Source organism: Cuculus canorus, chromosome 7 (assembly GCF_017976375.1).
Source record: "Cuculus canorus isolate bCucCan1 chromosome 7, bCucCan1.pri, whole genome shotgun sequence".
Taxonomy (NCBI): Eukaryota; Metazoa; Chordata; class Aves; order Cuculiformes; family Cuculidae; genus Cuculus; species Cuculus canorus.
In genome coordinates, this window is record NC_071407.1 from 18,112,032 (window position 1) to 18,220,685 (window position 108,654).

Sequence of the window (108,654 nt, forward strand, 5' to 3'; positions counted from 1 at the left end):
TGAAAAGCCTACTGCATGTGCGTGGACCATGGATTGCAATGATTGACCAGAAGGAATACCATAGATAAACAGCAGCAAGGTAGGAGGTTTGAAATCTGGAAGCTTATAATCACTAAAAGGAGATCAGTCATCCTCTTATTCAGCTAATTATTGATCTGCCTATACTTAGTTTATATCAAGAAAGAGACAATGTCTGTGACAAAATTTCCAAAGATTATGGCTGACAACAGACACTTCTTTAGGCAAAACAGGTTGCATGACATACCTGTGTCTAGTTCTGGGTGTCATTAGAAACAAGGCTGTTTTTAAATGGGTCGTTCAGTCTGATGCTATAGGATGGTCTTGTGTTCCAGGAACTGCTAATGCCCATGTGAAAAGTGAAGAGGCCATGGAATAACAATTACACAGCCTTTTTTTCTAACCCAGGTTCCATATATGACTTATACATGTGTTATATTTTGAGGAATTCATCACAGTTTTTGATTTTCTGCTGAAGCCCCAAGCAACAAATCTTTGACTTTACCTTTAGAAAGAAGCCTCTGCTCACAAGTGGCAAGTCAGTATGTCACCTTCCTGCCTTCAAGTCAGCGAGATCCGGACTCTAGCTGCAGAGGCAGAGCAGAAGGAACCATAAGGACTGCAGTTTTTCCAGCCTGTGATGTCTTTGGCTTAATTTCCAGAGACGCTAGGGAAGCTGGGTCCCCTTGACTATAGAATGCCAAATATCGCAGATCCAAATGTTAGTGACCAGATCTGAAAATGTTACCCTGAGCAATGCTGTCACAGTATATCCCTGTATTGTTGGCTGAGCTCTATGGAGGAGATGTAAGAAGAGGACAGAGGAAGGAAGACAGTGGGGTTTTCAGTTTACCACAGATAATTGTATGTAAAGGTTCAGTTAACGAAAATGTTTTAAGAACATCCATGCATAGGAAGGCTATTCATCAACTGCACATAACCGTCCTCCAAACTGTAAAAGCATTTATCTTGCCTGTTAAATTCTATAGGGTTAGAGTTTCTGTTTATTTTTGTGGTTTGGGAAGTGTAGAAGAGCGTAAAGATATTGTTTGCATAGGGACAAAATCAAAACAACTCCATTCCTGGACATGTTGTCTTTGCCTGGTCAGGCACTCCAGGTGAGGGAATGTACTGCCTTGATATCATGATTACTGCAGTTCTAGACAAGCAACATGCGTAGTCCTGCAGCCCAGGAGGGATTATGGCCATTGCAGGTGAGTTACATTGTGTTCCTTGTCAAACTGCTAGATGGAGTAGTGCAATCCATCATTCATCCAGTGTCAGCTGTTGAAACTTGCATGAAAAAAATCTACTCTAGCAGTGACAAGAGGAAGCTTGCCATGGGTGTGTAAAACACGGATGTAAACCAAACCCTTGTATTTATATTATTGTGTGTGTGGCTTCAAAGAGCCAAATGAGGTAACACATAGTGTGATATCTAGTATGTGATATGTCAGCACTGAAAATTAATTTATAGAAAATTTAAATAGCACAAAATTGTGTTTGAAAGTTGTTACAGTGCCAACGGCCAGGTCAGCAGACTAGGAGCAGTGTTACCGCCTCTTTGTGTATTCCTGATATGTACAACACATGATGTGGTTCTGTGGTGCTCTGACCATATCCTTTCCACACCACAGAGCGGAACGCATTACCTGTTGTTGACCCAGACATCAAAATGTCAGCAGCCAGCATAGATACCACTGCTCTGTTCCCATCACTGATGTGGAGTTGTCACAGCCAAGCAGACTTGCAGAGGAGGTTGGCTGTGATGCTGAGATCTCCGTCTCTTGAGTGGTAGCTTAATACACGAGCCATCTTGTTTGGAGTTTTCTATTATGTGGTAGTGTAACACAATACAAATAAAGCCTCTTGCAACTATGTTAGCAGTGTATTTTGGGAAGGAAGAACATTCAACATGAAGCACAGTTTAATCCAGGTAAGGTTAAAAATCTTTCAAAAAAACATTACAGAACTGTAAATAAAGGGGGGGGGGGCAAAACAACTCACCAAGAAAGAGCGAGCTGCACTTTTTTCTTATTCAAGAACAATATTTTGTTACCCACAGTTTGTTGGTCAAACCTAGACCCTTTTCTCCATGGCTGGAGGAAGAGAAGTACTTGTGCTAGGGAGTATATGCACTGGTGGTGTGGGCTGCCCTGGGGGAAGCGCTTGTGCACCAGTCTCCCCTAGATACCCTGTGCCACTGTCCTGTACAGAGTAGCTCAGTCACTTGGGAAGGGGAGCCTTTTCCAATTGATTAACTGCCTCGAAGCTGCCCTGCTTCCCAAATCATGCGTACTTCCTTTCGTGGAAGGATTTTGAATTTACCCTGGAAGAGCAGTGTAGCAAACGCTTCCCAGCTCTGCTTGTGCCCTCCTGGGAGCTTTGCTCTTGCTCTTCATAGCAGTGCTGAAAGGCAGCAAGGCCCTGGGTGAAAGACAGGAACCAGGCAGCGCTGGTGACAGTGTTCGGGAAGGGTAAGAAAAGGCCTCATTTTATCTTTGTTCTCATGGAAAGTGTCACAGAATGTTTACTGTCCCTTCTGAGCAAAGACCTGCTGCTTTCCAGATCTTGCCTGAAACCCCACGCAGTATCCAGCAGGCCACTTGGTTTATCTTCCTTGGATAAACAAAAGGCTGCTGGAATTTGAAACTTGTTCCAAGAGTCTAGGGTCCAAAGCCTGCTGAAATCTGTGTGAGTCCTTCCCCTGGTCTGGGCTTTTGAATTGAGTTTGGAGGTTTAGAGCCCGGCGAGCCCCGCCAGCGGCATTCCTGGCGGCGCGTGTGGCACAGCCCTCCGGGCACGGGCTGCGGGGCCATTTCCGTTCTTGAGTGTTGCCTGACTGTGGAACAGTTAAAAAATACCTTCCGAAATGCCCGAGAGCACTGATCCAGAAATCCCCGTACAGGCTTTGCCTTGATGGGAAGGAAAAAACAAACCAACCCCTCTTAATGCAGCGCCCGCGGCAGCGCTGAGCCGCCCTTCTCGCGCTGGTGGAGGCACCGCGCTCGGAGCGATTCCCGGTCCCTCTGCCGGCAGCGCCCCGCAGTGAGGGGAGCGCCTGGGGGCTGCCGCGGGGCCGAACCCAGCCTCTGCCCCCCCGGGTGCGGAGGGACCCGCCGGCCCGCCCGCCGCGCTGCTCCTGCCGCGGGGCTGCGGCCGCCAGGTAGGGACGGGGGGAACTGGGGAGACTCCCGAGGGACTGCGGCCGCCAGGTAGGGCTGAGGGGGACTGGGGGGACTCCCGCGGGGCTGCGGCCGCCAGGTAGGGCTGAGGGGGACTGGGGGGACTCCCGAGGGACTGCGGCCGCCAGGTAGGGCTGAGGGGGACTGGGGGGGCTCCCGAGGGGCTGCTGCCGCCAGGTAGGGCTGAGGGGGACTGGGGGGACTCCCGAGGGACTGCGGCCGCCAGGTAGGGCTGAGGGGGACTGGGGGGGCTCCCGAGGGGCTGCTGCCGCCAGGTAGGGCTGAGGAGGACTGGGGGGGCTCCCGAGGGGCTGCTGCCGCCAGGTAGGGCTGAGGGGGACTGGGGGGGCTCCCGAGGGGCTGCTGCCGCCAGGTAGGGCTGAGGGGGGGCGGGGGGGGCCGCCCCCGAGGGGCTGCCGGATCCTGACACTGCAGAAACGCTAAAAACAAACAAATAAATATGAATGTAAACCGTTACATTAAGGAACTCTGTACATGTGCGTACCTATGTGTCACTCGTCTGTTAGATAAAATGCTAGTCAGCTAAAGGGTAAGCAGCGCTCCTAGGTGGTCTAAGGAAAACTTAATTCTCTTTTTTTACCTGTTGCATGAACAGAAAAAGATGTACCTGTCAGGGGTGTAGGAGGCAGCAGAGCAGGCTGTGCCGCACGCACCGTGTCCGAACGGACCCTCCCGTCCCCAGACCCGCTCCCGCAGGCAGTGACTGTGTGCGTGGAAGTCTCTCCCCAAAGCGGTCTGAAAACTGAGGCACGGGGTGCTCAGCGATGGGCTGCAGGAGCTGCTCTGTGCTCTTCCGCTGAAATAGCTGTGGAACTGGCTCATTGCAGCGATCCCGATCCTGACCATCCTTGATACTTCTGGGATAATAGCTTAATTAATTTCCAGGACAATACTCAGTCCCTTGGAGGACTTGACCAAGTGTATTGTAGGTGTGAATCTCGCAGGAAATTTTGTGTTCACAGCCAGGCTGACTAAGTTCAGGAAACTGTTCAACAAAACAAAAAAGCTCAAAGATACACTGAGTATTATCATTATTTTGAACTTTCTGATTTGCCACTCATCTATTTAAGTGTTCTGTTTAATGTCTCTAATGGTAAGTTGTTTATTAGGCAGTTATGATGAATTTGGTTTTGCATGGTAGCCTTTTGACTGAACTGATTTCATTAAGTTAACAAGCTGGTCGGGTAGCCGTCTCTGTTTGTTGTTGAAAGTCCGCTCCTGCAGCAGCAGTGAGGAAACGTTTCTGTTAGTACTAGGAAATTCAAAGATAACGTGAAACTTAACGAAATGAAAGAGGATTGCATTTTGCTCAGAAGGGTTCTATTATGCCTCAGCTGGGGCCATGTTATTAGACACCCCAAATCATTAGCTGTTACTGTCTCTTCACATGAATTTTTTGATATACTGCTCCTTCTTTTATGTGCTTTTTGTTTTATATTTTTTTCACTTGCATTATATTTGATTTTGACTTTTCCACCTTTAGCAACAGTGTAACAGAAGCTGTTATTTTGATGGAAGGTTTCTCAGGGCTTCTCTTAGGGGTTTTCATGTTAATGGTTTTAAAATTCAGTCATTAATTTTTACTTTAAACTCAAATTGGAAAGTTATAATGAAAGACAATATAGCGCAGTGTAGCTTCATTTTAGAAAGTTTTATTAGAATTGATTTACCTAATATGTAAAGGCGGCAAACTTCAGACACCTCCTTATCCTCCAGCTTGCGTATTCACTTTTAACTACAATCTGTATTTCCTTTACCTAACAAGTGACTTGCTACAGTAGATCTGCTGACTAACTGGATTTGCTGGGTTGGTTTTCTGTCCGTGACTGTGAGAAAGGGGACTAGGAGACCCCCAGGGATCCCTTCCAGATCTGTATTCCCAGGCTGGGATCCTACGGACTGGACACAGTAGGGGGGAGATTTTTCAGATATTTTGATGCAAGCACAATTGCTTCCTCAGGGATAAATCTGGCACGCGTTTCCTTAGACAACTGTGCTTGCGTAAGCAGCCCCGTGCCACCCCCTGAGCTGTACTAGTACAACCATTTCTGGGGTTGGTGGTGAACCACATCAGCGAACTGCTACGGGTTCAAAAGCATGTTTTCTTCTTTGGTTATTGATTACTTTTAACTCTGATCTGTTTGGCTGTGTTGCTGCTGTGTCAAAGCTGAGAAGGTGGGCTGGGAAGAGGGAATATGTGGCTGGGAGCGGGAGGTAAGGGCTGTTTCTGCTGTCATTGCTGTTGCTGGAAGACAAGTAATTGCTTATCAAATTGTGGTCAGCAGTAGATGACACGTGGTTATGGCAGTTGCTTGGAAAATGTAGCTGAATGCTCAGATATCTTAATGCAGTTGTGTGCACGTGCATTTAGCTGCATACATGAAGAACCGATTCTGTATTTCTGTTGTAATTTTGAGTTTTCACCTGATTTATGTTGCTTTCTTGATGTATAGCAATGTGTTTGCATAAATTCAGGATATACGTTCTATACCCTTCTCCCTTGCAGTATGAGGGTTTCAAAAGCTCCTTTTTTTCTGGAAAACAGACCTAGGCATCATAAAGTTCTGAGTTTTATTAATCAGATTATATTCAGCTGGATAGGTAGATGCCTAAAATTCTAAAAGGGAAGATTAAACCACCCCTAAGAAGGTGCCTCTAATCCTAGAAAACGTAACTGTCACCTGCAAGTAATTTATCCTTTTACAGATACATGTAATGTTAAATATACTTCAGAATGTAGGCTAGACCTGCTGTTAATTTCTAAATGACAGAAGTGATTAGGCAAATAGCACTGTTTTAATTGGTACAGTGAGACTGAAATGTCAGTGAAATATAAGTGTTCTATAAGCTGCTGTAACTTATTTCAGTCTGAAGAGCATTGATGCTTTTGTGCACTGTTCTAGGACTTGTTCTCATTCTTACTTTAGACACTGTTTCTTGTTGTGATCCTGTTATAGCCAGTAAGAAAACACTTTCAGCACCTCAGCTTCTGTGTAGTATGTGTGTGTATTTGGAGAATGATGGTACACTTGTTCACAGAACTTAAAGGAGTAATGACTTAGTATTACAGTCTTTACTTAACCGAGAAAAATCAGAGTTTTTTTCTTCTAACTTAGTCAAGCAACTGTATTGGAGTTAAGAAAAATGTCACCTTTACTGTGTGCCCTATGGTGAGTCACTACCGCCACAGTCTGGATTATCTTCATGGAGCCTCATGTAGCTTTTAGAAAGCAGATTTTAAAAAAAAATAAATAAAAAAAAAATCTTCATTTTATCCATTCTTTCTAAGAGGAAAAGAGTTTCTTCTATGAGAACCAAATACATCTTTCATATGCTATATTTTTGCATGCATTAATCAACATATATTGATGTGTTTGTGAGCAGCAAAACTGCAAGCTACAGCTTGTCTGTGAGCAGTAGGGTCCCAGGCTGTGGTACAGAGATATTTGGAAAGGTGCAATCCTTTACAACAAAAACTGAAGACATCTAGGCTCATCTCTCAATTTTTCTTCACTGAAAACAGAATTGTTTTCTGTGCAGTGTATTGAACCGCAAAGACAGTTTTGTTTTGGTTTTTCGGAAGCTGTATGCACTTGCTCTGATGTGCTAAGTGGAACAGCAATTGCCAGTAGGACAATATATGAATTCAGCTGCTCTGGGTAAAGATACCTGTGTGAAGACTTGTCTTCTTCTGTATTGTTTCCTTGCCTCTCTTAGGCTTGTAGGAAGCTGGACGGAAATACATGCAGGGCAAGCTATGAACTTCTGACTACAAAATCTTTGGAGTTAAAGTCCCTCATCCCTTTGCCTTTAGAAGAAGCGTTCTCTGTTTCCAGTGGTGCTGTATGCCCAGCTGCTCAGATGACACCTGTCTGGTGTGGTCATAGATACCACGGTATGACAGATCAGAATGCAGGGACAGCCAGAAGGCGCATACAGTATCTTTCCTCTCACTACAAAGACAAAATCTATCACTTTTTTCTCTGCAGTATTTTAAGTTGTGCAGGCCCCTGAGACAACAGATCATCACTTCAGCAGCAAGATAACTTGTTCAGTGGTAAGATTAGCTAGCAGTTTGTGGCAGACTTCTTCCCCAGAGCGTGCAGCTGCTGGGAATTATGGAACTGACTTGAGGGAATGACATAATATATTTTATTAATGAGTTGAGTCTTCATTAGTAGAACTCTGACCAAAAAGAGCAAACAATACAAAAGCCATTTAATATTTGTTTCTGAGCTGCAGTTCAGTGTTGGAGAGCTACAGGTTATCCACAAAGCATGATATTCTTGCTGCTTTTCCTTGGGACTTTCAACAAATGAAGCAGCCCTCCTTGTCGTTCGTTTTCTATCCAATTTATTAGTTTCTGCTTGTTTCATTTGTTGGGATAATGAAGTAAGAAGTGAATGAAGTGGTCTTTAGCATTTGCTTTTAGACAATGTTATGTGCTTTCAGTGAAGGATTGATTGTTTCTTTGTTTTTTTTTTCCTTTTCTGGTGTTTATTGTAAGGTGATTCTCTGGGCTTTGGTGTGAATGCTGTCTTGGAAGAATGAACAGGTATATAGAGCAACTGTCTTTTTTGTGTGTTGTATGTCTAGGCAATGCTATGGATGTACTTCCACAGAGGTATGCACCAGGAAGCATGTATGCAAGCTGATGCAAAGTGTAAGTTGGGTAATGCTATTTAAGTGAATAGAGTTAAAATTAATGTAAAACCAATACATCTGAGGTAAGCTGGGTTCTTTTTACTAGTAAACATGATTTTCTTAGCTGTTCTTTTTGACACAATATTCCATTGGGTTTCTGTGGAATATTGTCCTTGAATGCTTTTTGAATGGTAAGTATATTAGTTGCTGCCAGAAGATCATCATTAATGGTGTCCAGAAATAATGGTAATGTGCAGCTCTAGGCCGTATGTGTATATTTAGTTATAATGTACATGATTGTTCTTCTAACTCATTGGTAGGTTATTTATGGAGAAGTCATTTGTCGCTCCTTTCTTTCCAACTCTCCAAGTTTTTTGTGCAAGCTGGGAGGGACTGGGAATTATAAATTTTACTTTTGCCAGCTCTCTGGCCTGTGCTTCTTAAGATAAACGTCTCTTGACACTTGTTGATACCATCAAAATTATACCCACATCTTGCCAAGAGACATGACCCAACTTCTGGGATTTCTCAGCTATTTGCCAGTGCCCTTGCCTACACACACCATTTATGCTCCATTTCTTCTGTAGTAATAGTATACCTAATGTTCAGAAGGTTCTCTTGAATTCATTTTAAGCATTAGGTAAGAATGCAGGTGAAAATATGGTAAAATAAATTTCAATTCTTGATTGCAAAGTTTGAAGTAAAGTTTCAGATATGAGACAAATAGAAGAAGAAAACATTGTCTTTGGATTTTTCAAAAATGAAAGGTGTTTCCCAGCCATTGCAGAAGATCTTAGAGGCAAGTTTTGGGTACACAGGCTGAGGAGATGTTTCAGCTAGCAACTACCGAATTCTTGCATCCCCTTTTCTGAATAGGACTTGAAGGTAGTTTTGAAGATGGGAATTTAACTCCTTCTCAGCAAGATAGTGCTGATCTCTTTCTCTCCTTTTGTTCAAGATGGAAACAGTCTCCCATCTTTCACTTTTTTTTTTTAGATTTTATTTTTTTTAAATTCAAAGCTTCCTTCTTTCCTTCCTGCAGTTTCTGGATTTCTACCAATGTGGATGTGATGATTCACGTTTCCCAGATGTGAAATGCAAATGTGGGAAGTGGGATCTTTCCCTTGCCCTCCTGGGGTTTCTTGGAGTCTATGGTGCTATTGAGTTTTTTAATTAATGTGTCCCTCCTGATCCAAATGGTTTTCCTGCTGGCCACAGTGTTTTTGGGGCTGTTGCATTACTTAATAAGTCATATCTGAGCGTGTTCATTATACACGCTTCTCAAGCTTGTTTGGCTTTGAGAGCTTCTCCAAGACCACACAAAACTTCTTAACTTAATCCATTGCCATAGGCAAATACCTCCTTCTCTTGTCCATTTTAGGACTGATCTCCTCAAGCTCCAACAGAGGGATGTTTGAAGCTTGTTCAAGCAACCTGCTGGGTGGTGCACAGCTGAGGAGCTGGTAGGACAGGGCTGTGTGCTACTTGTCTGTGCTCACTATCCTGGCTCCTCTGTGCTCTGTCTTCATTTGCTGATATTGCGATGGACTATGTGATCCCACATGAAATCATATGCATTACTCGTAGGCTTTGCTCAAGGTACCAGGGTATTTGGTTTGGTAATTTCTTGGCTTTGTGGTTGTTCCTCTTCTTCAGGGGCCCCTGTAATCAGCTCTTCAGGCTCATCACCTTTACATCCCCTTAAAAGTCACTAAAAGAGCAGGGAAAGGAAGAGCGGAATTAAGAAGAGTCAAAACCAAAACGGTTCCACTTTCAAGGCATGTGCCAGCTTTGCCTTTCTGTCACTGAAATGCTGCATCCAGTCTCTCAGTTCTTGAGACTGAAATTTCCTGGACTAGAGGCATCACACTCAGCTTTGTCTATACAGGTGTGGCTTGCTGTTGATGTTAATATCAACAAATAATTAATATCAATAAATATCCATTGATTTTAAAATATGCTGCACTACTGAACTTGGTGGGAGTATAACTGCTGCCTTTTTCATTATATGGGCTAACTTTGGAGATTGTAATCTGATATTTTGAGTTGACACTTAAGGAATCAATTTGATGTGATATTCCCATTTGAATGTAGTGATGTTGTTACACTTCTCATTAGACATATTAGATTCATTTTTTAGAGAAAAAAATCTTTTCTGGTAGTTCACATTATGTTTTTCAAGCATTGCAGCTTTCCAGATGACAGCCTGTCAGTTTGCATAACAAGCCACTGCCCATCTCTTCTCACCATGGTCACAATTCTGTGCTGCAACATGTTTCTGGCGAGTTCTCTTCCTGTAGAGTGTATCTGTTGGCAACCTTGCTTTCATGAAAGTGTCCCCTTAAATTACACTTTCTTCCATAAGAGCTTGAAAGTTACACTATCTGACCTATTTAATCTAACAAATCAACACTACTTGTTTTAGATAAAGGCAGGAGGCATTTGGGATGCTTCTTCAAAAAGTGCCTTCTGCCTGTTGATTCCCTTTTTCTCTAATAGCATTTCTTTATTTCATTAGTCTGAATGGTCCTTGGGGCAGCTATAGCATGATATTGACAATAGCAAGAAAAAGTGCCTTTTCTGAAGGGACTGAAAAAAGTCTTCCTGTGGGCAGAGAGAAAACTGAAATGGAAGCCAGCTGAGCAAGAAGAGCCAACTGAGAGGGGCAGTTCTTCCCCTCTTGAAGAGACTGAGTTAGTACAGACCTGGTAATTTCTCCACTTGAGCAATTAGTACTGTGCTCTAGTAGCAAATGGGGCTTTTTGTATAAAAGCTGCTTACATTATTAAGTATAGAATATTTTCTGTTTCCTTACCTAGAACAGTTCAGACTATTTCTCTGTGCATCTGATATTTCACATTAAATTTGGGAGATGCAGATTCTACAAAATACAACTTAATGACAGCAGTGAAGCTGGAATTGGGTGAAGAATGTACTGAATGGAGCATCACAGCTGATCACAAAGTGCCCTCAAAATCTCAGCAAAAATACACAATTTGTGTCATTATATATTGAAGGAACTGGCTTCCACCCCAAATAAGTGAAAATCTCAGCAGTCAAAACAGGATGTAATTGGAGAACAATCAAATTGGTTAAATTTCATTTTGATTTTTGCAAATTAATGTGTGCTGGCAATGCAAATTGACAGGGAAAAAAAGCTTTGTAGCAGAGACATCTCTGTGCATCCCAGTCAGAGCCAGTTTCCTGTAGAAGCAAACACTGTTATTTGGTACCATTTTTAAACACTGTTTAAAATGAATTTGATCCCACTAAAAGGATTATTGAATGCTATCTAGTTAAGGGACAATTACAAGGTTGGCTGGAATAACAGGATAAAAGGATAAGTGTTTAGTCCTTCTTTTAAATCTCTTGGTTTTTGATTCCCAAGTTCACGTGTGGTGAGACTTTGACCAAATGGTACTCATAGGACTGTCCAGCTAGCAAATGCATTTCTTCATGGTGGCTCCTTGACCAATGTAATGTCAATAAGGAAGCTGAGAGAGAGAATCCAGGAATACTCTTTTTTTTTTTTTTTTTTTTTTTTTGTAACTCCCATGGGAGCATGGCACCATGTTGAAAGCCTATAAATATTTATCTTCCTGAAATTCTTAGCTAGGTGTTTGTTTTTATAAACTTTCTAATCCAGCAGTTCAAGATGCTGTGATAAATGGCCTGCTGTTGGGCCGTAGGATCATATGAAGCAGCAAAGCCTGCATAGTTTGCTTCTGAAGTGTTTCCTTTTAAGAGTTTTCTGATAGGATTGTTTGAGTGTTTTTATGGGAGATTTAGCAGGCTGCGCTGGTTTTATGGTTCTAAATGCTCTGCTGCTCTTAGCTCCTGTAATTAGGAGAACTTGGTTTAATAGGAAGAAGAGAGCATTTTAATAAATTCTTTTATGACCAGTTCTTAGATAAATTTCTAGGGTTTTTTTCTTAGATAGCATCAGTCTCTTCTCTCTCTTTTTTTTCCCTTTTCAAGTCTTTTAAATGTCACCATTTATGGCTTTCTTATCATTGCTGTCTAACATTTACCAAGGTGACTGCCTAACGTCTTGTCTTGCTGCTCCATATGGGCTCTCTTCCTTTTATAGCTATCTGCCTTTTCAGTGTAACTGTTGAAGAGAAAAGGCAAACATGATACAATCTGGGGAAACTGGTTTCCTGTTTTTTACACAATGTCTCATTACTCCTAACGTAACTCAAACTTCTCTTCTGTAAAATTTCCTCCCCACTTACAGGTTAGTTTTCCTGCCAGAGTCACCCTTGGCTCCTTCGCTGCATAGTTGTTGGCCTTGTGCTTTTTATGAGTTAAGCTAATCCCATGCTTCTTGTGGTCAGCTATTTTTTAAACATTCTCTCCAATTACATCTCCATAATTCCTTAAATGTGAACATCGGCATGTTTGAAGACTCACTTTGATATTCTGCTTTCTGACAGTTCTGTTTCTGTGGAGCCAAGAGAATACGAGCTGAGGAGCTGTATGGAAACACCAGAGAAAATGAAATTAAAGAATTAAAACAGCCAGAAATCTGGAGAGCAAAGGTAAAACATAGTTAATAGGACAGGTAGATTTTCATCTTGTTTCACTTACCAAAACAGAAACATTCTCTATGGAGAGAAATGTTTCTTAACATAAAATTAAGAATCTGTATTTCTGGGCTGCAATACTAATTAACAGAAGTACACCCTGAAGTAGCATGGAAAGTTCCTGCTAATCGTCCCTGAAAATGATGTAATCGAGCAGCTGCACTAGTATTCACTGAGCAAAAGGAACTTCAGGCTGTTTTCTTCAAGCTTTAAAGATTCCCTAAAAGCTAAAATAAGCTATTAAGCAAGGATCTAGTTGAAATAGGGATGACTTGGTGAGGTTGAGTGGAAGACTGAGCATGAAGAATGTGCTGATCTGCTCAAGACATGTTGGTTTTTTGTTAACTTCCAGTGAGTGATTTCACTAAGACAAACTGTTGCTGGTGAGTAGATGCATGTTTTAACGATGTGTATGCTGTCAAAAATGTTTTTTCTAGTCAGAGATTTTTTTTGCTGTGGCATGCTAGAAAGTTTTCCTCTTGACTTCTATCTGTTTCCTTGTCTTTCATTTTGGTATTTGATTATTCATTCCCAGCTTCATTGCTTCCCTGTTGTTATTTTCTGAATTTTGTGTGCAGTGACACACATATAAGCCTTCTTGTACAGAGGCATGTTTGTTGGTATGTACCTATAGCTATAATATTTGTATACAAGGTATAGTGTATGTATATAATGTATTATGGGTTTTTTTGATAGAGTAAATGTGATCTGTGCAATAACTTCTCACAAATACGTAATCCTGTAAAGGGACATTCATTGGTAGTTGCTGTTGGAAGCCTGTTTTAGGAAATAGCAGACAACCTGTCTTTTGTCTTAAACTGTTATCTTTCCAGTATTTAGAGATTTTTCTTCTTTCTTGTTGGGGACTATATTAATACGCTGTTCTATATAAAATAATTATATATTATCATTAGTAAAGCAAAGATTAATAATGGTTTGGAAGTGATCATCTTAATGGTCATCTTCATTTTACAGAGTTCAAAGTTTCAGTTGCAAACCTCCCAAGAAAAACAGTGGTCACAGTGACAGTTTGCTGTCATACGGCATGCACTGTCCCTTAGAAGAGCACATATGGCATTAAATATCCTAATAGCTTTGTTTCAGAACATAAGCTTGTGCAAATGAAAGGAAATAACCTGCCTTGCCTTTTCATGCCTGATTAGTTTTTGCAAACAAATCTTGCATATTGAAGGAGATGATGATGAATTGACTCTAACAGCAGCCCTACAACATCAGATAAATAGAAGCACTCTTCCGGATAGCTTGTTCTGTAGATACAGAGTTTGTTTTCTAAAATAGTCATCTTTCCTTCTAGAAAGCGCTTCTCTAAGATTCACATCTTGAAAATTAACATTGAAAAGTATTCTTCTATGTGAACTGTTAAAAATCAGACAATGCTACTCCAGCTCTCAACTCTTAAAGAACAGGGGAAAAAGGTATTTTTGTTTAAGTGCAGTTCCTCATTTTACTAAAACCCAGCCAGGAACCTTACAGACATTATAAACCAAACCAGTTTTGCATAACTTGAATAAGGCTTTTCCATAAGCAGAAGGGCTGAAAAGGTGACAATCGTGAAAGAGCTCGAAGTATAGGTGCATTTTCTGTACTCATCACTAAGATTTCTAGGTGAGGGCGTATCAGTTTCCCATGGTCTTGCCTCCTGCTTTCTTGGCTTCCTCTTTACCAAGGAGTGTCTGAGCACTGAGTGGCAGCTCTCCCAGGACACCATGGAACGGTTGCTAGTACTTCCCCAGTATGTGACCCCTATCAGGGATGTACACTGGAATCGGTGTCCATCTATTCTGATTTCTTATTGGAGATGAGACAAAAGTTTGTAGCAACCACAGGTTTTGGGTGGTCTTTAGGAAGATGTGTTTCTATAACGGAGTCTTCTGCCCCTTGGTTTTATCCAGGCACAGCTGTGCCGTTGGTGCCTGAGCACTCCTGGGGTGCCTGGTAACAGCCTAATTTTCTCTAGAAGATCAGAAGAGCATTTTTTTCGTATCTTCTTTGCCAAGTCACCTCTAGCTAACTTAAGAGAGATTGATTTTTTAATCCATATCACCAAAGTAGAATATGGGGTGCAGAATCTGTAAAAGAAGGAGAGAGTATTGATATCCACAAGTTGACTGCGTAGTGGTCTAAGAAAAAAAAGTCATGTTTCCACATGTTCCATGGCAGCTTTGCAGTGGTATTCTTTCTTACGGCAAGATTTTACTGAAGATGGAAAAAATAATATGCCAAGTGTAGGAAGTGTCAGCTGAAGACCACTTTGAATAAAGCCCTTTTTCAGCCTTTCCAAACAATTATGGTTGTGTGTTAACATTTCTTTAAGGATATAATGGGATATTTATAAGTGTCTGATGGTTCAGAAAATGGACTATCACATGCTTAAGTTTACTGTAAACAAGAACTGCTTGACTAAATGTTTAGTCATCATGAGTGATATGTCATAAATCTCAAAATTAACAGATAAATGCAATGTAATTGTAAATCAATAAACATATTGGTAGCTCTGTAAAAGAAAAAAAACCAGAAACCACCTTCCACAACTGTTGCTTATTTTGTGTTTAACTGTGTCGAAAATAATTATTAGAAATAAATATTAAAAATACTAGAAAAATGTAAAAATACATGTTTGACAGAACTTGCGTGACCATAACCTTGCTAAGGGTGTGCACCCTGAGAGGCTCAGCTCAAATTTCAGTAATTTTCAGTCATCTACTCAAGGAAAATAGTTGAGCCCACTGTTATGTTCATCACAGTAAAAAGTGAAGTGGTGGGCATTGTACTTGCTAGTTTAAAAACCTTTCGATCAAATGTCAATCAAAGATGCACCTTTCCAGTGGGGTAAAGTAGGCTAAAGTCAAGCTTTCTGTGCCTACAAAGAGTTTTCCTACAAATATATTGCTTTGTGGTTTTGGTTTTTCTTTTACCTTCTGTAGTTAACCTGCCTTATTTAAGAACTAGCCTAGCCTTTAACTGTGTTAAAAGGTCAAAAGGTTTCCATTATAATTTGCTTAACCTTTCGCTATAGAGGCTGGACAGAGACATCTTTAAGCAGAGAAGAAAGCTGAGAATATAGAGTAACAGTCTTAAGATGCTTATTGGAGTTATTTTTATTTAGGAACACAGAGTTGGAAAGGACCTCTTGGATTGTTTTTAAACAAGTCAAAGTCATAATCTTTTGATAAATAACATCTCCTGAAATCAGAATAAGTTGTACTTTTACAGTTAAATAGCTAACCCATGGTGCAGAATGGGATAGATCTTTATTGGAGAAAATCTATTAGATTAGAAATCACCTTTCAATCTCAAGAGCTGTAGAGAATTTAAGAGTCTTTACTTCATGTCTATTTAAGCACACCTTGAAATTTAGCTGCCTGCCAGGCCTGCTGACTGTAGTGCCTACCATGGTATGAGATTGGTGGGTGGGTGGGGAAGCAAAAGGAGTATGAAAAGGTGCCATTTCTTGACAATTCATTTGATAGTAGCTTTTGCAGCTGTTGGCATCTTCTGGACTTGCATCAAATAGTCTGTCCCACTTACATTTGCTCTACTGTATTTGATGAAATGTAGGAAATTAGTTAAGGGGCTAGCAAGCCTCTGGGGAAGATGCTGGTCAGAGGGGAAAAGAGATAATGGGCTAAGGTAGTGGGCTATTAATTAATAACCAGTATTCTGCCAGTTTTCTGTCTTCCTTTTAACCTGCTACTTGGTTTAAGCTCATTTTTCTCTGCAGATTGTTACAGATACAGTTATCCTGGATCCTTCAAGACATAACAAATTAACTATTTCAAAACATGTTAAATATTTAGTCTCACACACTTCTGTAATCTGCTGTCACATAGCACATCACTGTTTCGTTTTGTTATCTAATATATCTTTCTTTCTTTCTTTCTTTCTTTCTTTCTTTCTTTCTTTCTTTCTTTCTTTCTTTCTTCTACACTTTGTTACAACTTCTGTGCCCTTTTTGTTTCTTTTTTTATTCATCGTTCTTGTCTTCTGTTTTTCTTGAGGGGTTGGGGTTTTTTTATTAAAGATGCAGCAGTCAGAAAAGGGAACAGAAAGCAAGAGTATTGAAGCAAGAGGTTAACATGAATGAATGTAGCAAATTACTACAAATAATTAATGCTTGGTATAATCTTGAGATCAAGAAAAGTGAGAAAGATAGTAGAATTGTCCTACTGCTACACAAATAGGGTAAATACAGAAAAATATTGACTGTCCTAAAGCTAGATGCGTATGGGGATAAATGCAGTAAATATATGCAATTCCATTACCTTTTACTCTAAGCATTAGTGAAGTTTCTCCAGCTATGCTTAAACTGCTTTAGACTTGTTCTTCATAAAATTCATCTGCAGGAATGTTCTCAAAGTGACTTTGAAAGCTGTGTACATTGTTGTTCGCAAGAAAAATAGGTTTTAAATTCATGGGTAGAAATTAATGTGTTTTGGCAGTGTGTCTCAGAGACAGTCACAAGCTTCTCAGGCCTCAGCCAACCCATCATCACTGTGAAGGCAGCAAATGGCATGTCGAGTTTATAAAATGTATATATCTTACACTGATCCAGAAAGAAAATTCTAGAGAAGTTTCCTTCTCATTCTTCTCTCATGTGCACCTCTGTGTTATCAAGCAGGTGAAAGTGTTGGATTCTGTGCTTATTTATGCTGGTATACACGTTTGGGCTGGCTCCTTTGGGATAAGCTGCACAAAATCCTTCCATACAGTTCTGAAAGAAATTGCAAAGGCATCAATGCACAGCCAGTTTAATTTTGTGTAGCCAAGATAGTGAGAAGAAGGAGAAAGTAGTGTGGGGAGCCCCCCAGTATGGTCTGGGCGCTGTATGCTCCTGTTATGGGGCAGCTGTGATACAAGCCTGACCTTGTGCCTGTTCTGGCTGAAGCCATATCCTTCTACAAACAGAGCACTTTCAAAAAGCATCCAAATTGTTTGGCAAGTGAGGCAGCATTTCTTGAGATGACGGAGCTGCTCAGGTAGATCAGTGCTTTAAAAGGAGGAGCTAAACAAGGCAGGAAAAAAGCAGCCTTCACTTCACACAGTTGTGATATCATTATTGGTTCAATTTGTTTAAAGAAGCAAATCTTTACTGTGGAAGGAGGAGCAGACAGAGGGGGCAGTGAATGCTTTGCTGGCTGCTTGCTGTGTTTTAAAAGTCGGTGGCACCTGTCGCTGTGCTGGGCAGTTGCTAGGCTGCTGTGGATTTCTGCGCACCTTTCCCCAGCAAGAGGGACCTCGTGATGAGGTGCAATGTTATAGTAGTGCCTTTTCAGTAACCTCACCCACTCTTTTCTGCTGGCTGAGCAGACAGAGTCAGAGAGATGCTCTCAGGAGCAGTTGTTTTCTTTCCAGGGTTCTTGAAAACAGCTGCTGAAGTAACTGATAGGTTGTTTATCCTGACAAATTAAACCTAATATATTAACTTGGGGAACAGAGTTACTGTCTATGGAACTGTCAGGGCACTGAGGTTTTCTTAGAAATTTATTGCCACATTCACCCTACGTATATCTTCTTTGAACTCACAGCAAAGCACATTTACTTAACGCTTGAATGAAAATTATCTTGCAAAGGTTGCAAAGTGCAAAGCTCTTTCATGAACTTTTCTTTTAACCCTGCTTTCCTTTAGCCACCTCAAGTAGAAGGAACTTTTTTGCATGTCTGCGATGTGTTATACTAACAACCAGCAGTGCTAGTGGGGATCAGGCCTTACAGTGCTAAAGGTGGAGCAGATGTGCTGTAGGAGTCTTGTCCTGCACCAGAAAGGTTAAGAGAAAGGTGCAACAGGAGAGCAAACCAGGGTAGGGCTGGGAAGGGAAGGATATGGTTGCTGAGACAAAGTATGTGCTTTGCTGCATTTGCTGAGACCACAACCTGTACTGTTCACATTGTAGATAATTCGAAAACAGCACCAGAGTGTAAGCAAATGAAGTTTTCTAACCTCAGAATAAAATTTCTAGGATGCCATAGTAAGTGGTTATTTGACACGTGCAGTGAACAGAAAGGTAACTATTTAATTTACCTCTTAGTTCAGTGGCTTAATACTCCTAGAAGCAAATGTGAAATTAAGGAGATGAGATCTGCACTGATCATACTATGGGCAGATTAGGTGGCCTATTTCTGTGTTGGCCAGGCATTTCTTATATTATGGTTGGTTTTCATTGCTTGTAACCTCATTAAATGTTTGCTGTTCCTGAGTATTTTGGCAGGCAGAGTTCTGTGAAAATAACAGCAAGTCATCATGTAACCAAATACGTAATCTATGTTTGCTTAGCCTAATATGTCGTCAAATTCTTCCCAAGTACCTTAATGTACAGTTAAAATGCTAACTAGGGTCTCAGATCCATTCTGAAGCTTGCCTGGGAAGTTGGGCCAGGGATATACACTGAGGTCCTGGCACCCAGCTATTGCTGTATGTGCGTTAAAATTAGTTATGGCTCTGTGTGGAGATTGTTAACAGACTCTCTGAAACTTTTTGTGTATATTTCTGCGTATTGAAGGGTTACTGGTATCCCTTCTGGCATTCCTGGAACTGCCCCCTCCACCCTTAATAATCAGAACTTGAAATAAAATCTTTATCGCTCCAGAAGGGCCAGTGAAAGATACCGCTTAGATCCAAAATAAAAGCCCTGCATTGTCAAGACTGCAGAAGTGCTGCAGAGGTATGTCTGAATTGCCTGGGATCCCTCTGCGATGTATCATGAGCTTATGCAAACTCCACCAAATGGCATTACTTGTGATTGCCAGAAAATCCTTAAGCAAAGTAATTTGAACTTTGTCAGTGCCCTGTTAACTCAGATGGTGGTCATGGATTCTTATGGGCTATTCAATCATCCAGGGATTTGAACATAACATATGAAACTTGCTGTAATACAATAAATCCACATTTGAGGCCTTAGGTGTTAGATGAAAAGTGTGGTGGCCACATGGTGCAAAGCACTGGTGCTTGTTCTGCTTGTTCACGTGAATTTGGCAGGATAATGTAATGTGAGACTTCATTGCCAAACTGGGGTATAATCTCTCTGGCTCCGTGCTAGATTGGACATCAGCTTTTTTGTGCTTAGGTTAGCCACAGACACCCACAAAAGTGTTGAATTTTGTTTTCCATCTACGTGGACAGGTTTGTTTGCATTGAATTGTACTGCTTGATGATCTGGTCGTTCACTGATCCAGCATGAAGAATCATGTAACTACTGCCTTAGCCATCAGATAACTTGTTGATCAATATTTGCACATATTTAATAAGGCAGTTGTTGCTTGGAGCTGTACAGAAAGGGGTGTATAATTGACCCTATTAGTTAAAAATAAAGAATTAGTCATTAGTTCAGGTAACATACAACCTGCAAAATTGTCTGTCATTGGAATGGATTAAGCACATGAGTCTGCTCACAAATTAGCAGCGCATGCTGGAAGGCAAATACAGAATGTGTATATCAAGTGGCAAGTCCATGGATATGTCTTCTGCTTCATGTGCTTGGAAGTTTTGATTGTAGGCATGTTTGGTCTCCCTCATATATTTTGTGAATAATGTTATACTTGCTACACACTTGCTCTCTTATTTTACTGCATTAGTCAACCCGTTGTACCTTTTTTGCCTCAGTTTGCCTGTGTTTTTGTCAGAGAGAGTGTTTCAGAACAGTGGGGAGGGAAGGAGGGTGTGGATACACGCTGGCATTGCTGAATGTTTGTCCTGGAGCAAATAGGTAAGGTCAAAAAATGAACTCTACACTTCAGGCAAAACATAATAACATTTGTGAAGAGGCCAGTAATGTCCTTGGAGCCTTGTGGGCACCTGCAGAGGCTGCTCAGAAACCTCTGTCAGCTGTATTGGCTTTTTTTGATGTGTAATAGGAAGTTGTGTCAGAAAAGGCAAACTGCCCTGGTCTCCATTCCAATGCTTTCATTGATCTTTTTTGTACATAATTCCTAGCAATTGAATTCCTCGAAGATGAGGTTTGAAATTGTAAACTCATTTGGATCTCATTTGCTTTGTGTGGCTTTTCTAATCAGCTGTAGGAATGTACTTGTAACATCCAGCTGGGACCCTTTAAACTCACTTAGAAGCCTCTGTGCATGAGATACCAGCTCTGGTGGCTGCTTACAAAAGCTCTTGTTATCCCAGCTGTGAATTCTTGTTTGATCTTTGTGAGCTGCTATGACCATTGATATGTAGTCTAAACTGTAGCTATGTCAGATGTCTCATTTGAGATGTGGCCTATTCTTTATACAAAGAGTGAGGCATTTATGTCGTCAGGCAGAGGGGAACATTGCACGTGTCTCCAAAGCGCCACAGAAGTGACAAGCAAAGCAGATCATTAGAGATTTTCTTTTTATCATACCTGAGCCCTCTTCTAGTTAATTAGTACTTTGTGCTAGATTCCATAAAAACACAGAGAGTAACCCAGAACTTGCAAAGACTTTATAATACAATTTAACTTATGGTGAAACAGATGTTTGTGGCAATAGAGGAGAAGAGAACAATAAAGACAGCATTAGTACATGTTCTAATGTTTATCGTGGGCATTGCTTTGAGCTCTGAACCTAGAAAGCTTTATACAAATATTTACTTATAAATAAATATTAGCAAAGCCTATTATATGAAGGCAGAAAATAGGACATTAATTTTTATTTCCAAATAGTACACAGCATTTTTGGGCTAAAGTAAAAGCATTTTTGTGGTAGCTAACGGGCAGACTAGCACAGAAGCAAAAATAAATGGTACGTGAGGAATACACAAAGATCCAAAACAGATATTTAATGGTAGCTTTTTTAGCTTGTGTAACTGGATGGCAATATAACATAGATTTGGCATCTTTTGCAGATATTTTTATTCACTGATATTTTTCAAAGATATTGTTTCAAACAGGGTTACCTTAAATCACTGCTCAAAAGCACTCACAAGCACACATTTTGTTGTGAGGTTATGAAGAGTTCTCTTTGCTGATCATTTCCTGTGGCAGTTCAGGTGCCTCGTACGACAGCACAGCCACTGGCTTTTGGACTTAACCCTCATCTTTGAAAACTCCACTTGGAAGAGAGACAGACTAGCTCTAATCTTTAGTGAATTGTCCATGCTCAGAAAATAAAATTGCTGTGTCCTGCCTGATTACATCCTTCATCTGGGGTTTGGCTTATGACAACAAGGAAATAATTTTATTGTCAAATCTCTGATTTTGCAGTGAATATTCTCTTTTCATACAAAGGTGAAAACTCTATTCCTCAAACAAAAATTTTGCACTAAATTGTGTACAAGGAAGTTTATCTACTTGGAGTGGAGACTGCAATCAAAAAACCCAGGGACTGGTGAGGCCAGGGACTGGTGTGAGCCAAGGGAACCCCACTGAAGGTAAAGGAACTGCAGCAATTGGCACCAGTAAACAACGTGACTTACAGGTACATGTTCTGACATTTGTGGGGAAAAAGGATATCATGTGCTAGGATGTAACTGCTGGGCAAATTACCCTGAAATAACTGATACTGGACACAGGGCCAAATTCTGATGGAAATCTTGCTTCCAACAGATTTTCATAAACTGTGTCTGAAAGAAACCTCCCTCTTTTATGGGGTAAAGCTGAAGCCGCCTTTCCTAGCCCAGCCATGCAGTTTTACGGTGTGTGCCGTGTGCCCTGACTCCCTCTCTGCCTGTTTTCTCTCCCTCTCTCCCTTCAGATGGCCGGTAGCCCGTGTGCCAGGTGGCCCCAGCGCCTGCGTGGCGTCCTGGCGGGAGTCGGCCCCCGCCGCTGAGGCAGGAGGCATCGCCCCAGCCTGCGCCATGGCCTCGCCGCAGGGCGCCCGGCGCGCTGGCCCTCCCGATGGAGGCTGGGGGTGGATGATCGTGGCTGGCTGCTTCCTTGTCACTATCTGTACCAGAGCTGTGACGAGGTAAAGGGGCTGCTTCTTGTCTTTCTGACCTGTTTGTGGTATTACCCTGTTGTTTTATTTTTCCTTTGGAAGAGTATTTGGGATCTCTGATGTCCCACAGCTGCAGGGGTTATTCTGACTAGCTACAAACCCCACCCCTGGTACATTTTAAAGGCTTCCTGAAATCCCTAAGGCTGTGGGGATGGATGGGGGATTATGAGCCCTCTGGTTTTAGTCTCGCCTCCTGTGACAGCTGCTCTATCTCTCAACACCATCTCCCTGATTTTTTGCACAATCAAAGCCTTGGGCAGGCAGCATTATTTCAGGCTCTGGTGGTTTGGTCAGGGAGGAAGGAATTGTGTAGGGCCTCTTTGGATCTGCCGTGTCCGCTGACCCCAGAGCCATGCTCATTTCTGCTGGTCCCACCGGATTTGCTTGGCTCCTGAGTCTATCTGAGAAACCTGTAAATACCCCCTTCTACTGCAAGGATTTCAGGTACCATCCTTACTGAGAATGTCCATCTCCTAGAGTAGGAGGCCCCTCTCTAGACCCTTATGGTATCTGAAATATGCAAAAATAGACTACTGTCTTGCATGAACATAATGTGCACATCTAGTGTGAGATGGTTGCCGCAGCTGCTGTTGGGTGACTTTGATGTCAGCTGGAGGCGGAAGAGCCAAGTCAAGTGTGTGTGAACATGGTTATTTAAGCTATATTAAGCAGACAAATAAGCACTCTGGGAAGTGAGGAACACTGATACAGTGTGTTACTGGGCAGTCTGTATAATGTAAATGCTGTGTTTCCTACTTACATTTTATATACTTTTTTAAATTAAGGCTCTCGGGTCTAGGGATCTAAAATCCAGGGTCTTGGAGTCAGCAGAATAAAAAGGGCATGGAAAAGTTGACAAAGTGTTAGCTTATGCACGCAAATGTGCCAGTTCTATAATGACAGCAGAGATTTCCCAGTGGATTTAATTTCTTATTCATATTTGAAATATGTTTCATCCAAGAAATCATCTGGCACACAGCTATAGTATATACAAGAATGAAGTATGTGCGAGAAAAAAACTGAAGAAAGTGTTGTTCATTGATTTGAGGAGGAGGAAAACAGGGGGAAAAGAAATCTCTGGCTGAGCCAGAAACCAGAATGAAACTATGCAGCCTTTTAATCCATTCCCCTGCAGAGAGAGGCAGAACAGTAACACTCATTAAACTGAGGAAAGTAACCTCTCTGGAAGCATTTTAATAACCTTCTGGAAGGTCCATGGGCTCCTCATGTGTTTTGATCCTCTGTTCATGAGGAGGTGCTTTTCATTTGCTCTGCACTTGTACATCCCTGAACACATTACTAGAGGTGATGTTGGCTCTATAGGTACTATCCTGGTCCTGCTCTGCAAGTTTGTGCAGACATGAATGCCACCATTAGGGAGCAACCATGTCAGTGAAGAACTGAGGAGCTAGGGCTTTGCGTACCAGGGAATCAACATCATGACATGGACCATAAATTGCTGGTAATAATTATAACTTCAATTTCATTTTAGTCAAAAATAATATGTATTATAAAAATCTAGCAGCAGCATGTACCACAGTGAGAAATGTGGTATTGCAATGCTCATAATCTCTCTAGAGAAGTTATCTGCCTGAATTAGGCTGTACATCAGGCTAATTGTCTAATTTCACTGTTGGGATACAGTGAGAGTTGGACACTAATTTGTTACTCAGTTGTTGCCAATGCAAAGCGAGGGCTCCTCTCTGGTTGAATCACCCTAGCCTAGGTGCCTCACACAGAGTACTGTTGGAATTATTTGACTTTCACACATCGTGTCATGTCTTATCCTTCGCACATTAAAGTAATCCTTCATTTCCAATATCCCTTCAAAACTTATTTTTTAAAAAATTCTTCATTTTTTTGGGGATTTAGGCCAACCACAGTTTTGATTTTCTTGGGAGTTGGAGAGGACTTTCAAGTGGGTACTCTTTATACCTGAAGAGTGAGACCAGCACTTTCTGTGAGGCAAATATCCCATGTTCAACAGATTGGTGTTCATGTTTTCTTTCCTAGGTGCATTTCCATTTTTTTTGTGGAGTTCCAGGCATACTTCGGGCAGGATTATGCCAGAACGGCTTGGATCCACTCCATTGTCGACTGTGCTACGATGCTTTGTGGTGTGTATTACCTTCTTAAGACAAATATGTCTGCTTTTTCTTCAGTTCTATCTGGTTTTCACATGTTCACAAGTTGGTGGTGTCAGCTGGGAAAGAGAGATACTGTAGACTATCTGGGATATCATAGTCTAGTTTGGGTTGGAGGGGACCTCAAAGATCATCCAGTTCCAACCCCCCTGCCATGGGCAGGGACATCCCACTAGATCAGGCTGCCCAAGGCCCCATCCAACCTGGCTTTGGACACCTCTGGGGATGGGGCAGCCACAACCTCCCTGGGCAACCTGTGCCAGTGTCTCACCGCTCTCACAGTGAAGAGATTCTTCCTAATGTCCAGTCTAAATCTGCCCCTCTCCAGATTATACCCATTCCCCCTTGGTCCTACCCCATGAACCTATATGGCATAGTCAAGCTGCTACCCCTAGCATAATTGCACAGAAAGGGAGCGTCTTTGCAGAATAGAAAAGAAGCAGAACTTCATTTTTTCAGATGATGTAAGTTTTCTGAAATGTACTCTTGTTGAGGTATGATGAGACAAGTTATATTGACAGCTACTGAGTACTTAGTTTTTTGCATTTTGTTTGAATTCATATTTGAGACTTAGCATGGAATGTAACATCTTGCCTTCAGATCAGGTCACAGTCTTCCTCCTTTTAGCAAACTTGTAAGCTCAGTCTTTTCCCCTAAAAGAAAACTCAGAGTTACCAGAAAATAACAGGCATTCATACAGCAGTTGTACCGAATTTCTCATGGGTTTACTTTAAAATTGTACAACTAGGTGAAAATCTATCCCTAATCATTTGGAAGAGAGTTAATCCATGAGAATTGCTGTGAAGGCACAGAGACACAGCTGGAATGAGATGTAGCAACTCTCCTGTGTCAGCCAGGTTATATCTTGTGAAAAAAAGAGAAATTAGGATAACCTTGCCATGGTATTGCAGGTAACAGAGAGGGAGGGGACTGATGATGACACCCCATGGTAGAGGTAGGATGAAATGAGAGCTGTCAATGTTGAAAAAGTGCATGAGAAGGGGTAACAGCCCTTGAGATGGACTGAAAGATGAGACCACTCCTGTTGCGCCCATAAGGCCAGGGAGGAGCAGGGAAGGATGCTTGACGTTACTGAGCAGTGAAGTGCAAATTCCAGGTTGGGGGAGATCTTAGTGTTGTAATCGTAGAGTAATGAACACTGTGGGCTATTGTTGTGTCCTGTCTTGGACTCAAAAATCACAGAATAGTCTTGCAACAAAATTTGTGAGAGGACTTGCCATTAACTACCAGCTTTCTTTGTTTCTTTGAAGCACCACTTGGGAGTTTAATCAGTAATCATGTGTCCTGCCAAGTTGGTATCATGCTAGGAGGGCTGCTTGCATCTACCGGACTAATTTTGAGTTCATTTGCCACCAGCCTGGAACATCTCTACTTGTCATTAGGAGTCCTTACAGGTAGGAGGCATTCAGCCCCTTTATTCCTTCCAGGAAACAACACAGCAGTGTTAAAAATTATTATCTTTCCTTTCAAGATAGGTAGTATCTTCTCCACGCCATGTTGCCACTGCACTGGTCAGTAGAGATAACTCAGAACTGTTCCCTTCACTGTAAAAGCGAGGCTTTGGTTGCCCCTCTAAGAGCTTCAGCACTCAGTGAGTCTAATGCAGCCCAAATGCAGCACCCTGCAAAAGCAACTCTAACTTCTTTTAGGGAGAGGACTGTGGTTAAGGTTCTGAAATGATGGGAGGTCAGGAAGGACTGCTCTTGCAGGCGAGACACAAAGGTTTCCTGGTTTTGCCTGTGATTTGGGAAGAGTTTGTTATAGCAGGAGTTCTAGACTGCTCCAAAATATTTCCATATTTAGAAAAAAAAGTTTAAATCAAGACAAAAAAGTAAGCAAGCAGAAGAACACTGGCTGAATACCTGGTACTCAACTGTGCACCTTATTTTTGCCTGTGTTCTGTTCCATTTGAAAAGCAAAACAGTTGCTGATTGGTAGTGTTGCTGTAGTAGCTCCTCCATTTATATTCAAATGGAAACAAATATCTTTGCTCTGTCCTATCTCCCTGTGTTTGTTGTGCACAGAGGAACTTGAGAGGTGACCATGGTCACACTGACATTCCTTCCTTATTAATACTGACCTGGTAGCCACGGTGATATAAGCCTTTGTACTTGGTCCCCTGCTGTTTAGTAACAAGTTGGTGGAATTACTGCAGTTCACATTCTGCCAACAGCTTATTTGTTGAAAAAAAAATAAAGAATCCTTATTGTAGTGCATGTCACTCCTGTATTACAATGTTAATCTTTGACAAATGTGTTCATAAAAAATAAAAAGGCTCCTTGTAACTTGAGGGACTGTGCCACATACCATGCTAATGCCCCTGAGGCTTCCTTAGGGACAACCTCAGTAAGTACTGAGGTGGAAAAGCAGTTGCACTTTGTACATGGAGTTGTAAAGAGCCAGTTCAGCAAGCGCTGAACTTCTAGTCTGTGAGGATTGGTTAATGGGGAGGTGAACTGTTGGTAAAGGCTAGATATGGTGCCCCAATCCAGAGAATGTGTGGGAGCATAACTGGTGAATGGCTGAATCTATAAAAGTTTCAGTACTCGAAACTGTGAAGAGTGAAGCAGAGGTGAGATGAGGGAGTGACTCTAAGTATCAGAGTTCTTTCTAAGAGAGATGAAAATGTTTTCAGCTCCAAACTTTGATTTCCACTTTTCACAGGACATTTATGGGCTTTTTTTTGTGACCTATTTTCCCCTGACAAGTCACTTAAATAAATGGTAAATGTGCCAAACAGAGTATGATTTTTCACAGCTCTCGAGTGATGATAGCCTATCTCAGGGCTGCTCCTCCAGCTCTGCTGATAACACAGTTCCAAGCCCAGCTCTCTGCCATGCTCCTCCCTTTGCCTCCTGAGGGGTGGCAGAGCGGGCACTTGCAGCCTGGAGTCTCTCTAATCCACTTATCCCGTCATGGCAGGCTTAGTGCCTGTCTGGCACAGTGCAGCCTTTGAGGAGGACGTGGCAAGCTGGTTACGGGGCTGGGTGATTATCTTCTCTATTGACAAGTTCTGCCAGAGGCTGTGGGGACTGTTTTGCACTCAGTCCAGGACACACTCCAAAACCCTGATCAGGAACACATTTCTGCAGCTGGTTCAGAAATATATGGGGTTTAGTGTTCGGGCAATCATTTGGTCCTTAAAATTTGCTCTCTGGTTCTGCAGCAGAGACCACAATATTTTTCCAAGTCTGAGAGGTGGATCCTATTTGTTCACTAAATCAAACATGGCATTGTTTCGTGAGGCTTTTTCTCCCCTCTTTTCTTATAGGCAGAGACTTAAAATGGTCAGCAGCAGCTGCAGCATGAGGTTTGTTTAGCTAACTAAAAAAGGTTTATTGTAGAGTATTAGGAACAGAGACAGACTCTTTGTACTGTGTTTCAGAGACCTGAAAACTAATGTTCAGGGTTGCAATAGACTGAAGCACAAAGTGGGTAGTGCCTTGTCAGGACAGTGTGCCCAGTGCCCAGTGCAGACCCTGGGGCAAGACCTCATCTTGCATCCAGGAGAGGCTGACACACCGTTTCTCTGATGTTTATTGATTGTCCTTGTTCTTGTTGTTAAGTGGACCCCACTACTTGTTTCCGAGCCTTGTTATCATGGATTAATGATGATCCATAAGGTTTGTCAAGTCAGTAAACCTGACAGTGGAAGAAAGAATTTATCCTGGTTTCTCTTCACACTGTGACTGGGCTGCGTGATGCAGCACCAGAAAAAGATTTCTGTTCAATTTCTCTAATGAAAGTAGGTTATTTGTTTTAATTTAATGTGTTCCATGTGTTGTGCTTAGTATTAATCCATTTGCACTGTGCTTTCACTTCTAGGACTTGGGTTTGCACTCTGTTATTCTCCAGCCATCGCGATGGTGGGCAAATATTTCAACAAAAGAAAAGCACTGGCATATGGAATAGCCATGTCAGGAAGTGGAATTGGTACCTTCATCCTGGCCCCTGTGGTCCAGCTCTTAATCGAGCAGTTTTCCTGGCGTGGAGCTTTACTCATCTTGGGAGGTTTTGTTTTAAACCTCTGTGTCTGTGGTGCCTTGATGCGGCCTATTGCTCTTAAGGAGGACCGTAAAAATGCCCCTGAGATTCTTGAACACGATTTTGCCCCCGAAGCACAGAAACAAGACTTAAAACGAATATCCGTCTGTTCACCCTTAATCAAAACATGGTCTCATGAATGTTTATGCTACTGTTCATGGAAGGAATATGACTTTTTACTAATGCCAGGCTTCATGGTGCTGGCAGTGTCGGTTTTATTTATGGCATATGGCTGTAGCCCTCTTTTTGTCTACTTAGTGCCTTATGCTTTGAGTGTTGGAGTGAGTCATCACCAAGCTGCCTTCCTCATGTCCATACTTGGTGTCATAGACATCATTGGTAATATCACCTTTGGATGGCTAACAGACAGAAGGTAATGGCTTATGGCTGAGCAAATGTAAGCTTTAGCTGGTGGGAGGCTGGATGCAAGTGAGGTGTAATACATATAGAAGTTAACATTACAGACTTTTTCTGTAGCATGTGTAATTTAAAGACGTGCCCCTTTCCTCCTCCGCCTCGTTTATCTTTCACGAATGCTTGCTATTAATGTTTTTAAGTCTTCTGAGTTTCATCAGTTCTGCTGGTTTAATTTCTTTTTTTCCTGAAGAAATTATGTGTTTGTGCAAAGCTCTTGCATTTCACAGTGGAAATGTAACCCCCTACCTGAGGTATGTTGAGCGTGATCCTCTGTACCTATTTCCTAGAAGTTCTCACTCTACTTCCTCTGCCTTTCCACCTCTTTTGTGCTGCTGGGGAGGCACAGAAATCATGGAAAAGGGTCAAGGGTCTGTCCCAACACCATCAGGCCTGTATTCAGACAGACTGACCAAAAATTGTTATACGTTTTCCAGTACGTAAGGACTCGCCAAGCTTTGCTAACTTAGGTCACTCCAAACATTTGTGTGCAGCATCTGTAACATCAGTATAGACTAGCTAAATCAAGAATTATTTTGAATCTAAAGGGCACATTCTTTGTCCTTATATATTTTGTGGGAAAAAATCAGTTATTGGTTTTGTGGGGCGGGGAGAAAGGGAATTGCCATTTCACTTAGCTAATGCTAACTCCAGTATTTAAAGGCTGATGCGAAGCATGACAGCTAAGAGAGGTATACTGAAATATTTTTTTGCATAATACTGGGAGGACCTTACTGAGCTGGGATGTAAAACCTGATGGAATACTGCTTTGAACACTGAAACTTCACAGGGCTGCAAAATCCTGGCACCAGAGCAGCTCCCCTGACTAGGGGCAGCCCAAAGAACATGGCAAGAAGCACAAGCTGCTGCTTATCAGATGTTTCTACAGCCTTAGGTGGGCTTGTCAGTGTTGAGCTTTTCATCTTGTAGACTGTGTAAGAAAACGAACATGAATTTGGGCTATACGAAAGAAAGTGAGTGACTGAAGTGATGCATGCCAGGGCATAGGAACTGAGATCCTGTGTGCAGTGTTAATCGTTTTTTTTTCCGTTATGAAATTTGCAGGTGTCTGAAGAAGCATCGGCACTTTTGCTACCTCTTTGCTGTGGGAATGGATGGCCTCTGTTGTCTTTTCCTACCAGTTCTTAAAAATTTCCCCTTGCTTGTGCCTTTCTCATTTACCTTTGGCTACTTTGATGGAGCTTATGTAACGCTGATCCCTGTCGTGACGGCAGATGTAGTGGGAACTTCTTCCTTATCATCAGCACTGGGTGTTGTGTACTTTCTGCACGCCATACCTTATCTAGTGAGCCCTCCTGTTGCAGGTCAGTCCATGAATGACTTTTCTATAATTTCATCACTACTTCAGATTTACCTTTTGGTGTGATGTAAATGGAGAGGAAGGAGACAGCAAATGCACCCTGAATGCATCCCTGGGCAGAGAAATAGCACACCTAGACCTTTATAAGACTCTAGATTCCACTTAAGCCCTGTCTTGATGTCTACATATAGAGTGAGTTGAAATTTAAAAAACAAACCAGAATGGAATAGGGCTTCTGAGAGCTGTTACATCACCACTTCATGTGGCTCAGAAATTGGGCAAGTAGAAGGAATGAAAGACTTCACTGTGAAATTACACTATTTTGAAAATGTAACTTAAAGAGTTTCATTCCAAGGTTGCTTTTTTTTTTGTGTGGAGGACATGATCTTTTCATCTCCAAACTGCTTTGAACAGGTGGGTGAGTCAGCATCACTACTGTCTGGTCACAGCTCATTGCTTTAGTATTTAACCATCATTTTCCTCATTTGTTCCATTACAGTGAGATAAGGATGAAAGCCTTATTATTATTCTTTAGAAACAAGTTAACATAGTTTTGAATATTGTGGAAGGACAGAGATCTTTTTTTAAACAAAAACGTCTTGCGTATTTTGTCTGCTGTTCACATCAATTCCCAATTAATCTGTGCTTCTGAAGCTTTTAATTTAATTTTGCTGTAGCTAAACTTACTGCAAAACGGAATTATTTTAAGTGATGCATGAGCCTAGGGCATAGCTCAGTAGATGTTTTTGTGTGAGGATCTCCTCCATGCAATATTTAATCCCGGGGCTCTCTAGACATGTCCAAAGACTGCCAGTTAAATCTGTGCAGTTAAAAGATGTTTATTTAGAATTGTAGCGATGACTGCTGTGCTTTTTCTCATGGCTTTGACCTCCAAACAAAAGCCCATAAAAGTCTTATCTGCCAGCTGAGAACAAATCCCTCGCTACCTCAGGAGGTAGAAATATAGTGACGGTGATGTAAATCCATATTGTTTCATTGTATTTGTATGTGGTAACTCCAGAAGTTTCTAAAATTTCTGTTGATCACAGGATCTGTAAATTTTCAGAATTCTGATGGGCCTTTAAAAGCTCATGATTTTTTTCCTACAGGTTGGCTTGTGGACACAACTGGCAGCTACACTGCATCATTCCTTCTGTGTGGATTTTCTATGATATTTAGTTCAACGTTATTGTGCTTTGCAAGACTAGCAAAGAAATTCAAAAGAACACATTTGCAGTCTTTCACCAATGGTACTAACACCAAACAGCACATCTGGACAAATGGAGCAATAGCTTATTCTGTCACGGCAGAATTAGACCAAAAGGATGTTGAACTTTTCGCTGTGGATACAAACAGCTACAGCAACAGATGACAACTGCTGAAGGTTCAGTTCTGCACAGCTGTGACCAAGACAGAGGTGGCTCTATAGCATTATGCTGTTGAAGATATTAATCCTGTGAAACAAGGCATTTCTCTATAAGATTTTTATGTTGTGTTTTAGTTGGCTAAAATCTACATACTGTCACAGTAATACCAAGCTAATGCAGTGATAGAAGAAAGCTAGACTGAAAAGAGAATTTGTAGATAATGAATGTTCGCAGATTTATTTGAAATGCAATATATCAACGCCAAAGTTAATCTCAAAGATGATAATTGGCTGTAAATCAGAAGAAAACTATAATCAGTCACCAAAAGTGAAAAATAAAGTTTAAATTATTTCAAAAATAGTACTAATGAAATGAACTTTTTGGTGTTCTGGTCTATCGTATTTCAATGGATTAATCACACACACCATCAAAAAACCTCCACAATTACTTGCAAATACCTGTTTCAAATGACACAGTCTTTTTTTTTTTCCTTTTTTTTTAGAAAATCTGACAGGAAACTGTGACTTAAGTTGAAAGTATCTCTGGAGCAGCTTTAATTTTTACAGCGTGCCTGAATTTTGTACGTGTTGCAATTTCATTTCAAATATGGGTTTAGACCTGCTTTCCCAAGTACTCTACAGCAAAGTTTTGAGATGGTTGCTGCTTTTTTACATGGATATCTTTAAAGCTTGAATTTCTAAACATTGACATTCTAGGTGTGATCCTCGACTAGATCCTTCTCTGGGAGGGTGTAAGAGGTACTGTGGCTACTCTACTGTCTGAAAATGAGTAAATTTGTGCCATGAGACTAAGCATGCTAATAGACAAACCTGCATTAGTTGGAAGAATACCAAAGGCAACCCAGGAGACCAGAGGAGACCCTTGTTTTCCCAGATGCAGATCCTCTTTCTCCTTTAGCAGCTGTTGAAGAAATTTAGAGTCCACGTAAGCAGATGACTGAGAGACTGTTCGCTCCACAGGCTGTTAGTAAAGACAGTGCTGGCAGACAGTGTTTTTTCTGTGTATTCCAGTGGCGATTGGAACCAGGAGCTGTATCTATTGATGGTGCAAATTACTTGTTTGTGCCAGCTGAAGAGCTGATCGTGTCACTTGTGCTATATGGCTAGAACACAAGAGCTGCAACTTGCCAATGGATTCCTGCTACTTGTGTGAGGAATATACTACAGTTGGCTGCTTCATAGGAGCTATAAGCTGAGACTAGTTCATGGGATAAATTACTGATGTGATGATTCAATATATAAAGGAATGTTCCTACATTTCCAGAGTGAAATTGTTGTCATTGAAGGAGAAACTTCACACTCTGCAATGCAAATGATTTCTGTGTTTTGATGCTGTACAAAGCTGCATTCAGTTCATTGGTGAATTGATTCAGAGTCCAAATAATTCTCATCATTACTGAACTAGTAGTTTTGTTAATTATCTGCAGTGTATTGAATGCTCATGGTGTCCTGTTCCACTCTGTGCCTCAGAAGGGAAAGCAACATAGGCTGATGTTCACAAATTTGATTTAGATCAAGAGTACAGACAAAGGGGTATAATGTATTTTTCTAGATATATGAATACTCTGTGTATCAAGTGGTTCTATTATTCATGCACATTTCAAATATAACATACTAAAATTGTTTGACTTCAGTTATCTGTGCTCAAAGCATTTCTCGCTGCCTTTTTCAGAAGTGTGGTCAGAACCAGTAGCATGATCTACATGGAGACATCACAGAATAAGAGAGTACAAAAACTGCTTACAAATAATGACATAACCTTTTTTTCAGTTCTACATGGCAATTGAGTCCTGGGCCCTAATTTTGGTTTTAACATAGGTTCACCAAAAAAAAAAAATATCTATGACTGTTTCTTAGTGATTTAGAAAAAATATGCACATTTGGGGTGTGGAGGAAGGTGGCTTTATTAATTAGTAGTGATGAAGATACTAGTTTAGCTCTTAATGCAAAAGTTTCACATAAAAAACAAGGGAATTGCATGGTCTATAAAGAAGATAAGCTATTTCAACAAATTATAAGTTACCACTGTCATTTACTTTACAAAAATTTAATTCCTATTTTACCACATCATGACATGTTCGTGCCACAACTGCATGTTATAAAAGCCTGTTGGAGTAATACTACATATGTTTTTATCCTAGTAATTTTTTTATTCTAAAATCCTGTGTAATACATTATTAGCAATTTGGGGATTTTTTAAAACATCAAGATATTCATTCATAGGCTTTTCTGTTTTGTGTTTAATTTATCATTAAGTATTCCTTGTTTTAAATATCTAATTCAGCAGAAAACTTTCAGCTGATGTTATACACAGACCTTTTGTAGAAAATGGCAGAATTTTTTCAGGATTTTTTAATACTTTCTGCTCTGATTTAAGCCTACAGACAAAAGCTTATATACCAGAATGATGCCTTCTGTGCATGAAACATTGAAATATCAGCCTTGACAAAAATCTTCCCTTTAAAAAAAAAAAAGAAAAGGAAGGAAGTGCAACAAGAAATGACCTGCAAGTGGAAGAAATGAGAATACAATCTAGGTCTGCAAAGCTTCATGCCAGACTTCTACCCTGCAGTCCACACAACCCAAACTGAACAGCTTATCTTCATCCTGCCATGTGAAATATTTCAGGTGGCCCATTATGGAATTCTCTGCATTATACTATTTTTAAAAAATGATTTATTGTATCTGCAGTGTTTTTTCCAGACATGATAATGTTCAGGTTGTTCTCCATAGAGGATATTTCCTGGCATGGCATGGTGCAGCAGTGGGCAAAGATACCTAGGCTAGCTGTGAATGATTTCCCTGGCTAGTACTGCCTCTTCCCATCAGCCCTGCTGAGCATGGGTGGATACAAGCTTGGATGGAGGGCTGCACTGCTCAGCCTATCTGGCTTCCCAGCACAGCGTGGTCTGACTCAGCCAGGCTAACATCTGTCCAAGACAGAAATAGATGGGTTCTACCTCAGATGAAGCCTGCCTGGGATAATGCTCTATTCCATACAGTGAACAAGTATTCACTGTGAAGTGAGCGAAATAGCTTACAACTGCTGAAGTTAACCCATCTGTTCCCATTCCATGAGGTTTGAAATGGGGAAATCATCACTCTTTTCAAATTGCTTATATTCTAGTGAGAGTTTTTATCAGATCGGCTTTGGAATATTTAATATACCTTGAAAAATGATGTGAAAACAGCATTGGAAAAGTCATAGAATCATAAAATGGTTTGGGTTGGAAGGGACCTTAAAGATCATCCAGTTCCAACCCCCTTGCGATAGGCAGGGACATCTCCCACCAGACCAGGCTGCCCAAGGCCCCATCCAACCTGATCTTGAACACCTTCAGGGCTGGGGCATCCACAGCTTCCCCGGGCAACCTGTGCCACTGCCTCACCACCCCCATCAGTCCGATATCTTCTGTTGAAAAACAGCCCTGTTTAAAAAAAAAAAAAAAAATATATATATATATATATACACACACATAAATCTTTGAGCTTGAAACATTTCTGTCAACTTGGATGATAACTTATCTCATGAAAAAGTAAGTATATTTTATATTGCAACAAGAATTCCTTGTGTGCTTTCTAATGTTACAAATCTATGGAAGAAGGAAGAATTTATTAAACGTAAGCTTTAACAGTACTTCGTGGTCAGCACAACAAAGTCCTTAGTTGGGATCACCTCAATAAATAATATCTTCTTCTAAGTGATTATCCTGGTGTGTTACGCAGAGTTTTCTATATAATTTAAGAGGTGCTTTTGATACGTTAACAAATATTTCCTGCAGGGTTATCATAGGCTCCAGTGATGTATTCATACTCAGGTGTGAACTGGGAGGTATTCAGCTTCTGTGTGAGTCTGAGTTTACCCACTGGACTTGGACATTGCAAAAATGTGTGTTTTGTTTTGTCCACTTCCCAAAGCTCAAACTCAGCCTCTTCCTCGTGTCACTATGCCAGGCAATGCAGCAGCACCACCCTGTGGGAAATAATATTTCTCTTCATTTACAAGACAGCAGGCAAGAACTGGAAGGCAGTCTGTACTGCGGACAGTGCAAAGATGGTATGGCACAACAGATATCTTGCATCATTATATCTTACAGTGAATTTCTTTACTGGGGAGTTGTTTGAGCCACACTTGACTCTTCAGAGAAGAGACTAGGTATTAGGAAGAATTTCTTCCCCATGAGAGTGGTGAGACACTGGCACAGGTTGCCCAGGGAGATTGTGGCTGCCCCATCCCTGGAGGTGTTCGAGGCCAGGTTGGATGGGGCCTTGGGCAACCTGATCCACGGCAGGGGGTTGGAACTAGATAATCTTTAAGGTCCCTTCCAACCCTAACTATTCTATGATTCTATGATTCATAGAATGAATATGAGCCTGAGAAATTCAGGCTCATATTTTTCTCAAAATTCTTTATTGCTTCTCTTTATTTCTGCAGGGTTCATTTTCCACCAGAAAGGCAGGAGAGTCTGTGGTGGCAGTGTGGAAGGGAGCACAGATGTGCCACCACAGCTTTGGGAACCTGCACCACCTCTTCTTCGAATTCCTCCCCACTGCCCACCATGCCCTCAGGAGGCTTTAAATAGCAATGATGTTGATGTTAGAAGTCTCAAGATTGAGAAGGACAGTGGGGGTCACATTACATTCCCTTTTAAAGCCTCACTTAGCTGAGCACAATACCATAAGTAGTCACCAGTTCCTGACTTCAAACCTACTGTTATTCCTACCAGCTTTCAGGAGCAGTATATCAGTCCTGCTCCCAGTCCATTCTGTTCTCCTCAGTCCCCACTCTTTCCCTAGGTAGGGCCATCTTTGTAAGAGATAAGCTGGCAGGTGGCTGGAAAAAAAAGGACATGTTTTGCCTCCGCCCTTTCTTTTTTAGGAAGAAAATGTGATTGTATGATGTATACCTTTAAGATGCTCATCATTTTTGCTTGTGTGATGAAAGATTCTTTGAGGGAGAGCTGAGAGGGCTTGATATTTCATGATCTAGCACCATATTTAACTCTCCTTCAAGCTCGTCCCATCCCATTTGCACAACCGCCTCTGTGGTGGTGGGAATGCTCCCTGCTGGCTGCAAACAAAAATGCACATTCTTCTTGATGGGCTCTGTTGCAGGTTTGCTTCACTCTACCTCACTGGCTGTGGCTCAAAAGTGTTTTGGAAGTGCAGCATGAGTTTTCCCTGAGCGCCATGATCTATTTTACCCAGGTACAATATCAAGGTACAATATCATGGAATTAGGCTGGCCTGTTGTAAAGAATGCTGATTTCTGGTTGGACATTTGAAGACAATCTCCTCTTCCATTGGTTTTCTCTGCCTTTCAGCTCTTTCTTCTACACACACAGACTCTGTTGGCACACACCCCTTTTCACACCTGCCCCTGTGTTCTGCCGCCCTGTTCTCCAGTGCTCGTGGAAATCTGCTCTAGGTGTGCTTTGTCTCCACGTCCACTTCAGGACGTTTCTTGTGCGTGTTTTCCATCACTAGCTTGTTTCACAATCATGGCTGCAGATAGCTATCTCTTTGGCATCTCAAAGACTGCCTTTCCTTCCTCTCCAGAAGTTTGCTGCAGTGGTTCCTCAGAGCATGGGTTTGGGTAAACTAGATGGATACTGGTATTTTGCACATTTTAATTCTCCAGTGCCAGAGCTCTGAAGCAACTTTGCTGAGAGTTCAGGAAAATAAACGAGGCTATCTCCTGACCCTTCCTCCCTGTTACTTTTTCAAATAGTTGTTTCCCTTTCTTTCACCTAGTAACATGAGGATTGGTCAGCAGAGGGAGACCAGAAACGACAGGTGATGGATGCAATATTCTTTAATAGTTCACAACAATAACATGTTTTGTAAGCTTTTCAGTGTACTAGCCAAGCAGTGGTTATTTTTTACAGTTAAACAATATGCAAGGTAGTTAACTGAACAAGTCTTCAACAAAAGTTTTTTCTAGATAACACTAAAAAAAAATATTTTAAAAAAATATTTGAAAAAGCTTCAGAAATTCCATTACTGTATAAGCATGTATTTCAAATGGATAGATGAAATACCATAGTACAATTCCCTTGTCATTTTCTCAGTAGAAGGCAAGATCTGAATTCCAGCTTAGAAGTTCTGTGTTCTATAGATCATCACTTTAAAACAACTTTTATATAAGTGTTAGCATTGAAAACTAAGACAGCTTAGCTATTCTTTAGTCTTTCCAAGCATGCACTCAGTTGGTGAATGAATAAACAAATGAACAATCATCATGTATAGTTTCTAGATTATCACCAGAAAGTGATGCCACTAGATGTCTAAGATGGTTACAACTTCAACCTTAAAGAAAAAAAAAGGGTCCTGAGAGTCTGTTGAAATATCCTTGGGTTTGGTTTTTCTTTTGATGTGGAGGATTCTTGGGAACTTTACCTTGAGACAGAAAGTTGTAGCTCACATAATGCACTCAGATATTCTTCATTGTTGGGACACAATTCGACAGCTTTCTCATAACACTCAATTGCTTCATGTTTCTCACCATTTAGGTTATGAATGAATCCAAGTGTACCAAAATCTGTAGCATTTCTTGAACCTCCCTGAATTCTTTGTTCCAACAACTTCTTCAGAGTAGTTCTGCACTTATGGAACAAGTAAGAATCATTTTCAATTTTCAGTGCTTCTATGTAACACTGAATGGCTTCAGATTCCGATTTCATTTGAAAACGCTGAAAATTGCCGTAATAGTAGTAGCATTGTTGTTTATCAGAATCGGGCATATTATTTATCTGAAATGCTTTCTGAAATGCCGCTTTTGCTTCTTCATACCTCTTTGCTTCTGCATACATTTTTGCTAGGTCAGTATGAGCAACATAAAGTTTTGGCCTTTTGTCAGTCACTTTTTTAAAATGAAAAATGGCACGTTGGATGAGTTCTTCCACTTGATCCTGAGGTGGATATCTTGTAGACTTTTTCAGTTGGAACAACTTTGCTCTGTAGCAGAGTGCTAGCTGGTGATGCAAAAACGCAGAGTTTGGTGTCACTGACAGGGCCTTTTTCACAATCTCCAGTGCCTTGTCCGTGTCTCCTCTCCTTCTGTAAAATTTAGCAGCGTATCGCAGGAAATAAGGAAGATCAGGGGTTTTCTGCATTGCTTCTTCAATGTATCTCTCCCCTTCATCAGCTTGGTTTAAGTCCTGAAGTTTTAATGCAAATAATGCCACAATGGAAGTATCCCCTGGATTCAGTTCCACTGCACGCTTCAGGGGCTTGAAGGACAGGCTTGCATCTTCACATTCTCTGTGAAAATAATTTTCCAAACGATACATTGCTATTGCATAGCCAGCATTAAATTCTGGGTTGTTGGGATCACCCTTCAGAGCATCCTCAAAGCAATCCTTTGCTCTCTTGTAGTAAATTCCTCCAAACTTTAAAAATGCCCATCCTTTCTCAGCATCGATCTCTGGAAGCTGAATCGTCCATTGAGCTGTACTTGAAAGTTTTTTGCAGCTGTTTACCACTTTGCTTACATAACTTTGAGCTTCTTCATATCTCTCCATGTAGTAATAGATCCAGGCATAGTTCCCCCAGGTTACAAGACTTCTCCTGGCAATTTCATCTGGATGATTTCTTTCCACGATTTCTTCAGCTTTTTTGAGACTTCTGAGGGCTTCCTCATTTGCATTCTTTAGGTGGTGTACGTAGGATAGTAGATTATAATTTTTGCTGTTGGATTCTATGAAAAACTTGATCTGATCGCCAACTGTTTCCTCTAGGTCATCAAGATCCACATCCTCCCTCCGCAAATTCCATGTAAAATGACATTGTAGCTGCAGCAGGGAATGCTTCAAGGAAATCTTTGAAATGCTGCTAAAAGAAATCAAAGATACTGATACTCCATTTGCTTTTTGTTACTCTTGTTTTTAAACCACACATGATATACTTCAAAAACAAGCAATACCTCAGCTGGTGCCTCTAGTCAACAATACTTCAAACAAGCCAAAGCTGTGGGAAGACATAGGTCTAAACACCTGAATATTTATTTTAGTAATTCTCCTTGTCAGTGCATGAGAGTAACACTTGCATAGCAACAGAGCTGGTGGTCCGGACGTCAAAGTGGAGGGTTAGTCTCTATGGTAAAGCTGACACACATCTAGGCCTCAGGAACATATTTCTTATGCTGGGAATGATTGCTGAAGCCTACTCAAAAAGAGATAATCAAATAAAAAAAAAAACAACCCCAAAATACAGAGAAAGTGACACGGTGCCTTTCTCATGTCTGTGTATTACATTTAAATTTAATTTTGAATTTCCTGCAGTTACAAATGCACATTTGTTAGATCATAGCACTGCTATGTTACGATTATACTGATGTATCCAGTCGCTGGCTCTCAAATCCCACCAGTCTCCCCTGCTGATAGGACTTGGGCACCCACTCCACTTGCTGGTACAGACCACACACTCACTCACTAACCCTGATCAGGGATCCTCTCTCCACCCAGCTGCCTCACCCCTACAGGCAACTGTACACACAGGCGCACGCATACTGACCAGACTCTGTTTACATAAAGTGGTCTGTAATGCCACTTTATTGCTTTCTGGTTTTCAACATTTGTTCCTTCCCAGATCACCTACATCCCTCGCTTCCCTGCCTTTGGCCCCCTCCCCAAACATCCCATAATAAGTCTTGTGCAATCCTCAAGGGCTTTTCCCTGCCTCTTGTGAAGTGCCCCATATCCCTGGGCAGTTCAGACCCCCTGGTGCTGGGTGTCCTCCTGCCCATGGAGTGGAGAGTCCCCTGGGAGGACCAGGTGGGGGCTTGTGTCCCTGAACTGTATGTGATGTAATTACAGCACTTCTGGGAAGTGAGAGCAAGTTCCTGTTGTCAGTCTTGTTAGAAACCTTTGGCTAGAAGTGAATACCACAGAAGGACAGATTTTGGCTTCCAAATCAGCAAAATATTGCAAGAATAGCTTGAAGTATTTAAGTAGCCCCATTCAGTTCAAGATGAAACGTATTTTTATTGCCTCAGCTGAGAATCATGAAAACATCCATGACTGAAAACAACAGTGGAAGGCAATAAATGAAAAAGCATTTGTGGAAAATGAAGAATGATGGATGTCACAAAACTAGACTTGTGATACAAATGAAATGGAATTTAGCTTAGTTCAATACGCAACTGGTAAATGCAATTTCCAAATTGTCATAAACAAGTTGGCTTTGCCCTAGTTGAGTATGTGTGTGCCTCTGTGCAGACATGACAGTCTTCAGAAAATGTAAGCCCCTCACCTTCCACTTGAAGCTGCAGCCCAGAACCTGCACTGCCCTGTTTGCTGGTCCTCATGGTAGCAGAGGTGAGAAAGTAAGTTCTCACCTGTACCAGCACCAGCTACTCATTTGGTTGGGCACCAGCTACTGCTGCAGCCTAGAATTCATCCCTAAACTACATGCACAGAGTTTTTCTGCCCATCAGTTGCATTCACAGAGACTGGCCCTTGTTGGAGAAAGCAATAACATCACCATATTCAATAGCATCCTTATTTTATTTTGATTCTTCTAGTAAATTTTCTGCAAAATATTTTCCCCAAAGTCCCTCACTGCTTACAGTTATGTAAATAATAAGAGTTACTTTCAATGTCATATAAAAAAAACACCTTTCAAAGACCAGGTTGCTCACTTACCTCATGGTTTTCCTTCTCTACTCACTTGTCTTCAAAACCAAGTATCTTCAAAACCAAATGAGTGTGGCTTACTGTTGTTAGGACTTCCCTTTTATAGGCTCCAGACCTCACGTGATCTGTGAATAATTGAATGGGAATCAGAAAGTGAAACTGGCTTGTGTCTGAAACTGCAAAAAAAAACCCTGAAAGAGCTGCCAGTTGGAGAATAGAAACTTAGGAGTTACTGGCTCTGTGCCATGCATTACACTTGTGGAGAATGTGGCAACAGCTCCTAATAGCTCCCAGCGTTTACTTTGTTCAAATCCAGAGGCATCCATGATAAGGAGAATACTTCAGGCTAGTATAGGCTGACCTGGTTATCATGCATAGGCTAGCGAAGGGTCATTCCCCCCTATTCCTGGCCTCTGCTGATGCGTCTTTGCACAATTTTGCATCATGCTTTAGGCTCCTGTTTTATTGGTATTCTGTCATCCACACAACACACAGTGTCTTACTCCTTCTGCCCGCACACCTTTACCCGGTGCCTCCTTATTGCAAGGTCTCTGCTGTTGCACCGGGCACTGCGTCATGGTGTAAGAGTACTAAATATCTCATCCCATCTAGAACAACTGTTTATTGCTGCTCTGTACTTAAAACTGCAGTTGTACTGTGCAAAGATTAATAAAAGCAATGCAAATAAGATGCAGACAGTCAATTCAAGAAATTGCTCTCACCGTTGCGCCAGGCAAAACAAAGCTGCAGGCGGTCAGGACAAGCACGAACAGAGCAGGCATGGCTAGCCGTGGACCTGAGGCCATACAAACTCAGTGCAAAGCTTACGGCCTGTTGCTAGCAAGAGCAATGCCATGTTACAGGGCTACAAATTAACAGAGATGGGACACTGGCTGGGTACTGGAGCTCCTGTGGATATAAACAACTCACTGATGCTTAGTTTAAAAATAAATAAATGCAGACCTGGCTCGATAAAATTGATTTTAGGGGTAACAAAGAAAGATCAAAGAAATAGTATCTAACATCCACAAAGTGAGTTCCCAGTAGACAGTAACTCTTCAGGACAAGGCTGTCCTTTCCCTGCTCTCTCTTCTTTCCCTTCTCTCCCTTTTTTCCCATGTCAGAACTTCGGGTTTCTACAAGAAGTTGGAGAGCCTTTGTAACACACATATTTCTTGTATCTCATTTAAGTGACTCTGTGTGTGTGTGTGTGTGTGTGTGTGTGCATGCGTGCGTGTTGATATTTTTTTTGTTGGAGCTTATGTTTCAGAGCTCAAGATAAAGGTTAGTTCAGCTATTGCTCTGAGTAACGTGCAACCTTCTAGCAATCAGATATTTGATAAGTGGTGAAAAGAGTGAATTAGAAAGGAAAAGGATTGGAATATCTACACAGATTAATGTATATTATGGAAAATAAAAGGTGCGAGTAGTTGTAGAAAACTGTATTTAAAAGGTTTCTGCAAAATCAAATATGAATGCTAATTATTTCCTATGCCTCTAAGTATCCATGTGTTTCTTGTCTCTGCTTCTCTCCCAGGTGTCTGTATTCCTTAGTACATTGCTTGGTACCCAGCTTTTTTTTTTTTTTTTGGTGTCTGTATTCCTTAGTACATTGCTTGGTACCAGAAATTTTCCCTTTGGATGGAATGCAAGAATCTGCCCTAGTATCCATGTTTTTACATATGTAGTTGCACCTATATTCTTTGGTTTGACATCTGTGCCTATTGAATGAACTAAGTGTGGGAAAGTACTTCAAAGAGAAGATGGGAAAGTAAGAGCACAGTCATGCAATGCCTTTCTGCAGCCATCTTTGCAACTCGCTTGTCACAGCACAGGAGAATTCAGAAATACTTGTTCAGGCCTGCTGCTTTCACTTTGCCGGAAGCTGCAGCTGGGCTGACGGATACCAGGGAGAGCTGCGTTGCATAGCAGCAAATGCAAGAGCTTCCTGGAAAACACTCATCCAGAAATGGGCTGGAAACAACAACTGCATTCATATTTAACACAAAGACTTTGTTTACTTGAGTGTTCTGTACATACACAAGAACAGGGAATGGTTTCCAACATATCTGCACATTTTAGAGAGAAAACTCACATCTGTGCATTTCCTTGGAGCTGAAGAGGAGACCTGCTGACAAAGAATCCTCCCCTGGTACCAATAGCCCAGCCAAACAATTGCCTGAAATGTACTTTTCATTATTAAAGGAATTTAAACAAACTATACCATAGTAAATGACAGGATCACTTTAAATATTCTATTTTATGCTGCTTTCAATTTAGCCTTCTACAACTTATGTTTTCCCCTGGGGGGAAAGAGTACCCTGTAATTAATTTGACAGAAAACTCAAGTAAATCACCAAGCAATATTTTTGCTGCCCAAATGGGATCCAGGGATGCAAAGGTTTGTATAGCATCACTTGTATCGGTGGTGTATCCATGTATCAAATCAAGTGGGTGCTATGAAAAGATCAGTGATTTTTTTGCAATTAAAATCTTAATGCTTTCTAAATAAACAGAAACATTTTGGTTCCTGACATACTCCTGCCCTACCACTGTGTATTTTATATCAGGTTTCTGTGCTACTCTGAGGATATTACTATAGACCTGGACCTAGTAACATGAATATTTATATTAGAGGATTGAATTCTCTCCAAGCTTTTGCAAACCTGGTCACGTGTCCCCTGACCACAGACACACTTCTCTGGGAAGTTATAGTTACGCAATGCAGTGCCAGTTCCCTCCGAGCGTGAAAGTAAAACAGGTTTGCAAGAGGCTGTGACGATTACCCTGCTGGAACTGTGCGCTTACATGTAACTCGAGCCCACTTGTATTAGAATTGTTCTATTTAGACTGCTCAAAGATGATGGAGAGATGATCTGTTTGTGCATGAGTGATTGCTGACAGTGCACTGTGGTCCTCACAAAGGCCCGGCAGGTGCAGTTGCCCCACACAGCCCCGGGGATGCTCCTGCTGTGGGGGATGCGGGGGGCGAGGCTGCCTGGAGCCTCGGGGTGTGTGGGGTGCAGCGCAGTCCCTCATGGGGTGCACCCCAGGACCGACAGAAGAGGGATATGGAGCTGTTGGAACAGGTCCAGAGGAGGGCTACAAGGATGATCAGAGGGCTGGAGCACCTTCCCTTACAGGACAGGCTGGGAGAGCTGGGATTGTTCAGACCGGAGAAGGCTCTGAGGAGACCATATAACGACCTTCCAGTACCTGAAGGGGCTACAAGAAAGCTGGGGAGGGACTTTTTACAAAGACGTAGTGATAAAACTAGGGTCAATGTGTATAAACCGGACAGGAGGAGATTTAGACTAGACATAGGGAGGAATTTCTTAACCATGATGGTGGTGAGGCTCTGGCACAGGTTGCCCGGGGAAGCTGTGGCTGCCCCATCTCTGGAGGTGTCCAAGGCCAGGTTGGATGGGACCTTGGGCAGCCTCGTCTGGTGGGAGGCGTCCCTGCCCATGGCAGGGGGGTTTGGAACTGGATGATCTTTAAGGTTCCTTCCACCCCAAACGATTTTATGATTCTATGACATTAAGAAGGGATTCTTCACTGTGAGGGTGGTGAGGCACTGGCACAGGCTGCCCAGGGAAGCTGTGGCTGCTCCACCCCTGGAGGTGTCCAAGGCCAGGCTGGATGGGGCTCTGAGCATCCCGGTCTATGGGAGGTGTCCGTGCCCATGGCACAGGGGGTACAACTGGATGGGCTTTAAGGTTCCTTCCAACCCAACCCATCCCGCGGCCAGAAGGAACCATCTCTCCGCCCGGAGCAGACGTAGAGCGATCCGGAGCGGCCCTCCCGCAGCCCCCGAGACCGCCGCAGGCGGCGCTGCGGCAGCGCTGAGTCACGCGCAGCCCGGGGGGGGGCGGCCCCGCCGCCGATAGGACCGCGCAGAGTGGCCCCAGCGGCCCCGCCCACTCCGCCAGCTCCGCCCGCTCGGTCTCGGCGGGTCCCGCTCGGTCTCGGCGGGTCCCGCTCCGCCGCGGCGCAGGGATGCGGGCGGCGGTGGTGGCCGCGCTCCTGCTGCAGAGCATCGCCGCTTCGGGCGCGCTCGCCAGAGCCCGCAGAAATGTGGACCCCGAAACGAACATGAACATCGTGAGTGCGCGGCGGGGCGGGGGATCGGGGCGCCCGCAGCCTCCCGGGAGCCGCTCCTGGCATCCTCTCCTCCGGGTGGTCCTTCTCCTCTCCTCCTTCCTGTCCCAACGCGGTCCTCTGTGTCCCGTGGCTCATCCCTGTCACGTATTTTCGGGTCGGGACCCGCGGTTTTTGCCGGAGTCGGGTGACTCTTGGGGGATGCTCCCGCGTGTCTCCCCGCAGCTGCCCTGCTCCTGCCTGGCATCCTCTCTCTTCGCTTTATTCTCCTCCTGACACAATAGCCGGCTCCAGAAAATCCTTGCTGTTGACAGCTGGTGTTGAGCTGCCCTTTCCTCTGAGCTGTTGCATGTTTTCACATGCACGTGAGGATCCTTCGAGCTAGAAATGCTTAAGCTCTACAAGAAGAGAAGTGCTTGAGTCATCCAGATAATCTAAATATCATTTTGAGGACTGAAACTAGTCATTTCGTCTAAGGCTAATTGCATTTGGATGGAATTTAGACATAAAATAGTTTTGGAATGTTAATGTCACTGTGGATGATTAAAGATATATTTAAAACATCATGTTTAATTCATAGAATAGAATCATAGAATAGTTTGGGTTGGAAGGACTTTAAAGATCATTTATTCCCAACCCCTCTGCCATAGGCAGGGACACCTCCCGCCAGACCAGGCTGCCCAAGGCCCCGGTCCAGCCTGGCCTTGGACACCTCCAGGGATGGGGAAGCCTATTCCAGTGCTTCACGACTCTAATGGTTAAGAAACTCTGCCTTATGTCTAGTGTAAATCTGCCCCTCTCCAGTTTATACCCCTTACCCCTAGTCCTATCACTACAAGCCTTTGTAAAAAGTCCCTCCCCAGCTTTCCTGTAGGTCCCCTTCAGCTACTGGAAATCAAATGCTCCTTCACTACCTTGCACAGCAACCTAAGAGTAGAACTCCGATGATGTGTTGCATGTTTTACATTTTTCTCAAGGCATGGTTGGTGTCATAAAACCAATTAAATGGCAAGTTCTCTGTCCTAATGGAGTTGCTGAAATGAAAGCAACATAAAGCCAGAGATGGGAGATAATCCTGTTAATGAAATCGTAGTGTTAAACAAGTGTAGGTTTTTTTATAATTTTTTTGCTTGTTTGGCTCGTCAGCAAAGTCACTGAAAAGCTCTGGAAGAGACATGAGGGTTTGAAGAGAAAGGTGAATAAGAAATGGGACATGAAAATATGAGCCGAGGTGACAATGTCAATAGCTTGTACATGTGCAAAGTGTGAGCTTAGTGTTTTAAAGCTGCTGTGTTTCTGGTTAATTTCAGAACATGACTGAAACGTGATTGTGTCCTCTGTATAACAGAGAATTGGGCATAAAGTTCAAATATAAATCTAAAATATTTTTAAAGACGCTTTTCCCTACAGGAGACATAAATTCTTCCCTCCTTCTTTTCTTCTATATGCTGCTGTGGTGCCAGTGTTTTTTTGCTGTTCTCACTTCTTTGTTACTGAAGATACTGCTTTCCTTGGGAGCAGACGCTTTCAGTTTATTCTGCCAAATCTGCATCTTGGTGTTTTGCCCTACTACCTTAATCTCCTTTCCAACACATTTAATCTCCTTTCTTACTGTAAGCAGCATGTGAGTAACTAATGTGATAGTGGATAGGAACAGGCTAGGGAGTCCTCCCAAGGTCCTAGGATAAGGGTTGTGCTCCGGCTGGTTCTTGACACCATGCAGGGATAAACCTCAAAAGAAAAACGGTCTGCATCGAATAGGTAGGTGGTATGGCACAGTCCTACCACATCCTTTCACATCACTGTCTTTGGAAGGAACCCAGAGTACTTTGCATATGTTAATAAACTGTGGAGGCTGGCAGTCTGACTCCAGAGTTGTTTCTTTTCCTTCTTCAGAGTCAAATTATTACCTTCAGGGGATACCCTAGTGAGGAGTACGAAGTGACAACAGAAGATGGGTATATCCTTTCCATTAACAGAATTCCTTATGGAAGAAAAGGTGATGAGAGGAGCAAAGGTAAGATTTATGTCTGCTTGGAAAATGAGAAGTCATGAAAAAGTTCTGTTTGAATGATAAAACTTTTGCTCCTGTAATAATCTAGAAAAAAACCTTAAAAACTGTATGACCTATGCAGTTAGAATGTTTTACTGGTGAATATTATAGCCAAAATAGATTAGGTACATGTATAGTGACTTGTGTAAAGGAGGGGAGAAGAAGTCAGAAAGCTGCATTTTCCTGGCATTGCCTTTTTGTGACATTAGTAGAAGCCCTTCATTGTTTGATTTTTTTGAGGGACTGAGAGGCCCAGATTTTCTAGTAAGTGGAAAATAAAAGATTGAGATTTCTTGGGGTTTTTTTTAAGTAATGAAATCTCTTGAAAAGAGATTCAGTGGAACATTGTTGCATTATTCCAACCCCTATTTTTAAAAACACTTCTTTATAACAAATAGGTTTGCTAAAAATGCCTATTTTCAGAAGTAGAGGCGATTCACATGTCTCTTTTGGTAAAATATAACTAAGCTACAAGAATTCCTACTAGAATGCTCACAAAAAATTACTGCCTGATTTCTGCATGAAATAAGAATCCATTTGTTCATTTTAACGTGTCTGAAGATCCGTACGTAAGTAGTAGTAAGGCACAAGCCAGACCAATACTGCATACTGCTGGGGTGCCATATTTTACACAGGTGCTTAAATAGGTAAAAGAATATAATAAGATAAAATCACTTCAGAACATCTTGAGTACAAACCATTTTAAAATATATTGCAAATTAGGATATGTAACAGGTAGTTGACAACAGGCAGCTCTGCCCAGGTTGTTTTAGGCATGTGATTTGATGGGGAACAGGGAAGAGCGTTGGCATGTGGCACCAGAGCACTATTGGAAGCTGTAAGATTTCCTGTGGAAGCTGGTATAAATGCAGGGGGTGTAGAGGTGAGGAGGTGGAGGAGAGGAAGGATAGGGGGGTGTAAAGTGAAATTTAAGGGAGCAATATGGGCAAAGGTTGGAATGATGGAAATGCTTTAAGAATGAGACAAATACATGTGGAAGAGGATAAATGCAGCCTTTGGCTTGTGTTCCTTGTACACTGCATATGGAAACGGCAATATATCTGAACAGCAATGTCTGGGCTTGGTGTCAGTCTTCTTGCCACCCCTTATAAAAGATTCTACAGACAGTCGCATGCATACAACAGCAGACTGTTGGCATAGAAACTGTACTTCTAAGGACTGCCTCCAAACCCTTACACTGAAAAACCCTAGGATGGGAGGTAAAAACATGGACCTCACAAAAGAAATCAGCGATTGCCCTGTAACCCTGTGTGTGAACAAGACGCGTGGAAAAACCCCTCTCCTCTGCCAAAGGCCAAGCAACAGTCTTCTTGACCTTATCTGCTGGTTTTGTATGAGTTAGAGTGTTTGCACTGCCTGCTGCCTCTCACAAGACGGGTATGTAAAGATCAGTGAGTGGACGAGGCCAGTCAAACCTGGCAGGTGTCTTTGTACTTAAGAATTTCATAGAACTCCACAGGAAAAAGACAAGCTGCCTTTGTACCTGTTGATTTTGTCAATTCCTTCATCAATGACATAAGCAAACAGAAGTTTCCTGACCTGTGGGAATTCTCCACATTCCCCTTGCCACACCCTCGACCCCAAGTTCATGTTTTGCAAAGTGCTTTCATTTTAAAAACAGGGACTACTGAGCACATTTGAGGAAGTATGATCTCCTAGAAGAATGAAGATTTCAAAGTTCATGTTGATCTTATGTTTTTATAGACTTTGTATCTTTTCTCAGAAAGATACCAATGATGTGTTACTGCTGACTTAGTGTATATATGCCATAATTCTTCTTTCGTAATACCTGCACAATGTGAATAGCATCCCTTGGAATTATGTGTCACATGATGTTTTGGAGCAAAACCTACAGTTATTCAGTTAAAACCAAAATAGGGGGTAAGTGTCCGGAAAACCAAAAGGCAAAACATGAATGATTTTCTGTTTTATTGTTAACTAAAAATCTAAAGCAACTACACAGCAAAGGTAAGACCGGTATGGAAACAAGTCCCTCTACAACTTATTGGAGAGCAGCGAAGAGGACAAAATGCTCTGTAGGAGAAAGGGTTTAAAGTTCAAGGCTGTCCCTTTCTTATTCCCCTTCTGGGTTTTTTAGGATCAGAGGAGTGATACAAAATTATTATTGTCCAAATCAGTTTTTCATATGATTGTGCAATTCATGTGCAGATGTGCTGACTGCTTGGTCAAGTGAAAAAGGAACTAGCAGAAATCGGAGACTAAGAGGACAGAATTGAAGGATTAAACCAGTTAAACAGTTTCCCCCTTCCTATGTTGTAAAACATGCAAGTAGCAGCAGGAAGAGAGCCTGTTCTTCGAAAAATCAGAAGTTGGTTGATTTTAATTAAGTAAAAGGGAATGAGGTATCAAAACTAAAAAGTGAATATTGCTGAAAACAAATTTATTGTTAAGTTTGAAATTCCTGCACACTGATCGTATGGCAATGAGGTATTCCTGCTGTGGAGTAAACAGTCACTTTGAACTGTACTGACTTCAGTGGCAGTTTGGCGCTGCTGGAGATTTGCTCTGGTTGCAGGGAGAGTAGTCATAACTTTTTTTTTACAAAATAGGAAAAACAGGCACTGACAAGGTTCCTCATCACAGATGTAAAGGCTGCCAGGAGGGAGGAATATTGCTACTTTGCATTTTGGAACCCATAGCAAATACTTGACCTTGAATGGAGGGTGTAGGTGACTTGAAACAGTTATGATGTGACTGTTTCTGCTGAAAGGTCCAGGTATAAATCTTATCAATGGAAGAAGTATTGCATGAGTTTAGTATTGTAGTAGAATGATGTGTCATTGGAGGAGGTGAATTCCAGTGTGATCTCTGTCATTGAGCTGAAGTTACCAAGTTGTCAGTTTTAAATTATTAAAGCAGAAAAAAAAATTACTTGTACTACTGCACAATCCAGAGACAGGCCTTTGGGTTTTCTGAAATTCATGTTTCTTCTAAAGAATTACGTGTCACTTCATTTTCTTTATGCAGAAGCGAGAACCTTAATTTTTTTTAAAAAAAATCTCTATTTCACATAAAGGTGTTATTTTCCTTTTCAGTATGGGGAAGTCAGGAGAGAGGCTTCCTAAATTCCATGTGGGTGTTGAACGGTTCTTTTAACTACTCGGATCAAGGAGAGAAAGTACTTTGAAACACAGATTCCCTTGTTTGGCTGCCTGTACTGTTCTTCAGGTTCTGCCAGAGCTTTGGTATTGGAAAGGAGTTGCATAGAGATAATATCAGTACTGACTGCAGACATTTCCACAGCTCAGCACCCTAATTTAGCATTGTCTTACCTGGAAGATGAATATCTTAGTAGCAGCTATATGGGAGTGCCTTCCCTAGGTTTAGGGGCAAGGCAAGGGCTGTAGGTAGTTTATCTGCCTCTGTGTTTGGGCCACTTTGCTGAGTATTTGTGAGCTTGAAACAGTTGTAAGGGCTACCTGTATTTTTTTTTTCTTGTACCTTACCTTATGTTTTTCTTAGATTTGCTTATTGCACATTTGCTGTCTCTTGAACTTCAAGGAGTGTTTGTTCTAGTTAGGAAACTAACAAGTTGCTAGTTCAAGTTTCTTAATGATACCGAGTAGCTTTTCTTGAAACTGTGATTTCATGGCACTATGTATATTACAGGAATTCCTAATCTTGGCAGATTAAGTCAAATAGTTTAAAAATTCAGAGTGCAAATCTAAAGCAGGCTTTCAATAACTCACATAAATTATTCTTGAACAGGAAGCTATGATAAATGCTTTCTTTTTCAGGTCCAAGGCCTGCTGTGTTTCTGCAGCATGGTCTGCTTGCAGATGCCAGTAACTGGATCACAAACTTGGATTACAACAGCCTCGGCTTTATGCTGGCAGATGCCGGCTATGATGTCTGGCTGGGAAACAGCAGAGGGAACACCTGGTCCAGGAAACATACACATTTCACAGTGAAGCAGGAAGAATTCTGGGTTTTCAGGTATCCTCATCTTGGTAGAGTAACTGTGCCCGCTGTTTGTGAACAGGCTTCTCTTCCTCTCTTTGCCCATCATCATAGTTCAATCACAGTGTGAATGTGCAAGATAGTTTTTTTTTCTTGTTATGTGTGCTGTCACATATATAGGGGCAGTTAAAGGGAATTTTATGGTCAATGTAATGTCCTGAGACAGCCCTTTTAGGTGGTCAGTAGAATGTCAATTATTTTTCCTGAAGCTTAATGTGAAGTCTCAATCACCGGTGTTCTGCTTCATCCAAAGGAAGCTTTTCTTTATGTCTGAACAGCTGTTCTGCTGCGCAGAAAAGCTCTGTGCAGTTGTTCCGCACTGGTAACTTTACTTACACAGCTGACTTTTTATCTTTGCTTTGTAGCTATGATGAAATGGCCAAGTATGATATTCCAGCCTCAGTGGACTTCATTTTGAAGAAAACTGGCCAGGAACAAGTATTTTACATTGGCCATTCTCAGGGCACCACAATGGGTATGTGAAGAGATGCATTTGTTTGAATATATTGTGTTTGAAATGGTATCAAGGTCCACATGTGTGGTTTAATGATAAAAATAGGGCTTTTGAAATTTATTGCTTCTGGCTTTTAGCTCCTTCCTGGAATATTAATCAACAAAGTAAAATGAGAAGACTTAATCTTTCTGCGTTTATTTTAAGGAGGAAACCGTTGAAATTATAAAGTTACAGGTAGCCACGAGTACAATTTCTATTAAAATAAATTGATGAACTATGGATAATAAAATTAGAATAATCAGACATGTAGAGTAAAGATTCTCATTGCCAGAATACTTTTTTGTATGTGAGGACTGGCTCAGCAGCTTTTACACCTGCAAAAAGAGCTAGAAGAATGCTGGGTTAATTAGCATGAACTTATTTTACAGAAGAAAACAAATACTTCTAATTTGCCTCATTTAATTTGTCCTCTGTAGGAACAAGATCAATTTACATATCTGAACTGAATCTAGATACAACAATCAAACTATTAATCTAAAATGACTTGCTCACTTTATCTTAGATTTTATAGAATCATTGTGAGGTAAAATTCTCATTTAACTTGAGGTTTATTAATTATTCTCGTATTATTTACAGCTTTCATCGCTTTTTCAACTTTGCCACAGCTGGCTAAGAAAATCAAAATGTTCTTTGCCTTGGCGCCAGTAGCTACAGTCAAGTTTGCCACTAGCCCTCTGGCAAAATTGGGAGTGTTTCCTGACCTGCTGCTCAAGGTTTGTATTTGAGTGTAAATGTTCTAAGCCAAATGAGGTGTCCTCCTTTGTAGTTGAAAACAGCATAGCGAACAAGAATACCTGGCTGGTTTTTCCATAAGGCTGTGGAAGTCGGCAGTGGCTTCTCTGGCTTCATTACTGTCTAATGAGACAATTTGCATCAGTTTAAAGTAGTATTTTACAACTACAGCTTAATAGATGGAATAAAATGATGGGTTTCCATTCACTGTTTCTTGAATTTAAGCTACGGAAATCACATGATTAATTAAATAGTTTATTTTAGAAGAGTCATATGATAGCTTTGTGCAGGATACTTCCGAATTCTTATGAACTTTAACAGATTTGTTTCGTAATTAACCATTTGGTATTGTAAGAGGTTCCTTCAGAGTGTGATTAAGAGCAGCATCTTTATTTAGATGCAGTGAATCATCCTCTGGAGGAGTTTACCTTTGCCCGTTAACATGAAAGGGAACGTAGTAGGAGTGGCAGGCTGCAGTCAGTGCCTGAGCTCAGACATTGTGAACACCCTGCTCTGTGTCATTTTTCAACCGTCACTTTTCTTTCCACCACCCGTGGAGATTCCCACACAGAGCTGTTTGTTGTGTGAAATAAACCCTTCTTTAATGTACCTTGTACAGACTTGATGTCTGTTTGTGTTATTAGTTTTCCAAAGGCAGTTAACATAAAAGTGATACTAGTAGCTGTGATCTCCTGTTCTTCACGTCATTAACTTTGTCTCATGAGAACAGTAACTGATCAATGCCCTGTGCAGATGCTCATGTTGTGCTGAAGAACTCCATTCTCATGCTGACTTAAAAAAAATGGAGTGCAGTGGTACATGACAGTGACAAACCCATGGGTCAGGCATATGTTGAAAGAGCTGTGTCACTTTTAAGGAAGTTCTCAGGGGGTCAGACCCATCAAGAGGAAGTGGCCACCACAGCTCTTGCAACTTGTTTTTCTTACGTGATTTGAAGAGAGGAAGTTGCAAGTACAAAGCCACTTCACAGCAGATACAGCTTTACAAACATATTTTGGCTCTAAACAGTTCTGATGACAAGAAGCTTTACATTATTCCTGTAAAATACTGAATTTAAAATGGATTTGAATATGAGGTTAATTTAGGGATTCCTGAAAGATTGTCCTAGTTCCCATATACTTCTTGTGTGCGTAATGGTCTGCATTGTTTGTAGCAGAAGCAGTAACTGTGACCTTCCCATTGGACTGTAAACAAGGTGGATAAGGAGATAAATCATTTTCACATGACACACTAGTCACCAGTGCAAATAGAAATAATTACCTCAAGAATGTTGTAGTATAAAAACTAAACCAAAGTCTTTCAATGCAATTACATTTGTCCTCTGTGTTTGTTATTTTGTAGGACATGTTTGGAAAGAAACAATTCCTCCCTCAGAATTCCGTGCTGAAGTGGCTTGCTACTCATGTTTGCACCCACAGAATACTTGATGACCTTTGTGGCAACTTATTCTTTCTTCTGTGTGGTTTTAATGAGAGGAACTTGAATATGGTGTGTCCTGGGGACTTCAATAGCTAAGTTATTGTGAACTTTAACACAATATTAACTCTGTATCACTACTGATTGTCCTTTAAGTGTAATTAGAAAACCCACAATGCTGCCCCCATCATGTTGAGTTTGGATAAGTATCTTCCCTTGGTGTAGATTAGTTGTCCACTTAGGATGGATAGAATTAACCTTTTGAAATATTCCTGGGAAGCTAAAATAGATTATCTTAGATCTTTTGGGGGGCTGGGTAATAGAAGTTAATTAACAGGATGGACCAGTTTCTGACCCTGCTGATGCCTTCATCTGTGGTCTTAGTTCCAAAACATTTGTTCCTAGGACTTGTTTTGCTTTCTAAAAGCTAGTTAACCACAGCTGGTGTGAGACCAACTTTTTTCATAATGCTTCTTAAAGAGTTCGTGACTCCCAAAAATCAGTAAACGCTGATATCAGTTTACCACAGGTGGATGAAGGCTGAAAATGTTTTTTTTTTGTGGAGTGAGACAGAATTAGCATTATTTTTTTGACTATTCTGTGTTCAAAAATGTATACTTTTTGTGTTTTGTATCAAGGTGAAAGTGCAGGATTTTTATGTTTTCATGACCAGCACATACAATTTTCATGGTTTTAATGTGGATAAGATTTTTTTTCTGCCTGAATTTGTTTCCTCTGGGTATTTTGTACATCTAAACTCGAAGTGTATGAAGTTCTGAATCACTTTGGACTGACACCTACTTATTTAGGTGTAGAGTAATGCAAGGTTTCTGTGGAGGTCCATCTAAATATTAGTTAATGTGCTACTAATTCTTACAATACTAGCACTTTTTAAAACATTCTGAATATACAGAAATGCTTAAAGGATATCATAATTAGGTTTAAAGTGCAGTTATAATATCCTGCACTTAATTGTAATTAATCACCCAAACACTTGAAACTTTTACCTCCTCTCTTAATATGGCTTCATTTATATATATTTATATACCTCCTCTCTAATATAGCTTCTGTTTATAACAGTTTTAAGAGGAATTTTCCAAGAAGCAATACTGGGTAGAACTGTTGCACTATGAGGAGCAAACCATATTAATTATCTTGTTGCAGAGCCGAGTGGATGTGTATTCGACACACTGCCCTGCAGGGACATCTGTACAAAACATGATCCACTGGAGCCAGGTAGAGTTTCCAGAATCTAAAATGTCCATGACTCTATATCATTTGTAGAATATTGATGTCTCTGATATTAAGTGGCATAAAATGCCTAAATGTATATGCAGCGTAGCTCAGGTGAAGTTCTGGAACTGCCAGGTGTCAGGACGGCAGCCGTTCGCTGCAGCTGCTTTGATGATACTGTTGTGGTGTCTCATCCCTCTCCCCTATTTCTTTGACGATGTGATAACAGTAAGTGCTTCAGGCCAACAAACAATACAGTGGCATAACTTAACTCAGAGAGATGCTATAAATAAGTATTTGCTCCCCTTTCAGCAAACTGTGTTTTGATTAGAAGTTATTTTTAGTCAATGAAAAGCAGCAGGCGTTCTGATCTCTTCTGTTTGGCTTCATTTTATGTTATTAGCCTATTTTGAGTTTTACCTCAATGCACAATTTCATGCCTGTGATGCTATTATGCCTGAAGCTCACTCAGCAAGCTGACAAATAAGATGTTTGCCGTGGAAGCAGTGCTCAGTGCTACTTGTGATCTTGCAGCTGGACTTGGTCATTTATTCAGAAGCGAATCATTTTCGTTAATCTTTCCTACTGTTGCTATGAAAAAGTGTGAAATCTTGAGGGGTAAAGTCTAATGGTATTGAATGTTATTTTTTCCCCACTCCTGTGACACTAGGCGAAACAGTAACGCTTGTCCTTGTTAATACTTGGCATTTCATTGTTTCTTCTGTCAGTTGCCTTCGCTAGTTCTCCAGATGACCTATACTGTTTTATTCCTGCAATAGAAGTGTTGTGGTTCTTTTTATGTGTGAATATTTGTTTATTTCTAGGCTGTGAAGACTGGGGAACTCAAAGCTTATGACTGGGGAAGCAAGGCTGCAAATATGGCTCACTACAACCAGGTAGACATCTTTTATGGATATCTTATAATTCTTGAGTGTCACAAAAAAGTTCTTGGGTGCTTCTCCGGGTGCTGTGCTTATGCTGCGTGCCAAATGGCTACTGGTGTTACCCAGTAACCAGACTAGAGATCTGCCTTTTCAATAAAAACCTGACAGGACTATAGAGCTCTGAGGTAATCCCAAGGCAGTATGGAGCCTACATTTGGGTACAAAGTTGTGATGACACAGTGTTTCTTGAGGGTGGCCCTGCCTGCCTAGATCATGAGATCCCACTGCACTTCTTGCAATAAGACACAGACTGTCAATTCATGTGTACTGCTTATTTTCAGCCTGCCCGATCTCCACGTTTGTTTCTAAATTGCTGTCTGCAATATTACAAATATTTTTCCTCTTGTCACTTAAATGACTCGGTAATATTGCTGTATTGTACTTTACGAGTAGAAATCACTTTCCATATCTGAGACTTCTGCTACCCTGCTGTCTTGTAAGTTTCTCGAACCACATCTTTACTGCTATGTGTGCTATGTTATTGTAGAACTCTTGGAGTTAGTTTTGCGTTGAGTCAGGACTCCATCTCCATCTCAAGCTGCCCAAGAGAGGAGAAGAAGAGAATCTGACACATTCTTCTTGCATTTGCTACTTTGTCACAGTGCAGTGTAGCATCACACTGAAAGCTTGTTCTTTCTAATGCTTTTGTTTTTATTTCCACCTCCTCAGTCTGCTCCTCCTTTCTACAAAATAAAAGAGATGACTGTACCAACTGCAGTGTGGACTGGTGGACAGGACTGGCTGGCAGACCCAAAGGATGTTGCTATGCTGCTCACTCAGATCACAAACTTGGTTTACCACAAAAACATCCCAGAATGGGAACATTTGGATTTCATCTGGGGCCTTGATGCACCTTACCGCATGTATAATGAAATAATTAACATGATCAGGAAGTATCTCTAAACTGGGATGGTATTTCAGAGTATTGGTTCACCAGGAATTTGTCTTTTTGGAACATATGTTTTTCTGGCAATAATGCTACATTGTTTATTTATGATGCATTTTTAAAATGCCAGCAATGACTACTGGATTGGATTCGTATTTGATTTGGTTTTCTCAGTATTATTTCTCTCTCCTGCAGAAATCCTCTTTGTTTCCTGCTGATTTTGCACACAGTGCCACGATACTCAAAAAACAGCAGTATGATTTTGCACAGAAGGAGTATGTTATGTGCATATAAATTTAGTATGATGTCTAAAAGACAGGTTAGTCTATTCAGCACCTCAGGTGCTTGACAAAACAATAAATGCTTCACTGTGCATAAACCGCTGCCATTTCTCAGTACATTGCCATTTCTGAGCACCTTTCAGAAGAACTCCTTGTACTGCAGCGATGCATTTGGTGCTGGCACTTTGAAAAGCACTTAGTGACATTTTACTGCATTGTTATTTTAGCCATCACGTACAAGCTAGCTACATCAGATTACTTTCTTTTTCAATATTGCCCAGAAGAACTGTCGCGAAAGCAGAGATCACCACTGTCAGTTTAAATCTCCTATTTTGGAACTGATTCATTGCTGCATTTTTCTTGGTTTAGTAGCATCCCTGATGCCTTTCATGTTTCATGTACCAGCTAAGGCTAAAAATCGTTATTTAACCTTGTGGATTCCTGGAACAAGAAAAGCGGTCTAAAGAAATACCATGTTCAGTTAAATTTGTCAATAGATTATGGCTTTCAAGAAGAATCACGTAACATACTTGTGCTTTGTTTTCTTTGCACTGACTACTAGAAAACAAGCTCCTCCAGTGTACTACTGGTGAGGGAAGAGCCAAAGCATTAATTCTATAGCTTCAGTGACTTAATTTGCTTGGACTCTTCATGTTAATCAGCTGCTACTTTGATTATCTGTTTACTTTCTAGCTGCTTATGTGGTGCTTGGACCATTGTGTTCAGGAACTGTAAAACACTGTGGTAAAGCCTGGAAGTATTAACAGCAGTCTCCATTTGTCTGAGTTTCCACTTAAAGTGGAGCCAAGACCCTATTTAATGGGGGGAGAAAATTCACATCTGCTTCAGGGGTCTGACTTGACTTTGGAGCTGCGACTGTCTGTGGTATAGGTGCCTTACTCTTCCCACTGACTATGCAGAGGACTTAGGCTGCTCTGAATTGCACAGAAGTTCCATGCCAAATGTAAACTTATGAACAATCTCCAGAGTCAGTTGCCTCGGTCTAGATGATAATTTCTGTGCCATGGTTGGAGTTCAACCCATATCCCTTGTCAGTAATCCAAATAGAAAAAAGGCATTTTCTACATGGCATAGAAAATAGGGCATTTCAAAGTGAGGCAAACTTTTTTTGTGAGAAGAAAAAAAAAAAATTCAAAAGGATGCAGAAACTCTTAAGTTTGTTTCTTTTTTTTTCAATTTCTAATTCACACTCAGGGAATATTCAGGCTTTGTTTAAGGACAAACTGGTTCATGATGTTTCAGTTGTTATTCCTGGCAGAACCTCTAAGTTTCCTTTATATTTGGAATAGCCAATATTTGCTTCACCTTGCTGTGCTGGAAGGCAGTTTCTGTAGGAATACGAAGTGGCCAACTCAGCAGTTTGTGGGGGTATGTGATATGGCAAGATCCACATGCATCATGTTCATTAATCTTGAGATATTTCAATAAAAGTAAGATGTGCTTGGAGTTCTGAGCAATGTGTTCTGTTTCACTTCTTGTTGCCTGAATACTTATGAGTCTTTGGGATGGAGCATCCAGAGAGCCGACTCTGTTTTTCACAACTGCTCATCTGTAGAAGAAGTATAATACAGAAGGAAAATAGCCAAGTAAGCTTTCATTTTACTTTTGTCCTGAAAGAGGCTTTTCTAAAGCCCAAAAGGCCATTCATGTCGTTTCATGAGACTTCTCTGAGCATTTTAACAAAGATACCTGTTGTAAATAACTGCTCAGAAGACCTCCAGAAGATGTTCCTTTGAAATGAATCTTTCCTTTTCCCTGACATGGTGGAAAGCTTCTTGGATCGCATTCTTAAACCTTGGGTTATAGGATTGCTTAATGAACCATCTGGTAACCTCATAAATAGCATTTAACCGCAGGCTAAGGCAGGGAACTAATCTTTGCCATGGTACATTTGACGTGATCACTCAGCTTTTGACCTTTGTCATCTTCAGTAATAAATATGCTTAGGCTATCCCTTTCCATACATTCTGAATTCACTAGATGTGCAGCCAAGACACCAGTGTATATTAAATCCTATGTGTTGCCAGCTTTGTCAGCTGATGAACCCCTTGTGTGCCTGGAAATACAGCCAGAACAGTGGAGACTTTACACAAAAGCCATTATGGAGCTTCTGATCTTCGCTGGAGCAGTACGGCCATGGGAACTGTGAGCGGCTGTGCTCTCCCTCCTTCCGGAAGTTACAAGCACCGTGTGACACAAACTTGAAGAGGTGTCAGTGGAAAGAAATGTGCAGAATGAGATACTCTGAAAACAAAGAGGAGCAAGAAGTTTGGTCTAATAAGAAAAAGAAAAAAAAGAATGAGGAATACCTTAATACCAGGAAAAGTTACAAATGGCTCTAATCCTAATATGAGAGAGAAACCTTGATGGAGGAATAGTTTTTCTGATACACAATAAAATGTGGATCTTAGAGAAGATTTTCCTGTGGTGAAAGAATTTATGTCTTCTCCCTTTCCTTAATGTCTTATAAAATGCAAACCCATGCTGCATCGTTGCCCGTCGTGAGAGTGTCCTCTCCTCTCAAAGTAGCCTGTTCAGATAGCTTTACGTGAACAAAATATTTCCGACATTCCTACTCTGCAGCAGAGTTCATTGAAATCATCAGTGAAATAATAAATCATAAAGGCTGGATGGACAGTCGCCACACCTGTAACGTGGTTGCCTAAGTTTTATTTGCTGAGGATACTGAAAAGCATTTGTATTTCATTCTGACCCCTCCAGAGACAATGAACGTGTGCAGTTGTAGAGGATGTGAATCAGTTTCTCGCTATGGAATAATAAACTATGAATGAAAGAATTTTAGGGTCTTTAACTAATCCTGATAAGGTAAAGCTTGAGATTTAACAATTTACTTCGCTGGCAGCTTTCAATCCCTAGTTGGGAATCTATTAAAAGCCCCTTTGATAAAGCTTTCTTTCCGCGATGGCTGGAGAGATTTTTCGGTGCAGCTTGGCTGGGGAGGCGCAGTGTTGATATGAAAATATTTTCATTAAGGAATGTGTTAGTTCTGTTAAGAAAAGTGTTTTGTGTTCAGGCCAAGGTTTTTCATGCAAACTGAAGAGGGATTCGTTTTCATCCTCAAGTACTCGAGCACCCGGCAAACCTACAGGCGCGGAGTTCAAGCTGCTCTCCTGGGGTGTGGGAAGTAGAGGCTCATGTCCCTTCGGATTCAGATCCCGGGCTGGAGTTTCGGTATACTTGGATATAAAGAGACCATAGGCTGTAAAGAGCACGCGAAGCTCCCTCTCCCTCGCAGCAGAGCGGCTGTGTAGTGGGGGACGCTGGGCGCTCGAGGGGGGCGCTGGGGGGTTGCTGCGCACCCCGGGGCGCTGGGGGGCGCTGTGCACCGCTGTGCTCTGGGGGGCGCTGTGCTTTGTGTGTGTGTGGGGGTCGCTGTGCACCGCTGTGCTCTGGGGGGCGCTGTGCACCGCGGGGCTCTGGGGGGGGAGGCGCTGTGCACCGCTGGGCGCTGGGGGGCGCTGTGCACCGCGGGGCGCTCGGGGGTCCCCCGTGCGGTCGCGGCCCCGCAGTGGGGCTCTGAGCTGCCGTGTGTCCTCATGCTCTGAGGCTCGTGGAGTGCGGTGAGTCAGGATGTGAGGACCTCAGATCCGCTGCATTTTCCCAGCATGGTAACAATCTCTTTTAAGGAGCAGGGACTGCCTGTGCCTTCCTTCGCTCCGTTGCTGCCCGGCCTCCCTGCTAACTGCCCTGCCGAGTCACCAGCCCTGCCCCCCGGCATCTTTTCTCTGGCAGAAGGCTCAGCACTGCGATGCCGCCTCACCTCTGGTACAACAATAACCGTAACGCACCGAGGGGGAGAAGAGGAGGAGGGAAAAAGAAATGTTGCCTCTGCTGCTCTGAGATTGGTTTCAGTGATCCTGCTTTTCCCTCCTGCTATCTTTTCCTTGTATTTCTAGTGTTTTTGTTGCTTACCTTCTCGCTTGTGCCTAACAGTGCCGCTGGGGGAAGGTGCTCACATCTTACGCTCATGTGGAATCTATTTAAGACCCTTCGCGGGGCCTCATTCCAAACTATGTGCCCTTCAACCTAAACTCTGCAGCAGAATCTCGATTTTTTTGAGAGACCTATTTGGAGTCTTGCAACACATGAGAAAGTTTGGCAGCGTTGTAAACCGAGCGAAAAAGGCTGGGGTTGTATTGCTGAATTAAATGCAGAAGGAATCGGTTGTTCTTTTCTTCACGTTGTACCTTGCACTGACATGAAACCTAAATTAGTGGAGTGGAAATACGTGCTCAGTACCTTTTTTTTGGTGGCTAAGCTAAACAGCTTGAAATCACTTTTTGGAGAATAAGGGCTTGCCCTCTCTGGTGTATGAGGATTCATTCTCCTGAGTCTCCTCGCTGGCTGAGCCTGACCCGGTACCCAGTTGGGGTGTCTTGCAGCCAAGCCCATGCTCTGGAGCACCGGCAGATGGGGCGTGCAGCGCGCCTTGGTAAGTGCTCCTCACCTTGTGCCTTCTTTGGGCTTTATGTTGCAGGTTATACTAGTAAGAGCACTGCAGAATTCCATTATTTTTCCTTAAGAGATTTAAGAATATTGTTCTATGACCTAATCTGCAGGCAAAATGCCTATTCTTTAAATTGTAGCTTAGAGGCAGCAGTGATTCTAAAACTTCTTGAAGCTTTGCACGGCTATTAGTTTTTAGTCGGAGGAGTGTCTTTAGGGCAGCGGAGCAGCTTCTGTCAGTCTCCATTTAGGCAGAGTTGGGATAGAATAAATTCAGTCCCTGCATAATTGTAGTAAAACAGACAATCACGTATCACATCTGGGAGGCTTAATTTCTGATTGTAACTACATAAATCAAAAGAAAGCATCTCTCTCAAGAGTGTTTTCAGCCCCAGAGGGATTGAGTTGCAAATGCATTTTTCATGTCCTTATTGTGAAGGTCAGGATAAAATATAAACATAAGATTGAAATGAAGCTCTTAGATACGGATTCTCATTCATTAAAGTAGTGTCTCTTGCTGGGTTTTAGTTTCACTGCATTTGATAATCTGAATTAACTGAGTTCAACAGAATAGTCTCACAACAGCAGAAAATCTGAATCTGTTTCTAAAATGTGTATGCAGAGAGTGGGTCTTCGAAGGTTGTACCATACCTGTCTCCAACAAATAGCTTCTGATTGCCTAATAGCACAGAAAATGTTTCTGTTTCAGTAAATTTCTTGAAGTCTAAGAGGAGAGCAAAACCTGCACTTCCTTAAAAGCAGAATCTCTTGAAGAGAAAATAGTTAAGACTGAAAGAAAAGTTAAGAGAAGTCCATATATAGTTCAGAAAAGATCACTGCTAATTAATCATCCTTAATTATTGAGAAGCAAGGAAATTGTCTCCCATTTCCCCTCTGTCAGATTTTTCTGAATAGCAAAGAACTAAAATCGTCTGAACCAGCTAATAAAGTCATCCAGGAAGTTGAGCTAATTTCCAGTATTAGAATAAATGTTGTACCTACAAAAGAGGTGAGTTCAGAGGAAGCTGGCAAGCTCTGTTTTCCTAAATGTTAAAAGCTTTGTCTTTCTCTAAGGAAGTGGTTAAATCAAAAACCTCCATAATATACTCCTAGAATACTTTTAGCAAATCAGAAATGTTGGGAGTCAAGCCTGCTAGTTCCTGTCTGCTCTGTGCTTGTCTATGGTCAGAGGAAGATCACTTAGAGGTTGTAGGTCTAATCTGTGGATTTTTAATTACATAAGTTAGTTTGATACTTGGGCAAAAGAGGATTTCCGTATCATATTGCTCAAAGTGCTGTTGAGATGTGGAGTAAATATTGTAATAATGCAATAATACTTGTTATCAAGTATATGTTTTGATGCATAAGAAGATCTTACCTTTGATTTCTCCCAGCAACTGGAGGATATTTTGTTCTTCAAAAGTTATTGGCTCAATTTTGCATGTAGTAAAGTCAGGTGGATTTTGCCATGTCAAGTAGATACAGGCGCATAAAGGAGAACATGACCTCAAAAGTAGATGGAGATAAGTCACAGCCACCACATTCAGACTGGAGGTGTAGCATAGGTCTCTGTAAGGTTTTCACTTAGCCTGTTGCATACCCAAGGGTATACAATTTTGGGTATACCCATTTTCTTAATGATTAAGAAAATGTGTGCATACATCCATTACCCACCAAACATCCACAGGTCAAACCTGGGGTTTAGGTACACTTACAACTTTGGTAGCAGTCACATAAGAAAAACATGTTAGGTTGTATTTACTTACCCTATAAAGGCAAAGGAGTAACAGAAGATGACACAATTTACAGTTAGTAAGGTACAGCAGTTTTCAAATGCTTGCACTAAGCAGAGTGGAAAATGTTCCTATGCTTTCTCTGAATTCCAGTGTTAAGTTTCTGTTTATTTTTCCTGTCGTACCAGTCTCTTGTAGAACTCCAGTGATTGCCCCGGACAGCTAATTCTGTTCTGAGATTTCAATGCATTATGTCATTTCTGTATAACAGGAAAGAGAACTTCCTCTTTAAAGCTACGTATTAGCAAAGGAGGATTTCTGATGGGTGGAGTTTTCCCTGCAAGCATGCTAGATAAAGGCTTGCAGGACTTACAGACCTCTCAGACTGCAATCAGCATGAACTGCAGCCTGCCAGACAGAGTGCTGTTCAGCTACGGGATGGATAGACAGCGGGACAGGTTGTGCCTTCAGTCTCTCTGGGACTTTGTAACAGCAAAGGAGCCATGGATCAAGTCACCGTTTTTCCCAGTGCTGTTTTCTTTTACAGCATACATGGCTTTCTGTCTTCCATATATTGTACTGGACTTTGCAAGCATTAGACTACCAAACTTGAGAAAATACAAAATCCAGCCTCAGAACTATCCAACTCTTGGAATGATGGTGCCTTGCATTATTCAAAGTGCATATCACCATGTTGTTTTGATCTTCCCAGTGACATTTCTCCACTGGTATTGGAGACCGATGAGTCTGCCAGTGATGGCTCCAGAGCTGCCAGAGGTCCTGCTGGAAGTAGCAGTTTGCCTGCTTCTGTTTGATTTTGAGTACTTTCTGTGGCATTTGCTTCATCACAAGGTGCCTTGGCTCTACAAGACCTTCCACAAGGTGCATCACAAGCATGTGTCAACATTTGCTCTTACTACACAGTATTCCAGTGTATGGGAGTTGCTCTCACTGGGTTTTTTTGCTGCTATCAACCCAGTGCTCCTTGGATGCCATCCTTTGACAGAAATGATTTTCTTCCTTGTAAACATTTGGTTGTCAGTGGAGGACCATTCAGGATATGACCTTCCATGGTCAACTCACCGACTCGTGCCTTTTGGTTTGTATGGAGGAGCACCACATCATGATCTTCATCATCTGAAATTCAAATCAAACTATGCTCCTTACTTCACACACTGGGACAAACTCTTTGGGACATTTACAGAGTCACATTCTAATTAAGGATATTTAACCTGTGGACAAACTCTTAATTTTTTATAGACTATACTGGGACATCAATTTTTCAAAGACCCACAGAAGATTGTATATCTGAAGCTGCCTATAAAAGCTATAGCTATTTATAACAAATCCTTTTAATATATGTGTATTTGTATGTGTACTTGGAACTGCTTATGTTAAATGACTGCGCATGAGAGGGTCGTAACTGTTGCTTAAATTTGTTTCAGTCAAAGGTGTAAGGGAAGCATTAAGAGACATTCTCTCATCTTTCCTTCTTTCCAGCTTTCATAAAGCATGTATTGTATTACTGTATGATGTTTTATGCATACACCACAACAATTATCTTACTGTTGTAGGATGATTTATGATGTAAACAGAAAAGGTACACATAATGGATTTTGTGGAATTTAACTGCTAGAGCATATTATTGCACACCTATGTTGTAAAATATTGTTGCCAAGCAAAGCTAATTGGCTAACTGTGCAATAATGTTGATATTTATATTTTAAACCTTGATGTACTGTCTGTTTTTAATAGAAAATAAATATGGTCATTCTTTTAAAATTATATTCTGTTTCATTTTTACTATTTCCTCTGTTCATATGAGGAACAGGTATGGTTCCTTTTGCATAGGTTGCATTTATTTGAGTTTCAGACTTTTCATAATAAAATATTATCATGTTATTTCAAAAGTGAACCATTTACTTTTTCTCCAGATTCATGTGTTATTTTTAGATAGTTTTCAATCCTGTAGAAACAGAATATTGAAGAATGCAGTTTAGAAAGCCATAGTGAAATTTTATTATTACATTTGTGAGAAGATTGAATAATTTTCACCAAATTTATGGTGTGAGTGCAGAACATCAAGCAGCCCGTTAATAAAAGGGAGCACTGGTCCTTCACAATGACATCAATTCATTGTTTCTTGCATGCAAAAACCTGGCAAGAAATATAAACAGAGTTTCTTCAAAATAGAGGATTCTTTCAAGCAAAATTTCAGTAGCATCAAACCTTTCAGGATCCTAAACCATAGAACTAAATGGCTACATGTTGCCAGAAGAACAGTTTTATATAAAATATTGTCATGTTGTCTCACAGAAGTCACTCTGGAAAGAAAAAAAAGCATCAAGGGAAAAGCAAGTCTTCCATGTCTCATTCAGCTGAGAACCCTGTGGACTTCTTATGCCTACTACATAACATTTAAATGCTTATAATCCGCTATCCTGTATGACTAATAAACTTCTCAGGATAGTGATGAGAACAGAGAAAGTGTAAATAATGTAGAAAATGTGAAACAAACGCATCATCATCCAAAAATGTTGTTGTCATATTGTGTCTAGAGGGCTGTGTGACCTTACAGAGACTGTCCAGAAGAAGAGCGAACCCTTTATATTTCCAGCAATGTGAACTTATAGAAGGAACAGCACTTTTGGACACTGCATCTTTTTGATAACAGGAAATAATTTCCATAAACATTTTTATAAACATCATGAAATGCTGCAATCTTAATACTTAAATATCTTCTCTGCTCTCTGAATATCACAGAAGAGCAAACCTCCTTTTCAGTGGTAAGAACATGATGCATCCTTAGAGGAAAAGAATGAGGCTTAAAAGAATACAAAATTTGATATTTTGCCATGCAAAGAATTCCCAGTCTGTCTGATGATTATAATCTTCAGTATTTTGGGGTGTGCTACAAAGAGAAGGAAGTATTCCTTTTTCTGCCAAATGCAGGAGTCAAAATACAGTCTCTAACGTTTTGCCATTTTTGAGGTATCCCAGAGTTACTCTCGGTTCTAGAAATCCCACTTAATTCAGCAAATACTGATGGGGGTGCTCTGTGGTTACGATGGGTTATAACTTATAATATAACTATACATTCTAACTACACACTATAACAGTCTATTTCATGTACAATTGCCTCTCTAAGTAAGCAAGGTTGAGGCTAACTGGTACTTGGATATGCTGCTATAAGAAAGCCTGTGAGCAAAGCCCACAAGAGAGGTTGTAGCTGATCCCACAGGGATTATTTCATTTCTTTTGCATGAACTTTAAGAGTAGATATAACAAATACTTTATTACTGGAGAGTCTTAGTCAGCTGCAGGCAAAACTATGCTTGTTCTTGTATCAGCCAGGTGAGATAGTTTCATTTGGCATTGACAGCATAGTGTAACAGTGAGGATGATGAAAATGACAATGGAAAGAGGTAATGTACCTCATGAAGATCCTGCCTACTTTTCTCTACCTCACATCCTCAACATTTGCAAGACTTCAGACACACACTAAGAATGCATTTCCTCAAATATGGAATTTCCCTCAGGCTGTATGTGTACTGAACCTCTTGCCAGTCACACCTGGAATCTCAGTGTAAAGGCTCTTTATTGCATGAACTTGCAATACTTCTCTCCCATCCCCCTAAAACAACCAACTCCCTCTCCTCCGCAAGTAGTTGTCATATGAAAATTTGACCGGTACATGTCTGGTATGGCTTATTTGAATTCCATGCTAGAAGCATCTGTACTTCGTCATGACGACATAATCCTAGCATACCTCATCCTTTCTTCAATGCTTTGAAGGTAACTTAGATTCTAAACTGTGAGGGATTGAAACCATTTGTGTATTGTGTGTACTTTGAAGCACTTTCTCTAACAATGTACTGTGATATAACTTTAGGAGCGTGTATGAGAAAAGCTCATGAGTAGAAAACCCAGACAAAAGTAACTTTGGGCCTTTGCAATTCATTGAAAATCAAAACATAGACAAAAACATATATTGAAGACAAAGCAAACAAGAGGGGTTTTTTTTCCTGTTTTTATTGAAAATTCAGCATATACTGCACCACTGAGTGTGAGAGCACAGTGACTTCTGTTTATTGGTGTTGAGATTTTTAAACAGGATGTTACTTCCTATATTTGCATTTCCCCATGGTCTTTACCCAAGTCTTTATACTAGACAAATGGAATGGCATGACACTCAGTTGTAAGGGTTTATGTCAGAAAAACAAAACCAACTTTCTCTCTTTTGTTCCAAAATTCTCCTAGCTTCCTTCCTATTATGTGACATGATGTGCCACACAGACTACTAATCTGCTGAAAGCTAATCTGTTGTGAATTGCGAGTAGATGGAGGATGTTTGCACAAACCCTTGAAGCTATAAAATGAGATTTTTGATGCCGCTGTTGTCCACTTTATATGTTTAAAATTCCTGATTTAATAAAGTCCAAATAAGTAAGATTTTATGCATTTCTCCTTGTAACTGTATCCTAGTTCTTAGACACGTGGTTAAATATTGAACTCTGTTTGATCTTACAAATTGCAGGAGTACCCAAATTTTCACTGGCAATTTAGTATTATACTTCTCTTGAAATTTAGTCTCGGTCTTCAAATGATATCCAGTTTGGCACTTTTGAGGTAACAGTATACAACACTCCAAAGGGACAGGGGTTTGCCTAGTGGATGGAGTTTTCAGCAGTGCTACAATGCTCCTCAGTGCTTTGGAGAGAGCCTATGGAGTTTAGAGCCATACTGAGTCAATAACCACTTCCGGAAAAGATTCGGTCCTAATTCATGTTGACCAAATGCAAGTACTTTACAGAGGAAAGACAACACAGTCTGCAGTCTACAGCTAGGACTTTTCATGATTTGAAAAATAATGTCATCAATGTATTTAGTGACTCAGTTAATTTAATGCATTATCTGAATTAAATGAAAAAAACATTATCTCTTTGGGCTGTCACACCCTGCTATCTCAAAATTAGTTTGAAGCCATTTCTAATGACAGAACACTTAATCGTTGCCCACTGCCCTTCCACTTTATTGGAAGGAGTGGACAACTCCTTCATGTGGCTTTATCTTAGTGGACTCACCTTGGACTTCCTTAAAATACAGGATTCTTGTGGATTTATTCCCAGATTACCTTGAATGAAAGACTGATCGGTGTAAGCCTGTCAAATTTACATATAAACTGAGTCTAAGAACTGGTTTTGTGTATTTGGCTTGGCTGATGTGCCAATTTGTTCAACTATTTAGACTGGTCCTGCATAGCTCAGTACAATACCACCTGGAAGGTCTTTGTAGCACAATCTGGAGCTGTGTTTGCAGTATGTTTTTCTTGTAAAAACAACTGCCAAACAATTGTTTTCCAAAACTTAAGTGTGTTTCTAATTTATGGAAATTTGAAGTTGCTTAGGACACAGAAAAAAACATGCACAGCCCACAAAACCTACCAACACAAGCATTCCAGAATTTAAAGGGAATAGAATTAATTCAGAGGGGCCTTTATCTGTGGAAAATGATACTGAGTTTTTTTTAATCCTTCTTTTCAGATTTTTTTCTTTTTAAAAAGAAAATTTGTAAAGCTCATTAATCTCCTCATCCCCAAAACTGCAATGATTGCTATGATCAAGGCTGTGGGTGTGGTCAGGGGGAGGAGAGTAAGGAGAAAGGGCAAGAAAGCCAGTGTGTCTGTAGAATTCTGTCACTGTCCTTTGGTGCAGCACTCATCAGGTGTGCTGTGGATGGAGTGCTGCTTTGACATATCCTGCCCATTGCTGCACAGGTGCTTTCAGCTCTCAGGTTCTTACAGCTGGAGCAGTACAGACACCACCTCCACACACAGCTTTTCCTTTCTGTTATCTATTTCTTTCTGGAAAACCCCACAGCAGCAGAGCACAGCGACCTGCAAGAGGGAACTCCGCCTTCAGTCAGCATAGATGCAAACATACTTTTTTGTCACCAGGTATCAGATCAAATTATAAAAAAATCTACAGACATCTGGACTGTAGTACTCTTCCATATTCAGTTTTGAGATAACAGGCTTTACATGTGGCAACCCAAAAGCTAACACACCAGGCTATGTGGTGGGTAGGCCTGGCAGGCAGAAACATGGCTATTTTGTTTTTTATCAAAAAGATGTTGAAAAGCATTGCTAGAAATTGTGTTGATCTAAGCCTGTTTACACATCTCTTTGGGCAATCACAGAAGCTGTGGAAGATTACACCCTAAAGAAATAACATGCTTGGGTAATTACAAAGCCCCTTTAAGTGAGTTATTTACAAAACTTCCAGAGCTTGTATAAATAGCTGATGCAACAGAATCTGTCAGGCTATCCTGAACATGGGAAATATATGGGTGCTAAGGGCTGGAATGATTTATAATACCACACGAGCATGTTCCTCTGATGCTTGCTTACAAAAACCTCCAAGCTCAGAGGTAGCCTAATCAGCTGATCTTCCAGAAGGAGCAAATGCCTAACAGTTACCTTCCTTTTTTTTAAACCTAGCAATCTTCTCCACTGGTATCCTCTTTTCCTGGTAACCCCAAAATACTTCTCTTGAGCAGCTGCTGACAGCCTCCCCTCCTCCCTTAAGAAAACTGGCTGAGTACTGCCAGCTGCTTTGCCAGGTTTGCAGTGTTTTTTCACTTAGGCAGTCAGATGATCACTCCCTTGTGCCTGCGTTAGTGGAGAACCCATAATACATTGCATACACTTGTCTGGCTGCAAACAGAGGTTTATCTCTCACAATATGTCCTGGACAACTACATCTGAGAAGGCAAGAACTGGCCTCTACTCCTTTTCCTCTCCTACTCAGCTCCATGTAGGCTGGCTTGCTTTTCAGGTCTTTTCTCTCTAGGTCTTTCCCTCTATGTGAGAGCCTCCTGTTACCTTCCACCCTGCCTCTCTAGAGCCTACTTGAGCCCAGCTCACCCCAGCTCAAAGGAGCAGGACAGAAGGTCTTCCTCTCCTGAATCCAGGGAGGTCTTGGTTTGGCTCACTCTGCTTGCTGAAGTGACCTTAACTAACGGTGAATTTCTCTGCTGTGTAGTAAAGCGTGTTTGTGGGTGGCGGTGTAGCTCAGATGCTCCTATGCGTGGTTTCTTCACTGGATGAGAAGCATATGTCATGTCCTCTGGTGAGGATGCTGAGCAGACTGATGTATGAGGGGAAGGGCGTCTGGTGGGTCTGTGCCTGTTGTGTCAGCAGGGCTGTGCTGACATAGAGCTGCACAATGCAATGTTTGAGGGCGTCAGTTGTTTCGCCAGCAACAATTCCAGCATGATCAGGCTCAGCCCAAAGTTGGAGCCCTAGCAAAGTGAGTAATGGCTTAGTAGCTCTGCTACAAATGCGAGGAAAGTAAACTTTAATTACATGTTCTCTGGGGTTGGTTGTTTCCAGCTAATGTCTTTCCTCTGTTTCCGCAACCATGGCTCATCCTGGATTCAGCAGCGTCTGATGCTTCTTGCAACTCACCTGTGGGGAATTGCTTTTCCAGTTTATATCTCCATTTCATATGAGCCAGAAAGCAGAAGTAATATCACTAGCTTTAAACTGGCTTTAGTCTGTGAAACAACACTCTTTTGCAAGCACCACAACTGATAGTTTACTATTTTATCTGCTTTCTAGCAAATGCTGACACTGTTTAAATCAACATTCCCACCACCACCACTGTTAAACCTAGTTCATAAGCCTACTATTCTGTTCTTTTCTTTCTTTCTGGAAATCAATCACATAATTTAGCCCATATGCTATATGCTTTTTTTTGTTTGTTTGTTTGTTTGTTTGTTTGGTATTTTTCTCTGGTTTTGTGACTTAGATTGGTATCTTGAGTAATTGAACTATTTTGTAGAAGAAGGAATTTTGTTTCCCACCACACTCAGCACAGCCTGCAGAAAAGCGCTGTTTTTCTCTGAAAGCTGCAGATAGATAAGAAGAGCAGAGCGTGTTGTATGTGGAAGGGCACATGCACTCAGCCGTATGAGCATAACGAGCTGATTCTCTGTGTTATTTCCCTTGCCTATAAGCTTCAGCTTACTGCTTCCCTGCTTTTCTCTCAGACCTCTTAATCATAGGGTAAAGGGATAAATTAGTGCTCATTTACTTGCATCAGTATTGTTTCTAGAAGTTAACCATCCTGATAGAGCCTAATAATTTGTAATTAGCACTATTTCAAATACTATTATTTATAATATTATTTTGAAAACATGGCCAAACTCTAGGTGCCAGGAGCTCTACAAACGGAGAGGAGAAAGATATCTCCCAGGAAGCTCTTGGCATAGAGTATGGACCTTCTGCATTCAGAAATTACTTATAACAGCTGGTTTTTTGCAGCCAGACTTTCTTCTGAGACCTAAGCATTCCCTGAAGATGAGTTATGTTTCTAATCATTACAGTTGCAGAAAAGCAAAATGAGGAATAAAATCCTTCAATATATACGTTCTTCATCTCCTGTGAGCTGATGTATCTTTCCCACTAGGTCTGACAGTGAGAAATAAGAACTAAACTTATAACCGTAGGTTTTAAAAATTGTGATGATAGCAGTGGAAAGTAAATATTCACTCTTTCCCTCCCAAGCATTTTAGCAGAAAAGTTGAATTGCATGTTTTACCCTGGTATGCTGAACAGCTGTCTTGATATCTGCACCTTCCTGGTGGCTACAGTGAAGTTGTGAAGACTGAAGAAATTTATAACATGTATTTTGTGAAAGCAGTGTTCACTTTGTTGTTGGAATAATTTAACCATAACTTTCTCAATACAAACATCTAAATTTGACTGGTCCTTTCAGATACTGAAAAGTTGATGGTTATGTGTTATCTACAAAGCAATAATACCGAAACAAAATAAGTAATGGAGCTTTACCTATTTCCCAGTGCTGTTATTACAAATCTTGACTATTTAATGTAGCTGTAGAACCTGCTAAGCTTCTAGCTGGCTGTGGCAGGAGAGAAAGAAAAAAAGAAGCTCTTTTTGCTTGTTGCAATACATGTGATCAAAGATGTAAAATCCAGCATTGTGTAAGGGTTTTCTAATAATTATGCTGTTACAGTTGTGTAGCTACACTACGTCGGACTTTTACTGTAAAAATTCCTGACAACAGCATAGAAAAAAATTAATATAGCATCTAAAACAAGGTCTGGACTCACACAAAGCTAACTGTTGTTTAGTCTAATGGCCTTCGCTTCTGGGAAAGAACTCCATTTTCATTCTGCTTGGGTAGGAATTCCTGCATGAGATTATTAGAAATAGATGTGTGGTACTTCTGATGATTGTTCAGCAATATACAAGGTGGCCCATGATAGTGCATACATATATATCTCCATTTTATTTATTTTTATACATATATATAATTGTAAAACATTATTTTACAGTCATAGAATCATGGAATGGTTTGGGTTGGAACGGACCATAAAGATCATCCAGTTCCAACCCCCCTGCCATGGGCAGGTCTCCTCCCACCAGACCAGGCTGCTCAAGGCCCCATTCAACCTGGCCTTGAACACTTCCAGCGAAGGGGCAGCCACAGCTTCCCTGGGCAACCTGTGCCAGTGTTTCACCACCCTCATTGTGAAGAATTTCTTCCTAATGTCTAACGTAAATCTTCCCCCTTCCAATTTAAAGCCATTCCCCCTTGTCCTATCACTGCATGCCATTGTAAAAAGTCCCCCTCCCCCCAAGCTGTCTTGCTGTCCCCTTTCAGGTACTGGAAGACCATTATAAAATCTCTTCGGAGCCTTCTCTTAAAAATACGGAACACTTCACAAATTTGTATGTCATGTTAGTATACATTTAGTGTGGATAGATAAATAAAGCCCAATTGTTTGTTTTGCTTGGTTATTTATATAAATATAAAACTATGGTATATAAAGCATGATGTAAGAAAGCTGTGTATGACAACAAACCAGAGTTGTGGTCGGTGATTTGAGAGAGGCAGAGTCTTCCACAAAGGATCGTGAGAGAACACTGATGGGAAATGCAGGCATGTATGCTCAGTCTCAGGAGCAACCTAAGGGTTTTCCCCCAAGTCAAGACGTGCTGACAGAGAACAAGGCAGCTGAAACTTGTGTAGTGGTGATAGTGTTGGTGTTTGCTGATTTTTCAGAAGGGAACAACTTGTTACACAATTGCAGTGTCTGCCAGGATTTTCCAGTATTTTGTTGACTTATTGCAAAATGCAGCAGACTTGTACAGAGCAGGAGACGTCCCAAAAATACTAAGTGCTCTCACATTTTATGAAAATCATTAGCTGGGCAGAGATAAGATGTATTTACACCATTTTACTGACCCATTTACAAAGAGGCAGGGGAAAACCAACTCCGGTACGCTCTGTGTGAGAGCTATCTGCTGGTCCCTGCCACAAATGTGCAGCTCCGGATTAATTGCAGCCTGTACTGTCTGTTCTTTAGCTAAAGGCTAAACAGGATAAAAGAGTGATGTTGCAGTGCATGTGTGAGTGAGGACATGGGAGAGGACTAAAGACTTCGTGAGGCATGTAGAAAGCATGGAGGTAGCTGGAGTTACTACATCATCAGGGAGGACCTGGCAGAGGTTCTGTGGTTTTTGTGGTTATAGCGTGTAATTCATAAAGACATTAATTCACAGGAAACAACTTGCAATCAGTTTCTTTGATTTGAACTATGCCCCTCTTTCTTTTGTTGAAAAGGGTGACGATAAATGTAATAAAATCAAGGAACTAACTTGTGATCCAAATGGAACAGTTCTGCAGAAAATACCTAATGATGAACTCAGCAGTGTAATGCGTCTTCACAAGAAGATGAACACCAGAGCTGTGATGCCTACTTGCAAAAAAAGAGAGCAGGTCTTGCAAGAGGTATTCGTCAGTGCTGTCAGAGAAAAAATGGTGACAGACTGACCACGTGGAAAAGTGAGTGGTAGGAAGCATGGAGTGAATTCTAGGAGGCAACTTGTATGACAGACATTCTGTGCATATTAACCACCTATTTGTACTTCTTTCTGGAGGTCTATTTGATGTGTTACAGTCAGTAACCAGAAGTCTTTCATGGCAGGAATCTTCTCATCTTTAGCTTTTGTTGCAATGAGAGGACTAGCAGTTGGTAAAACTGTGCTGCTGTGTTTCTTATTTTGGCTCTCACTGCATAATAATCTATATGAATTAGCTAGTTCAAGTAATAGTTCATTATAGACATAGTGCCCTTGAACGATTTAATGCATTTGCTGTTGGTCTTCAAGAAGCCCGATGTATTCACACTAAGAATATGCTGCCTAAAAATCTCAACCAGTAATGCTTAGTAACAAATCTTAAACAGATTTAAGAAAAGATGAGAGAAAAAAAAAAGAAGAAAAACAAGGGGAGGAAAGGGGTGGGGGAAGAGAAATTGTATGCCTAGGGATGCCCAACTTCTGAAGCCACACCAAGGGTGAAACAAGATAGAAACATAACCATAAAGATCAGTGCTAGTTTTAGTGGCAAAACCCACTAGGAGTGCAGTTTACCCAGCATTCAGAGAGAAAGGTAGCTTCAACCTTGACTAAATAATCTTTGTCCTAAAACCAAGTTCAAAAGTTTTTTGGTTTTATGTACAGCTGTCCCACAGATCCAAAGAGATCAGTCTGTTCCAAACTGTGCACCCGGGCCCCCAGTCTCTGACTGTTGCAGTCCATGCTGCCCCCTCCCTTCCACACCTGATCTTAAAAATATCTGTGAACACTGACGCCTGGCAAAGCCACCTCTAGACTCACCCGGCTCAGCTACACCCTTGATTCGGCATCATCATTTCCAGAAAGCCTCCTTGCATGGGGTAGTTCTGGCTCTTTCCCCACGTCCCCTTCTTCTGCTTAGTACATCCCTGCACCAATCAGAGAGAGGACAAGTCCTGGAACATATCTGAAAATGAAAACACTCTACAGCATTTGGGTTTTTTCTTTCTTTTCTTAATTTAGCTTTTCTTTAGCTTTTTGCTGTCAGCTTGAGCAAATGACAGCTGGCTAAAACATCATGTTAATAATTCCAGAAATGTTTCCTCTTTCAGCGATCAGTTCAAATGAGCTGTGCTTAGTTTGTTTGAACAATACTCTTGCAATCATTCCCCTTGCCTGCAGGTATTGCGTTGATCTGAGTTGTGTCATCCTGGCTGATAGAAGTTAGTTTGCCTTCGGAGTAGAAAGATGAAAAAAAGCCACCTTGGGTGGATCCTAATCCTTTCTCCCAGATAGAAGCTTGGTTTTTGCATGCAGAATGTCAAGATGAAGATCAAATGTCCCCTGCAGAAAAAAAAAAAAAAAAAAAAGGAAGTGCTGATGAAGTCTTTAGTAATGTTTCTTATCATCTGAAATGAACATCTCAATCTGGAAGGTGGCGGGAGTGCGGGTGGAGAGTGTGGAGGGGAAGGTTATGCAAAAGTACAGGGATCTGAAATGTTTTCTGGGGTTTTCTCAGCTTTGTAACACAAAAGGGGAATAACGGTCTTTAAGGACAAAGATAGCAGAATAAAGATAGCAGGATTTTTCTTGTGTTAGTGGGGAAGTTTCCTGTCCACATGAAATTCTGTGTTAGACCTCAAGCACTATTCTGAAGGTAGTAGAACAAAATCTCTGGAAATGACTGGTCTAAACATGGATAAGGTTAACTACCTGTCTTTGCAGCAAGAGCAATTGCTCTGCGTCGAGTGCTGATGTTTTTGTACTTAGAGTTCTCATTCACCCTCTTTCTTTTGGGTGTATTTTTTTTCCCACCATCTTCTTTTTGGTGATGCCATACCACTCTGCAATGCTAGTTTTGCATCCAAACCTTTCTGATTCTTGGTCAACTTTATTACTGGTCCACTGGGAATCAAAATTGTAGAGACCATCAACAGCCAGAAGGGCTACTAGTTCCCCACTCTTCTAATCACACACTGATGGTAATATGCTAATGTATGTTAAAGCCTTTAATCTATCAGGATTTTGGGAGCCTTATATTTATCCACTGCCAGTTTTATTTAAAAAGAAGTCTCACTCATGAATGTATACTTTTTAAATGAATGGCCAGGTTATAACATTTTGCAACATTTTTTTTCTGAAAATTGGGATAATTGAAAGATTTTTTTTTCTTGGAGATCTGCACAGCTAAAGAAAATTCTGAGCTGTACTAAGGCTGTTAGGTGACTGGACTTCATTTGATTGAAAATATTCATTCCTGATTTCTTAGGAAGTAATGAGCAACATGGGTACTAAGTCTTGGTTGAGTATACTCTGCATAGATCTGTGGCTGCTATGGCCTAAATGTATTTTACTTCACCAGATGCATGCTGCCAACGGGGGAATGGAAAGGATGAATTCAACTTTGAAGAGGGTTGTGCAATACTGATGATGTGATGGTCCAGAATTGTAATGAGGACTCTGATTTTTCTGAGATCATAGAGGAAAACTAACCAGTCTGGCTGAAAAACTGAGAAGAAAGAGACTCCCAAATGTTCAACTATTAGTGAAGGATCTGCTTTCTGTCTAGACAATGAAGCTGCAGCTTGAGCACAAAATGTGCCTACCATCCAGTTTGACCTCTTTTTCTAAGGGTTCCAGAAACAGATATCTGTCTCCCTAGTCTGTCTAAAATTTATATAAAATAAAATAAAATAAAATAAAACTGGCCAATACTGGGACCTGTCAGTTTAATAACATGCAAATATTCTGCAATAACTTAGAATTAGATAAATTACATTTACCTAAACCTCATTCTGAAGTGAAAATAGAGACTTAACATTCTGACCTTATTGGGATGCAAAGATCTGGCACTGGCACTTTATTTCAAAAGTACTTGTTAAACATGTCTTTTGGGGATTGTTTTTTTTTCCTCCCATCATTTCATCTTATCCCATCCTGTACCATTTTCCTGTGCTATCTCCACATTGCTCCACAGACTCTTACTCATCTGTCCTCAAACTCATTTTCTCTGCCATAACATCTGTTGTTTCAAGCTCCTGTGTCGTCCCAGAACCCGCAGCGTGGTGAGCCATAACTCACAGCAGCTCTGCAGGACGTAGCTTGATAGCAGCATAGGATCTTATAAGCACTCCAGGTTCAGGGCTGGAACAGAGCGCAGTGCTCTGGTGTCTCCACCTGCCTCCGCAGGGGCAGAGCCTTTAGTCTATCTCCTTGGGGAGCCAAATGGGAAGGGGTACACAGATGTGTAGAGCTGTCTAGAAGCAGCTGTGTGGATCAAAGAAAAGTCAGAGCTTTCTGTGGCTTTAATTGCCTCACTTGGAACAATAGTCACCTTGGAAGCAAATCAAGTGGGATATTTTTCTTTAAATTTTCAGTTACAGTATCTATTCCTTGGTATTTTGAAGTTTTATATTGATCCAAAATTATTACCTTAATTTGGAAACAAAAATAAAAGCTTTCCATTTTGAAAAGTTGAAATTTATCGTATAGATATGTTACTTTAGAAATCTGATTTTTAGCCCCAGCAAAAATAATATAAATTTTCTAGTTGTTTTTAGTGATCCAGAAATGCTTATTTTCAGCAAATAACAGAGTAGTTTTATTATGAAAAAAAAATGCCTAGCTGCTATGTGACAATTCTATGTGTGGTGTCACCTCTGGAGGATATGTTCTCCTATTTCAACACTGATATCGAAAGATATTATGTTTTCCTTTCTTTCCTTACATTACCTTTCTCTGGCTTATCTTTTTCATATTGTATAGCAACCAGGAATGCACACAAGACATATGTTTTCTGCCTGTTATTATGCATATTTCATTTAATAACCTCATTAATGAAAAGCTCTTCCTAGCTGGGCTACTGACAGTGTGTATTGTGGCTTATTGAATATTTTAATCCTGTAATTTATGTGGATGGGTGATAGATGCAGTCTATTTTCAGGGTACTTTGCGGAGTTTGTATGTTGGATTTACTTAAACCACATGCTGAAAATAATGACATTGCTGCCCCTGGGCTCTCCTTTTACTTGAGACTTATTTTGGGTTTGGGTATTATCTAGAAACAAAGACTGTAAATGCGGCTTATGTTTTCTAACAGCAGGACTGAAAACCTGCATCCCACCGCTCCTAAAAGCAGTTGATTGTTCTGCATCTTGCAGCTGAATCATCCCTGGTGTGTTTATTTTACATACACTCTGAGGGTTTTTTACTCTAATTGCTGTGGGTTTCATACCCAAGAATTATTTTGCTACATACAGAGCAATTTCATTCCTGCTTCCTTAATTTGTTCTGGTTACACGTCTTCTAACTTAACAGGAGTCATAACTGTACATGCTAGATTCCATAGAAAATATCACATATCATTCAGAATTGAAACTAAACACTAGTTCTTTACTGAAGACGTCACTGAAAGTTGTAAGAGTTTGGTCTACAAAGGTCTTTTGTTGAACTCCGTTCTTTTCTGAAGGCCAGTGTCATCTCTAACAGTGCATCGCACGAACGGGGCTGAGACTCACCAAAGAAACTCCCGGTAACATGCCGGGCAGAGCTAGATTAAAGAGATGTAGAGCCTCACCCTGTTGGAAATGGGCTGAAGGAGAGGGTGGCCTGTATTTCTAAGAGCTTAAAAGTCACATAAAGTTCACCAGCCGGGGATACGTCTTTCTGCAAAAAGTGTGGTCAAAATCAGAGCTGAGATTCCTAACAATACTATGCAACTTTTTAAAGATGTTTTGAATGTGAGACTGAAGAAAATATGTCCTGGCATGACTTTTTCCTTTTCCTTACAAACAAAAGCCCCACCAAAACCAGACTAAACCAACCAACTTCTGTGAAGGAAGATTTAGTGGCTTTAGATGATACTGTTTTTCTAAGGGAAGAGGAAGACAAAATTATGATGGATTATTTTGATTGGAAAACCAACTGAGCCATGTGGAATGCAGAGCTGAAGGAAATAATGAACTGGGAGTGAAACATGGTGCAGAAGGAAAGGAGGCTGGAATAGCAGGGCTGTAGGATGCAATTTGTAGAGGAGAAGGAGCAACATGGCTTAAGGTGAGCTGCTGGATAACTACTGAGGCTGAGGAAGCAGCTTGTAACAATTGGCTACAATCATTTACTGCCAAATTGCTTGAGATAACTTGTCATTATGATGTGTGTAAGAAAGAACACCAAAGTAGACTGTAACAGTGAGTGATGTTTAAATGCTCATAGAAGCATTTTCTCACTTAGTGGTTAGAGATATGTTACCTATCAACTCAGTTTAATTAGAAATATTCCTCTTAAAAAAAGTGATACTAAAAACCTGTTTAAAACAATAGGTCAGCACCATCATCTCACTTGCCCTTTTCACAAAAAACTGTAAAAGTTCCTTGCCACCATGAAACTCTGACTTAATATTTCTCGGAGAAACCTTTTTATATTATATCTTCATGTTAGGAGAAATATGGCTTTTTATGGCTTCTCACTAGTGTATTATTACATAAATCACCGAAGGACAACAGCAGATCTTTGATGGTACCTAGCACGAGGCCCAGGTCTGCCAGGTAACTTCCCAAAAGAAGCAGCAAAAGATTCCCATGAGCTTCCCAGTGTATTCTGCCTTCCAGGCAAGCTTAGAAATATTTTCAGGGAAGAACAATTATTACTGATAATAAGTATGAGATGACTCATTGTCTGAATGTAAGTTGATGCTGGTTAATAACAAACATAGCAGCAGGATCAGGAAATTAACTGACTTTGTCAGATCCATCTGCTTACAACATTCCTGGCTGATACTTAAACAGTGATACATAATATAAATTCCCAGACTTTTCTGGGGGAAAAGAAGTCCTGCTACTCCCAGTTCCAAATAATTTGAGTCTTTACCCCAAATCCAACTCTCAACTCATTGTCTGTATACATTGATTTTTAAAGTATATTTTATTATCATTTGTTTTTCAACAAATAGGACAGCAAATCCAAAGTGATTCAGTACCTATTTGTGAAAGTGGATTGAGACCACCATCTTCTTTATGGGCTTCTGAAAATCTGGGGTCGGAGTGTATTCAAATTCTGACTGATGTAATCATTTCTAGTGGCAGAAAGTTTAAGAGTAAGCTGTTTGTACTTGAATGTCAAATCAAATGCTTCCCATACCGAGGGTTTTGATGCACCCCCGCTCCCGGTTCCTTCATGAGCAGCGCTGAAAATGGAGGCATCTGGGATACAATGTCTTCATTGTGCAAATGACTTTTGGCTCTTAGTCCTTTTATGTTTGCACACAGATGAAAAGGCTACTTGGCTTTCCATCAGATAGTGAACTGCATGTGGTCGAAGATAGAGACAAAGCAGAAGGGTGGAGGAACAAATGTGTGTATATGGTGGAGGTTTCCCTAATCTCTTTGATTATGAATATATAAGCGCTTTGAATATGCCCACATTCATGTTGTGTCTTCAGCCTGGTTTAAGCCACCTTCTATTTCTATTACTGCAAACAATTGACATCAGCTCAGGCCCTGAAACCCATGAGCTGATGATGTGGGCACAGAAACAATTGGTCCCTGAGGGCTATGGATGCTGGCTGGCCTTGCTGAGAGCGGGAGGCTGGACTAGGTGATCTCTGAAAGTCCCTGCCAGCTTCCAAAATTACGTGGTTTCCTCTGCTTCCAGGAGGGCCTCAACATTACTTTCTGTCAGCAGGTAGATTACATTTTCTTTTAACCTTAACAATGTTGTTCGTGGAGTTACAAAGCTGGCTGGTGATGCTCCCTGAGGAGAGTGCTCCCCAATCCTGTTGTGATGTGACACGGTGGCACCACTCTTCCTCATTTTTGGTGATGTAGCTCTGCCTTTTGCCTTCCCTCAGTGCTTGCTGCAGGATGTTTGATCCTTTGAACTTGTTTGCAGCCTGTCAGTGGAGCATGCGTAAGGCAGGGAGTGTAGTCATCCTAATAGGAAACCACTTACTGAAGAGCTGTGAATCATTTTGTGGGGTTGTCAGCATGCTTTTGCTCCTTCACCACAAGTGCTGAAGCTTCTGAAAGCCACTCAGCCAGGAAGGGGCCCTGCTAGCAGCTGGGGCACATCAGTGTGAGGATCTTCTCCTGGTCCACAGCTGCTCGGGGAGCTCTGTCAGGGCTTTGATTGCTCCTGTGCAATGGATGGGAGTGGAGGTGTGGGAGCCAGGCAAGGCTGAGTGCACCGGGAATGACCTCTTCATGACAACTAGGCTGGAAAGAAAGCCGCTAGCAGTTGTATGGGAAATCCACACTGTGTTGGGGAGGGATTAGGTGCTCGCAGTCTGGGTTGAGAAGCCTGCCTCTGCCCGGCATGCTGTTACTGCTTGTTTATTATCACAGTCTCTAAGAACTGTGCTTATGGAGGAGGACTTCTATTGTGACTGGAAGTGTGTAAATATATGGTACCCACAACATCCTACTTTCCCCTTCTCATTCCTTCTCCAATACAGTGTACGCACTGAGTGTAAAAGCATAGGATAACAGGAAGATCCAAGCAGTTGGAGGAAGGTAGGGATGCAATTTTTGTCATGACTCTTGTCTGCGTACCATGGCAAAGGGGGTTGTGTATCCTTGGAAGAGGATAGCAAAATGCTTTTGTGGGTTTTTAACGGGAGCTTGTCACAAGTGTGAGTTTTTGCTAGACATGGCCTACTGAGACATGCAGTGGTGATGAATAGGCTGACTGGAGCTGGGAGCTAATGTTTTTCTATAGATGGATAGATAGAAGATGAGAGAGCTGATCTTTGCAACTGCTTTCTAGGTGGCTCAGGGCAGGACAAGACTGTGCGTAACTCCTGAGAAAAGCATGTTGCAATACTTGATATGATGAGAACGTGGATAGGATTTTTGACTGGCTGTGGTAGGAAATGTCTTGGACAGAAAGGACTGCTGCGATTTAGCTGTGGGTTGCATCTGAAGACTTGAGAAGAAGCCAGTTTTCAAATCTCTTCCCTTGGTTTTGGGTAGACAAAAAGCATAGCTTCAAGAGAAGAGACAGGGAACAAGAGGAATTAAAAGTTTTATTGAGAATGCAAATATAGTAATATTCTCTTTGCTTTTTTTTTTGAGAACACTTTGCATTGGACATCTGAACTTCATTATTCCATTGACAACATCCTCTTCAGTATTTTTGAGCCTAAACCAGCCATTTGGTCAGCTACTTAGTGTTTCTTCCCTTTGTTGTCAAAAGCAGAAGCACATTAACTAACATCCTTGTTCTGTTTAGTTTTACTGAAGTTTTTAGCATGGAAGAAAACTCTGTGAAATCTAATGTATGACTGATGAGTTGGAGTATTTACATGGGGTTGGTTGGAGAAGTGATTGCTAGCTCTTAAAAGCACACAAGGAAAAATAGATTGATTTAGATTAAAAGTTAAGCATGTCTGGATAAAAGTAAACAGTTGGATTGTAGCTTTTATTTTACAGGAGTTTTTTATAGCTCTTTCTTGAATAGTTTTGCCCATGGTGCATTGGCACTCTAGGATGGCACATTCTTAGGGGGTTTTATTAGGACCTTGCTTTTAAACCCATTTCCCTTTTCCATTATATATTAACTGCCTTTTCTATTTTATGTACATTGGATTTCAGCTTGTCAACAAACTTCTGTTATCTTTCTAAGTTGTCTGGTAAAATTGTGAGGCCAGATAACAACACTCAAAGGTAAAGGATATGAACTGGTTATCGGGGTGTGCCTTGTACATAAAGGCAAAGGAAGGATGGATGGAAGGAAGGTATACAAATGTCAGATCTTCTGAAAATAGGCTCTGTTTAAAATAGTGTCTCATAGGAATGTATAAAATGACGGGGACTTAGCATATAGGTGGATTGAGCAGGCTGATTTTATTACATGCACTTCAGGTTTTTTTTAACCGAAGTTAATGTGAAAAGTGGTGGGGGGGAAGAGCTAAACAGAGATCGTGGAGTGTGAGATGAGAGTTTGGAGAAAGTGGTAGAAGTCCTAAGATGGAGAGAGAGAGAGAGAGAGAGAGTTCTGAACTACACTGGAGCATCTGGTCCCCAGTAATTAACAAAGCAAAAGTTAAATGTACTTTTGCTGAACCCTAAAATTCTGAAAAAGAAGGTATGGTGTTTTGCAGCACTGAGGTACCACTTGCAGTTCTAAAGAAAGTGGGTTATTTTGAGGACTAGTTTTGTCACATATTGTTTCCTTATGTTTGATCTGGACAGGAGAGTGCAAGCATTTAGAATGTTAAAAGGTATCTTAGGTTATTTTTAGTTTATCAGATACCATTCCAGGCTAAGATGAATCTGTGCTGAATGATTCAATGAGCTTCTCACTGTCTTTCTAGTGGGGCTCAGTTTCTCTTTAGCGAGGCTTTGTGTTCACCAGACACACTGCTGAGAAGATGATAGCTTCTCACACATAAACATACTTTTACAGGAAACTGTGTATGTTCTGCAGTAAAATTGGAGTGTAGTCTTTGCATTAAGCAGACTGTCTGCACCTCATGTATTGGAATGATCCACAACATATATCGGAGGGGAATACATCAATCCTTGGTTTTCATTTAGAGGCAATTACTGTGAACTTATTAAACATTTGAAAATATGTTTTCAGTGGTTTAGAATGTAAGTTTTATATTTTCAGAAGGTTTTGTTTAGTAAAAGCATAGAAGTAAGTCTTGTAGCCCTGGAAGTTTTTTTCACTTTTATAAGTGTTTATTTGCATGTTTGTTTGATTGCCAGATACATTAGAAACTTCTAGAACTCTGACAAATGGAAATGTAACCAGAGGCATGTACTACTGGGATGTTTACACTGTAGTTTGCAAATTCTCCCTTATGAGAAAATCCCTTCTGTGCCCCACGAGAAAGTCTGGCAATTAAAGTATGTGCTGGCTTTGTAGGCGAACCAACTCATGAGCTAGCACCAAAGGTAACTGGATAAAGCCAAAACCATCTACTCACCTACAGGTGGGTCATAACATTTCCCCCCCTTTCCCCCATCTGGCACCCAGATGTCAGGCAGACAATTAGTTCCTCGTGGCCCTGAATTCAGCAGCCACAGAAGGTGGCTCCCATCTCTGGATGACATATAGGTCAGTCCATCACAATACAAGGAAGGACAATGAGATGAGGGAATAAAATATTTCCTCCTTTCCTGTGCTGGAGAGCAGAGTTGATCAGGACAAAATCATGAACACACTCCAAGCAGTGCCATGTGTGATTCCCATTGCCTGTCATTTCTGAGTAGCTGATAAGCAGGGAGGGACAGATCCCCTCCACGTACCTTGGGGATCTGGTTTCATTTAACCTTCTGAGCGTGATTTCACTGCTGGAAATTTTTTACCAATCTGAATAAGACCCAGAGTGTATAATTTTTGCTTAATGATGATGAAATAGTACTACTAAGTGCAAAGCTCATAACAAAGGTGGAATTTCGATCAAATTTTCAAAAGGGTTCAGTTCCCATGCAGAACAATGCACAGAAATACAAAGCTGCAGATTTAAAATATGAATGAGAAGCAGCCACAATGGTAAAACTAACAAGTTTTACTAACAAGTAACTAACAAGTTACTACAAGTAAAGTACAAAAAAAAAAAAGATCAAAGTACATGTTTAGACATATTTAGGCATGTTTAACTCTGATACTTGAATAATTCACACAAACCAGTTTGTACGTAAAGCCATTTACTGGCAAATTCACAAGTAATTCTAAATTCTCTAACCTTTGTTGGCTCAGCAACCACGAGGAACAATGAAACTATGCATTACCTGTTTCTATTAAAAGGTAAATGGGAGAAATTACAGAGCCAAACTATCAGTGTGATATTTTTTTCAGTTTGAGTTTAGGATAGGCTTGACTATAGAGAAAGTACTCTGTCTGGTTGGTTTCCTCTGATGACAGTACAGTGTAGCTTCTTTTATAGTACAAGGAGAAAATACCTTTTAAAGGAAAACATGAGCATAAACCCATGGTGGAAACTTCGGCAGGTACAGCACATAAAAGCTAGATCTAAGCCATTTCTTCTCTTTTGGTTTTACCCTGAATAGACTACTTACGGATTGTGCTGCTTTTATGTTATGTTTCCTGCTACAGTTCTCAGTGCACAAGGTGTAGGAGGTTTTTTAATGAAATTTCCCTGTAGTAATTTTCTGTCAAGGCGTTCTTCTGGTCTACCCTTGCAGATACCTTTGTGGTACAAAACAGCAAAAAATGTCTATTTCATAAGTGGAATTTCACAGTCTGGTGTCCCTCTGTGGTGAGTACAACTCTGCATGGTGTGTGTTTGCACCATCAGAGCACCTTGGAAGCAAAGCATATGAAATGGGGCTGCTTTGACAATGTAAATGTTTTCTGCTTCCTTATTCAGCATTGTGGAGTATATATTTTGTAATTGAGCTGAATCTTTTCCCTTTATTCTGTTGTTATTTTTTATTGTTAATAGGTTCAGGGTTTATTGTTTAACAAGTTAGTACAGTGTCAATAGGTTCTGGGAGTGGAGGTCAGAATTGCCTTTGCTGTGAGGTCAGTCCTGTGGTAAGACCATTTTTAGTTTATGGGAGTGAACTTTCCAATCTCGGGCAAGCAGCCAAAACCACCTTAGCTCCTATGTACACATTAATGTAGACAGCTCTTGGAGAACTCATGGTAGCTCAGGGAACTTGAAATCTCAAGATCAGTGCAGTTCTTCAAAACATAGATTAGAATGAATGACCTGCAAAGGACCTGAGCTTTAATCTTGACTTATGTATACTTTAAGCCTATATATACATGTTGTAAAGTTTCCCTTTTTGCCTTGCATTGTCCACCCTATGCTTGCATCTTCCAGGCAACACCCTCCTTCCTTTTGCAGGACCACTGGCTATGGGCTGACAGGGATTTTCTGCAGGTCAGCTGGTGGGGGAGGACCCAGGCCCTTCCCAGCTGCGCTTTCCCTTGGCGATGGCAACAGAGGGGTGAGGGGCCATGAATGGGAGCCCTTGGCAGTCCAAAAGTTGAAAATGCCAGACCTCACTTCCTATATCAAATGATGTTTCTTTCAAGAAAAGGTGATTTAATCCTGTAAAGTTCAGCTTTGAAGTTAACACAGACATTTGATTGCTGTCAGAAAACTCCGTATGTAGTCTTTTAGCTGGATGAGTATATTTCATATGAGTTTATTATATGAAAATCCTGTGTCAATGGAGAATCTAATAAAAATTGTTAGTCTGTAGTCTGTCATTTTTAACAGCATTCACAGCCAGGAAATATGCCAAACTGACAAAAAAATGGAAATATAAAGTGACCTGCACATGCATAGCTACAGGTCTCCTTGAGGGACAAAAGCATCCCGTAGCAACAAGTTTAACTTTTTCCTTCCTTAAATCAAACTGGTTCCTGCTATTATTTGTACACTCTCATTTATGCAAATAGGGATAGGTGGAGGATGCTTGTGTTTCTGTTATATGAAAATCAACTGTATGCTTCAGTTACCCATTAATAGGGAGATGCCTGGAGTGAAGTCAGATCCAAGCAGGCCAACAGAAAGGATTTGAGAAGTCAGTCCAGGTGGGGTGTCAAGAGTGCAGAGTAGAGGGGCAGAATCACCTCCTGGCCATGCCCCTTTTGTTGCAGCCCAGGACATGGTTGGCTTTCCGGGCTGTGAGCACACATTGCTGGCTCATGTCCAGCTTTTCATCTACCAACTGATTACTAATGGGTAATTAGGTCTGAGAAGAGCAGCTTGGGAAATGGAACTGAAGCTGGAGGGGAGAGTATTTGGAAGAATTCCTGTAGGAAACAGTGCTTATGGATCTCATGGCTACAACCCTAATCTCTCTCCTGGGGTTTAAAACCTCATGTCTTATAGGAGGACAGCACAGGCAAGGTGTTGCATGCAGAAGCAAACGTGACCAGTATAACTGTACCAGTTCCCAGTCTCCAAGGGGATTCACCAATTCCAGAGACTTCCCATGTTTTTCAGTCTTTGTTACAGAAAGTATGTAAAAATGTAACTGAAGCTGCTTTTTCCTCTTTCTGTTCTGTTTTTCCTGTTTGACTCAATGCATATCAGATGATTCTAGTTTTTGGAAACACATTTATTTAAAAAAAAGAAGTTAACATTTGTCTTTCAAGAATGCAAAGTTCTGTTTAGTAATCCTTTCTGTCCCAAGTTAAACATTAATTTCCAAAATCTACAGGGGAAGCTTCATTTGCTATTTGTTGTGATTTTTAGCTATCATAGAATCCTAATGATACAGTAAATAATGCTGGGTTTTTGTCAGATATGCTTTTTCTACTTTATTATGTTGTCTTTCTTCAATATTGTGTTAGTATTGAAGACATACCATAATGCTTCTTAAAACTAAAATTTTTATAAGTGTGTCAGTCATACAGATTCATTTCCTCTCTTGAAATTATTGTTTTAGAAAATCTCCTCTTAGTGCATGAACTGAGATCTTCATTATCTCTCTTTAGGATTCTGGAAAAAAATAAAATTAATGCAGAAATAATCCTTTCGGAATTAAGATTTAAAAATTTCTGGAACGGATTATCAATAATCTAGTTGCCTAAACCACAGTGTCTCACAAGAAAGGTCACAGCTGAAAAATGCAAACCAAACAAGCCCTACTCCCCATAGGCTGTTTTCATTTAGGAGAAACCTCTCCTTGTTCTCATATCAGGTTTCAGATATACATAAAATAAAGGATATTGCACTCTGCAGCTAAAATAAAGCTCCAGAATGCCTCTTATTTTGGAGAATACCAGACATTCCAGTACCAAAATTACTTCTGTTCCATGCAAATCTATTGTTCCTTCAGCTTTATTATCAATAATTGCTTATCTAAAGAATTGTGAAGCGGAGTTTTACCATACTCTCACAGAATAGCTCCTAATGGCATTTATTGTCATGGAGGGCCAACTCTATTATGATTATGTGTGACTGCAAACTGAGTCTTCCCGTTGTATGGCGTGCAACTTTTTGGCCATGGAAGACTGAGAAATTTAAACTGAACCCCCCCTCCCCCAGTTTGCCCCAGTGCAAATGGATTAATTATTCCTTATTTCAAGCTCAATGAATAGAGCTATATCTTGTGAATTCTTTATTCAGTTGACCTCATTTTTTTTCCAGCTCACAGATCTTCTGGTTTGTGTTTTATTTGTTATTATTATTACTACCAGTATTATTGCGGTGCTGGGAAATTGTAGTTACAGAATAGGATTCTGTCTTGAGTAGCACAGAGAAAAATGTCCCTTTATCACAAAGCTGGGAGTTTAAGTATGAAACAATACAAGTGCCTGGAGGATCTATGTGCAGAGACAATACGGCAGTAATGATCACCAAGAGGGATTCTGGTCATTGTATGCCAAATTCTTCTCAAGATTCTGTAATTATCACTGCAAGGGAAGGTTTTTAAGCAGGTACTTGAAAGACAACAGTACTTTTAATTTTGCAAATATTAGTGCGGACATCCTCCAAGTTTCAGGTGCGAAGTGGATAAAAACACAAAGGCAGAAGTTTAAAAATGTAAAATATAATGATTAGGCAACAAGCATCAATGCCAGTGAAAGCTGAAATCTGGCCTCGATACTATATGAGAGATGGCAAATACAAATGGATCATAGAATCATAGAATCACTAGGTTGGAAGGGATCCACTGGATCATCAAGTCCAACCATTCCTAACATTCCCTAAACCATGCCCCTCAGCAGGTTTCATGCTATGAAAAATGTTGAAGATGAAGATCAATAATCTATGTTTGATGTACACTCAATGAATTTAGAGGTTAAAGGCAGAAGGAAGCCAGAGATGTGCTTGTACATGGTTGATACTGGGGAATTGAAGGTGTGTTGGAGTCCTTAGAGGAAATATTCAGGAATAATAAGAAGGAAATGGAAGTGACATCGCTATCCATGAAACAGATCAGAGGACACGCACAAAAGGGAATGACGAGAGCAGATGAAGTAAGGAGAAGGAGAGATCAAATAAGAACCTTTTGTGGCTCTTTCTTCTGCATGTAAATTAGAGGGCTTTATGTCCCAGGATATTAGTCAAACTTCGTATTTGTGACAGTAAGTACATGTAAATGGGATTTATGTGGGTCAGTTTACCCGGGTTCTGCTGTTAAAACTTCCTGTATGCAATTGTTTTGTATGCAACATGAGTACCTTAAGTATGCTTCCAGATCAGAAAAAAAGGTTCGCTTGCCTGTTACTTTCACAGGAACCCAGCTGTAAGGGGTTAACTGCAAAGATTAATTTCTACACATAGGAGTTTGATTACCAATATCCCGATTCCTACAGGAGATAATTCAGATCACCTGCAAGGCTCCTGCTCTGAATGAGCCTCTTTAGAGTAGTCTGTGAAGGTAACCTTATGAACTTGCTTGTCAGGCTTCACAAGTACTTTCCAAAATTCCCTATTGTATGCTCAGGAAAAAAAATTGTACTACCTAATTTAAATTGTGCCTGAATAAATTAATATAATCACTAATACATAGTTTGTGGAGTGAGGTTCATGCTATATTTGAAACTTTTTGAACAATTTCTCAGACTGACTGTATCCTGAACTCAAACAGATTTAAACAGATTGAAAAAAAAGTCTTTATGCAAAAATAAGAGAATTAAAATCCAAACTTGCTTTCACTGTTGGATTCAGGAAGGATGGGGGAAGGAAGCCAAGCAGACTACAGACTAATTTATGTTACAAAAATGATTAACAGAGTTTGTAGGAAGTTGTATTATCTTTTGTTAGATCAGACAATGTTGTTGGAAAATAACATAGCTAGAACCTGTCTTTTCAGTAATATTGAATAGCCTAATAATATGTAATATCTGACATAATGGCTTTTTCAATCTCATAGCATGTTCAAACTCCAAATATGTAATGTGAGGTTGATATGAAATAGAGCTTTTTTTTTTTTGCTTCAGGCATATAAATAAATATTGCTTCAGAATAACAGTTAAATTTGATATCAAAATAAAATGTATGAATTTCCTTACTTTTTAATAGCTTTGGGACTCTTGACAGCTTTTTTCTGATCTCCAGAAAGGATTCTTGCTGATCGTCTGCTTTGGTTGAAACAATTCATGGGGTGTTTTTGTTAAATTGGTTATTGGTTTCAGTGGTCACAAAACTCCTCTTTGGGGGCTTTGTTTTTAGGTCTACAACTACAAATAAGTCAAAGTGTTAGTATTCCAAAATATAAGAAACAAATACACTTTTGTGACATTTCTAGATCAGGCATAGGATGGATCTCATAGATTTAATTTTAAATTAGATTTGTTTATAATTTTACTGTACTATTTATAATAATATTTAATGTATCATGAGATTCAACAACGCCAAGTGGTGGGTCCTGCACTTTGGTCATAACAACCATGTGAAACGCTACAGGCTTGAGGATGAATGGCTGGAAAGCTGCCTGGTGGAAAAAGACCTGTGGGTGCTGGTCAACAGCCTGCTGAACATGAGCCAGCAGTGTGCCCAGGTGGCCAAGAAGACAAACAGCATCCTGGCTTGGATCAGGAATGGTGTGGCCAGCAGGAGCAGGGAAGTGATCATCTACCTGTACTCAGTGCTGGTGAGGCCATACCTCAAATCCTGTGTTTGGTTTTGGGCTCCTCGCTATGAGAAAGATATTGAGGTGCTGGAGTGTGTCCAGAGGAGGGCAATGAAACTCTTGAAGGGTCTGAAACTCAAATCTGATGAGGAGCAGCTGAGGGAACTGGGATTGTTTATCCTGGAGAAGAGGAGGCTGATGGGAGACCTTATCACTTTCTCCAACTACCTAAAAGGAGGTTGTAGCAAGGTGGGTGTTGGTCTCTTCTCCCAATTTACAAGTGATAGAATGAGAGAAAATTGCATGAAGTTGAACCAGGGAAGGTTTAGACTGGATATTAGAAAAAAATTAATCTTGGAGGTCTTTTCCAAGCTCAATGATTCTATGAATACAGTATATAAATTAATAATTATTGTTGTAATTATATTAATACAAACCTAGCTGTGTTATAGTAGTATTTTAGATTAATATAATACTTTATAGTATTAAAATAATATTTAAATTTATTTTGATTTAATTGTTAACATACTGGGAATTAACTTACTGGCAGTTAAACTTCGTCAGAGCAGAAAACATTGAAGGTATGTTTTATAATTTAACTACAGAAAAATATGAGGACATTTATAAAGCTGTTGTTGATATCCCAGGCAAAAAAAAAAAAAAAATAGTGCAAGCTCCCTTAAAAAAAAGCCTCTCAGAAACAAAGCTGGGGTTTTTTTTTGTTAATGACTTGCTAGGAAGTTTCGAAGCATGCATATTGTTTCATTCAATTACTTTCTTTCAAGTGCAGTACAAAAGTTTAGCTCAGCAAATATAATTGGAAAATGTAACCAGCAATGTGGAACTTAACGAGGAAGTGAAATTATTGTCGTGCAAGTTCTGCATAGCATTTCTTTCTCCATCTTTCTGTGTACAGCAGGACCTATGCTTACATCATTCATCTAATGTTAATGTTGACATCATCATATGAGCTCGTCCCTTTCCTGCCTTGGCTCTTGTCTCTCACAGTGCACCCTTGGAAGTTGAACCTGCTGCCATCACGTATGTGTTCCTAGAAGACCCTGCCCAACCGATACCACTGTAGCTTCCTCCCTCACATCTGTCTTGTTCGTGTGAGGGGGCAGCCTGTTCTGCCTGTAAAGACAGGCTATGGCATTGTACCAGTGGGAAAGAATGGGTTACAGTAAGTTCAATGGCAGCTGGGGTACCTGTGTTAGACCACGGAACAGTGTGTTGTTTGGGATTAGGCTCAATGTTTGAGGCAGCTGGAGGTGGTGAAGAAGGTTTAGTGGTGGAAATTACAGAAACAAGGAGCGGGCTGAGTGTTTCAGAAAGTAATTGATTTTATTTATGTCTGGTAATGACTGAAGTGCTTAATCTCTGGTTATGGAGATGAGTAAAATAGGCTTGTGGTTGGAGAGATTGTTAAAAAACCCCATGCCTAGAGGGGTTACTTTACCGCTGGATATTGTCAGGTAGGAATTCTGAGCACCAGAGAACAAAGGCATTATGCTTATTTCTTGGACATGTTGAAATAACTCAATGAGAGCTCAAGAGCTCAACTCATTGAGAGTGTATTTGTGTGATATGAGTAGTAGGAATATTTTTTCGCTTGTGGAAGGTGCTATGTAGGTGACAGACTAATTCAATAGCTATATGCCTGCGTGGGACAGAAGGAAGAAGTCATCAGTGAATGGAGCTGACATAATTCTTTCATCACAAGGGCAATTTCCTAATTTGTGTAAGTCATCCCTAAAGATGAGATTTATCAATGTAATCTCTATAGCCAAGACTGTTAGATGAATATCTAATAGATGTTTTTACTTCCACATTGGCTGGATGGCATTTCTGATACTGAAGAGAGGCTTCAGGGAATTTTTCAGTCATTTTGAGAATTTTCAGGAATGATTTGAAATAATTTGAATAAAGATGAGAACAAGCCTGGTGAGATAAAATATGGTAGAATCTGTCTGTAATTCCAAATTCATTCTTGCCATACTTAATTTGTTCCTTTGAAAAATAAGAGTGGTGGTTAATTACAAATAAAAGGGCATGAGTAAGGTAACAAACATACTTGCAAAATATATTTTTAAAAAATAAAATAAATCACAATTTAATTTTGATTTCCGCACAGATTAGAGAGGAGCCTTCTTCTATCAATGGACTTACTCCTGTTGGAGAGTTTGTACCAGCTTTGCCTGAAGTCTGGCTCAGTCTTTGCTGATGTTAACAGGGAAGAGGGCTGAGCAGCAATGTTTCTTCTTTCTGCATTCCAGACAATGCCAATTTCTTATAAAACTGACTTGATGTTACTATGTAAAAAATATTTTCATGCCATGTTCCTGTTAAAATAATTGATGCTTGAAATTTTCAGAAAGCACAAGCATCTTGCTTGAAACAGCAATTTTAGTCCTACCAAGTGAATGTTCCAACAAACAGTTTTATTTTTTCTGATTATACACTCTCTGTATGAGGCTTAGCTATAATTATGGAAAATAAGGGAATCTTTCTGCTGCGGACGCGTAATAATAACTTTGGTTAGTATTTTTAGAACTGTTTTAAAAATGTAGGCATGAATGATACTTATCTTTCAAATTTCTCATTAATCGTTTTTTATATGCTGGGAAACTCCTTGTTGACAGAGGCAGCCAAAATCTTTTTAGTGGGATATGCCAAATTGAATGGTCCTACACGGAGAAAGCTGGAGGCTTCCAAATTTCTTTTTTAGCAGTAGCAAAAAGAGGGTCAGCAGAAGGAAAAAAAGGGAAGAAAGGCTGGGAGCAGGGAAGTGGTTTGTGTTGGGGTGAAATAAAAAGGAAGCTGAGGGAGGGAAAGGACATTACAAGGGGACTCTGAGAATGAGATAGAGAACTAATAGTAGAGTCAGTTGTGGATGAAGGCAGTGCTATACTTTATTTGTTCTCCTTTATTTTTCTCTCCTTTCAAGCAGTCTTCCCTGTGCCTTCGGATCCCCCTGCTGCTACCAGCACCTGCAAACCTGTCTGGCCCCTGCGGTTGCCTAATGCCACCACCATTCCAAGTAGCAGTGACCACTCCTGATTTCTCCTGTTCTCTGCACCTATTTTAGGGGTTGTCCTGAGACAAAGACAGACATTCTTGGTCAGCACCAATCTGAGTGAAATGTATGGGTTGTATATTGAGGTTGGATTCTGTGGCCTAATGATCTCAATGGCCCTCGTGAGAACAAACATCTCAAGCCTTCAGGGATCAAAATGACTGAATGATGGGTTTAAGAACTGGATCTCATTGCTTGCAGAGAAGGGCATGGGAGATTCATAAGTAAAATCTTTATGACGTTTTGTTTGTCTAGGGCGAAAGAAAACTAGCAGAGGAAAGAAACATTTTAGATTGGCAGGAAAGAGGATAGCCAGCTCCAACTTCGATCCAGGCTTCATACCTGGACTACTGACGAGTTTCTGATAAAGCTGGTCTGAAACATTGCTGTCATATTGAAACCAACTCTAATTCAGAGAAACCCAGAATACAAATATCTTTGTATACAGATACTTTCAGTCCCTTATTTAACACATTTTTGAATTATGTGGCTGTCTTCACTAAGCAGAGACAGTTATCACAAAATATATTCAGGTGAGTGCAATGACAGCAAAGCTGGAAGAAACTCCACAAAAGGTGAAGTAGGTGTGTCTTGAGACTATTTCATCAGAGTTGTGTTCACTTAAATGGTAAGCACACAGTGTCAGCTGGGCTGCTTGAAGCATGCTATATGTAAAGTACTTCTTTTCTCTCTTGTTAAATATAGTAAGCTCTGCATCCACCTAAGTCTTTCTCTGACTGTTTAGAAAGCTAAACTCCTCTAGAAACTGAAGAGGAACAAGTTTCTTTCAATCTATTAGAGACTAAATATGTGCGTTTTGGAAGAAAAGAAGGATGTGAACTCTACTGTGTGCTGCCTGAAACCTGACTGGTTCATGCCTTCAGCAGATGTCCATACAAGCTATGCCCCAGCATGTCTTTTCTAGGAAGGTGGCTGTCTGGTTGTGAATCTGTCTGTCTTGTTTTCCAGAAAGAGCAGGCAACTTTTTCATTTACTGTGTCAAAACTTGTGCCACTAGTAACTGATGAACACTTCCTTCACAGAGACAGTAATGCGTAAGCTAAACAGATTTTTGTGGAAAGCTCTGCTTCCAAAGAATCCATGAACAGTGAGGGGATTTGTGTATCTTGGAAACATTTCAGTTGACTGCACGAAGTCAGGGCTTACTTCAGAAAATACATGAGCGCTCAGCCTCCAAAGTCCTGAGAGTGAAATGAGTGAATTAGGTTGCCTGCTCTTGTAGAAGGACCACAGCCAGCCTGAGCAAAAAGTTTCAAGCATATCTTCAGCCTTCTGAAATGTAGTTAAGCATTAAATATGCCACACGAACAGACCTTAAAATAGTGTTGAGAAGGCCACTTCTAAAAAGCATTTGAGGTAATGCTCTTTTCCAGCTGGAGTCATGTAGTAAAATTCTTTAATAGGAGCTTATTTTTCAGCTTTGCCTCTCTGCAGAATACACAGCAACTATTCCACAGAAAGTACTTGGCTGAGTCAAGTATTGGAACTTTCATTTCTGGGTGTTCTTTTTTTTTTTTTTAGCATTAGGGAGACCTGTCAGATCAGAGCTTCTGAGCTGCATTGTGGATCATTCAAGCAGTTAATCTTTCTGGTCCATCTCTTGGCCTCATGTTTCCAGTCTGGAGGTCAACTGGGAGAAACATACGAGAAGACAGGCACTGGCTAAGGGCATTTTAAGCCTCTTCCAACATGGGCAGCGGAAGCTAGTGATCTGATTGCTTAAGTGCTCTTCTCTGCTCCCATGCAGGAGCAAGCACATTAGTTCAAGTCAAACATGGATTAGGTTTTCCAGCATCACTTGTCTTGGGGATAATGGAGAAGCACTTCTGCAGCTGGGTGCCAGTTTTACCACGGCCTCTTGGTGGACATTGTATTTATTGCCTTTCAACCAGGACTTACAGGCTGACTCTTTCCTCATTTGGACATAACAATAGTGGACCAAATGGCATTAGGACCTAATCCTGGCCTTTGGCTTGTGCCAAATGTCCACCGGAAACTGGCTAGGTTAGAACGTGAGAGTTACTTCTGCCTCCAGGGGGAAAAAGTGTGAATTCATTGACATGGTAGATCTTTCTGTTTTTCATGAACATGTTAACGTAACTCACATGAGCTCAATTGAGAGGTATATTAGGCTGGGGATAAAAGACAGGAAAATACTATTGATTTATACTATGACTACTTTGGGCACTATGTTATACAGATAGGTTCCTGTCTTTTTAGTATTTTAATTCTTGGCCTTGAGAGAAGCATAACAGATGTTCTGAACACTCTATGCCATAAAAGATCTCTACTTTGGGAGCCATTCAAAATGCTATTCAAATTATGTGTTTTTACGAAATGAAGGGTAAGCAACATTTTATTATTATGTCCATTTGAAAGGAAAGGCAAGGTGTAGTAAGGGCAGCAAGTTCTTTTCCCCTCTTTGTCCTGGAGTAATGATTTACTTCAAATTAATCATCTGTGCAGGGAACAGCAGTATGTATTTATTCTTAAGTTTTTAACATGTGCCATTTTGTTCTACTTGGTGTCATCAAAAGCTTTGGCGTTGATGGTATTCCATTTAAGAGTCTCACAGTTGCATATGACTTTATTTGACTTCCAGGTGATGTCCTAGACATAAGCGCAAAAGAATACTTTCCCAGAGTTTTACTTCCCTATTCTGTTTCTTAAGGAAATTCCAGGGCTGCTGACGTGTAGGATATATAGAAGACCAACAGTTTTGTATCCAAGCTCAGACTCAGGTGTGTTGTAGTAGCATCCTTTCTTCTATTTTTCATCCTTTTGACAAGACATAGATGAAGTGTGCCACTTTTTCTCAGAAATGCGTAGTGCCAGTCTACATTGTTACCTCATTCACAAAGTCACGTACAATGTTATTTAATTTTGTTCAGTGATGAAAAATCTTGTATTCCCTTTCTTCTGTTTTTTGCAGACCCATTTTGGAAGCTCATTTTGTTTAGGTTGTCTCCTTGGTGATAGGGTCATTGCAAAAGTGACGAGTGTATTCAAGACTGAAAATGATTTTTTAAGTAGGAGGTGATTTATTAACGGTTTCAGGCAAGTCAATGAAAACAATAAGTTTCAGTGGACAGACTAATGTAAATACAGGAAAAGCTAAACTTTACTGCATTTTCCTATGAAGGCGATGTTTACTGACAAGTTGGATGCCTTTATTTAAATTACTAAGTGTATATATTGTAAATGCTTTTGAGCAAGTCCTGCATGAAACAGTGACCTATGTTGTGACTAAATGTTTTAACTTTTAAAATACCATATAAGTTCCTGTTTCTACGATAAAGGTCTCCCCAGAGCACAGCAAGTGCTTGGGGAAGTTGTAGCCAACACCACATATGAACTCCAACTGTATATTTGAAAGCTGCTTTTTCAGTAATGTTGTTCTTTTATTATACAGTTCAATAACTCATAGTTTCCAATGCACTTCAACCATTACTTCATTTTCAAACTTTCTCCTACTCATTTTAATGTAGCCTTTCCACTGTGTACAGTAGAGATGACCAGTTTCAAGTTCAAAGTGCTCTTTTGAGTGATTACCCTCCCTTTCAAAGCAAATTACATGTAAACTCAGGAGTGAGAAGGGGTTCCAGGGAGGTATTTTAAGGTAATAAGTGCCCTGTACTGCTATCAGCTTGTGGGGGGTGGGGTTGAGAATTGTCAGGTGTTCATTACAGTGCTCTGAAAATCCACAGTGCCATATATCAAGCAAGTTGAGAGTAAGAATAAAGTTTTTTCTCTAGAGAGATACTCATTGATATAACCAGAAAGGTAGTATGTGTGCTTTCCTGATGCGCCAACCAGTTTCATCTCTGGATGCTCCGTGTCAGCAGGGACAATCAAAATGTTAGTGTTGTTCTGAGAGAAACAGCAAAATAAGCAGGATCTAGTCACAGAAAATACTTATAGGGTGATGAGCCTAGCATAAACAACACTTGGAGACAGCTGTAAGTCAGTGCCTAATTAAATTTTGCTTGAGAAGTGAACACTATGAAGTCAGAGGAATTTACATACATGTAAACAAATGACATGTTTATGTCATTTGTAGTCTTCAAAGATTCAGCGTGCTTCTAGCTGTTTCTTCCACTGCTTGTTGAATGTAAGCAGGTTTGAGCTGGGAAAGAGCACTATGGAAAGTAAGTCTTGAGATTTAGAAAATGAAATTAGTTTGGTTTCAGTTTTCGCTGTACAAAACCTAACACCCTTTGTTTTTAAGCTTAAGTAATTCTGATAATAAAAATAAATTCCCTGGCATAAGTTTGTCTCTGACAGTTTCTCTGTATTACTCACATGTTGTAGTATTTATTTTCTTCCCTGATTATAACTAAATCAATACTTCTTGGGAAAATTAGTCTTCCAGTAAGAAGAATTTTGTCTACTTACAGGAAGATGCTAAGCTTGAAAGATTATGTTTTCCAGAACCAAACAAGGTAAAAAGCCTTTGATCTGTCTAGATGTTTCCTCTGGGAACATGCCCTTCTCTTTGGCATATCAACATATTTGGTGAGTCATTAAGCTGTCTTTTTCAGTGTTCATGCCTTTGTTATAATATTAAAGGCTTCATTTTTGGTGAAAGCTAAATGACTGGAATGGACACAGGAGATCTATCTTTTGTAGTCAGGAGGAGTGTTTGTTCTTGTAAGGTTATTAATGAGATGTTTCCCCATGTGAAGTGTTAGTAGTCTATCATTTTCTTAGTCGGGGTGTTCACTGTCTGTGTATCTGACACCTACATTCAGGAGTTCAAACCGCTTTTCAAGTGTCAGATTTTGGGTCCAGCCTTAAGCCTAAGGTCTTTCTCTATTTCCCTTCTCTCAAATTCCACAGCTAAAATGCATGTAATCCTTAAAAGTTTTATCTGAGAAACTAATACTATAAGTTTTTTTCCTCTTAATACTTTAACTCTTCTTCTACCCTTCCTTTTAGAGCAGTTTCCCAGTGAAACAAGATTTCTCCATTCCTTAGGTGGTCTCTATGGGCATCTTTCTTCAACTGAGTAGGTCTAAGCAGCCAAAGACTTTCTCTCCATGTCTATGTCCTACCTGAGATGACCAGGCCCAGAACAGCCGAAAATTTGGGATAATCTTGAGACTGGTACTTAATTTCCATATTGCTCCTTTAGGTAGTTTGCACTAAGCCCATTGTTCATGTAGCAAAATTTGTATTTGTATGGCAGGTAATTCTGGGGCATTTCTAGGAAATTTGTAGGAATGATCCTGAAATCTATTCTTTGATGTCAGTCTCATAACATCACTTTTATAATAGATGAGCTAAATGGGAGCCAAACAAGACCACCTGACTTAGTAAGGCAAAATCTTTATTTTAATATTTAATTGCCCTAGAGCTAGCCCAAAGTGACACAACACGAGCATAACTGTCATCTTAAGCTAGGCTTTTGTAGTTCTTGTATCTGTGTATGATTATCTGCAGCATTCACTGTGAACCAGTGCCTGGCAAAAAAATGGGAGCTCATTGTGAGGCAGTTTTGAAGGTGGAGATTTACCATCTTGAAATATCACACTTCCATTTGATTGTTTAGTTTGTGGTAGATTACATTTTATTTTCAGGGTGTTTACACGTGAAGTGGTAACAGAATCAAATGGGGATGAAATATATTGAGACTAGTATTCTTTCTCAAGGACTCTAGATTAAAATTCAGTGTCTTTATCAATGACCTGAATGAAGGCATTGAGTGCACCCTTAGCAAGTTTGTGGATGACACTAAGCTGGGTGAAAGTGTGGATCTGATGGAGAGTAGGGAGGCTCTGCAAAGAGATCTGAACAGGCTGGACCGCTGGGCTGAGACCAATGACATGAGGTTCAACAAGGCCAAATGCCGGGTCCTGCACTTGGGGCACAACAACCCTATGCAGTGCTACAAACTAGGAGAAGTCTGGCTAGAAAGCTGCACGGAGGAGAAAGACCTGGGGGTGTTGGTTGACAGTGGACTGAACACGAGCCAGCAGTGTGCCCAGGTGGCCAAGAAGGCCAATGGCATCTTGGCTTATATCAGAAAAGGTGTGACCAGCAGGTCCAGGGAGGATTCTCCCTCTGTACTCAGCACTGGTGAGACCGTACCTTGAGTACTGTGTTCAGTTCTGGGCCCCTCACCACAAGAAGGATGTTGAGGCTCTGGAGCGTGTCCAGAGAAGAGCAACGAAGCTGGTGAGGGGGCTGGAGAACAAGTCTTATGAGGAGCGGCTGGGAGAGCTGGGGTTGTTTAGCCTGGAGAAGAGGAGGCTGAGGGGAGACCTTATTGCTCTCTACAACTACCTGAAAGGAGGTTGTGGAGAGGAGGGAGCTGGGCTCTTCTCCCAAGTGACAGGGGACAGGACAAGGGGGAATGGCCTCAAGCTCCACCAGGGGAGGGACAGACTGGACATCAGGAAAAAATTTTTCACGGAAGGTGTGATTGGGCACTGGCAGAGGCTGCCCAGGGAGGTGTTTGAGTCACCATCCCTGGAGGTGATTAAGGGACGGGTGGATAAGGTACTGAGGGGCATAGTTTAGGGATTGTTAGGAATGGTTGGACTCGATGATCCAGTGGCTCCTTTCCAACCTAGTGATTCTATGATTCTATGAAAATTATGATTTTTCAATGATGAAATTAGTTCTGCAATTTTTTTCTTGTAAAAAAAAATTATTTTATTTGAAGGGGGTTTTTTTGCTGTGAATCTGTAGTGGATAAAACAGGTTGGCTGAAAATAGTGGCAAGATTAGCAGTAGTGGTTAAGTTCATAATTTCTTTTTTCAGAGACATGTGCATCAATACGATAAGTTTTCCATGTGTCCGGTTCTCCCTCCCACATAGGGATCACCAGAGAAGAGATAATTTAAATAAATTAAATTGCAACTTGCATGCCCTAACACATGGAAAAGAATGTGGGAACATTCCTCTCAATTTATAAGAAACTCCAGTTTCTTGAAGCTGATTTGGTGAATGGAAATGTTGCTAATCAGGGTAGTTATCTACCCACGCTTCTTTCCAGCTGTGTCATGAAAGTCACAGGAAGACCTGCCTGTATTAGACTTGTTTCTACTAGCTGATGTCACGTGATTGAAACGGAAATAGACCTGTGAGTTTTCACTAAATGAAATATAATTGTTTTGCAATCTTACATGTACTTTTGTCAGCATTCAGAGGCATTCATACTTTCCGTACCACCAGTGAGATGCTCCAGAACTTGTCCATGCCTTCTCGAGGCACTTTGTGTAGCTCTGTGTAGCGTGGTTGTTTGGCAGACAAAAAAAAGCTTTTCAGCTAGCTTGCTGATGCCAAATCCTGCCTTCCCTGTTCTACATTAGTCTCCAGAAGGTTTCTTTCTTCACTAAATAGTAACATAAATATGTGTGGAAGCTCTAGTTCTAACACTGTTTGGAAAATTTTTATCGATGATTCTGTAAGCATGAAGGACGAGAAATGTCTCAAATTAATTGGTTGCTATTTAGCCATTTCAGAACATGTAATAAATGCTGCCCAAGGCTGTATTGCATGCAATATGCATGGTAAGGCCAACTGACGTGACAAATTGCAACAGCACTCCTCAAGAAAGGATTTCGTGGTGAGTAACTATTGGAATAATAATATGAACTAGTGATTATTCAGAACTTGACTGGACAAGGTCCTGAGCAATTTGATCTGACTTTGAAGCTCGTCCTGCCCTGATCAGGGGGTTGGAGTAGATGGCTTTCAGAGGTCCTCTCCAACTTAGATGATTCTGAACTTAAATTAATTGATCTTTTAACTGATTAATTTCTTCAATGATTTCATGAGCTCTAATGGATGAAAATTGAAATAGTCCATTGCCATAAGATTATCTGGCTGAATAAAGTCCTTTTTATCAGGATACTTAACTGTAATGACTGAAACACTTCTGTAGGTAGTTGAAAGAGATCCTATTCAGCCTATTAAAATCACTTTTCAGAACAGACATAACTAGCCAATAATTTTCTTGATTAAAAAAGGCACTTGGTTCTACTTCTTTTTTTTCCTGAGTATCCATTCAAAATTTTCAAGATATTTGAATTAAAAAGAAGTTTGGAAATATGACTTTACATATTCCTGGCAATTAAAAATAAACAAGATAAAGTAGGCTTTTCTCTTTTCCTGGAAAGGACAGGACATCCTCCAATTGTTAAACTCAATTCTAGGCTACAGTTTAGAAACATTTTCACATTGTCATAACAATTTTCATGTAATTTGATGATGCTTTCTACTATTTCCTATTGAACACTAGCTACTTACTGCTTGCTTGTGAAATCACTGATATTCCAGTAGATCCTGTGTTGCTGTAGTAAACGGTCTCAGTGTTACATATAATTCCATAATATTTTTTTTCCTAATATCTTCTTGTATACTGCTGACTTCGCCAATTTCACCTGTCAGTTTTTTCTGAGCTGAGCTGAATACACTTGCAGTCTCTGCTCAGATCTGATTTTTGTATTTTCTCTGCATCAGTGAGAAGACAAGTAGGAAAGAACTGAAGACTAAGACTCATCAGCTCACTTTAAATCCAACTGATAATAAACACTGAAAACATTTCTAAGCAGGTGTCTATTTTTCTTCTAAGACTTCTTGTAACTGGCCTTGTGAGCGTGGGGGAAGGAGTTGGTTTCAGATGTTTTTTATTTTACTGAGGCTTTTGATGCAGTTCGGGTCAGCAAAATAGGGAAACTTAGTGTAGTTAAATCTACTATAGGATGGAAAAAGGGGAGGAATCTGATGCTTCATAAGCATGCCTTGTGTCCTATGACATTTTAAATAAATTGAAAGACAATAGAATTCAAAATTATCTCGACAAATTGAAGAAATGGTCTGATAAAAACAGGATGTGATTTTAAAGCAAATTAAGCAGGTTTTGGTGGGCAACAAGTTAAGTGGCAGAAAAAGCATTGAGTGAGTGAAAACAAAAATGCATCAACAGTGCTGCTGCTCTGCACATGACGAATCCTGGGTCACATAAATAAAGACCTTAACTGTAGGACAAATCAAGGTTTTCCACTTGACATTAGCAAAACGTTAGCTGCAGCACTATGTCTGGTTGGGTCAGTATGGCTTTAGAAGGGTGTAGACTGATCAGAGAGAATTCAGAGAAGAGGGACAGTAATAAGGAGTTTTTTAGGATATATGATCTATGAGGAAATATAGAAAAAATTGGCATTCTGAAGTTGCTTAATCAAAAAGGAAGACGAAGGGGAGTTATACTGGCCTTCAAATGCATGAGGGACTGCTTCAAAGACAGAAGCAATAGCTTTATATATCCACACGCCTGCTGCAAGTAGGATAGAAATAGTGAGTTTCAGCTGCAATAAAGAAAGATTTGGTTGGACATAAGGAAAAATGTAATGTGTTGGCAAAATGTGTGAGAGTAAGGATCATGGAAGTTTGAAAGATGATTCTCAAGAGGGTTTTCTGTTATTATCATCAGAAACAGTAGTTCAGAGACATCCGCTGGATCTGTATGGATTCCTGACTCTGCCCTAAAACAGGGAGTTTTAACAGATACATGTTAACAGGCTTTTGATCTTGATCTGTTCTGTACACTGCTGGGAAAACCCAGAAGCTGTCTGGGGCCAGCGGCACAGGGCTGTGTGTGCTGTGCAGAGAGCATCTGTCTGCTCTGTCAGCAGCTCAATGTTAACCTCCACTGTTAACCCGTGCTTGAGCTCCCACTCCCTGCTGTGTCCATGTGTTTAACCCCCTTCTTTTATCCTCTGGGCAATTTCAGTTCAATTCCTGTTGAACTGCCCATTCTACACTTCTACATAAAAGGAAGACATGTGAACTATAAATAGACTTACTAGTAAACTAAGAAAGTTAGTTTCATTTCAGATAAGGAAAAACCTAAGTAGGCTGGAAGAGAGCCCAACTGTTGTGTGAGTGCTGGTGTGATCTAAACAAGTAGACAATATAACATGGAAAGACTGAAACTGAATTTAAATTACTCTGTTTACTGGCTTGATTTCGCAGGTTTCTTGTGTTGTTTCTGTACATTTGAAATCTCTTATTCAGATGCTAGAAGTGCACTGCTGTCTAATGGCAGGTATTATAACCGTGTCCCTTCTGTTACATAATGTAATATTTGCTTTTAAACATGAACAGGCATATGAGCTGACAACCAGTACTAAGATCTTCGGAAATTCCCTGTTCTAGTCTGTGACTGTTTCTGAAACCTAATTTTATACCAATGTAGCAAAGAAATGGGAATATTTCAGCTGCTGGTTTTTAGGTGACCTTTTTTGTTTTTTCTGAAAAACATCTGTCAGTTCCCAGCAGTGTCAAGTGTGGTCTGTCTGACCTTCCTCTTATTTAAATACTGTAAGCTGTCTCTGCTGAAAGCTGGAAATGTGTTCAGATTTCTTGTGAGAAAGTGTATTGGGAGTTCTACACTTTGATGTCAAAAAAGGACCGTGTAGTTGACCATATACTGTCATAGTTGCTGGTGACATACTTGCCCTGAGGCCAGACTTCAACAGTTCTCTGCAGACCTCCTGCCAAAAGCAATTATACTTCATCAAGAGTGTGTACATAGAATATACACATATCTGTGCAAACATGCATGATGTAGTATTAACTAAGGACATCAAGAACCTGCTCAGAAATGACATCCAAATTCCTGTATACTCTGTACACAGCTTTACATATGATATGTGATCTGTTGCCAAACTACACAACACTGCAAAATAGACAGCTTTGCTTTTGGTATAAACTTTAAAATTTAAAAGTCCTGAACCAGTTCTGTGTACAAGTCATTGCATAATATCTAATCCAAATACTTTAATGTCAATCGTTCCTGAAGATTAGGAAGATAAGACTGGGAACGGTTAAAGACAGGGGATTGAGACCCATGGCAGACAAGCGAAAGGGATAAGTTTACATTAGGCATTGAGATTAAGTTTGTTTGCAAAGCTAAAACTATGCTAATGATATCTTCTTTCAGGTGGTCTCTTGCTCTTGTAGGTCAGGCCAGGGCCTCAAATATCAAAAGATGGTTACTTTTGAATCTGTAGCTAGCATGTTGCTTTTCTAATGAAAAATGTCCCTTATTTGGGCCACGGACCAATAACTCAGCACTGCTTCTTAGAATAGATCAAAAGTTTCTGAAGGTCTCTTGCAGCTTGGTCCTTGCTGACTCGTGAGGGCGAGGGGACTGCAAGCCGGTTCCCCATGCTTGATTTGAATGGTGAGAAGTCAAGAATCAGACCAGATGGCAGAGAGGCAAAAGGCAAAGGAGTGAGATGAAGAGACTTAAAGGCTGAGAAAGGCTGAGATCGGTGGGAAGATGAAAAAGATGTGCCTTTCTTTTTCATTTTTTTAACCCTCTTGTTTCTGAAATGTGTTTCAATGTGTCCTGAGAGAGACTGGATGTTTTCCACCAGTCTCTGAAAAGTATGGTGTGGAGTTTATGTCATTAAATAGACTCAGAGTGTGGTACAGCACGTTTTAAAGGTTGTGGGGGCCAGTCACCCCAAACTAACGATCCTCTTGACCTGGCTGGTCACATCTTGTCTCAGTTAGGAGCAATATACTTTAATCACTTTTATAATTTTTAAGAAACAAATCATCTGGCTATCAGAACAAGAAATTCCTGATTCCTTCAGTAATTTCTGTAAAGTCTACAGATTTTTGTCTGCCTTAAATGTGATGAACAAATGCACTTTTATCTGCATTTTACCTTTAGCGTGACCTGAGTTCAGTGTTGGTTTAAGGTGACTCGGGGTTTAAGTTTTATCCAACAGTGGTTCTTTCTTCATCTGTCAATTTAGGAAACTGATGAGCTGGGACACATCTTTGCTATAACTACACCCTTTCTGTAGTGCATTCTCCAACCTACCCAAAGGGTAAGCAGTGCATCTTAGCTTTGTGGATAACTGGTGGCCTGGGATATACCAGAAAAGTCCCTGGCACGCAGCTCAGTGCTGGTATGCGTGCTTGAGCAGCAAGGATTGCACAGCCTTTCCCACTGCTCACATGCAGATGGGCAGACTGGCAATTTCTGAACTTTGAGGTTCTTGATTTAGCAATCTCAGTATTTCTTTGAGGTCTATGTGTCTAAGTCATCTTTCTTTGCTTTGATAAGAATAGTTAGTTATAAATTATACATTCTCTCTGCTCTCGTTGCCTTTCCTTCTTGTTCTCCGCTATCACATGATTTTGTAACCACCTTCTTATTTTTTTGGTAAAATAATGTCTCAAAAAGCTTAACAAACAGAACTGAGGCACCTAGACCTTCACTGAAATAATTTAGACATTTGGTAGCTGAACAGTACCTTGGTGTTTACTTATTTATCAGTATTTAAATATTTCTGTGGACTTGGCACTTAAATGCCAAGGTGAAGCATAATATGTGGAATACATTTTCAGTATCTGCTCCCTACCTAGATCCTCTCATTGCCCCCAGATGATATAAAAATATAAAAGATTAATTTGGGGGAACTACCATGAGTCACCATTCTCTGCATTGCAAAATGAGACTATGGCAGAAGACATATGAAGATGCTGTGGTAATGCTCCTCAGGAGGTTATAACCTCAGGAGATATACTGAATGATTAATTAATTAAATACCGTGGGTTTGGTCATCCATCTGCTTTGTTGTGTTGTATCAGAGAACTGAAACAGTACAAATACCTTTTCAAAACCGGCTGAGGTAGAACAAACCCTTCTACTTGATCAAGAGAGGACATCAAGCAATAAAATCTTGTTTGTGATCATCCATTGTTTTGAGAGATACATGTGAAGGGTAGAAGTGTCACAGTAGAAGGACAGTGACTGTTCTGATGCCTGTGGCAGCGTTCCTGGCAAACTCAAGCATTCCTTTTTGGAATTCCTGCCTGTTAATGCAGGTTGAATCAGCATAAAGTACCTAAGATCTGATCTGCAACTCAGTTCCTTCAGGGGATAAAGAGCACAGTCACTGAACAGTTGATTGTCTTACCAAAGTTGAGAAAGGGTAGCTGGAAGAAGATCTGGTATGATCTGTGTACCATATGGAAGTCCAGAGATCAGTGAGGATGTGCTCTTACGAGTTCTTATGATGTGTGCACAGCAGATCTGCCAGTTGAAAAGTTCTGAGGCAGTTTAAGGTGTGGCTGTAGTTGGATGCAACTCCCTTTGGCCCAGTAAGATCATATGACAATGACGGTTTTGTGCTGGCATGGATTAGGGATGTGTTGTATTGTAGATTTCCCAGTGTATCGTCTGTTCACTCGTGGGGATTTTGGGGTAGTGTTTTTGGGGGTTCAGCCTTCTCCTTCTCAGATCAATTACTGTCTCCAGAAGTAGCTTTTCTAAGTGACATCTGAGCTAGTCATCATTTGCATCTTGTCATTGTGAAAGTAATGTCCCCCCTTTAACGTCCTACCAAGAACGACCAAAGAATACTGCAGCAACCCTTGCAGCATGGATTTCTGCTTGGCTAAGCTTCTGCCAGCCTCTGCACAGAGTGAAATGTGTTACTGGCTGTTGGCTTCCTTCAGTGTTGGGCTGTATGTGTCACAGAGAGATGGCAGAGATACAGTGCTGGATTAAATCATAGATGGAGTCTTGCAGATGCTCAAACACATTGTATGTCTTGCAGCCTGCTGTTGGTCCACCAGGTCATGGATCCTGTTGTGTTACACTGTTTACTGAAGCGGTTGGTTCACAGCATAGAGATATGAACAAGTCTTGGAGAGGTGAAGAGGTGACCACACCAGAGATCAGCTTATCACTGCACTACATCTTGCACAACATTCAGTGTTGTCTTGCCCTATGCTGCTCCCATTCGACGCTAGTGTGCAATACCTCAGGGCACTGTGTCACGTGGTTCTGATTCATGGCAGCCACAGAATAATTCAATCCACATCACGGTCTCAGGGAGTGGCTTCTAGTCAATTCTCTGTGCCTGGGCTCTGTGGCTGTGGATTAGCCACTAGTGGTCGTCCAGCTTTGATTAAGGATGTCAATACTCCTGAAATGAGAAATAAAACATGTCATTTTCTCCCAGTGGTTCTTCATTCTACTAATTTGCTCAAAGTGTTGCATATCTCTATTCGGGCCATCTTTTGAGGTGGTTGGCACTTACTGAATGGTCCTGAGCAATGCTGATCCCATGTGGAGCGTGTCTGGAGGAAAGCGAATGCTGCTGTTCTAGAACATGCATGTTTTCATTGTAGCTTTAGTGATATGGTAGTCGTTGGCCTGGACCTCTTGTTTGAGCAGAATGCACTGATAAAATGGGATCCAAGGAGTAGGGGAATAAGATGAAATGGAGAAAGAATGTTCCATGAGTATCTTTATGTAGGATAACTCAATACAGCGCCCACACGTCAGGACTTGCCCAAGACAAGAGCAGATGGGTCCAGGCCATGTGGGCAGGGAAAAGTGTCCCCAGAGAGTTAGTGAGGAAGCCT

At 40.8% G+C, this 108,654-nt stretch overlaps 4 protein-coding genes and 1 long non-coding RNA gene across 22 annotated transcripts; 4 read left to right on the forward strand and 1 right to left on the reverse strand.

Moving 5' to 3' along the window:
* The first annotated feature begins 2,926 nt into the window (after positions 1-2,926).
* Positions 2,927-33,338, forward strand: SLC16A12 (solute carrier family 16 member 12). Of its 16 annotated transcripts, none has more exons than XM_054071270.1 (10): positions 2,927-3,184; positions 7,732-7,779; positions 9,250-9,331; positions 12,305-12,409; positions 21,676-22,354; positions 24,398-24,501; positions 25,800-25,943; positions 28,375-28,966; positions 30,073-30,332; positions 31,438-32,190. In XM_054071270.1, exons 5-10 carry the CDS (start codon positions 21,972-21,974, stop codon positions 31,698-31,700), a joined length of 1,746 nt encoding a protein of 581 aa, XP_053927245.1. In that variant the 5' UTR covers positions 2,927-3,184; positions 7,732-7,779; positions 9,250-9,331; positions 12,305-12,409; positions 21,676-21,971; the 3' UTR covers positions 31,701-32,190. The 16 variants fall into 16 exon arrangements, with proteins under 16 accessions (XP_053927245.1, XP_053927251.1, XP_053927242.1 ...); XM_054071276.1 differs by lacking the exon at positions 9,250-9,331 and adding an exon at positions 9,525-9,756 and having other exon boundaries at positions 21,652-22,354; XM_054071267.1 differs by lacking the exon at positions 9,250-9,331 and adding an exon at positions 9,525-9,756.
* Positions 33,339-36,175: 2,837 nt separating this feature from the next.
* On the forward strand, positions 36,176-39,875 carry LOC128852693 (uncharacterized). Its single transcript, XR_008450690.1, has 3 exons — positions 36,176-36,923; positions 38,228-38,332; positions 39,455-39,875. It is a non-coding gene; the product is annotated as an uncharacterized LOC128852693 (long non-coding RNA).
* Positions 37,223-41,870, reverse strand: LOC104067956 (interferon-induced protein with tetratricopeptide repeats 5). 2 transcript variants are annotated; one of them, XM_054071652.1, is made up of 2 exons: positions 41,360-41,870; positions 37,223-39,545 (listed from the first exon to the last, which is right to left on the reverse strand). In XM_054071652.1, the coding sequence occupies exons 1-2, from the start codon at positions 41,362-41,364 to the stop codon at positions 38,111-38,113; spliced, it is 1,440 nt and encodes a 479-aa protein (XP_053927627.1). In that variant the 5' UTR covers positions 41,365-41,870; the 3' UTR covers positions 37,223-38,110. The 2 variants fall into 2 exon arrangements, with proteins under 2 accessions (XP_053927627.1, XP_053927626.1); XM_054071651.1 differs by having other exon boundaries at positions 37,223-39,548.
* A 3,396-nt stretch (positions 41,871-45,266) lies between these two features.
* Positions 45,267-57,861, forward strand: LIPA (lipase A, lysosomal acid type). The gene is made up of 9 exons (XM_054071745.1): positions 45,267-45,454; positions 47,348-47,468; positions 51,284-51,482; positions 51,872-51,981; positions 52,597-52,733; positions 54,115-54,261; positions 55,354-55,425; positions 56,247-56,318; positions 57,036-57,861. The coding sequence occupies exons 1-9, from the start codon at positions 45,350-45,352 to the stop codon at positions 57,267-57,269; spliced, it is 1,197 nt and encodes a 398-aa protein (XP_053927720.1). The 5' UTR covers positions 45,267-45,349; the 3' UTR covers positions 57,270-57,861.
* A 3,199-nt stretch (positions 57,862-61,060) lies between these two features.
* Positions 61,061-65,516, forward strand: CH25H (cholesterol 25-hydroxylase). 2 transcript variants are annotated; one of them, XM_054071746.1, is made up of 3 exons: positions 61,065-61,183; positions 61,834-62,007; positions 64,026-65,516. In XM_054071746.1, exons 2-3 carry the CDS (start codon positions 61,887-61,889, stop codon positions 64,973-64,975), a joined length of 1,071 nt encoding a protein of 356 aa, XP_053927721.1. In that variant the 5' UTR covers positions 61,065-61,183; positions 61,834-61,886; the 3' UTR covers positions 64,976-65,516. The 2 variants fall into 2 exon arrangements, with proteins under 2 accessions (XP_009568969.2, XP_053927721.1); XM_009570674.2 differs by having other exon boundaries at positions 61,061-62,007.
* Positions 65,517-108,654: the final 43,138 nt, after the last annotated feature.

Excerpts from the sequence above, each read along its gene's own strand:
- SLC16A12 (XM_054071270.1), top strand. The coding sequence starts at position 21,972 with ATGGAAATCTTGCTTCCAACAGATTTTCATAAACTGTGTCTGAAAGAA. Across the intron at positions 24,502-25,799 it reads CTGTGCTACGATGCTTTGTG|CACCACTTGGGAGTTTAATC; the intron begins GTGTGTATTACC and ends GTTTCTTTGAAG. Across the intron at positions 28,967-30,072 it reads GGATGGCTAACAGACAGAAG|GTGTCTGAAGAAGCATCGGC; the intron begins GTAATGGCTTAT and ends TGAAATTTGCAG.
- CH25H (XM_009570674.2), top strand. The coding sequence starts at position 61,887 with ATGAGGATTCATTCTCCTGAGTCTCCTCGCTGGCTGAGCCTGACCCGG. Across the intron at positions 62,008-64,025 it reads GGGGCGTGCAGCGCGCCTTG|GAAAGAGAACTTCCTCTTTA; the intron begins GTAAGTGCTCCT and ends TCTGTATAACAG.
- LIPA (XM_054071745.1), top strand. The coding sequence starts at position 45,350 with ATGCGGGCGGCGGTGGTGGCCGCGCTCCTGCTGCAGAGCATCGCCGCT. Across the intron at positions 51,483-51,871 it reads GAAGAATTCTGGGTTTTCAG|CTATGATGAAATGGCCAAGT; the intron begins GTATCCTCATCT and ends TTTGCTTTGTAG. Across the intron at positions 54,262-55,353 it reads ATGAGAGGAACTTGAATATG|AGCCGAGTGGATGTGTATTC; the intron begins GTGTGTCCTGGG and ends ATCTTGTTGCAG.